This window comes from Schistocerca piceifrons, chromosome 5 (assembly GCF_021461385.2).
Source record: "Schistocerca piceifrons isolate TAMUIC-IGC-003096 chromosome 5, iqSchPice1.1, whole genome shotgun sequence".
Taxonomy (NCBI): domain Eukaryota; kingdom Metazoa; phylum Arthropoda; class Insecta; order Orthoptera; family Acrididae; genus Schistocerca; species Schistocerca piceifrons.
This window is the reverse complement of record NC_060142.1, coordinates 119,250,486-119,394,664: the sequence shown is the minus strand read 5'-3', so window position 1 is coordinate 119,394,664 and position 144,179 is coordinate 119,250,486. Positions and strand designations below refer to the sequence as shown.

General features: G+C 44.0%; 1 protein-coding gene across 1 annotated transcript; it reads right to left on the bottom strand.

Moving 5' to 3' along the window:
• Positions 1-32,399: 32,399 nt before the first annotated feature.
• LOC124798786 lies at positions 32,400-142,430 on the bottom strand. Its single transcript, XM_047262315.1, has 7 exons — positions 142,276-142,430; positions 116,441-116,687; positions 85,372-85,550; positions 71,671-71,798; positions 57,830-58,008; positions 41,134-41,339; positions 32,400-33,970 (listed from the first exon to the last, which is right to left on the bottom strand). Exons 1-7 carry the CDS (start codon positions 142,424-142,426, stop codon positions 32,478-32,480), a joined length of 2,583 nt encoding a protein of 860 aa, XP_047118271.1. The 5' UTR covers positions 142,427-142,430; the 3' UTR covers positions 32,400-32,477.
• Positions 142,431-144,179: the final 1,749 nt, after the last annotated feature.

The following is a 144,179-nucleotide window of genomic DNA, read 5'->3' as shown; positions in this document are numbered from 1 at the left end:
TGACAGTGTTCAGATGCGAAAATGTACAGAGAATATCACAAAGCAGCAGCAAAAAATGTAAAACAGTCACGATGTTGAGATATCATAGGGCAAAAAAAAATCTCAAAGTCAACTGGTGTGTTATATCTTAACTATTTCACAGTGCATACAAACAAAACTGGAGTGCAATCATACACACAAAAAAAATGGAAAATATGCACGGTCTGATGTGTAACGACAAGAAAAGCGACCTGCTAACCTTACCTTGTCGGCCACTTGCCAAGAAAAAATACGATAATCATCAGTAATTAGTCAGGTGAATATAATTGCATTAGTAAATGGCATCATAGTGTGTTGAATCATAAAGTGTCTTCATTCAATAAACGGTTTAATGTTTGAGATATGGTGATTGCCTTTCGATTTTCTGGTTCTCAAAGTTTCGACGTGTACAACATTGGGGTGAGGGATGCTGCGAATCCGATATGGACCTGCGTATAGAAGTTCAAATTTACTGCACTTACCTTTTAATTTGCTGGATAAATAGTGTGTACGTACTAATATCTTCTGTCCAACGTGAAAGTCTCGGCGTCTACAAACCTGTTTTTGCTGTCTTCTCCGGCGCTCTGCGGCACGTTTGATGTTGTTCAGCGCAATGTCAATTATTTCGTGGTGTCGTAATCGACGAGATGTAGGAAATGTTATCAATTCTTTAATTTTGTTAGGTGGTTCAGCATTTTTCAGTATAACAGACGGAGATAGCATAGTGGATTCATTTGGAATGGAATTAATTACGTCTTGGAATGAGAATATGTGTGTGTCCCAATCAATATGTCTTTTGTGGCAGTATATTCGGCACAGTTTACCAATTTCTTTCATTAATCGTTCACAGGGGTTCGAAGAAGCGTGGTACTTGGATATATAGATCGGAGAAATGTTTCTGGCTCGTAACATGCGTGTCCATACGCTACTACGAAATTGTGATCCATTGTCAGAAATTACTTTCATTACATGCCCTACATGAGATAGAAAATGTTTTACAAATGCTTTCGAAACAGTTTTGGCAGTAGCTTTTCGTAATGGAGTGAAAGTAACAAATTTTGAAGTGAGCTCAACAGCGACAAAAATGTAGCAAAAACCTCTGTTAGTTCTCGGAATCGGACCAAAAATGTCTACTGCGGCCATGTGTCTTAATTTAACAGGTATAATGGGATATAAAGGAGGAATATGTGAAGTGGTGTCTGATTTAGCTTTCTGACAAATTTTACAAGACGCTAAAACTCGTCGTATACGTTTCTCCATGTTGGTAAAATAACAGTTCTGTCTCAGTATAAGAAAACATTTTCGTGCTCCGTAATGTGCGTAACTTAAATGAGTGTACCAAATTAATTTGTTAACCAGTTCGTCAGGAATGCATAATAACCAATTGTTGCTGTCAGGATGAGAGCGGCGAAACAGAATGTCATTGCGCACAGTGTAGTGGTTCCTAATCGTAACATTATTCTTATCTTCCCAAAGGTGTCTAATTTCTTTCCACACATTGTCTTTATTTTGTTCTCGTGCTATGTCCTGTAATGATGATGAAATAAAGTTTTCAAATGCAACTTGTTGAATGTACATGACACTGAAATTTGCTTTGCAGAAGTTGGTTGCTACGTCTTGCTGATTGTTGCCGAGAGAACGCGATAGTGCGTCTGCTATAACATTTTGTGTACCGGGAATGTGAACTATTGTAAAATTAAATTCCTGTAAATAAAGTTTCCATCTGCTTAATCTGTCGTGCGTGAATTTGGCCGAAAGTAAAAATTGTATCGCTCTGTGATCTGTGTAAACAGTGGTATGTCTGCCATAAAGAAAATGCCGAAATCTCGTAAAAGCCCATACAACACATAATGTTTCAAGTTCTGTAACGGAATAATTTCGCTCAGCAGGTGACAAAATGCGGCTTGCAAATGCGATGTTTTTAATTACTATTGAACCATCTTCTTCAATTTCCTGGAAAATGTGTACGCCCAAAGCGGTATTGGAACTGTCGGTGGCAATCGAAAAATTTCTAGTAAGATCTGGGTGCGATAATAGTGGAGCATTCAACAAAGCATGTTTCAGGTTCATGAATTCAGAGTGTGCTTGCTTATCCCAAGACCAAATAGTGTTTTTACCTGTTAATTGACATAATCTGGGTGTGTCTAGAGCAGAGTGATGAATAAATTTACGAAAAAAGTTAATTAAGCCCAAAAAACTGCGTAATTGCTTCTTTGTCGTAGGAACAGTAATGTCACGTAGAGCTTGAAGTTTCTCTGGATCAGGTGCAATGCCTTCTGCTGAAATTACGTGTCCAAGAAATTTTATAGAAGTTTTGCCAAAATGCGATTTACTGAGGTTAACTGTAAGTCCTTGTGCACGAAAAGTTTGTAACAGTTGTTCAAGAATCAGATTGTGTTCAGACCAGTTAGCTTCTGCAATAAGAATGTCGTCTACATACGTCGTAATTCTGTCCTTAATGCAAACGTGTGTCGGATGGCGTCAAATTTAATAACATTTTCGTGAAGAGGATTCTGCGTGTCAAAATTATTGCTTGCGTTACTGGAATATGAAATCTGTACTGTGTCTGGTCAAATTCTGTCGTACGTGCTATTATTTACGGGAGGATGCTGTGGCATTTCGACTATTTGAACTGCTCTGTTATTTCTTACTGACGTATTACGCTATGGATGACACCTATTGTCTGTTTCATTCATGATTATTTGTTGTTGCTGATGTTGTTGCTGCTCATAAGATCGACTGTTATTAAATGTACGCTGAAAATTGTGCTCGTTATTTTTACGTCTGTCATGATAGTAATTTCTATACGGCGTATTGCGATGCTAGTTGAAATAGCGTGTTGTCTGTACGTAGTTGTTTCTTTGCTGCCATGCGTTACTATTTGTTGGGGCTGGGACTATACGTGCACGCGGCGAAACATTAAAGTTTGGTTGACCTTGTAGACTGCATTGTTGGTTACGTATGCTAAGCGGCTTACTTTCATGCTGTTGTGGTGAAAAACATCTATTGTTACAAAAATATGGTTCCTATTGCTGTTAATTTTACACATACTGATGATTACGATTTTATCCGTTATTAAAATTACGCTGGTTCTGGAGTGCCTACTGAAAATTGTCACATTTGGTAAAATTTGTCTTATCGGGTTTTCATTACATATGTTTCTTAATTCTACAAAGAACAATAGTTAAAGAACAGTTTTGATAGATACAAAGGATAGTAGAAGAAAAGGCAGCAGTGCAGAAAACTAAAGATGAAACAGCACTACTACAGCTCGGGGCCCTATGCTCGCTACGGCACATATTCATTAAAGCGTAATGAATCCCCTGAGGTCATTTACGCACTGCAAATAAATTTTAGCTTTTGTGTTATAGGCAATGGCGGTAAAATTTCAAAAGTAAATCGCTGTATTCTTGCTAATTCCAGTTTCTGCATAATACGTAATGCTGATGAATATACAATAGCAAATTGTCGCATCTGTTTCAAAGCTAGCTTCTGCCTTACAGGTAATAGCGGTGAATGTACAAAGATAAATTGTCGTATACAGTGCAAAGCGTGTACCTGTACGCTGTCATTATTAAATTCTTTACATTTCCTTACAAATGCAAACTGCTTATTATCAACGTTCTCGTCACTGAATTTGAGAACACGTTCGGGTTTGTGTGAGAATTTGTTTGTCTGTGTCATTTCGGATTTCAAGTTGCATAGCTTTTCAGATTTTAAATCGCGTGGCTTTTCGGATTTTACTTCTCGTAGTCTCTGTAAATTGCTCACATTATACGCGTTGCGCGAGTCTGACACATGTTCATAAAGTGGCGTCTGTTGTGGTATGTTATTAACTGAAATGTTTTTCATCTCTGTTACTTCTTGTTGTAAACTTGACAACTTCCTACGTAACGTGTTGTTAGATGAATCGATCTCATTAATTGTCTGCTGTAAATTTTGAAATTCAGGTGTTTGGATAAATGAAACCGGTGCAGTATCGTCTGATTTATTGTCATTAGTATTTTCGAGAACATCAATACGACTGGCCAATTCATCATATTTTTCAGTCAGTATTTTTGCCTGATCATCGGTTTTAGAATCGGACGCATTAATCTGTTTTTGCAACTTACGCGTAGTTTCGCTCAGTTTTTTAACATCAGCTTTGATGACATCGCAATCCTGTGTTAGATCTAATTGTTCGAATCTGTCTGTCACTGTTTGAATATTTACTGTGTGTGTATCTGTTTTTGATTTAAGATCAGAAATTTCATCCCGTAATTCCGCGTTCAATTGTTCTATGGTATTAATTTTGTCGGACACTGTAGTAATATTATTGTCTACATACGTTTTTGCTTTCGCGAACATTTTACGTTTGTCCTCTTGTCTTTGTGCAGTGATTGTTTCCATGACTTGTTGTTTTACTTTGTTTTGATCTTGAATAAATCTGCGGAAACGCGTATCACTGTTTTGTATGTGCTGATTAAAGCGCTCGTTCATCTGGGTGTTCTGTTGTTCAAATTTCGCGTCTATCTTTGCGTCCATTGTGCGCGAAAGTTCTACCGTCATTGCTTTAAACTCATCCCGTAATTGTGTAGCTTTTTCAGAGCATTGTTTAGCGACTCCGCTAATTTCGTCTCTGAGTGTGTCTGTTGCGGCTGTTTGCATTTCTCTTAATTCCTGCGCAACAGACTTAATTTCTTCGCTATTTTTTTTTTTGAACAAGCTTCAATTTCCACGCGCAACTGTTCCTTAGTGTCATGGCACTGCGCGGCAACGGCTCTAATTTGTTCACTAAGCTGTCTGGAATTGTCGTCTAAATTTTCATTCTGTTGTCTGACCTGTTCACTAAGTTGTTTGAGATTTTCGTCATTATTGTCAAGTTTCTCATTTAAGTGTTTGTTATCTTCCCTAAGTTGTTTGAGATCTTCGGCATTATTGTCAAGTTTTTCATTTAAGTGTTGTTTGAGTTTTTCGTTATCTTGTTTGTTATCTTCCGTAAGTTGTTTGAAATTTTCATTCTGTTGTTTATTATCTTCCCTAAGTTGTTTGACCTGTTCATTATTTTGTAGCAATATTGCCATAATTTGACCCAATGTAACATTATCTACTCCATTATCAGTGCTGTTTGATTGTGTACCTGCAATTGTCGCGTTAAATGAATCCGTCGAATTTTCAGTACACTGACCATTTTCGTTCGAAAAATTTGTCTGTACGTTATTTGAATTTTCTAAATCGGGTGTGTTAAGCTCGGCAGCGCTCATTACAATAGGGCGCTCCGCATCATCGATTGTCGTCAAATCAACACAAGACACAATCGAGTTCGTTTGTTCATCATTAAGGTCTACATCATTATTAATGGTTGGAATGCACTGATTGTTAGTGAACGCAGGATTGTCATCATTACACTGCGTGTCACATGTCCTATCGGTAAAGTCGTTTGTGCCTCGCGATACACTATTCACAGTCTTTCGCGGCATTTTTACAATAGTCACAAATATTCACAAAACAATAAGCACAATGCAAAAGCAACACACAAATACAACAGAGCAACGAATTGCCGTTGACCTGTAGAGAGAAAGTCACAAGATTAGTAAAAGCGTAGCGCCAAATCCTAATTATATCTAAGCAAATAAGAGCAGATATCTGACTGTTTTTCAAAAGACTCTCAACGAAATTCGATCCTGGACTGGGTGTCGCCAAGTGTAACCTCCCCACCGTAATTTTTAAAAGAAATGAAATGACAATATTTAATACAAATAGGAGCCGTTTGTAACCTCTCCACAAAAATTTGAAAGAAAGAAATATGACAATATTTAATTATGAGTGCTAATGGACATTGCTCTAATTGTAACCTCGCCCACAATGAGATGTACTGACAATGGCAACAAAATGTGAAATTCGCAATCTGACTCGAATGTAAATCCTTCAAAAAAATTAAAGTCCATTCAGTGATAAGAAAATTCAATTAAACCGAAATATCGGTCTTTGGCCCTGTGCAAAACAATCAGAATTAAAGTCTTACCTCAGAATAAATGGATGTCACATTTCTGCTCTTGTTGTTGCGCACCGCTTGGAGGAACTGCATTGCAAATAATAATATTCTCTTTTTTTTTTGTGATTCTAGTGAAATTTTTCTTCAAAAGAAGTGGAATGAAATGGGAAGTGCAACGGAATCTTTAGTTCAATAAAAAATTAAATTTTTGAAAAAATGCTTTTGAAATAAAAATTATTATTGGGGGACTTGTTGGACAATAATTACAATAAATAAAATTTTTCATTATCTAATGATTATATTAATTAATAGTATACCTTATTCACCACCTTGACCAGTGTTGCCGACCGCCTACATCACCCGCACTGGACTGCTACTACTGACCGACCGCTCTGCATGACGACTATTAGCGTACCGCACGCGACGACTACTACTAGAGTACTGCTCTCAACTAGACAGAGCTACAGACTCGCAACGACTGACTCACAGACTGAGAACCGCTCGCAACACTCGCGCGGTCAAGCGCAAACTCTCTGGTCACAGATGCTACAATGCCTCGCCATCGCTGCTATGTTACATACGTGTTTCAAACTATACTGCACGTTCTTCACCGTTTCTTTCATCACGCTCATCAACCATGCAATTCGTTCATGCCACCCTTCACATCATTTTCTTGGTCGTTACTCTCTTTCGTGCCTCCGTACTTAATAATCGAACGATCTCGAAATCCTGGTCTACTGATCTTAGCGTTAGTATTATATTTCTCAACTGTCGTCATGGCGACGGTAACTAATCATGATATTCAAACGCTTTATAGGATCTGTGGTTTCTGACAGCAGAAACATGCAAAAATCTCTTCTCAGTTGTAGAACACATTTTGTATCAGGAAGATATACCAAAGCTGGAGCCACTTGCTACAGTGGCAAAAAGTTGATTGGTAGGAATATACACTACCTGATCGATGCAATGTGGAATTAATCGGTGTTCTAGGATGTGGTACGAGCCTTAGGGCTCATAGATTGCAGCGATTAGTAAGCACAGTTCAACGTCGAGTGTTGACATGTTTAACGGGTGCCTACTGCACTACTTCGAATGACGCATTATTAGTAATTCTAGAAATATGCTCATTGGACATGGATATTAGCAAAAGAGGAGTCTTTCATTGGTTGAGATAAGGCAATGAAATGGTAGATCGAAGGGCACTTAGAATTGAGGCCAATACGAGAAAGTTAATGAAAGATCGCGTATTACAACTGTGCATTATGAGGGCGACACTACAGGCACAGGCAGGAGAACAAACGAATTTCTCCGTAACATCAGTGAAATAGTGTAAATGAAATTTATTTACCCTGTCGAGTGGACTGATACTTTATCTGACTGGTCATGGCCTGTATTTAACTTATCACACAAAATGAAAAGACATATCAACGATAGCTTCGCCTGCGACAGTGTGGGCACTCCAGAAGACACAGTGTGCGGCTGTTTTCTGTACGAAGACGATGCGGGTGATGGCCATTTAGCTATAAGGGTGTTGGATTGCAAAGCAGCACTGAGGAGCGAGTCAAGCTGTCGCCTCTCACACGACAGCGCAGCCGCAGCACGCAACAAGGCCAAGAAGTGCACGAGGCTCCAGCTACACTCCAGCATGCTACCATGCCGGCTGGACAATATACGCTGCAGATCGAGGGAACACATCTGAGGTCTGAGACCACCAAATGAAACGGCTTCTCAAGAATTTACACTGCGCTGATACAAGTGATCACGAAAGTATAGACTCTCAGACGTAAAACTGAATCTTGGGATTGCTTCTTGTAGTGGATATGCTACTGATGTGCTGCCCTACGCCCAAGGAATGCAGCAAAACATGGTTGTTGACCGTACTAGGATCAGCACGGATTCAGCAGCGAACCAAATGCACCAAAATAAATGAATAGAACCAGAATACATACTGTAGTTCTAACAGTAGTTGAGCATCACTTAACATTCCCTGGCTGAGATGCCGTGGTCCATATCTTATCCAGTTTAATGCCTTGATCTTTTCTATTAAAATTATTGCGGTGTTTGGCAACCTCAATTGCCTCTCTGTGCATTCGCGCATAATAATACGACGTCTTTGCTATGACGGTCGTCTCACTAAACTTTATTTCATGATCACCTCCCTGGATAAGATATGGATGTCAACATTGCAGCAACACCGTGACAATCGATTAGTTTCAATTGAAAAAGCTGGCAGTATCAGAGATCATAGCACAGCCGACGTCACGTGATTGACGGCGGCGCCATCTGGATGCCTTATATATACGGCGCTTACTAGTGCTCTCATTGCAGTTCGCCGATTTTTCTCGGAAGATCCCTTCAGCAGTCGAAGGCGAAACGTCAGGGGAGAGTCTTATGTGTGGACCGCGGTATCTCAGCTCGGAAATCCCCCCTGCGGGTCCGGGGGTTAGAATAGGCCCGAGGTCTTCCTGCCTGTCGTAAGAGGCGACTAAAAGGAGTCCATCCCCCTCAAGGGGGTAGTTAGCGCCTGCGTCCGGAGACGGACGGTCCCACGACCTATATTTGTGGTCTTTTTGGTTTTTCACTTCTCGTTTCTTCCTTCTTTGGTTGGTTTCTTTCTTTGTTCTTCTCCATCTCACTGTCTTCCTTACTCTTTCCCTTGCCTTCTTCTCCTTGCCTTCTCTGGTCTCCGCCTCGGCGTTTGAGACAGTCTGTCCTCTCTCTCTCTCCCTCTCTCTCTTCTTTTTCTTCTTCTTCCTTCCTCCCTGTGCGCGCCTGAAGGCCGACCCACGCGTTCGCACGCGTAGCTGGTGACGGGGTAACGCGTAATTCCCCGCCCTGGGTAGACAAGTAAGGCACGCACGTACCCCCTGGTAAAGGTCAGGCCCAGGGAGGGGTGATTGCCTGAGCTGATACCTTCTGACCATGCCGATTGGTCCCTCCGTCTGTTTCTCGGGAGGTGTGACCTGAGGTGTGAACATTCACCTAAGGCGGGAATGCCCTCTGAGAGGGTCTCCTTAAGGAAGGAGCGCGCCATCGGAGACGCTGGCAATCATGGGGGATTCCTCTGCAATGGATTTCTCTTCCTCTCTCTCGACTTCTGCCCACAAACGGAAACATGACCAGCCCCCAGTGACGAAAGTACTACCGCCTACCCCCAGTTCCTCGTCGTTTCTCGATCTGAGGATGGAAAGGATTTTTCCTCTGTCAACCCTTTCGTTATCCAGAAGGGCGTAGATGCCATAGCCGGATCTGTCAAATCTTGTACCAGGTTGCGTAATGGTACCTTGTTACTAGAAACTGAGAGCGCCTTTCAGGCACAAAAACTGCTTCGAGCCACACTCCTGTACACGTTCTCTGTCCGGATGGAGGCTCACCGAACTTTGAATTCGTCTCGTGGTGTGGTCTATACTAGATCCCTCGACGGATTGACTGACGAGGAGAGTCAATCTTTCCTCGCTGAGCAGGGCGTGACGGCTGTCCATAGGGTCATGAAAAAGGTCAGCAATGACCTTGTACCGACCCGGACACTTTTCTTGACCTTTGATAGTGTTAAGCTGCCATCGCGCATCAAGGCGGGCTACGAGGTTATTTCTGTTCGCCCCTATGTCCCGACACCTACGCGCTGCTACCAGTGTCAGCGTTTCAATCACACTCGACAGTCTTGTTCCAATGCGGCTAAATGTGTCACTTGTGGCAGGGATGCCCATGAGGGTGACTGTCCACCTCCGTCTCCTCGTTGTGTGAACTGTCAGGGTGACCATGCCACATCCTCCCGTGACTGTCCCGTCTATAAGCAAGAACGCTTTATCCAAGAAATTCGGGTCAAAGAGAAAGTGTCCACCTCGGCTGCTCGCAAGCTATTGGCTAGTAGGAAGCCCACGCTGCTCCCAGCGGGGAAATACAGTACTGTCCTCGCCTCTCCTCGGACTACCAGGGAGGTGGCAACCCAGACATGCGATCTGACCTTCAGCACCACGGTCGTCCGTTCGGCTAGTGCTAAGATCGCACGGTCGACGTCTCCTCTTCCTCCCATCACCCCACAGACACCAGCCCCTTCATCAGCTTCTGCTAAGACGAAGCCCCAGAAGTCAGATGCACGGGCCTTCAAGAAGAAACCGTCCCGTGCAGACTTCCTACGTACCTCGACCTCCCAGCCATCGACCGGTACTTCCACCAAACGACCTTCCAAGAAGGCTCATAGGAAGCACAGTTCTCCTTCTCCGCCACGGCGCATTTCTTCTCCTGCGCCACCCAGCGGTTGCCGCCCCAGGCCGTCACCCGTGTCGCCTGGCCGCACCGCTGGTAGCCGAACATCTGGCCGTTCACCGGCGGAGGAAGCTCCCCCTCCCGGCCATCTTACCAAGATGGCCGATGAACCTATAGAACCAATGGACGATGACTGTCCGCCTGCTGATAGCGGCGGCAGTGCTCGCTCGAAGCCAGGCCCTCAGCGGCCTTCGAGGTGACCCCCTTCTTTCATCTTCCTTTCCTTCTTACGATGGCACTTACTCACTGGAATATTCGCAGCATTCGCTCCAACCGAGAGGACTTGAAGTTGCTGCTCCGCTTGCACTGTCCGCTCGTCGTAGCCCTCCAGGAAACGAAACTACGCCCATGCGATCAAATTGCCTTGGCACACTACACCTCTGTGTGTTTTGACCTACCCCCTGTGGTAGGTATCCCGGCTCATGGAGGGGTTATGTTGCTGGTCCGGGATGATATTTACTACGATCCCATCACGTTGCACATCGGCCTGCAGGCAGTTGCCATCCGCATTACTCTCCCCACTTTTACATTTTCCATTTGTACCGTTTACACTCCATCGTCGTCTGCCGTTACCAGGGCAGACATGATGCAACTTATTGCTCAGCTACCTGCACCATTTTTGTTAACTGGAGACTTCAATGCCCACCATCCCCTTTGGGGCTCTCCAGCATCCTGTCCGAGGGGCTCCCTGTTAGCAGACCTTTTCAACCAGCTCAATCTTGTCTGCCTCAATACTGGCGCCCCTACTTTTCTTTCGGACACATCTCACACCTATTCCCATTTAGACCTCTCTATATGTACTTCCCAACTTGCACGCCGGTTTGAGTGGTATGCACTTTCTGATACATATTCGAGCGACCACTTCCCGTGTGTTATCCATCTCCTGCTCATCTAGTTGGACCATCTCCAAAGCAGACTGGGGGCTCTTCTCTTCCAGGGCGACCTTTCAGGATCAAACCTTCACAAGCTGCGATCGTCAGGTCGCACACCTCACGGAAGTCATTCTCACTGCTGCTGAATATTCCATCCCTCACCCTACTTCTTCTCCACGTCGCGTACCGGTCCCCTGGTGGACCGCAGCATGTAGAGACGCTTTACGTGCTCGTCGACGTGCTTTACGCACCTTTAAACGCCAGCCTACAGTGGCGAATTGTATCAATTATAAACGATTACGTGCACAGTGTCGTCGTATTATTAAAGAAAGCAAGAAAGCCAGCTGGGCTGCTTTCACAAGCACCTTCAACAGTTTTATTCCTTCTTCTGTTGTCTGGGGTAGCCTGCGCCGGCTATCTGGCACTAAGGTCAACTCACCAGTTTCTGGCTTGATGGTCGCGAATGACGTCCTTGTGGCCCCTGAGGCTGTCTCCAATGCCTTCGGCCGCTTTTTCGCAGAGGTTTCGAGCTCCGCTCATTACCACACTGCCTTCCTCCCCCGCAAACAGGCAGAGGAGGCTAGGCCACCTAACTTCCGCTCCTCGAATCGTGAAAGTTATAATGACCCATTCACCATGCGGGAACTCGAAAACGCACTTGGCCAATCAGGGTCCTCCGCTCCAGGGCCTGATTCTATTCATATTCAGATGCTGAAGAACCTTTCTCCTGCGGGTAAAAGTTTTCTTCTTCGTACTTACAATCGCATCTGGATTGAGGGTCATGTTCCCGCATGCTGGCGCGAGTCTATTGTTGTCCCGATCCCTAAGCTGGGGAAGGACAAGCACTTGCCTTCCAGTTATCGACCCATCTCGCTTACCAACTGTGTCTGTAAAGGGATGGAGCGAATGGTTAACTCCCGTTTGGTTTGGCTGCTCGAGTCTCGACGCCTACTTACCAATGTACAATGTGGATTTCGTAGGCGCCGCTCTTCTGTTGACCATCTGGTTACCTTGTCGACCTTCATTATGAATAACTTCTTGCGGAAGCGCCCGACCGCGGCTGTGTTCTTTGATTTGGAGAAGGCTTACGACACCTGTTGGAGGGCGGGCATTCTCCGCACCATGCATACATGGGGCCTTCGCGGTCGCCTCCCTCTTTTTATTCGTTCCTTTTTAATGGATCGACAGTTCAGGGTACGTGTGGGTTCTGTCCTGTCACACCTTTCGCCAGGAGAATGGGGTGCCACAGGGCTCAGTTTTGAGCGTCGCTCTCTTCGCCATAGCGATCAATCCAATAATGGATTGCCTCCCAGCTGATGTATCAGGCTCCCTTTTCGTGGACGATTTTACCATCTATTGCAGCGCGCAGCGTACGTGTTTCCTGGAGCGCTGTCTTCAGAGCTCTCTTGACCGTCTTTACTCCTGGAGTGTCGCCAATGGCTTCCGTTTTTCTGCCGAGAAGACGGTCTGTATTAACTTCTGGCGTTACAAAGAGTTTCTCCCACCGTCCTTACGACTCGGTCCCGTTGCTCTCCCATTCGTGGAGACAACAAAATTTTTAGGTCTTACATTTGACAGGAAACTTAGCTGGTCTCCACATGTGTCATATTTGGCTGCCCGTTGTACCCGTTCTCTAAATGTCCTCCGTGTCCTTAGTGGTACGTCGTGGGGGGCGGATTGAACCGTCCTACTCCGCCTATATCGGTCGATCGTCCGCTCCAAGCTGGATTATGGGAGCTTCGTATACTCTTCTGCACGGCCATCCATCTTACGCCCATTCGGAAGGACGACGGTTCAATCCCGCGTCCAGCCATCCTGATTTAGGTTTTCCGTGATTTCCCTAAATCACTCCAGGCAAATGCCAGGATGGTTCCTCTGAAAGGGCACGGCCGACTTCCTTCCCCATCCTTCCCTAATCCGATGAGACCGATGACCACGCTGTCTGGTCTCCTTCCCCAAACCAACCAACCAACCATCTTACGCCGCCTCAACTCCATACAACATCGGGGTTTACGACTTGCGATCGGAGCGTTTTATACTAGTCCCGTCGAGAGTCTTCATGCTGACGCTGGTGAATTGCCACTCACCTACCGGCGCGATATACTGCTTTGTCGGTATGCCTGTCGGCTACTGGCAATGCCCGACCACCCGTCTTATCGTTCCTTTTTTGATGACTCTCTCGACCGTCAATACGGGTTGTATGTCTCTGCCCTGCTACCCCCTGGAGTTCGCTTTCGTCGCCTCCTTCAACACCTTAATTTTTCACTCCCTGCAACCTTTCGAGTGGGCGAGAGCCACACGCCACCTTGGCTCCAGGCTCAGGTTCGCGTCCACCTTGACCTCTGCTCGCTCCCAAAGGAGGTTACCCCCGGTTCAGTCTACCACTCCCGTTTTGTTGAACTTCGTTCGAAGTTCATTAATATGACCTTCATTTATACAGATGGCTCTAAGACCAATGACGGGGTCGGGTGTTCTTTTATTGTCGGGGCACAAAGTTTCAAATACCGGCTCCATGGCCATTGTTCGGTCTTCACAGCTGAGCTCTTTGCCCTCTACCAGGCTATTCTTTACATCTGCCGCCACCGACATTCTGCTTATGTCATCTGCTCCGATTCCCTGAGCGCCATCCAGAGCCTCAGTGATCCGTACCGGGTTCACCCTTTCGTGCACCGGATCCAACGCTCTCTTCAGCAGCTGGTGGACGTCGGTTCTCCGGTTAGCTTTATGTGGGTTCCTGGCCATGTCGGTATCCCTGGGAACGAAGCTGCAGATGCCGCGGCCAAGGCTGCAGTCCTCCAGCCTCGGACAGCTTCTTGTTGTGTCCCTTCGTCAGATTGTAGCAGGGTCATTTGTCGGCGCATTTTATCGCTGTGGCATGCCGATTGGGCTGCACTTACAGACAACAAGCTTCGGGCCTTGAAACCTCTTCCCGCGGCTTGGACGTCCTCCTCACGCCCTTCTCGGGGAGAGGAGGTAGTTTTGGCCCGGTTACGAATTGGACACTGCCGGTTCAGCCATCGCCATCTGCTGACGGCTGCGCCGGCGCCGTTCTGCCCATGTGGGCAATTGCTGACAGTCCGCCACATTTTAACGTCCTGTCCGGATTTTAACACACTGCGTCTTGATCTTGGCCTACCATGTACTCTAGATGCCATTTTAGCGGATGACCCACGAGCAGCTGCTCGCGTTCTTCATTTTGTCAACTTGACAACCCTCTCTAAGGACATTTGATTATGCTGTTTTTTTTTTTTAATCCTATGCCTGTCAGTCTGTCTTTTATAGTGTTTTCCGTTTCGTTGCTGTTTTAAACTTGTGACTCGCGGTGCATTCCTAACGTAGTCTGGGCGCTAATGACCGTTGAAGTTGTGCGCCCTAAAACAACAAAAAAAAAAGCTCGGAAATGTTAAGTGATGACAACGCCTGCCGTGAAAGCCTTCATTCTATGATCAGTAGTTGAGCGATTGGTTAAGGGTGTCATTAGGATTTGTAGCAGTAGAAGTTGTTGCTGCTTTATCATTTTTGCAGCATTAGCTTTTTTATTAAGTACCAGGAATAAATAATTAATAAACAAGTATATGTGATTTTTATGGCCTACATTAACTTCTCAGGCAACAGGCTACATTGTGAAGAATTAATACAAAAGGTGTTCTGTACATAATGCTACACGTTCTTTTTCTGAAAGCGGGTTGGTTTTATTTAGGATTTCAGTACACCATATCATTCACCACTTGCCTGACTACAAAACATTATTTTTCAACATAATCTCAGGTCGGTGCGACGGCCTTACTCCAGGTTACTGGGAGGGTCTGTGTGCCCGCGTCGTTCAGCTCTGCTGGCCGACGTCGGAGCCACCGCCCTGCTGCGTCAGAAACCTCTCCATCAGCCGCGTACTGCTTCCCGCCTTCTTGCGGAGTGCATTCTTCACTGGGCGAAACACACGCAAGTCGCAAGATGCGAGACACGGCTGTAGGATGGGTGAAGGCGAACAGGCCAGTGATGTTTAGTGAGCTCATTCCGGGTGCGCAGACATGTGTGAGGCCTTGTGTAGTTATGGACAAGGAGGAACTCGTTTTCAGTTTTGTGCCGACAAACGCACTGATGTCGTTTCCTCAATTTAGAGAGGGCCACACGGCACGCGGGAGATCGGATAAGCTTTGACTCAACCAATGACTTAACCGTGTTTTTGTTTATTCCCAGGTCTCCGTAGATACCCTGCAGGCGCCTATTAGTAACTGCGATTGTCTCCCTTTCCGCAAAAAGGAACACAATGACAGATTCCTGTTTGGAACACAATTCCGTTACACACGTCATTTTCAAGGCTATTTATTGGGTCTCCACCTGTCGATACTTACGAAATTGTACAGTCTGAAGCAGGGACATCCACGATGTCCCAAAACAGATTCCATTTTTTTTTCAACTGAAACTGGCCGAGAATTACTTATTGAACGCCCCTCGTACGTAAATACGAGGGCTATCCACAAAGTACATTACGTTTTGGAATTAAAAATAAATAAAGTATTGGAATTTTTTTTATTATATACAGATGAAAGCCACACTTAAATACTACTTTTCTACATAGTTTCCATTTAAATTAAGGCACTTATCGTAGCGATGGACGAGCTTGAAAATTCCTTCGTCGTAAAATTCGGCAGCCTGCACCTTCAACCACGTGGCGACTGTCTTTTGGGACAGAAAAGGTGTGATTTTTGTGGATTTCCTGGAAAGAGGCACTACAATAAACTCTCAAAGGTATTGCCAAACTCTGCACAACCTCAGAAGAGCAATACAAAATAAGCGCAGGGGAAAGTTGGGCTCAAAGATCTTGCTGATTCACGACAACGCCCGGGCCCACACGGCAAATGCCACCCGTGAAGTTCTCGAATCTTTTAAGTGGGAGTTGTTTCCTCATCCACCGTACAGTCCCGAGCCACTTCCACTTATTCCCAGCAATGAAGAAGTGGTTGACTATGCAGCGTTTTGATGACGACGCACAGCTTCAAGAAGAGGTAACCACGTGGTTGAAGGTGCAGGTGGCCGAATTTTACGACGAAGGAATTTTCAAGCTCGTCCATCGCTACGATAAGTGCCTTAATTTAAATGGCAACTATGTAGAAAAGTAGTATTTAAGTGTGGCTTCCATCAATATATAATAAAAAAATTCCAATACTTTGTTTTTAATTCCAAAACGTAATGTACTTTGTGGATAGCCCTCGTAATAAACAATACCTGCAGTTTCCGTTCTTGAGGAAAAATTGGCTGCAGTTTTTCCGCAGACAAATGTTCAAATTTGTGTGAATTCCTAAGGGACGAAACCTCTGAGGTCATCGGTCCCAACACTTACACACTACTTAAACTGACTCATGCCAAGAACAGCACATACACCCACGCCCTAGGGAGGACTCGAACATGCGGCTGGAGGAGCCACGCAGTCCATGCAATCGCGCCTCAAACCGCGCGGCCGCTCCGCGTTTCCTCAGTCAGCCACTTTATTGAAAGCAACCCCAGTAGAGTTCAAGCCTTGATAAAGGTAAAGTGCGGACACATCCCTTTATTAATGTCTACTACCATGTATCCGGTTACTTCTAATGAGTCAGTGTACATCACTCATAGGGAATGTGGCGCAAACTTTCTAGCCACACCCAGTGAGGCTGTTGAAGCCGTGTGCATGCAGTGAAGAGGTGATGGAATATTACATATACGAGTGTTGTTCTTGTGGTCTTCAGTCCAAAGACTGATGTAGCTCTCCATGCTACTCTATCTTGCACAAGTCCCTTCATCGCCAAGTAACTACTGTAACCTACATCCCCCAGAGTCTACTTCGTGTATTCATCTCTTGGTCCCCCTCTACAATTTGTACCCTCTACGCTTCTCTCCAGAACTAAATTCGTAATACCTTGATGCCTCAGAACGTGACCTACTGACTAGCCCCTTCTTCTAGTCAACTTGTGCCACAAATTCCTCTTCTCCCCAATTCTAAAACAGTACCTCCTCATTACTTACGTGATGCACCCACCCATCTAATTTTCAGCATTCCTCTGTAGCAATACATTTCAAAAGCTTCTATTCTCTTCCTTCCTTAATTGTTTATTGTCCATTTTTCACTCCCACACATGGCTACACTCCATACAAACACTTACAGAAACGACTTCCTTACACACACATCCATACTCGGTGTTCACAAATTTCTGTTCTTCAGAAACGCTTTCCTTGCCATCGCCAGTAAACCTTTTATATTATCCCTACTTTGATCATCATCAGTTATTTTGCTGCTCAAATGGCAAAACTCATCTACTACTTTAAGTGTCTCATTTCCTAACCTAATTCCCTCAGCATGACCCGGCTTAATTCGACTTCATTCCATTATCCTCCGCCGGCCATAGTGGCTGGGTGGTTCTAGGCGCTATAGTTTGAAGCCGCGCGACCGCTTCGGTCGCAGGTTCGAATCCTGCCTTGGGCATGGATGTGTTTCCTTAGGTTAGTTAGGTTTAAGTAGTTCTAAGTTCTAGGGGACTGATGACCTCAGCAGTTAAGTCCTATAGTTCTCAGAGCCATTATCCTCGTTTTGCTTTTGTTGATTATCTGATTATAAGACTCCATAATACACCTGGTAGTGAATATTAGTATGGTGTGAGCCCACCTTTTGCCGTTACGCCAGCTTGAACTCTCCTGTTTCAATAAGGTTTTGAATGTTTACGGCAAATTGACAGCCCATTATTCCACAAAAACTGAAATCAGAGAAGGGACTGATATTGGACAGTGTGGCCTGGAGGAAAGTGTGGGATCCGTACCAGATCGGGTTGACAGAGGAGATAGTGAAGATCCAAAGAAGAGCGGCGTGTTTCGTCACAGGGTTGTTTGGTAAGCGTGATAGCGTTACGGAGGTGTTTAGCAAACTCAAGTGGCAGGCTCTGCAAGAGAGGCGTTCTGCATCGCGGTGTAGCTTGCTGTCCAGGTTTCGAGAGGGTACGTATCTGGATGAGGTATCGAATATATTGCTTCCCCCTACTTATACCTTCTGAGGAGATCAGGAATGTAAAGTTAGAGAGTTTCGAGCGCGCACGGAGGCTTTCCGGCGGTCGTTCTTCCCTTGAACCATACGCGACTGAAGCAGGAAAGGGGGGTAATGACAGTGGAACGTAAAGTGCCCTACGCCACACACCGTTGGGTGGCTTGCGGAGTATAAATGTAGATGTAGAAAGCTACGTTCTACACTGAAGAGCCAAAGAAACTCGTATAGGAAAGCATATTCAAATACAGAGATATGTAATCAGGCAGAATATGGCGCTGCGGTCGGCAACTCCTATACAGGGTGGGGAAAACCTCTGTCACGAAATTTTAACCCTGGGTAGCTGATGTCTGTTGTTGTTGTTGTGGTGGTCTTCAGTCCTGAGACTGGTTTGATGCAGCTCTCCATGCTACTCTATCCTGTGCAATTTTCTTCATCTCCCAGTACCTACTGCAACCAACATCCTTCTGAATCTGTATAGTGTACTCGTCTCTTGGTCTCCCTCTACCATTTTTACCCTCCACACTGCCCTCCAATACGAGGTGATCCCTTGATGCCTCAGAACATGTCCTACCAATCGATCCCTTCTTCTAGTCAAGTTGTGCCATAATCTTCTCTTCTCCCCAATCCTATTCAATACCTCTTCATTAGTTATGTGATCTACCCATCTAATCTTCAGCATTCTTCTGTAGCACCACATTTCGAAAGCTTCACCTCTTCTTGTCCAAACTAGTTATCGTCCATGTTAGGAACCAAAATTATTAATATTGTATAGGTCGACAACGCACCATTTTTAAACTACGGAAACTCCGCACTACGCGCTCCGCTTGGCGGTGACAATTATCTTGCCGTTTGTCGGTTTACGGACAGCGCTATTGTTGTCGGTTCGCACATACAAACGTCCCTCGCCTTGGATATATCACGATCTCCGGTAGGCACAGCATGTGCTGTCCAAAGCATCAGGCTACAGAGCAATCACACGGCCAATAGAAGCCCGTGGCGCCAAGATTCCGTAGTTTAAAAACGATGCATTGTCGACCTTCAACACATTAGTAATTTTGGTTCCGACTGGCATCATCTACCCCGGGTTAAAATTTCGTAACACAATTTTTCTCCACCCTGTATAAGACAAGTGTGTGGCGCAGTTGTTACTTCGGTAACTGCTGCTACAATGACAGGTTATCAAGATTTAAGTGAGTTTGAATGTGGTGTTTGTTATAGTCGGCGCACGAGCGATGGGACACAGCATCTCCAAGATAGCGATGAGTTGGAGATTTTCCCGAACAACCATTTCAAGATTGTAATGTGATTATCAGGAATCCAGGAAAACATTAAATCTTCGACATCGATACGGCCGGAAAAGGTCCTACAAGAACAGAACCAATGAAGACTGAAGAGAATCGTTCAGTGTGACAGAAGTGCAAACCTTCCAAAAATTCTGCAGATTTCAATTCTGGCTGATCAACAACTGTCAGCGTGCGAACCTTTTAACAAAAACAACATCGATATGGGATTTTGGAGCAGAAGGCCCACTCGTGCACTGTTGATGACTGCACGACACAAAGATTTACGGCTCACTTGGATCTGTCAACACCGACATTAGACTGTTGATGACTGGTCAGATGAGTCTCATTTCAAATTGTATCGAGTGGATGGACGTGTACAGTTATGGAGACAACCTCATGAATCTGTGGAACCTGCATGTCAGCAGGGGACTGTTCAAGCTGTTATATGCTCTGTAATGTTGTTTGCGTGTGCAGTTGGACGGATATGAGTCCCTTGATAGTCTAGATACGACTCTGACATATGACGCATACGTAAGCATCCTTTCTGATCACGTGCATTCATTAACGTCCCTTGTACATTCAGACGGACTTGGGCAATTCCAGAAGGCCAATGCGACACCCCACACGTCCAGAATTTCTAAAGACTGGCTCCAGGAACACTCATCTGGGTTTGAACACTTCCGCCACAATATTCCTCAGACATAAACATTATTGATCATATCTGGGATGCCTTGCAACCTGCTATTCAGAAGAGTATCCTCGCACTCTTACACATTTATGGACAACCCCGCAGCATTGGTGGTATCAACAACCTCCAGCACTACGTCCATTAGTCGAGTCCATGCCACGTCGTACTGAATCACTTTGCGTGTTCGCGGGCACCCATCACCATATTAGGCAGGTGTACCAGTTTATTTGCTGCTTCTGTGCAACTCATTCCAAAGGTGTCCTTCTGGGTTCAGATCGGAACTCTTGGTCGACCACAGCATTTCAGGAATCTGGTTTTCTACAAGTTGTTGCCACATAAATGCTGGTTTACGAGAAGGGTGTACTGTCATAATACACTACTGGCCATTAAAATTCCTACACCAAGAAGAAATGCAGATGATAAACGGATATTCATTGGACAACTATATTATACTAGAACTGACATGTGATTACATTTTCACGCAATTTTGATGCATAGATCCTGAGAAATTAGTACCCAAAACAACCACCTCTGGCCGTAATAACGGCCTTGATACGCCTGGGCATTGAGTCAAACAGACCTTGAATGGCGTGTACAGGTACAGCTGCCCATGCAGCTTCAACACGATACCACAGTTCATCAAGAGTAGTGACTGGTGTATTGTGACGAGCCAGTTGCTCGACCACCATTGACCAGACGTTTTCAATTGGTGATAAATCTGGAGAATCTGCTGGCCAGATCAGCAGTCGAACAACTTCTGTATCCAGAAAGGCCCGTACAGGACCTGCAACATGCGGTCGTGCATTATCCTTTTGAAATGTAGGGTTTCGCAGGGATCAAATGAAGGGTAGAGCCACAGGTCGTAACACATCTGACATGTAACGTCCACTGTACAAAGTGCCATCAATGCGAACAAGAGCTGACCGAGACGTGTAACCAATGGTACCCCATAGCATCACGCCGGGTGATACGCCAGTATGGCGATGACAAATACACGCTTCCAATGTGCGTTCACTGCGATGTCGCCAAACACGGATGCGACCATCATGATGCTGTAAAGAGAACCTGGATTCATCCGAAGAAATGAGGTTTTGCCATTCGGGCACCCAGGTTCGTCGTTGAGTACACCATCGCAGATGCTCCTGTCTGTGATGCAGCGTCAAGGGTGACCGCAGTCATGGTCTCCGAGCTGATAGTCCGAGCTGCTGCAAACGGCGTCGAACTGTTCGTGCAGATGGTTGTTGTCGTGCAAACGTCCCCATCTGTTGACTCAGGGATCGAGACGTGGCTGAACGATCCTTCACAGCCATGGGGATAAGATGCCTGTCATCACGACTGCTAGTGATACGAGGCCGTTGGGATCCAGCACGGTGTTGCGTATTACCCTGCTGAACCCACCGATTCCATATTCTGCTAACAGTCATTGGATCTCGACCAACGCGAGCAGCAATGTAGCGATACGATAAACCGCGATCGCTATAGGCTATAATCTGATCTTTATCAAAGTCGGAAACGTGATGGTACGCATTTCTCCTCCTTACACGAGGCATCACAACAACGTTTCACCGGGCTACGACGGTCAGCTGTTGTTTGTGTATGAGAAATCGGTTGGAAACTTTCCTCAAGTCAGCACGTTGTAGGTGTCACCACCGGCGCTACCTTGTGTGAATGCTCTGAAAAGCTAATCATTTGCATATCACAGCATCTTCTTCCTGTCGGTTAAATTTCGCGTCTGTAGCACGTCATCCTCGTGGTGTAGCAATTTTAATGGCCAGTAGTGTAATATGAACAATCATTTTCTCCGAACTACACTTAACCTGTGCACTGCCTGTAGTGCTGCAAAACGTGTTTATAGTTTCGGATTTATCGTTTTCTTCAATGGAATATGGAGACCGAACGCACCATGGACCACGAATACACCTGTAAACCGTGACGTGACCTATTTCTTCCTTCACTGTTGTCACTTCCCCTGATGCAGGTAAAGCTCTTCAGGCTTATACCAAACCGAAACCCCTGCATCGAACTGCCACATTGTATAACGTGATTCATCGCTCCAGATCAACCGTTCCAGTTATCCGCTATCCAGTAAGTAACTTCGCTCTTTACGCCATACCAGTCGTCGCTTAGTGTTGTCTACGGACGTGTGTGGCTTATTGGATCTACTAGACCATTGAATGCAATTGTTTTTAACTCCCAGCGCGCCACCATTATGCTATCGGGACTGCTGAAGGCATTTTCGAACTTGGGAGCGATTCCTTCCTCTGATTCCACGCGATGTTTTACAACCGTCCTCCGCAATACTCGATGTTCCCAGTCCGTCAGTACCTGAGGTGTGCTGGTCTTGGCTTAGGTGTGGCTCTTCCTCCTCGTACCAACTTCACAGTCACGTCAGCAACAGTGACATCGTCAGATATATAACGGATGACAGATCATGATGTATTTTTTACTCGGGTGACATCCAATGTCTAGATCGCGTTCGAACCCGCTGACTTGATCTGACATGCCTGTTCTACTGTCACTGGTTCTCTGGTAACAACGCAACACTCCCCGCCTCCTTTCGTACTGGTTGTTCTGTGGTCGGCCACTCGTTCAAAAGGCTCTGAGCACTATGGGACTTAACGTCTTAGGTCATCAGTCCCCTAGAAATTGAATTAAACTACTGGCCATTAAAACAGCTACCCCACGAAAATGACGTCCTGTAGACACGAAATTTAACCGACAGGAAGAAGATGCTGTCATATGCAAATGATTAGCTTTTCAGAACATTCACTCGAGGTTGGCGCCGGTGGCGACACCTACAACTTGTCGACATGAGGAAGCTTTCCAACCGATTTCTCGTACACAAACAGCAGTTGACCGTCGTTGCCTGGTGAAACGTTGTTGTGATGCCTCGTGTAAGGAGGAGAAATGCGTAAAATCACGTTTCCGACTTTGGTAAAGGTCGGATTATAGCCTACCGCGATTGCGGTTTATCGTATCGCGACATTGCTGCTCGGGTTGGTCAAGATCCAATGACAGTTAGCAGAATATGGAATCGGTGGGTTCAAGAGGGTAATACGGAACGCTTTGCTGGATCCCGACGGTCACGTATGAGTAGCAGTCGAGATGACAGGCTTGTTATCCGCATGGTTGTAACGGATCGTTCAGCCACGTCTCGATCCCTGAGTCAACAGATGGAGACGTTTGCACGACGACAACCATCTGCACGAACAGTTCGACGACGTTTGCAGCAGTATGGACTTTCAGCTCAGAGACCCTGGCTGCGTTTACCCTTGACGCTGCATCACTGACAGGAGCGCCTGCGATAGTGTACTCGACGACGAACCTAGGTGCACGAATGGCAAAACATCATTTTATCGAATGAATCCAGGTTCTGTTTACAGCATCATGATGGTCGGATCCCCGTTTGGCGACATCGCAGTGAACGCACATTGGAAGCGTGTATTTGTTATCGCCATACTGGTGTATCACGCGGTGGGGTGCCATTGGTTACACGTCACGGTCACCTCTTGTTGGCTTGACGGCACATTGATCAGTGGACGTTACATGTCAGATGTGTTACGACCCGTGGCTCTCACCCTTCATTCGATCCCTGCGAAACCCTACATTTCAGCAGGATAATGCACGACCGCATGTTGCAGGTCCTGTACGGGCCTTTCTGGATACAGAAAATGTTCGACTGCTGCTCTGGCCAGCACATTCTCCAGATCTCTTACCAATTGAAAACGTCTGGTCAATGGTGGTCGAGCAACTGGCTCGTCACAATACGCCAGTCACTACTCTTGATGATCTGTGGTATCGTATTGAAGCTGCATGGGCAGCTGTACCTGAAGACTTTTGTCTTACGCGCTTGTGGGTTTTATTGTTGTTCTGAAGGAGGTGTAGTTATCTACGGCGAAAGCTTGGTCAACACTTAACACTAGGTGTTTTTTTTCGCAATCGAGGCGGGTTTTTAGTTTTGTAATAGTGTAACCAACGATTGCTGACGCGCTGCGATGTTGAAGTTTATTAAAACGACAGTAACTCATATGTTACATATTTATGATCCCACACGTCAGGAAGTTTTGTTTATACTTCTACCATGAGCCGAACCAGATTCCAGCAGCTTACTAAAACAATCAGACTTGATGACAGAGAGTCGCGAAGCTATCTCAGGAAACGTGATAAGTGCTGCAATACGAGAAGTTTTTGATCAAACGAAGAATAACTGCCAAAATATTATTCTGTTGGGGTGCGCACTTTTACTGATGAAATGTTGCCATTGTTCCGTAGCAGGCGTTCCTTCAATGTCCTCATGAAGGAAAAATATGGTAAATACGGTATACTTACACGCATGCTCACAGACGCTGAAATCAGATACATTATCTGCATGGGGCCTTATGCTGGGAAAAGAAACGGTGGTACACAAAAATCAAATTCCGTTGCAGCGGTGGTCAAACGCCTGGTGATTCCTATAAATAATTCAGGACAAAATGTCACCACAGATTGATTTGGCCGAAGATCTATGGAGGAATCAAAGCTAACTCTCGTGAGAACATTACAAGCTAATAGAAAACATATACCTCAAGAACTGAAAGATATCTCAAGACGAGAATTATACTCTAGTAAATTTGCTTTCAGTGATACTGGCGCTGGAAATATTCCAATCACAATTGTCTCTTGTATCCCCCGTGAAAAACGCAAAAGAAAACTATCGTCTCAACATTATGACGCTGCAATTGGTTGATCTACTGACCGTAAGCAGAAATAGTTATAAATTTATATTATAATGAAACTAAAGGTGGCTCAGCAAAGATCCAGTTACTAGCCAACAGTGGGGTATACAAAATCATCTGTTCTGATTTTGACAAATTTTACATTGGTCAGTCGGGCAGAGACATATCAACTAGGTTGGCTGAACATGAACGCAGCTGGAGGTTGCAGAATTCAGACTTTGCATTTGCTGAGCATGTACTGAGTGAGGGTCACAACTACCAGCCAGTGTCCCATGTACTTCACTTATCAAACAAAGGCCATAAACTCAACCTGCTCGAAGCCCTGGAAATTAACAAACATCTTGCACACAGTCCAGATCTCATCCTAAATGACCAGATACAGCTCAACACTTCCCCTCCCCTAAACTTCGAATAATCACCTTTGTTGTTCATTACTTCCCACATTCTCTCTTCCTACATATTCCCATTTTCCTGTATTCATTAAGTTGTTTTGTTTGTTGAAGTTTTCTTTGTATTCCACGTAGACTGTAGTTTAAACAGTTAAGGCTTTCTTTTAACTGGTACTTGTATTACTGCCCATGTTTAACACCCCTTGTATTTGTCTCATGAAATACTGTTCATATTTTACTTTGCCAATTTATGTAATGAAAACTGGTACACAGCCACTGCTTTTATTATAATGTTAATGTTAAAATGCAGTACTACCACACTCTCAAACTGTAGGTTCCCTCAAACACCTCCATTTTCGTGCATTTATTAATTTCTGTTCATCTTATTGATATTGCTGAAGTTCCTTATGTATTCTGTGTTTACATTGATAACTGTCTCTTCTTTTAATTCGTTGAGTATCACTCTCCATGTTTCATACCTCCTGATGCAGCCTTGTCTAGTACTAATTTTATTTTGTTTTACTAGTTTTGTTTATTAATAGAAACTGTTATGTAGGCATGCTACTCCTATTTTGTACTAAAGGTTTTCCTGTCTACTCCATTGTTATTTATGTACTGTTCAGTTTTTACATTTTCATTGCAAAGATGTTACATACTATATGTTTCTACTTCAGTCTAGATGTGTTACTTCTCTTCCAATGTTGTCTGCTAACATTTAAGTTCTTTGGTGATAATACTCAGTAAATGTCTGAAGATGGTCTTGTAAGCCGAAAACCGGTTAACAAAAAAAGTAATATTGTAGAAAAAAGCAAACTGGTGCTTTTCATTTATTACATTGTTATGTACCTAAGCTATTTGTGTATTACCTGAAGTTTTTGTAACATTTTTTAATTGTAGTCAAGTGTACTTCAGTCGTAGTATAACGACTTTTACTACTAATTTTTCTCAAGATAATTAGACTTAGTAAACTTAAGTGACGAAGTAACTGAAAGATATAAGATGCATTTTTGAAATCAGTTCCAAAAGAAAAATTTGGTTTCTGGATCCTGATTATGCATTAATAGAGCTTTTAAAATTATGTTAGTAATGTAATTCAAGAACAATTAATGAATTTTATTTACTTTGTAATTTTTTTATAGTGGGCACGATGTACATCCCCCCCCCCTCCCCCTTGGTAATACATGTTACTGAAAATGGCTTCGTATCACGAAGGTTCATTTCAAAATTACTCAGTTCATCAAAAATGCTAATTACAAATTTTAGTTACTGTCACTGATTATTGGGCAACGGCCTTGCCGTAGTGGCTACACCGGTTTCCGTGAGATCACCGAAATTAAGCGTTGTAGGGCGTGGTCGGCACTTGGATGGGTGACCATTCAGGCCGCCATGCGCTGTTGCTATTTTTCGGGGTGCACTCAGCCTCGTGATGCCAATTAAGGAGCTACTCGGCCGAACAGTAGCGGCTTCGGACAAGAATACGATCATAACGACCGGGAGAGCGGTGTGCTGAACCCGCGCCTCTCCTATCCGCATCCTCCACTGAGGATGACACGGCGGTCGGATGGTCCCGATGGGCCATTTGTGGTCTGTAGACGGAGTGGTCACTGATTATTGAGGGAATGGCTGGACCAATCACATGTTCGCCCTGGCAGCGCAGGCGACAGATTGTTAAGATGGCTCACTACCAGTGTGCGAGCGTCATAGGAGGAGGCAATATGTGAATCCGGGTGTAATATACGATCTGCGTTAAGACGGTATAATTTGTTAGAGCTGCCTCAGGTGACGTTCTTGCGCGAGCTTGTGTTAATATAATATCGTGTTCTGATTGCTGCCGGCCAGAGTGGCCGAGCGGTTCTAGGCGCTGCAGTCTGGAACCGCGCGACCGCTACGGTCGCAGGATCGAATCCTGCCTCGGGCATGGATGTGTGTGATGTCCTTAAGTTTAACTAGTTATAAGTCCTAGGGGACTGATGACCTCAGAAGTTAATTCCCATAGTGCTCAGAGCCATTTCAGATTGCTACCATGTCTTTTGCGGTGCTCTAGAAATGATTACCATCCGGTAACATTGTGACAAATAGCGATAGACCGTCTGTCGTACTCTTTTTCTTGATTTTTGGCTTGTGTGAACAGAAATGAAATCCATTGGCATTCCATTACTCCGTTATTTCAATTTTAAAAGCACTAAATTCTTTCCACTGGGCACTGCTTCCCATAATGATTCACGCAGCCAGGTCGCTGCACTCTGAATTTACGGCCCCCAGTCCATCTCTGTCGATGTTCTCCGTCGCCCCCAAAAAATGGTTCAAATGGCTGTGAGCACTATGGGACTCAACTTCTGAGGTCATCAGTCCCCTAGAACTTATAACTAGTTAAACCTACCTACCCCTAAGGACATCACACACATCCAAGCCCGAGGCAGGATTCGAACCTGCGACCGTAGCGGTCGAGCGGTTCCGGACTGTAGCGCCTAGAACCGCTCGGCCACCCAAGCCCGCTCCGTCGCCTCCACTACGGCACCTGGGGTACAAGTTTTCTACAGGTTACACAAGCAGTTATAAGAAAGTTCTGCTCACTATTTCCTCATGAAAAAAGTCATTAACCGCACGTGGCAAATGGGGAACATCGAGACCATGACCTAAAATACGAACATTGATCTGGCTGACAGTGTTGTTAAAGTCAGAGAATGGCTTGCCATCTTTCAGGGTATTCGGATATTTTTGATCAGATACTGTACGTCACTTGTTAGACCCGCCAGGTTAGCCGAGAGCGCTGATGCGCTGCTTCCTGGACTTGGGTAGGCGCGCCGGCTCCGGATCGAATCCGCCCGCCGGATTAGCGACGAGGGCCAGTGTGCTGGCCAGCCTGGATGTGGTTTTTAGGCGGTTTTCCACATCCCCCTAGGTAAATAACGGGCTGGTCCCCACGTCCCGCTCAGTTACACGACTCACAGACATTTGAAACACATCCGCACTTTTCCACTAGACGCGGAAAATGGGGTACTCTGATTCCGTCTCGGGGGGTACAGGGTGGCGGCACGAAGGGCATCCGGCCACCCCTTCACATTAACATGCCAAATCAGATTTAACCACGCCAACCCCGCGCAAAATGCGGGACAAAGGCGCAAGCAATAGATAGAACTGTACATCACTTGTTAACCATTCAAAATATGCTAGTAGTTGATAAGGCTGTCTGATATGAGTACGTGGTTCCTCCGCTTCCTTCACCATTATAACTCAATATCTGACGCTTTTCACGCTTCTTATATACTCTGCCAGGCCCTGAAACATCACTGAACACGAACAGTAGTAACGCGGTCCGTGTGTGCACGATGTTGCACTGATATCCGATCGTACCTGATGGGTGTTTCTCTTGTGTCAGACACTGTATATTGCTGTGAAGCCTTAACATTTGGAAACTGACCAAACATAGGAATAATACACGCACAACGACAAATCCTTCTAAAACGTCAAGATGATTTTGTTGAATTCTGTATGTGTAGCTTGCATAAGTTAAAAAGATCAATAACATTATTTAGGAACTTTGTGGCAATATCTGTCACAGGTATTATTTAAATGGCTTACTGCATTCAGTGTTCTGGCTTTATGTACGTAAACAGCAGCTTCAGCTGGCGCAACTCCGAGGACAGAGCTTGGGTGCCGCAGTTCTCCAAGCAGTCGTAATGAAATTTCATAAATTTTTACTGCAACATCTTCATGGTAAACAAAACCGCCACATTCGTAAAAGGTTTTTATTGAATGAAGTCGCTCCACACTACCACATCATCAGATATATCCGAAATCTAGCACCAGATGTTCATATTCTCTCTCACTACAAGCAGACTATTAGTCCTACAGAAAAAATGAATACGACCTTTGTGCAGCAAATTTAATGTAAAACTACCTGGCAGATTAAAACTGTGTGCCGGACCGAGATTCTAACTCGGGACCTTTGCCTTTCGCGGTCCCGAGTTCGAGTCTCTGTACGACACACAGATTTAATCTGCCAGGAAGTTTCATATCAGCGCACACTCCGCTGTAGAGTGTAAATGTTGTTCTAGAAATTTAATGTAGTTAAACTTTGTGAGAGAATACGTATTCGCTGGAGGCCGCGATTTTCGGGTTATTTAAGAACAACGCGTTTGAAGGTTGTTTTTTCCCAGTACGTAATTTAAATACACTACTGGCCGTTAAAACCGCTACATCAAGATGAAATGCAGATGATAAACGGGTATTCATTGGACAAATATACTACAACTGACATGTAATTACATTTTCACGCAATTTGGGTGCATAGATCCTGAGAAATCAGTACCCAGAACACCACCTCTGGCCGTAATACAGGCCTTGATACGAGTGGGCATTGAGTCAAACAGGGCATGGATGGAGTGTACAGGTACAGCTGCCCATGCAGCTTCAACACGATACCACAGTTCATCAAGAGTAGAGACTGGCGTGTTGTGAGGAGCCAGCAGTCGAACATTTTCTGTATCCAGAAAGGCCCGTGCAGGACCTGCAACATGCAGTCGTGCATTATCCAGCTGAAATGTAGGGTTTCGCAGGGATCGAATGAAGGGTAGAGCCACAGGTCGTATCACATCTGCAACGTAACGTCCACTGTTCAAAGTGCCGCCAATGCGAACAAGACGTGACCGAGACGTGTAACCAATGGCACGCCATACCATCACGCCGGGTGATACGCCAGTATGGCGATGTCGAATACACGCTTCCAATGTGCGTTCACCACGATGTCGTCAAACACGGATGCTACCTTCATGATGCTGTAAACAGAACCTGGATTCATCCGAAAAAGTGACGTTTTGCCATTCGTGCACCCAGGTTCGTCGTTGAGTACACCATCGCAGGCGCTCCAGTCTGTGATGCAGCGTCAAGGGTAACCGCAGCCACGGTCTCCTAGCTGATAGTCCATGCTGCTGCAAACGTCGTCGAACTGTTCGTGCAGATGGTTGTTGTCTTGCAAACGTCCCGATCTGTTGACTCGGGGATCGAGACGTGGCTGCACGATCCGTTACAGCCATACGGATAAGATGCCTATCATCTCAACTGCTAGTGATACGAGGCCGTTGGGATCCAGCACGGCGTTTTGTGTTACCCTCCTGAACCCACCGATTACATATTCTGCTAACAGTCATTGGATCTCGACCAACGGGAGCAGAAATGTCGCGTTTCGATAAACCGCAATCGCGATAGGCTACAATCCGACCATTATCAAAGTCGGAAACGTGATGGTACGCATTTCTCCTCCTTACACGAGGCATCACAGCACCGTTTCACCAGACAACGCCGGTCAACTGCTGTTTGTGTATGAGAAATCGGTTGGAAACTATTCTCATGTCAGCACGCTGTAGGTGTCGCCACCGGCGCGAACCTTGTGTGAACCCTCTGAAAAGCTAATCATTTGCATATCATAGCATGCTCTTCCTGTCGGTTAAATTTCGCGTCTGTAGCTCGTCATCTTCGTGGTGTAGCAATTTTAATGGCCGTTAGGGTATGTTAAATTCTCTACTAATGCGTGCTGTTCAGATTCTGTAGGGTTAACAGTTGGCGCATAGCGAGCGAGAGATCATAAAAATCTTGCGTGTGGTATTTATAGGCGTCGTGGGTTGAATAAAACCCAGAGGTCCGGCCGGCTGAATCATCGTGTATATCCTTCATCATCAGCAACATTTCTCTCTTATCAGAGAAATAATGAAAACCATGAATGTAGCACTGGAACCCAAATCAGCGTTTCCAAGGTTATCGATCCGTTAACATTGACAAAGAAAAGAATGTGAATACATCAATTTAACAACCTCCTGGAGCATTTTAAATTTTTTGTAAATGATGAGATGAGGTGTTGTAAGTAGGCCACGTTGCGCTCTGTATGAAAATCACTGACTGCGCTGTTTGAAGTCTATGGCTGATTTGCATTGTTGGAATATTTGCTATTGTAGTGTTGGGCAGTTGGATGTGAACAGCGCGTAGCGTTGCGCAGTTGGAGGTGAGCCGCCAGCAGTGGTGGATGTGGGAAGAGAGATTTCAGAGTTTTGAGAGCGGACAGTCTGGACGTGTGTCCGTCAGAAAAACGAAATTTGTAAGACTGGATGTCGTGAACTGATATATATATTACGACTTTTGAACACTATTAAGGTAAATACATTGCTTGTTCTCCATCAAAATCTTTCATTTGCTAACTATGCCTATCAGTAGTTAGCGCCTTCAGTACTTAGAATCTTTTATTTAGCTGGCAGTATTGACGCTCGCTGTATTGCAGTAGTTCGAGTAACGAAAATTTTTGTGAGGTATAGGTTATCGTTAGTCACGTTCTTTTGTAGGGATTATTGAAAGTCAGATTGCGTTGCGCTAAAAATATTGTGAGTCAGTTTAGTGATGATCAGAATAAGTAAGGAAAGAAATGTCTGAGTACGTTCAGTTTTGCTGAGCTGTTTGAAAATCAAATAACGTAATAGGTTTACCAGCACAGTAATTCATAAATTTTTCTAAGGGGATGTTTCATAGTGTAAAACTCTGTTCAGCAATGCCTCCTATTCAAACGAAGAGTATCTTCACATAAACTCTGAAAATTAATGTTTCGGATTATTTTATTATTAAAATTGCATAGTTATACAGAAGTCTTTCGTGGTGATACATCATTTTATTGTATTGTGCTTCATTTAAATTAAATGTGCGTTTTTGACTTCTGTCCTCATTGCATAGAACCCCTTTGTTTGACTTACAGGTAATGTAGTAAACAATAAAAATCACAGCAGAACAGTACGCATTATGGTGGACCAAGTGTGACCGGCCTGTACACAGTAAATGAGCTCCCTTTAGGGTTCAACTACACTGAACACACAAAAACACTCTTGTCTTGATAGTTCACAGGCGAAGTACTGGTGCTAAACTGTTCGCATTGACCCTGTGCCTATAGTCATGTTGTACAAATGGAGAAGATGTCTTAATTATTGACGACGTCTTTGGCGCAATTGTTTTACTAATCTCCATTGCATGATGTAATTTTAGTAAGTAACTAAAAGATTTAGTGCCTGTATTACTTTGGTAATTTCACTGTTACTTAAGCTTTAGTGTTTCTCATTTCCGATGCTAAGGTTTTGCTCATGAAAGTGTCTTCCTGTTCAGGATTTTTTACTTCTCATGAAGGTATATTTATATATACCGAAACCTTGGTTAAGAATTTTAATAAATTTTTATCCTGCAACTGTTTTGGCTGTCATCCTTTATCGTGAAAAATAAAACCGTTGTGAGTCACGCTGCTGTTTCCAAAACGTTCTGTTCCACCTTCAATCTGAGCTTTCCCACATTTCTGCGCGCCGAAGAGCACAGATCCTCCCCTGGTATGATGACGTCAGGGCTCCACCATCGCTGAAGGCGGTGCCTGAGCTGGGGCAGCGCGGATCCGTTGCAGACGAAGAGCACGAAGATGGCGGGACCCTGCAGCATGGTGGCCAGGTGCACACAATAGACGTAACGGGCCACCCCTTCTGCCTGGTGGAAACCCACGCGGGCCACAATTCCCAGTCCGCTCAGGAGGAAAGTCTTCACCGACAGCAGAAGCATCTGCTTCCTCGTGCCGAATTTGCTGGTGGTAACACTCAACTTCGTCATGGACTGCCGCGTACGAAAGCACGTGTAAGCTACGATGAGGAATAGCAGCAAGTTGCAAGCCACCGACAATGAGATGGCAGTCAGCAGTAGCGCCCGGCTGTGGAACAAGTACTGCTCGCTCACGCGTTCGAGAGAGACGAAGGTGGATGAGACCACAGTCCAGAGGGACAGCGCGTACGTCACGTAGATGCGGAAGAGGCGACTGGCTTCACAAGCGTCGAGATCGTCCGGCAGCCTGAGGTGGCGAACGCCGGTGAACACCAGGTAGCAGAACGTGTTCAGCCAGATGCAGCTGAGCAGTGTGAGCGAGCTGTCCAGCTGGACAGTGGTCGCCAGGTCTGGAACGCCAAACATGCGGTACGCGACTTCCGAACACAAGATCTGCATTATTCCCGTGAACTGGAAACAGAGTAGTAATTTGCCGGGCAGATTGCGCAACTTTGGCAAGTATAAGTACACACCGGCAGTCACACATCTGAAAAAAATATTTATGGAGATCAGTGAAACTTCCAAAGACTGGAGATGGTCAATCTTAAAATTTCTGTACTTCATTGTAGGGATGCTTAAGACTTCCATCGGCGTAACTTTTCTCTCGGAATGGTATTGATATAGAAATCCTGAGGAAACATCCAACGTCGGTTCCATCCTGTTCCATTCGTACGAGTACTGAAGCGTGCAGGTGGAGTGAACAGTTTGACTAAAGAATTTCTTACACTTGAAGGAGAAAACAGCTCTGGAGACAGAACAGACGATGTCTAGGGATTTGTTTGCTGCACACGACTTGCCTTCAGAATGTGGAAAGATGCAGAGAGCTTCTCTCACAGATTTTATCATCCTGTAGGGAACGTTCTCACACACACTCTTCGAACTGATGACCATCCAGGAGAGCAAACAGATGTTGATGTTTACCCTCTGCGTATACGCCAAGTAACTGGTTACCGGGATGTAAGACAACCCATACATAAGATCTCTGCCTAGCTGTATGTGGCACGCCTCCCGTTTCCGAAGAGTTTGCTCTGAAGTCTCTTCCAGAGGACATACAGGACGCTCCAGCAGGTCCACCATGAACTGGACGCAGCTGCTATCTACCGACGTGTGGCTGTCACTTAGGTCTTCCAGTTGCCACTCATGATCTGTAACAAACACAATGTGCGTGATGTGCAGAAAATGGTGAGAACAACAAACCAATTTAAAGGAAGCGAAAAGATCCAAGTTATCGAATACTGGATATCTTCCCCATCACCTTTACTCCTGAACTGCAATGTGATCGTTTTAACCGGCCGTTTAATTGCATGAAAACATACCAAGAGATTACTGCTTTGTTACTATAAAACAATGCTTACATGAAAAAAAGTCGTTCAACATAGAGGATAATTTCGAATTAAGAGATAATGATACCAACTTAAAGAAGTGCGGTTTTGGTTCGTCAGTTTGTGTTCCAGATAAAATTAGTCTGAAAACATATTAAAAATTATGAATCATTCAAATAATAGCAGGAGTATTCCACTGAATATTCCGGAGTTTATATTTCATGAAGGAATATATTGACAGCATTACGGACATATGAAAGTGGACGAAAAATGAATTGAAATGTAATAAAAGCTCATCTGAAGAATAAAAACGCTACCTAATTATCGATGTAATTAAAAGTTAAGTAATGTTCAGAATTATACAGCTCCATGAAGGGGTTAGTTTTACGTCTAACTGTTTGAAACCGACTAGTTTGGAGAAAACTAGTGCTTATTTCGTCATGTTCCATTAAATGGAATTTTGTCAGTCTGCAGTATCAAATTGCCTACAACCTGTAAAGCAGGATAGGTGGTGATTTGGGGCACATCTAAATACAGAGTACAAGGCAGCTGGTGGCACAAGCGTCCACAATCGACTGTCCAGCACACGTTGTTAAACATGGGGACACCAACGGTCGACCCATGCACATACCGATTTTTACCCACCGACAAGACCACTTTCCATCGAGAGTGTACAGGGTCATCGAGATTGGACCACGAATCAATAGATTCCTGTCGCCTGATTGAACGAATCACGTTTCTATCACACGAGGACGACATTCGTGTGTAGGTGCGCAGTAATTCAGGCGAATGAGTACTCGAAACATATACTGCGAGAAGAATGATACTACTGGGGACATTCACCCGAGCTTCCGCGAATTCTGTGGAAGTAATCAAAGGCAACGACAGTCATGAACTACGTCAATGTTATTTCGGACTATCAGCATCCCTTCATGCTCGATGTCTTCCTCAACGCAATGACATCTTATAGCAGGATAATTGGCCCATTCACAACCCTGAAATGGTGCTACAGTGGTTTGAAAATAGTTAGAGGTTAGTAGAGATTCGCGCAGCTGTGATAAAATCTATGAACGAATATCGGATGTGCGAAGCATACAACTACTTCCACCATCATATCTTATCAATATATCAGTCAGAGAACCCGAGAAAAACTGTTCCTATGTAAAATCGCTAAAGAATTGTAACGTTTCCATCAGTAGTACCGACATGACGGCATCAGGACACTTTTGACATCAAATTGAAATGCAAATTAATTAAATTGATCAATTAATCCACCCTGACCCTGGCAACTCTCACAACACCCCCAAATGACGTAAAGTATTTTTCTCAGCCTGCCTGTGGGTCCCAACACACTCCCCCATCCGCCCTAATGGTGTGAATTTCGAATGTTGGTGGGAATGTCGTATTTGGCGTCAATTTCGAATTTCGGTGGGAATTTCTTTGTGCCACCGTTCTGCTGACATCCCACCCCTCCACCCACCAGGGAATTGGCGGGAAATTAAGATTGGTGGTATCCTTTTAGGGACTCAAACCCTGGTCTGCTTGGAAGGAAAGCCCAAGTGCACCCTCACAACACATGAAAACTGCCCAGATGCAGGAGAGGAAAGTTAGGTTAGTGTAATTTATTTATTCTGGTTCGGAGAATGAATTAAAGATAGGTCCTAATTATGTAATTAATCATAAATATTGGGCCTAATTACAAAAACTATAGCCGGCCGGTGTGGCCGAGCGGCTCTAGGCGCTTCAGTCTGGAACCGCGCGACCGCTACGGTCGCAGGTTCGAATCCTGCCTCAGGCATCGATGTGTGTGATGTCCTTAGGTTAGTTAGGTTTAAGTAGTTCTGAGTTATGGTGGACTGATGACCTCAGATGTTAAGTCCCATAGTGATCAGAGCCATTTGAACAAAAACTGTACGTGTAACACTACACAAGGATGGCGTAATATCGCGATACATTTCAAAAACTGACGATATCGTACAACTGGTGTTCCTGCTGGGAAAAGATTTCGCAATACCACTAGAAACCAGTGAGAGACACATTCAAACTCTACCCTTCACCTATAGGCTGGCAGAAAAAAGGCAGGGCTGTAAGGAACTATCTGTGCTCTTTCTGGCTGGAGATATGTTCAACTGAGAGTATCCCGGTGTTGGACAGAGTTTAAAATCTGTGTTACCTGTAAACGTACAGTCTCGTTGTTTGACGCTGCTCAAAAACCACCCTGTGGCCCAGGTAACCGAAGCCAAAACATACTGCCATAACTGATGGAAAAAATGCATCACAGTTGTAATTACACTTCGAAATTTTCGTGAAAAACCAGCTCTCATAATGAATGGGCCACAATGCAACGCGTGTACTGGGGAAAATCGTCACCCTAAAAGCCTGCAGCAGAGGTGGTAGTTGAACGTGTGTTCTCCTCGGTGTACAATCAAAAACTGCAGAAAATCAAGGCTCTTGTTCTCTCATCTCCCTCCCTCCCTCCCTTCCCCCTCCCTCCTCCCCCCTCCCACCACCAACAGGATTTTTCAAATGGCCAGCCACTCCGCTGAATGCCTTGCAGTATGAGCTGGCCGCTGTCTCACAAAGCCTCCCGCCCTTTGCCGTTTTTCTGCAGCCTCACTGCCGGCCCTCTGCAGCCACTGGCCTCACCAGGCCCTCCGCCATCTTCCGAAGTCTGTAGCATGCCTTGACGCGATGGCCTTACCCAACAGAAAACGGAAAGTTTGCAGCACCAACCTGCCTCTCTGGAGAACGCTCCAGATGTCTTTTTCGAAGCCGGATGGTGGGACACAGAAAGTCTTGTGGCTAAAGCGACCACAGCCTCGCACTGCAGTGTCTTCAGTACAATGCGTCCCATCGAGAACGCTGCTGGGCAGTCAGCATGCCTCAAAACAAAACTATATAAATCAGGGCTATTCCGACTGTGGGTTGCTTGTCTAAAGGAACAGCCATGACCTCTTAGGGAACTTGGTAACCACGTTGTTCCGAGCAGTGGACTGTAACATTTGTATTTAACGTCTACATTACTTCTATAACAAAGCAGCTATTAAGAAAGGAAAACAGAATCGCGACAATAATAAATGTCCTCTATCCACGAAAATAGGTACAATCCATTTTCTTTTAGTTTTATGAGCAGAATTGGTATACTTTTTATGTTCAATTTCCAGGATACATTTGCATCTGATTATTTTGCGATGTCCAGCCTAGTGCACTGACACCAATCACAGACGATCACATGTGTATTACAAACATTTCAGACACGCGAAATAACACTGAAGAATAGATCTTTCACACATATCGGAAAGAAAGCACAATAATTTTACATTCGACAACAAGCCGTAATTAACGATGACGTAGCTGTTTTGTACACTATGGCAGGAGTCGTTTTACCACTGCGATGCTCTTTCATACAAGCGTTTACGAAACAAATCGTGAGAGTCTGTCTTTAACGAAACCTTCTATAAGATTCTACTACGCACCTCTTCCGTTACATCGAAATCAATTACCATCTGCATGCTTACATTTCAAATTTTTGATGCATAACTCACCGCCACCGACATGTCTGTAAAGTTTCTGTAATACAGCAGCAGATTCTTAGGTTCTAGTTTTGTAAACAAGTTGGTCTATGTCAGAAAAAAACACTATCATTTCTAGACTCCATAATGAACTATAATTCAAGTAGTGTCTACATTATAATTAGAGGTTATGAAGTATGAAATTACACCTATTTTTTAAACACACAATTGTGACGATAATAATAAAAAAAAGTCAAGAGTCCACGAGAATAGAGACAGCCGATTCCTGTAATTTTTGTGAGCAAACTCAGTGTACTTTTGAGAGAACGATCTGCAGCCTAACTTTAAACAGTTATAGCACTCCTTGAAATAGAATCTCCTATAAGACATTAGCATGTCTCTCTCCCAATGTATCGAAAAACAAATACCGTCTACATGTTGTCATTGAGCATATTACATATAGCGTATCCCTCCACTGGAGCTGGAGGCCACAGCTCCAAGTCCTTTACGCATATCTGCACGAACTTTTGTTGTCTGTACTGGTTGAAGACCATATCCAGCAAACTATTAATCATACGACAGGGCTGTACTGCTCCTTCATCAGTAGTGTAAAAATCTTTGATTCCTATTACGGCTATCGCAGTTTTCCATGTCAAATCCATACCTTCCCTTACGACAGGTCATAGTCAGTTTCGTTGCATCTGTCGGAACACCCACATAGTTTATAAGCCTGCTGCTTAAGGCGAATCCATCACGCATTCCCTACTACTACTACTACTACTACTACTACTACTACTACTACTAAGTATGATACTTCACCAATAACTGAATGCTGGAGATACGAAACAATACTGACCGTATAACAACGATGGGTGGACATGTCTCATAAGTTTTTTCCTGGTGCCTGGTACCGCTGTGTCTTAAAAAGAGGCATGATCGTCTTACAAGCCGCAAGATGTTAAAAACACGATCGCATCGGCCATGTAACTGTCATATGTGGTCTTGGTTCTACAGCTGTCTGCGATTTGGAATCATGTCTTTCCATTCAGCCACCTGCCTGCTTTGGATTACAGCCACTAGCAAATCATATTCGTGGCACTCTCATATCTCGAAACGAGTCACTTCTTACAGTAAAATTCCAACGTGGTTTTAGTTAGTCCCTATGCATCTTGTAACTGCTCCTCAGATACTGCTCCGCCATCCCTGCAGCTTTACGCATGTGATCGTCTCAATTTATGTCGAAACTGAGCAAAAGTCGCAGAGAGCTACACTATTTGATCAAAAGTATCCGGACACCCCCAAAACATACGTTTTTTAATATTAAGTGCATCGTGCTGCCACCTACTGCCAGGTCCTTGACATCAACGACCTCAGTAGTCATTAGACATCGTGAGAGAGCAGAATGGGGTGTTCCACGGAACTCACACACTTCGAACGTGGTCAGGTGATTGGGTGTCGCTTGGGTCATAAGCCTGTACGCGAGATTTCCACATTCCTAAACGTCCCTAGGTCCTCTGTTTCCGATGTGACAGGGAAGTGGAAACGCAAAAGGACACATATAGCACAAAAGCGTACAAGCCGAATTCGTCTGTTGACTGATAGAGAACGCTGACAGATGCAGAGGGTCGTAATGTGTGATAGGCAGATATATATCCAGACCATCAGACAGGAATTCCAAACTGCATCAGGATCCACTGCAAGTACTATGACAGTTAGGCGGGAGGTGAGAAAACTTAGATTTCATGGTCGAGCGGCTGCTGTTAAGCCACTCATCACGCCGGTAAATGCCAAACGACGCCTCGCTTGGTGTAAGGAGCGTAAACACTGGACGACTGAACAGTGGAAAAACGTTGTGTGGAGTGACGAATCACGGTACTCAATGTGGCGATCCGATGGCAGGGTGTGGGTGTGGCGAATGCCCGGTGAACGTCACGTGCCAGCGTGTGTAGTGCTAACAGTAAAATTCGGAGGCGGTGGTGTTATGGTGTGGTCGTTTTTGCATGGATGGGGCTTGCATCCCTTGTTGTGGCACTATTACCGCACAGGCTTACATTACTGTTAAAAAAAAACTGACGAACGGGACTCGATCCAGCGACCCAACGATTACGGGGCTTGAACGCTAACCAGTTCTTTATTTTATTGTTCTAATTTTGTTCGCTTCATTTTTTCGGTGCGGATGTCCCATGACACCCGTTCAAGTTCAGTGTTCTTTTGTTGACTCAGATTTTTTATTACAGAGGGCAGCCAACCCTCTGATCGAACACGCTGAGCTACCGTGCCGGCACTAGTCGGCTGCCGACGCTTCGTGGTGCAATTGAACACGCACAGGTATATATTTGACGACTGAAATTATCTTGCGATTTTCTCAATAATTCTTGAGAAGTACGCACTACTGCTTACACGTTTTGTTGTCCTAGTGGAGTACTACGAGTGTACGAAGTTTGCAGTAAATCCGCGTTCCAGACGTCATGGCCTCCCCTTGTTAGTGGTACATATCTCTGGAAATGGCTGCTAATGGTCTCCAAATAGCCGAACATGACGGTTTCCTATAATGAATACCTGACATTGTGGGCTGGAGAGCGATCAAGCTTCTGGTATGAAGATTTTTTTTTGCCTTGATACACGCGATACACGCGATAAAGAGAATAAAGATGATAAAATGCTTCAAACCAGAAGCTTTTTCTGCATAAACATTGCCGGTCAATGATCGGTTCAGTTGGACCCGGGGACCCACTCCATTCCATGTAAACAATGCCCTCACCCTTATGCAGCCACAACCGGCTTGCACAATTCCTTGTTTACAACTTGGATCCACGGCTTCATGGGGTCTGCAGCATACTCGAACGCTGTCAACTGAAATCGGGACTCATCTGAGCAGTCCACGGTTTCCCAATCGTCTTGGGTGCAACCGATATGGTCACGAGCCCAGGAGAAGAGCTGTAGGCCATGTCGTGCTTTCAGCAAAAGCACTTTTTGTAGAATTAACTTAGAGGGAAAAAATGTTTAGTGTAAATGAATCAAATAAATATTTAAAGAATCACGGACCTCTTATTATCGTACAAAGCGATTCGTACTACACACATCTCTTTCTGAATGCCGCACGAGGTAGCCGCGCAGTCTTAGGCACCTCGCCGCAACTCGCGCGACTGGGGAGCCGTCGGAGGTTCGAGACCTCCCTGGGACATGAGTGTATGTGTTGTCCTTAGCGTAAACAAGTTTAAGTCAGATTAACTAGTGTGTAAGCCTAGGGTACGAAGACCACAGCAGATTGGCCCCACAGGAACTTACGACAAATTTGCAAAATTTCTGAATAATACGCCTTTCAACTGATATTTTTTAACCTAATGTTAGAAGGAGAAATTTGTAAAATGGGCCGAAATACTCAATGCCATGATTTGCATACTGCTTTGCGGAAGAGATTCGTAAGCCTTTACATGGAATTTAGAAATGAAGAATTGGAAGATTTTTACTTACCTTTCCCAACGAAGTAATAGCAAGTTTCGAAGAACACACGGGTTTTCCGAAACCATTTGTAAACGAGATACGTGTGCACTGCGTCAGCCAGCTGCAGCACCTCCGGCGTTCCTCCAATGACTTTCTCGCATTTCTCTGCAAAATCTTCCCAAAACGTCGTTCTCCTGTCGTGATAGTGCAGTAATCGATCGTACGTCAGTGCATACCTGCAACAGCAACACGAGCTCGGAAACAAGTGACAGTACCAGTTGCAATTTTATTTTATGTCACCTCCACTGGTCCCAGCCACCAGGACCAAATTCCAGTGGCTTTCTGAACAATATAGAGAATATTAGGTACCATGGAATGAGTTTCACTACTGGCCATAAAAATTTGCTGCACCACAAAGATGATGTGCTGCAGACGCGAAATTTAACCTACAGGAAGAAGATGCTGTGACATGCAAATGATTAGCTTTTCACAGCATTCACACAAGGTTGGCGCCGATGGCGACACCTACAACGTGCCGACATGAGGAAAGTTTCCAACCGATTTCTCATACACAAACGGCAGTTGACCGGCGTTGCCTGGCGAAACGTTGTTGTGACACCGCGTGTAAGGAGGAGAAATGCGTACCATCACGTTTCCGACTATGGTAAAGGTCGGATTGTAGCCTATAGCGATTGCGCTTTATCGTATCGCCACATTGCTGCTCGCGTTAGTAGAGATCCTGTGACTGTTAGGGGAATATGAAATCGATGGGTTTAGGAGTGTAATACGGAACGCCGTGCTGGATCCCAACGGCCTTGTATCACTAGCAGTCGAGATGACAGGTATCTTATCCGCATGGCTGTAACGGAACGACGTCTCGTTCCCTGAGTCCACAAATGGGGACGTTTGCAAGACAACAACCATCTCCACGAACAGGTCGACGACGTTTGCAGCAGCATGGACTATTAGCTCGGAGACCATGGCTGCGGTTACCCTCGACGCTGCATCACAGACAGGAGCGCCTGCGATGGTATACTCAACGACGAACCTGGGTGCACGAATTGCAAAACGTCATTTTTTTACGGATGAATCCAGGTTCTGTTTACAGCATCATGACAGTCGCTTCCGTGTTTGGCGACATCGCGGTGAACGCACATTGGAAGCGTGTATCCGTCATCGCCATACTGGCGTATCACCCGGCGTGATGGTATGGAGTGCCATTGGTTACAAGTCTCGGTCACCTCTTGTTCGCATTGACGGCACTTTGAACAATGCACGTTACATTTCAGATGTGTTACGACCCGTGGCTCTATCCTTCATTCGATCCCTGCGAAACCCTACATTTCAGCAGGATAATGCACGACCGCCTGTTGCAGGTCCTGTAAGGGCCGTTCTGCATACAGAAAATGTTCGACTTCTACCCTGGCCATTACATTCTCTAGATCTCTCACCAACTGTAAACGTCTGGTCAATGGTAGCTGAGCAACTGGCTCGTCACAATACGCCAGCCACTACTCTTGATGAACTGTGGTATCGTGTTGAAGCTGCATGGGCAGCTGTACCTGTACACGCCATCGAAGCTCTGTTTGACTCAATGCCCAGGCGTATCAAGGCCGTTATTACGGCCAGAGGTGGTTGTTCTTGGTACTGATTTCTCAGTATCTATGCACCCAGATTGCGTGAAAATGTAACCACATGTCAGTTCTAGTATAATATATTTGTCCAATGAATACCCGTTTATCATCTGCATTTCTTTTTGGTGTAGCAATATTAATGGCCAGCAGTGTAAATTACAAATAGATTATTAGGAGCATTCAAAATGGAACGAGCCGCAAGCTGTAAAACGAAAACCGCTGAAGGAACGGTAATGCCACAGAGTGCGGAAGGAGATGTGGCAGCCACCCAAGGGCGCTGGGTTCATAATTCGCCGCTGGAGCAACGTGGGCTCACAGCCACGTGGAGTCGAAGCGAGCACGGCACTCGCAGTGACACTTTTGACCGCGAATGCTCGGAACCGCACTAAACCGTGCTTAGACTATCACTCGATCATGAAAACAGCACCCGCCTGTTTCATTTACATGCAAAACTCCGCACTTGGCTGCTAGCGTCATCAGACGGTGGGATGCTGTAGCTGAACTAACAGGCGCTCGAGTAGTGAGAATGGTGTAGCTACAGTACTAACGCCTCTTGGAGCGTTAGCATGCGGGATACTATGTAAAATGTGTACCGTTATATTATGAAGAGAGTTAATCCTACGAATGTGGGCCGAATACTAGGGACGAAGTAGCAAGTTCCTGAATATGGGAATGAAATCGAGATCGAGAGCAGAGTTCACTGATGTATAATATAACATAATAACTGAGGAATATAATGGGGATGACACAGAAACACATGACGCTACACTGGATGTAAACAGGGTGGTCCATTGATCGTGACTGGGCCAAATATCTCAAGAAATAAGCGTCAAAAGAAAAACTACAAAGAACGAAACTTGTCTAGCTTGAAGAGGGAAAACAGATGGCACTATGGTTGGCCCGCTAGATGGCGCTGCCATAGGTCAAACGGATATCAACTGCGTTTTTTAAAATAGGAACCCCCATTTTTTATTACATATTCGTGTAGTATGTAAAGAAATATGAATGTTTTAGTTGGACCTCTTTTTTCTCTTTGTGATATATGGCGCTGTAATAGTCACAAACATATGGCTCAGAATTTTAGACGAACAGGTGGTAACAGGTAGGTCTTTTTAAATAAAATAACAGAACGTAGGTACGTTTGAACATTTTATTTCGGTTGTTCCAATGTAACACATGTACCTTTGTGAACTTATCATTTCTGAGAACGCATGAGGTTACAGCGTGATTGCCTGTAAATACCACATTAATGCAATAAATGCTCAAAATGGTGTCCGTCAACCTCAATGCATTTGGCAATACGTGTAACGGCATTCCTCTCGACAGCGAGTAGTTCGCCTTCTGTAATGTTCGCACATGCATTGGCAATGCGCTGACGCATGTTGTCAGGCGTCGTCGGTGGATCACGATAGCAAATATCCTTCAACTTTCCGCACAGAAAGAAATCCGGGGACGTCAGATCCGGTGAACGTGCGGGCCATGGTATGGTGCTTCGACGACCAATCCACCTGTCATGAAATATGCTATTCAATACCGCTTCAACCGCACGCGAGCTATGTGCCGGACATCCATCATGTTGGAAGTACATCGCCGTTCTGTCATGCAGTGAAACATCTTGTAGTAACGTCGGTAGAACATTACATAGGAAATCAGCATACATTGCACCATTTAGATTGCCATAGATAAAAAGAGGGCCAATTATCCTTCCTCCCATAATGCCGCACTATACATTAACCCACCAAGGTCGCTGCTGATCCACTTGTCGCAGCCATCGTGGATTTTCCGTTGCCCAATAGTGCATATTATGCCGGTTTACGTTACAGCTGTTGGTGAATGACGCTTCGTCGCTAAATAGAACGCGTGCAAAAAATCTGTCATCATCCCGTAATTTATCTCGTGCCCAGCTGCAGAACTATACACCAGGTTCAAAGTCGTCGCCATGCAATTCGTGGTGCATAGAAATATGCTACTGGTGCAATCGATGTTGATGTAGCATTCCCGAGTCTCACGCAGTTTGTCTGCTACTGATGAGCGGATTAGCCTCGACAGCAGCTAAAACACCTACTTGGGCATCATTATTTGTTGCAGGTCGCGGTTGACGTTTCACATGTGGCTGAACACTTCCTGTTTCCTTGAATAATGTAGTTGTCCGGCGAGCGGTCCGCACACTTGGATGATGTCGTCCAGGATACCGAGCAGCATACATAGCACACCCCGTTGGGCATTTTGATCACAATAGCCATACATCAACACGATACCGACCTTTTCCGCAATTGGTAAACGGTCCATTTTAACACGGGTAATGTATCACGAAGCAAATACCGTCCGCACTGGCGGAATGTTACGTGATACCACGTACTTATACGTTTGTGACTATTACAGTACCATCTATCACAAGGCGAACAAAGTGGTCCAACTAAAACAGTCATATTTCTTTACGTACTACACCCATTTGTAATAAAAATGGGGGTTCCTATTTTAAAAAAAAATGCAGTTGACATCCATTTGACCTATGGCAGCGCCATCAAGCGGGCCAACCATAGCGCCATCTGGTTTCCCCCTTCAAGCTAGACGAGTTTCGTTCTTTGTAGTTTTTTCGTTTGATGCTTATTTCGTGAGATATTTTGTCCAGTCACTATTAATGGACCACCCTGTATACTGGTTTTGAAGGCGAGTAAAAACCTGAAATTGAAGGTGGCTCATTAAGCGGTACACGGCGTTTATCTCCAGAGCAGCAGGAACAATCCAGGCAAAGCGAGTACGAACCATTCCCACCCAAACAGTCGATACCCAATGTGATATAAGATATTCATGATAGGGTCCCAGAGAGCATTTAATAGAGACTATTAACATCGTGATTTCAATTCCTATAGCAAACTAATGAGACGTTACAAGTGCAGTAAAAGCAAATCCAGTTGCAGATTAATACTTAATTCTGTGTCCAGAAAAAGACGAGTAGGAGCTCGTTTCAAAGTAAACGGAGTGTCGCAATTAAAAACTACAAAAGGAGTATGTAATATCACAATTTGACACAGCAAGATGGTAGGGATCTACAGTTTGGTACTGGAATCTGCAAATATGGGCACTAGAAGCGTCTAAAATAGTCTGATGGACAATTTCAAAGCTTCGATTTCTCTTGTCTACAATCTTAAGGCTGAATATGGCATTTCATCCAGGACGTAGAAGACGATTTTAATGTAAGTTATAAGGCACAACAGTTCGTAGAGGAAGTGAACATGTTTATGGCTGAGCAAGTTGTGGAAAAAGTAAGTATTTGGAACAGTAACTAGTCAGTTCCAGTATGAAACATCTTCATTATCAACACTGCATCACAGAGGAGAAAAAACTACAGCTAGTGTGTTGCAGTTTGCATATAGCTCTACTCACAGTTAGAAAAATGATATGGTTTTGTCAATGACAGGTAGACTGGAAAACAAGTTCTGTTCTCACGGCACACAGGGCACTTTCGGCCTGAATATTTCAAAGAAATTGGAAACATCGTACCGACGAAGCATTCATGTGGAGGGAGGCAAAAATGGAAAAACGATTAAAGAACTTCAGTCCTTGACGAACACGTAAAAAATTAAAAGAGCCTATATCTGCTTGGTTCCTGAGCAGGTCGTACAGAACGTATCGTTCTAATGCAAGTTTTCCAAAGATGCTATAGTGAAAATATTGCCAACATCTTGATGTTTATTCCTTTCGGGAGTATAGAGTCTATTTCAAAGGGATTGCTGATTTTGTAAGACAACAGTGTGCTAAGCCCCAAGGAAGACACATGATCGTTATTTCATCATCAACGTTCACTCTGTGATTTATAGTCAGTTTTCTGCCTGTGTTGCAATATGCTTGGCTAAAGGCAGATTGTGACATTGACATACCCATATCATAATTGTAAAATGTAATTAGTGAGGCTTTTGATATTGGACTGCTTGAATGCGAAAAGGATTTTGAATGTAAAAACGTGGCTTTCGTGAATTGTGCACATTTTTCACATACGCTTTGTTTTGACCACCTCATCGAAATCTCGCAACTGCCCTATGAGAACTAATACGACTATCAGGTCTGTAGGTTAACCAGTGGTTTTTTGGCATAGTTGATTGAAAATGTAAGGATGCTATGACGTCATTTAATTACGTATATTATCCCCCCGGTGGTACTGGTATCTTGTTACTTTGTCTCTCTCTGTTAATATGTCGCTTGTGGTAGAATGCAGCGTTTTACAGGGAAATGACACAGGGCACTGTATAATACAGTTGAGACCTGGTAGTCAGGGGAAGGCAGGATTCGGTTACGATTGTGGGCGGGGCCGTAATCAGTTAATATTGGTTGCCTTTTACAGTTACACACATTTATTTCAAAACAGTAATTCCAGACTCAACAATAAATGAAAAACCTCACGCTATTAATGAAGGAATGAATAACTGTGTAAAATAATAGTGTTTTCAGGGCATTACAGTTTAGCAACTCACCATAAAATACAGATACAACAGACGATGTTTTAAAAACAAGCCACTGTGATCACGGCTGAAGGCCTTATACACCAAGAATGGCAATAAATTAAGAATGTTTAAGAACTCGCTGCAATTTACAACTTACAAATATTAAAACAGTACAGGTAAATGGCCATAAACACAGTAGAAGGCATCAGACGCCATATATAGCAGTAAATAAGGTTTTAACGCTTACTGCTTAAAATACCGATACCAAATTAAAACGTTTAAGGCAAACAACCACAACCACAATTACGGCTGAAGGCCTTACACGCAAGGAATGGCAATCATACTAAAAAATTTATAAAGCTGCCGTAAAACAGCAAATACAATAGCAATGGTTAATTTAAGAAAAAAAGCAACTGATCATCAAACAAATGAAATAAAATGATGCTAAACCTTGTAAGATAACCCTTACACTTAAAATACAGATACAACAGATAATGTTTTTAAAAAAAGCCACTGTGATTACGGCTCAAGGCCATATACGCCAAGAATGGTAATAAACTAAGAATGTTTAAGAACTCAGTGCAATTTACAACTTAAAAATATTAAGATATTACAGGTAAGTAGCCACAAACACAGCAGACGGCATCACAACCTTTAATGTAGGCATTACAAGGTATTATAATAAATAATACAATAATAAAACACAAGGACCAGTCACATACAGTGCTCCAGGAATCGACCTCTGAGGACAAACACTTTCGCGAGCGATGGGATAGGCAGCCAAGAGTTGCATTCTCTTCACAAGATGGTAACTCAGACTAGCGGCTGTCCAGCGATGACTACTGACAACTTGCTGAAGCTACCTGACGTCAACAAACCAAGTACAACGATGGAACAATAAGCCAAAGCCGGAACGGCGGTCTGCACTACATCCCCAGAATACAGTGTTTACAGTGCCCGGAACGAGAAAGGAAATACTAGCACCAGAGTAGAAAAAAATCATCAACCGGCCTACAATCAAGAAAACTGTCAAAAGTACACACGTTACCGGACAGCAGCGGCAAGCGAGGAAACGTACACTGTCGTTACATACGCTTACCCTCAGGGTAGGTCACTGGGGCGTTAGCGGCCACCAGGCAGGAAAAATACCGCTGGTTGAACTTAACAAACTGTAACAAGCTGAAAGCAGTAAGCAGTAATAAGAAGTCGAGGACAGCTAATCAGATCTGACTTCCCCAAGCGCTCCACTCATTGCTCTTCGCCTCGGCTACACTACGAGCAGCAAGACCCAAGTCACTGGAAAATCGCGAGATATCGCAATGGTGGTTTCTCTACTTGAATTCAAGTGCACTCATTTTAAAGTTTGCAGGATCCGGTTTACGACGAGATCGTGCACCCTCGTGACAAATGCGGTCCTTCAATCCGGCAGTCCATGCGAGCCGCCAGCAGTCCCGGACTGTTGTCGCACTGTGCAGACCTGGCTGCTCCTCAGCCCCCAACCAACTCTGCACTGACACAACGTCGCCCCAAAGATAGAGCAACAGCTCCTACATATCGATAACCGCCGCAGCTGCCACTAGCGGACAGGCAACGCTTGCGAAACGAGTGGCGCCGATTAAAACGATAAGAAGACAAACAACCGCAACCATGCCAACTAAAGGATACCGTCTGGCCTCCAACAGAGGGCGGAAACCTACAAACAGCACCAACGCGAGCCGCGGCACTGCTCAACAGTGTTATTGTAATCAAGCTGTTGTGTGGCTCTGAGCCTTCGGGGTCAGAAGTGTGTCTTGTCAGCCGATCTGAAGACGGCGAAATGGAGGCTTCCAAAGAACAGCAAAGTGGTGTGGAATTTTCCGTGTCAGGCGAAGGAGTGCAGCGAACGGAAGTTCATCAAAGAATGGGACAACTGTAGGCAGAGCATTGCTTTTCCATGGCAGTTCCCACGTTCATTCCGACACCTGCGGCTGCCGCTACTCGCCGGTTGTCAGTAATGAAGACATCCACATGCTGGACAATGGTACTGGGAGTGTATAATGGCGTTGCAGACTGTGTGTGATATCGGCCAACGACGTCCGTTATTCCTTGAAGCGCTTGTGCCGCTCCTTGACCCTTGCAATGGTCAGTGCTCTCCGTACACAGGCGCAACACTTCGATGAATTTACGTTCCCCGACTCCTTCAGCTGTCATGAAACGCTCTGCACCCATTTGCTCTTCTTTTGGAGCCTCCATTTCCCCGTTTTCAGCAGGACTGAGTGCAGTGGACGGTCGAGGCGTGAGGCTACCCGCTCTGGCGTCACATGAGTGTGTGTTCACCCCGATCTAACGACTAATTCGGGGGCTCAGCGCTCTTGTAAGGACTACACCTTTTTCCGTGTCGTTGGTATTACGATACCTTCAGCGGTTTTCATTTATTAGCTTCCGGCTCGTTTCTTTTTTCAATACTCCTTTTAAAAACAAAGAGTACCAGCACACAACAATACAATTTTGTATAACAACTTGCCGTCCGGTGTTAAGTTCTAGGCGCTTCAGTCTGGAACCGCGTGACCGCTACGGTCGCAGGTTCGAATCATGCCTCGGGCATGGATGTGTGTGATGTCCTTAGGTTAGTTAGGTTTAAGTAGTTCTAAGCTCTAGGGGACTGATGACAATATATGTTAAGTCCCATAGTGCTCAGAGACCTTTGAACCATTTTTTATAACAACTTGTCCACAATTTTGGAAAGTGACGTGCAGAACATGAATGTATGAGCTAGGTGCCGTGTAGGTACACAGACATACTGGTGAGACATGTGAAGTGGCAGTGCTTATTTAGGAACGAGATGGATTACAGGGAAGGCTAGGAGAGAGCAGGGAAGGTGGACAGGGGCAAGCCAATAATAGGAATGGCATTCGTAGAGTGCTTAAGTACATTGCTCCAAAAGTAAAAACAAAATACAGGAACACATCGCATTTAAAAGAATTACGCACATGTATGACAGAAAGCACAGTAAAAAGGAATGCGCAAAATAATTAAAGACAGCAGATGACGATTAGAGAATTTTGACTTAGGGAGTGTGGTGCTGGTGGTGGTGGTGGTGGTTGGTGTTTAACGTCCCGTCGACAACGAGGTCATTAGAGACGGAGCGCAAGCTCGGGTTAGGGAAAGATTGGGAAGGAAATCGGCCGTGCCCTTTCAAAGGAACCATCCCGGCATTTGCCTGAAACGATTTACGGAAATCACGGAAAACTTAAATCAGGATGGCTGGAGACGGGATTGAACCGTCGTCCTCCCGAATGCGAGTCCAGTGGGCTAACCACTGCGCCACCTTGCTCGGTGACTGAGGGAGTGTCGAGCACGGAAAACCAGTGATGAAAAACAAGTGGAAACAGCAAATGCAATTCTGTATGGAGACAAGGTGTTCATACAGCATGAAACCCGAGGTATTGACGGTGACCTGTTGCTTACAGCAAATGAGGCAGACATAGTAAGGTTCCTCATGTAGCAATGTATATGAAGCTATCGCTGTCACATATAGTGGCACAGCCTGTATTATAGTCTGAGACGTGCAACATTTTTTACTATCATCATTGATTCTTCCATGTACAGACTGCCCTTTTTAATCGGAGCACTTCATTATTGTCTCACGGTTCTTGTACAAGTCGTACGTAATGCGTAAATCGCTAGAGCTTCCAAATATCGTGCCCCATTTTACGACGCTGAGTGTATTCCGAACTGATTATCTGACAAGAAGAGCACTATCCAACAGCGAAAGTTTATAGAGTATTTTTAAAAACCATTTAAATCAGACTGTCATATTGTTTTAAAAAAGTAAATCTTATAAATCCTCCAAATTGGTGCCATCAATGAAAAAGTAGATTCCACCCGTCAGAAACGAGGATAAAGCGTAAGTGATGAGTATGCGTATCAAAATTCTTTGAAACAGCCACCACACCTAGTGGTGTCTTGTGATGGTCCCTTCTTAGGGTTACAGCTGAAGATAATACACGTTTTTGTAGGAGGTAGAGTACTGTGAGTCAAATTGACGAAAATAAAACTGGAGGAAATCGTCAACGTTGCTCTGGAAGTGATCTGAGCAACGGAAGAAGCAGGAGATGGGGAAATTCAGAAAGACAGCCACTATAGGGGAATACTGTCTTGAACAAAGCCACCTGCATCTCGAGGTTGTCGGTTGAGGCGTCAGGAAGGTTTCCTGTCGCTTATAAAAGACTTGAATTGTCAAAAATAACATTATTTCCTCGTAATGTCGGATTGATTACTTAGTGAACGAGTAAACGAAAACGGCTACGAAAAATGCATAGCTAACTTAGTGCTACGGATAAGAGCTTGCAGAAAACATCAGGTTGTACACTACTGGCCATTAAAATTGCTGCACCACGAAGACGACGTGCTACAAACGCGGAATTTAACCGACAGGAAGAAGATGCTGTGATATGCAAATGATTATCTTTTCAAAACATTCACACAAGGTTGGCGCCGGTGGCGACACCTACAACATGCTGACATGAGAAAAGTTTCCAAACGATTTCTCATAGACAAACAGCAGTTGACCGGCGTTGCCTGGTGAAACGTAGTTGTGATGCCTCGTGTAAGGAGGAGAAATGCGTACCATCGCGTTTCCGACTTTGATAAAGCTCGGATTGTAGCCTATCGCGATTGCGGTTTATCGTATCGCGACATTGCTGCTCGCGTTGCTCGAGATCCAGTGACTCTTAGCAGGATATGGAATCGGTGGATTCAGGAGGGTAATATGGAACACCGTGCTGGATACCAACGGCCTCGTATCAAAAATGTTCAAATGTCTGTGAAATGTTATGGGACTTAACTGCTAAGGTCATCAGTCCGTAAGCTTACACACTACTTAACCTAAATTATCCTAAGGACAAACACACACACACCCATGCCCGAGGGAGGACTCGAACCCGGGCCTCGTTTCACTAGCAGTCGAGATGACAGGCATCTTATCCGCATGGCTGTAACGGATCGTGCAGCCACGTCTCGATCTCTGAGTCAACAGGTGGGGACGTTTACAAGACAACAACCATCAGCACGAACAGTTCGACGTCGTTTGCAGCAGCATCGACTATCAGCTCGGAGACCATGGCTGCGGTTACCCTTGACGCTGCATCACAGACAGGAGAGCCTGCGATGGTGTACTAGACGACGAACCTGGTTGCGCGAATGGGAGAACGTTACATTTCATATGTGTTACGACCCGTGGCTCTACCCTTCATTTGAGCCCTGCGAAAACGTACATTTCAATAGGATAATGCACGACCGCATGTTGCAGGTCCTGTACGGGCCTTTCTGGACACAAAAAAATGTTCGACTGCTGCCCTGGCCAGCACATTCTCCAGATCTGTCACCAACTGAAAACGCTTGGTCAATGTTGGCCGAGCAACTGGCTCGCCACAATACGCCAGTCACTACTCTTGATGAACTGTGGTATCGTGTTGAAGCTGCATGGGCAGCTGTCCTGTATACGCCATCCAAGCTCTGTTTGACTCAATGCCCAGGCGTATCAAGGGCTTTGTTATGGCCAGACGTGGTTGTTCTGGGTTCTGATTTCTCAGGATCTATGCACCCAAACTGCTTGACAATGTAATCACATGTCAGTTCTAGTATAATACTTTTGTCCAATGAGTACCCGTTTATCATCTGCATTTCTTCTTGGTGTAGCAATTTTAATGGGCAGTAGTGTAAAATTTCGGATGTATTACATATAATTATATATGTACTTCATCACGTTACACCCATTATATATGGTGTAACAGGTATATACCTTTATATGTACACACAATTGCTGTTTTTTCTTTGTGTGGAACAGTTTTCCCACAAACACATAATAAAATTTACAGCCTGGTGTTTCCCGCACAGTCATAGCTGCACTACTAAGTGGATTACGCGTCGCAGTATAGACTGCTTTGCATCCACGTTGCCCTCACTACGACACGTGACCTGCTGCCTAGGAGAAAATAAGCATTAATGGCTTTCTCTTGCCACATGAACTACGCAACCTAGAAACACACTACTCGTAATAGCTACGATTATCAGTCTACAAGTGGTGTAATGTTGTTCAGTACACAGTCCTCAGTCACCAACAGAAATATCTGCTCTTGTACCAGTTACACACAGTATGTATGGTGAGAATCATTTAAGATATAACACCCCTTCTATTTCGTGAATAGTTGGGGGTGTCGAAACGAGGTAAGGAGATCGTAATTGGGTGTGCAATGAAGAACTTAACTCGTGTATCTATATTTTGAATGTCATTCGAATGCGCTTGAAAAGACGGGAACAATGATGTAATGGTTGTTGTTTTTAAAGCTAAAACTCTCCGCGAAAGTGTACAAGAAATGTACTAAAATTGGAAAGCAAAGCCGCCAGAGTCGGCTATTACCGAGTAAACACTGCCAAGCAGCGATCTTGTGACAATTCCAGAGTTATAGGCAGCAAGATACTCTTATGCTACTAACACGTAAGAAAAACCTCATCACTTATAAAACTTGTTTGAATGAACATGTACATCACATCTACCATTTACCATCCTATTCAGATAATTGTTTTGTGGTGCGCGTTTCTTTTTATTATTATTATTATTATTATTAACCCTGGTTCCCTAACACGACTATGGTGTCCATTTGGTAACATTTATCAGTGCCACCCCACGAGTGTCAAAGGTTGCAAGGGAATCGGAAGTTTCCGTCAGACGCCGTGAGCGGCTATGAAGGGTGTGGCGAACACAGTGGAGCACGCCCGCTGAGCCACGCCTCCAACGGCTCCGTGCCACACCCATCCTCTGCTGCCACAGTGTTTGCTGGCTGGCGGCCGCAACACAGCCCACACAGACGTGGGGCCACGTCGCCACGTGTTGCTACACATCGCCGTCTAGTCGTGGCTCTGAGGCCATCCATTGTGCTTTAGTACAGAGAGCCTCATACTCGTTACTAATATATCGACTTCACTCCGTTCCTTACTGCATTATTTGTAACAAGTTAAGTAAATATTTTATTCCGTGTGTTGTTTGCTAATCATTTCTGCTCCTGCCAATCTTTCAAACGACGACTGTTGCCACACTACACAGTAGTCACCTCTCCTCACTGTTGTGCGTGAAATCAGACACATCAGTACATACCTCCATACCACACAAAACGTGGAAGGCCAAAGAAACTTGGAAAGAGGCATTAGTGACAGGGGTGAGATCGACAGACTAAAGAGAAAATCAATGGGATGATAAAGAGCCACGGAAATTGTATATCAGACAACATTGGAAGGTATTCCTAATAAACCAAATGATAATAATAAGTAAATAAATCTAATAAATGTAGGTCTTTTTATAGTGCCATATACTCAGTCAACAATCTTGCAACATGTATACCTGTGATTACATATTTTCATCTTTTCTTCACTTGAACACCTTGATCCTGAACCAAAAGTCACTTACTGAAAGCAGATCTCCTACTCTATGCATAGCGGGAGTAAAATTATGTGAATTTATTTCACCAGAAGCAGTGTGTGTGGGCTGAAATATAACCATGTGATCGCTCGTCAGCAGTCAGTTCACCTAATAGTAGCAACATAGCTGAATGCTGAAATGTGGTGCCTGTTGGACGCCAAGATCAAACCGTACAATCATGAACTAATTTCTCATTATATTGTGCTGTATGCATTCACTCTTTCTTTCAACAATGCTGATTCACCACTAAATAGAGTATAGGGTATAGAAGAATTATAGATCACTATTTACTATAAAACACAGGATCTACAGGTAGGAATTTCAACAATGTAGGAAAAGACATATTTTAACTTACGATACAGAGGACACGTCAAGTTGCAGACAGGCCCAATTAAAAGGTACTCACATACAGCTTTCAGACACAGCAATCGTGAGTCAAAGACACGCACACAGACACACCATTCACACACTCACACAAGCAACACACCAAATGCATACATGACTGCAAACTTCATCGTCTTGTGCCAGAGTGCAGCATAACATGGGATGCAAACAGCAGTCTGGAGGCGGTGGGGAAGCAGAAGAAGGAATAGTAGTGTATGGGTGGGAAGAGAGACGAAGGCTGTCTGGTGGAATGTAGCAGGACTAGACTGCCAACGTGCACAGCGTCAGGAGGTTGCGGGGCAGGAATGTGGGGTAAAAGGGAACAAAAAAGGAGAGAAGCAGGGAAAGACTGGCAGATGCGTTGGTAGAGGGCTGAAAATAAACAAGCGTGGGAGTTGAGAATGGGGAGGAGATGACAGGACAGAGAGGGTGGAAACTGTTGGGTGGAGGGTGTGGGGACACTGTCTTACTGTAGGCTGAGGCCGGGATAATTATGGGAGTGGAGAATGTGTTGTAAGAATATAATTCCAATCTGTGCAGTTCAGAGAAGATGGTGGTGCAGGGAAGGATCCGGATGGCTTGCGTAGCGAAGCAGCTGTTGAAATGAAGTGTGTTACGTTCAGCTTCATGTTGTGCCACAAGGTGCTTTACTTTGCTCTTGGCCACAGTTTGACAGTGGCCATTCAGCTAGGTGGACAGCACCAATACAAAATGGTGTGCAATGACTCCAGCAAGCTGGTAAATGACATAACTGCTTTCACAGGTGGCCTGGACCCTGATGGGATAGGATAAACCTGTGACATGACTGGTATAGGAAGTGCTGGGTGGATGGATTGGGGAGGTTTTGCACCTTGGTTTCCACGCAGATATGATCTTTGTGGCAAGGGGTTGGGATTTGGAGTGGCATAAGGATGGTTTAAAATGTGGTGATTGGGTGGGTGATGGGACATACTTTAGGAGGGGTGGGAAGTATCTTTGGTAGGATGTACCTCAATGCAGGGCATGATGACAGGTAATCAAAGTCCTGGCAAAGGATGTGGTTCAGTCGTTGCAGTCCAGGGTAGTACTGGGTGATGGGGACACATCTTTGTGGCACCATTTGGTGTGGCAGAGCGGTTCTAGGCGCTTCAATCTGGAAGTGCGCGACCGCAACGGTCGCAGGGTCGAATCCTGCCTTGGGCATGGATGTGTGTGATGTCCTTAGGTTAGTTAGGTTTAAGTAGTTCTAAGTTCGAGGGGACTGATGACCTCAGATGGTAAGTCCCATAGTGCTCAGAGCCATTTGAATTTGAATCCTTTGTGGCTAGTTCTTGAGGGTGGTGGGAGAATTCGGGGTGTGAGGGGAAATGGCATGCGAGATTTGTTTGCAGGCTCGGTCTGGCGTATAGTGCCTGTCTGTGAAGGTGTTAATGAGACCCTCAGAGTACTGAGCAAGGGAGTTTTTGTCACTGCAGATGCGCTGTGCCCAGGTAGCTAGGCCACATGGGACGAATGTTTCGGTGCAAAAGGGCTGACAGCTATCAAAAGGTAGTTACTGTTGAGGGTTGATGGGTTTAATGTAGAGAGAGGTGCAGATGGAGCCATCAGAGAGTAGGAGGTCAATATCTAGGAAAGTATCACACTGGGTTGAGGATGAGGACCACGTGAAGTGGATGAGAGAGAAGGTTGTGAAGGAACGAAGATAGGGTGAGTCCAGATCATGAAGATTCATCAATGAACCTGAACCAGACAAGGTGTTTGGTGTCTTGGTAAGCTAGGTGGCCCACAAATAGTTTGGTACAGGAGGATGCCATGCAGGTGCCTATGGCTGTGCCACAGGTTTGTTTATATGCCTTCTCTTCAAATAAGAAGTAGTTGTGAGTCAATATAAAGTTAGCAAGGTGTGTAAGGAATGAGGCAGTGGGTTTGGGGTTTGAAGGACGTTGGGAAAGGTAGTGTTTAATACTGGAAAGACCATGAGCATGAAGGATGTTGGTATGTAGAGAGGTGGCATCAACAGAGATGAGTAGGGATCCTGGAGGTAGAGGGGTAGGGATGCTGCAGAGTCGGTTATGTCTTTTATGTTGGAGGCTAGATTATGGGTAACTGTTTCGAGGTGTTGGTCAATGAAGGCCGAATTATTTCAGTGGGGGGAACAACAACCAACCACAATGGGGCATCAAGGATTGTTGGGTTTGTTGATTTTGGGGTGCATGTAGAAGGTGGATGTGTGGCGTGTCATAGGGGTGGGGAGGGAAATGGATTCAGGCGAGATGTTCCAGAAAGGGCCTAAGGCTTTAAGCAGGGATTGGAGTTTGTGTAGGACATGTGGAATGCGATTACTCTGCCAGAGTTTATAGGTGGAGGAGTCAGATAATTGGCTGAGGCCTTCTGCAGTTAGTCATTGCAATTCATAACAACAGTGGTGGAACCTTTGTCTACAGGTAGGATAATTAGGTCAGGATTTGTTTTGAGGTTGTGTATGACTGTTCCTTCTTCTACTGAAAAGTTTGTGTACTGAGGAAGGCACCTGGGAAAGGATGGTGAGGCTAAGTTGTAGGTAAAGAACTCCTGGAAGGTGACCACTGGGTGGTTACATGTGAAGGGGGATAAGTAGCAATCTGTCTTTTCCTACATTGTTGATATAACTATTTAATAGTTACATGTAATTCAGTAAGGAAATGGAGACAGAAATTTAATTTTATAAGAAAAAGATTGCGGACATTAAAAGTAAGTCAAATGTAATGCACATCTTGTTACTGAGTTAAAGAAATAATTAATTGCTCTGAACTGGACACACTCTTATATTCTTAATGTCGACTGATACACACCTGATTGGAAACTCCCATGTAGTCTCCTGTACTCTTTTCTTCAGAAGGGTATTACTTAGTTCATCAATAACATCATTAAAATCTTCCAACCATCCGCTTGTACGCACATGTAATAGGTTCCACAGCTTTTCTACATATTTAAGTAAACTTGTCAACTGATGTTCAGACATATTCTTGCCCTGTGGAGCAAATCAAAGATATTTTCATTGTGATATTAACAGTCGTGGAAGAGGATAAATTTACAATTGAAAGTTCAACTAAAATATGATAATTATTATTCACTTGTCTATTATAGACAACACATTCATAAAATTACCAGCTGTAATGTGAAAAAGTATGATACAAGTTACTGAAATAAGCCAAAATATTTGTTCCTCTCATAAAGAGATCTGTACACAGTATAAGATCATACGAGTATACAGAATGTCAGACCAACTGTGTGACTGGACCGAAGAATTTCCAGCAAATAGAAAACAGTGTCTCATTCTGAATGTAGAAAAGTCTTCAGCCGCGAAAGTAATTTCGGACGTCCGCCTGGGGATTGTTACAGAACCATTACTTTTTATAATATATATAAATGATCTAGTAGATAAAGTCGGAAGTTATGTGAGGCTTTTGCGGATGACGCTGTTGTGCACAGGCAAGTAGGGACGTTAGGAAAAATAGTGGCGACATATAGAAAGACCTGTCCGCTCCCGGTAGCTGAGTGGTCATCGCGACAGAATGTCAATCATAAAGGCCGCGGTTCGATTCCCGGCTGGGTCGGAGATATTCTCCGCTCATGGATTGGGTGTTGTGATGTCCTAATCATCATCATTTCAACCCCGTCGACGCGCAAGTTGCCGACGTGGCGTCAAATCGAAAGACTTGCACCAGGCGAACGGTCTACCCGACGGGAGGCCCTAGTCACACGACATTTACATTTATGTACAGGAAGACCTGCAGAGGATCGACTCTCTGTACAGAGAGTTTAAACTGACCCTCCACATAAACAAATGTATTGCGAATACAATAAATAAACTTCACGTTAAGACACAAATGAATGACAAACATCGGCTGTAAGCAGATGATTGATTGGAATCAATGACAAAAGTTGAAAATTTTTTGTCGGACCAGGTTTCGAACCCGGATCTCATGCTTACTAGGCAGGTACCCTGGACGCATTTTTTTTTTTAATCTCATTTTGTTCGCTTTTGTTCGTTGTATCTGCTCGGGGTGGGCGTCGTAACACATCCGATTAAGTTCGTTGATGATCGATTAACTCAGTTTTTTTTTTATTACAGAAGGTACGTAACTCTCAGACCGAACACGCTGAGCTACCGTGCCGGCAGACACTGAGCCAACCGGAGACAATGGCCATTGCAACCGCACGGACTACCCTAGCACACCTCCCGTAGGACCCAAATTCCCACCTTACCCGCACCATGTTTGTATACACTACTGGCCATTAAAATTGCTACACCAAGAAGAAATGCAGATGATAAACGGGGATTCATTGGACAAGCATATTATACTAGAACTGACATGTGATTAATCCACACAATTTGAGTGTATAGATCCTGATAAATCAGTACCGAGAACAACCACCTCTGGCCGTAATAACGGCCTTGATACGCCTGGCAGTTGAATCAAACAGAGCTTGGATGGCATGTACAGGTACAGCTGCCCATGCAGCATCAACACGATACCACAGGTCATCAAGAGTAGTGACTGGCGTATTGTGACGAGCCAGTTGCTCGGCTACCATTGACCAGATGTTTTCAATGGGTTCAAATGGTTCTGAGCACTATGGGACTTAACATCTGAGGTCATCAGTGCCCTAGAACTTAGAACTACTTAAACCTAAGTAACGTAAGGATATCACACACATCCATGCCCGAGGCAGGATTCGAACCAGGGACCGTAACGATCGCGCGGCTCCAGACTGTAGCGCCTAGAACCGCTCGGCCACTCCGGCCGGCTTTTCAATTGGTGAGAGATCTGGAGAATGTGGTGGACAGGGCAGCAGTCGAACATTTTCTGTATCCAGAAAGGCCCGTACAGAACCTGCAACATGTGGTGGTGCATTATACTGCTGAAATGTAGGGTTTCGCAGGGATCAAATAAAGGGTAGAGCCACGGGTTGTAACACATCTGGAATCTAACGTCCACTGTTCAAAGTGCCGTCAATGCGAACAAGAGGTGACCGAGATTTGTAACCAACGGCAGCAAATACCATCACGCCGGGTGATACGCCAGTATGGCGATGACGAATTCACGCTTCCAATGTGCTTTCACCGCGGTATCGCCAGACACGGATGCGAGCATCATGGTGCTGTAAACAGAACTTGGATTCATCCGAAAAAATGACGTCTTGTCATTCGTGCACCCAGGTTAGTCGTTGAGTTCACCATCGCAGACGCTCCTGTCTGTGATGCAGCGTCAAGGGCAACCGCAGCAACGGTCTCCGAGCTGATAGTCCATGCTGCTGGAAACGTCGTCGAACTGTTCGTGTAGATGGTTATTGTCTTGCAAATGTCCCCATCTGTTGGCTCAGGGATCGTGACGTGGCTGCAAGATCCGTTACAGCCATGCGGATAAGATGCCAGACATCTCGACTGCTAGTGATAAGAGGCCGTTGAGATCCAGCACGGCGTTCCGTGTTACCCTCCTGAACCCACCGATTCCATATTCTGCTAACAGTGATTGGATCTCGACCAACTCGAGCAGCAATGTTGCGATACGATAAACCGCAATCGCGATAGGCTACAATCCGACCTTTATCAAAGTCGGAAACGTGATGGTACGCATTTCTCCTCCTTATACGAGGCATCACAACAACGTTTCACCAGGCAACGCCGGTCAACTGCTGTTTGTGTATGAGAAGTCGGTTGGAAACTTTCCTCATGTCAGCACGTTGCAGGTGTCGCCACCGGCGCCAACCTTTTGTGAATGCTGTGAAGAGCTAATCATTTGCATATCACAGCATCTTCTTCCTGTCGGTTAAATTTGGCGTTTGTAGCACGTCATCTTCGTGGTGTAGCAATTTTAATGGCCAGTAGTGTAATATGCTAGCGTGTTTCTTCTACACTGTGTTTCCGGTTACATTTCTATACTTCTATCATTTAACAGACGATTTAATTTTTCTTCATCTTGACGCGAACAATAGACGAAATTTACGGTGCACATTCGTAGCTCTGTACGACTCATGAAGTAATTTCTCCTTTGTCCTCTCTCACCACAGCACAGCCACTGAAATCTGCAGTACATGTCATCCGCTTGTGCAGTAATCTTTGTGCAAAACTCGACTGAATGGTTTTCTTCAGGATACTGAGACTAATCAGTAGTAGCTTCAACTCCGTCAAGTTTTGTATACGGTGTATATGGTGTTTGATATAAATTTTGATACTGCAGCCACTAAGACTCAAGATAGAAAGGAGTTCAAGACATTAGCTGCCAGTGGGCATCGATTCGCAACAGTGGGGAAAGTTGAAAATGCTAGGGTAGTCCGCGGGGTTGTGGTGACCATTGTGTCCGGATGACGTAGCAGTCAGCGCATCCGCCTAGTAAGCAGGAGACCTCAGTTCGAATCCCAGTGCAGCACAGATCTTCAGCTTGACCCCTTGATACAAATCTGTGCCCAATGGCGGCTAATATCTTCAATTCCTATGTCCGATATGTTTGTTGCATGGAATTTGCTGCAGTTCTCGGAAATCGAATTTTTGTTCGACTGAAAAACTGAAATTACGTATACTGCTGTTTCGAGAGCTATACCGAATTTAACTTGTCTCGTCCATGTAATAATTTCTTGTGCAACACATTCAATTAAATTCAAATTGATGGAATGCCATACTGATATTTGGTCCTTTCCGGACACTCGTATTTTTTAATACCTCAGTACATTTTTGCAACCACAAATTTAGGCTTGGTGTTTGCAAGGGTAGCGTTTAAAATAATCTTCATGTAATCTTCAGTGAACCTTACTGAGTACCTTACTGTGTACCTTACTGAGTGGGATTAGGAGGCGACACTTCCATCTTCACCAACTACATCTTTAAGTTCATCTACCATTGCCAACCAGTATTCTGCAACGCGACTGCATCCTTCGAGGTAAAACATTAATACCCTGTCATCAGTATTGCGATCCCTGGCTGCGCACGTGATTAATAATTTGGGTATTCAGACAGTACTGAATTTTTTAAAACAAGTGATCTGTACAGTTGTTATTTATGCCCATGTCGGTGGCTTTCCGCAATCGTGTTTCATTAAGGGCTCTCCCTTCAATGCAGAGGCGACTGTTACAAGGAAGCAGGTAAGTATTCTCATTTTCTACCTCAATCGCATGGAATCATTGCGTACGAAAACTGACTGGCTCAATGATTTATACGAGGGGAGATCAAAAAGTTTCAGTTTGAGCGCGTTGCTGCAGCGTATATGCAATTGGGAGCGACTCTGATGCGGGTATACAAGCGAAGACATGTAGACAAGGGTTAATGCGGCCTTCGATCGGAAACTTTTTGATTGCCTCTTATACTCGTGTTATTAGAAGCGAATAATAAAGTCGACAATGCTAATTTTTTTCCCTCACATTGAGTAATACATCATAATACACTACTGGCCATTAAAATTGCTACACCAAGAAGAAATGCAGATGATAAACGGGTATTCATTGGACAAATGTATTATACTAGAACTGACATGTGATTACATTTTCAAGCAATTTGGGTCCATAGATCCTGAGAAATCAGAACCCAGAACAACCACCTCAGGCCATAACAACGGCCTTGATACGCCTGGGCATTGAGTCAAACAGAGCTTCGATGGCGTATACAGGACAGCTGCCCATGCAGCTTCAACACGATACCACAGTTCATCAAGAGTAGTGACTAGCGTATTGTAACGAGCCAGTTGCTCGGCCACCATTGACCAAATGTTTTCAGTTGGTGAGAGATCTGGAGAATATGCTGACCACAGCAGCAGTCGAAAATTTTCTGTATCCAGAAACGCCCTTACAGGACCTGCAACATGCGGTCGTGCGTTATCCTGCTGAAATGTAGGGTTTCGCAGGGATCGAATGAAGGGTAGAGTCACAGGTCGTAACACATCTGAAATGTAACGTCCACTGTTCAAAGTGCCGTCAGTGCGAACAAGACGTGACCGAGACGTGTAACCAGTGGCACCCCATACCATCACGCCAGGTGATACGCCAGTATGGCGATGACGAATACACGCTTCCAATGTGCGTTCACCGCGATGTCGCCAAACACGGATGCGACCATCGTGATGCTGTAAACAGAACTTGGATTCATCCGAAAAAATGACGTTTTGCCATTCGCGCACCCAGGTTCGTCGTCTAGTACTCCATCGCAGGCGCTCCTGTCTGTGATGCAGTGTCAAGGGGAACCGCAGCCACGTTCTCCGAGCTGATAGTCCATGCTGGTGCAAACGTCGTCGAACTGTTCGTGCAGATGGTTGTTGTCTTGCAAACGTCCCCATCTGTTGACTCAGGGATCGAGACGTGGCTGCACGATCCGTTACAGCCATGAGGATAAGATGCCTGTTATCTCGACTGCTAGTGATACGAGGCCGTTGGGATCCAGCACGGCGTTCCGTATTACACTCCTGAACCCACCGATTCCATATTCTGCTACCAGTTATTGGATCTCGACCAACGCGAGCAGCAATGTCGCGATACGATAAACCGCAATCGCGGTAGGCTACAATCCGACCTTTATCAAAGTCAGACACGTGATGGTACGCATCTCTCCTCCTTACACGAGGTATCACAACAACGTTTCACCAGGCAACGCCGGTCAACTGCTGTTTGTGTATGAGAAATCGGTTAGAAACTTTCCTCATGACAGCACGTTGTAGGTGTCGCCACCGGCGCCAGCCTTGTGTGAATGCTCTCGAAAGCTAATCATTTGCATATCACAGCATCTTCTTCCTATCGGTTAAATTTCGTGTCTATTGCACTTCATCTTCGTGGTGTGGGAATTTTAATGGCCAGTAGGCTACTCATCATCTTCACTCAGCGCAGTGTCCAATGAGGGCTCACAGAGAATGACGTCAGTATTCTTAGCACTGAGTGTTTTAGAGATGATAGTAAATGACTATTACGAGGAGTCAATACTTTTTACTTTCTTCTTATTCTTCTTCGTCTTTTTCATTTCAGATATGCATATGATGCCCATTACGTTTCCTTAAATATAATCAAATAGTTATTTCTTCACCATCGAAATAAGCAACACCTTTGTCTTTATCTCTAAACGATATTCTTAATTCTGAAACGTATACGACAACAAATGGCATATAAATGGACGAATAATTGATACAGCAGGCCAGAATAGATTTAATGTGTGAGCTGGAGCGTCATTATGGAAATATAATAAATATGTACGTTAAAAATAGAATACTACTCATCTAGCAAGGTTTGAGATTTTTCTTGTCGGTGATTTTCAGTCTAATATTGATTTTTTTCTTTTATTTTCATGATCTTCGTATTCATTTTTGATATACGACGCTGTCTCCATCGAAAAGGCAGATATAATGTGATAGAGCTCATAAATTACAATTGTTGAAGTAACTCTGTTCATAATTTCCTGATCACATGTCTGATGATAAAAGTAGAAGTTACTGTTTTTCAGCATATTATTCGGTATGGAATTGTAGGTAAATAACTTTTAAAAGAGAAAAGGAGGAAGTAATCGGTGATGGAGTTTAGGCTCAGAATAATGGTCTGGCAAAAATGAATTGTCCCTTTAAAAGGAACAACCCCAGCATTTGACTTAAGTGATTCAGGGAACTCACAGAAAACCTAAATCTGGATGACCAGACGAGGATTTGAAACATCATCCTTCTAAACACGAGTCCAATGTCCTCATCATGGAAATACGATGAGGAACATAGTTGTGTATACGTGATGATATAAAATAAATGTGGCCTTAAAGACAGCAATTGTATCTGGGTTTTTACTCGTTAGGTTACATATTACACCACGTTCGATGGTATCTATTGTGACTCTATCAGTATGAGCTAAAACACTTTCTAATTTGTCTAGAATTCAGAAACTTTTAAGAAAGCAAAGCAAACTTTGAGCTGTTAGGGTATTGAATCATTTTGTAATTATACTTCATTGTACAATTTTTGAAACGCATTATTTTTGGGGGAGGTGGTAAACTGTTGAAGCTACAGAAATAATACACAACGTTATACACATTCTTCAAAGATACACGATGTGGACAAATGTTTTCAGCATAATGTTCTAAGTTAATGGGAGTAAGTGGTCTTGTTGGAATATTGCTTAAGGAGAATTTCCTGTTGTTAATGTGGACTAAACCCATTTTTCGTACTTGGTGACGAAGTGCTATTACCTCCATTGAGTGACTTGGTCTTTCCACCATTGGTTTGAAATGAAATTCTTGAAAAGTCTCACCATTCCAATAAACCGAGCAACTTGTTTCTCATCCTGAGTTGATGGGAAATTACAAATGGCCATTATGTGCTCATTATCAGTCTTAATGTCATTGGTATAAACTAGATGACCCAAGAAGAAATTCTCAGCACCAGCCACACTAATCCTCGTGGGGCCGACTGCTGATCCCACTTCCTATAAACTATGTCACCAAGGTAATTATACACCTCACGCAAGGTGGTATCTGGCAAACGTGGTAAGAGAGCTGCACCCACTGTCAACCAGACCGAATTCTGCTGAACCCAAATATGCTCCAGTCCATACAGAAAACAATCAGAAGTTTCGATTCTTCGGTTGCAGTTATAGTCGCTGATTCAGACCCAAAACTGTGAAATCGCGCGCTTCTGCAAAGTAAGTGAAGTACATGTGCAAATCAGGCAAGGGCATCGACTTTAAAACAACATTCTGTTTCAGGGCTCGATGGTCCGCAACAGTCCTCTAATCTTTACCATTGCATTTGAAGACGAAAGGAATGGGTGACGCAGAATCATACTCTCTCTACAAGTAACATCTCATCTCAATAACCTTCTCTAACTGCCGCATTTTGGCTGGCGATAATCAGTGAGGAGAGTTCACACCATAGTCTGGCCAGTACGTGGGATCTGATGCTCGACTTTGTCGGTTATACCTAATAAAGTTAATAATTGTTGAGATTAAATGAAGGAAGATGGCCACGACTACATAAATGATTATTCTCACTCGGATTGAACTTTTCTGCTCATCGGGGCCCATTTCGAAGCTGGACGCGTCACTGATAACAATTATACTCAAGTTAATGAGATTCCAGGCAAAGACGTGTCTGGCGGTTAGTGTGATTACCGTCGTGACTGTTACTCGCCATATTGCCCGAGAACCAAAAGTGATGGTCTGACACATCATTTCTTTTTGTAGTGGGGCCCCCTTGATTCTCATCCCTGGCACCCTTACAGCAAAGCGGTACGTCGACGATAATGTAATCCCCGTTTTGTTGACCTTCATGGCAAAGCCATGTTTTATATTTTTCAAACACAGAAACTTGGACTGGATCTGTTTTAATTGTATCTTCCGCTCATTCACCATAGGTTCATGATAATCAAGTGTCCATCATAATTCATTAGATTGAGAAACACAACCTGTACTGTAAAATTAGGTGCGTGATTTGAATCTATCATGTACAGCTTCACAAAATTCTCCTGTAAAACTACTATGATTTCGGTGTTTTATGTCGGTCTCCTTAAGCGTTCCCAGCAGACTTGACAAATTTATCACACCTATTCCCCTTTGGGATTAATAATCATTTGTTCGTTTTACAACAGTTGCACTCTGTAACCAGATACAGCTGTTTCCTAAACGATTCTGTGTAACCCACATATCTATAAAGCTGAAACTCTGAACATTCGTCACTGTAAAATGAATGTAATTCAAGGTGGATTCTGCACAGCGATTTCGTTACCAGCGCTTCGTTGCAGCGAGCATTCGATGTCTGCATGAATGAAAAAAATAGTGGTTTTAATTCTTTGTTATTTCAGTCAAATTTCGTAATAATGTTTCTCTAACAGATATCGCATTCCATTTGTAAGAAAAAAGAAGGTAGATCAAAGAAAGGCTGAATTCATGTACTTGAGACTGAGTCTGGACATGTAATAGTTCAAATGGCTCTGAGCACTATGGGACTTAACTTCTGAGGTCATCAGTCCCCTAGAACTTAGAATTACTTAAACCTAACTAACCTAAGGACATCACACACATCCATGCCCGAGGCAGGATTCGAACCTGCGACCGTAGCGGTCGCGCGGTTCCAGATTGTAGCGCCTAGAACCGCTCGACCACTCCGGCCGGCCGGACATGTAATGCGCAGATAAAAGGGTATGAAACAATCTCCTGTTAATGGGTTAGCCATCAATGCGTTGAACTGTGGAGTTACATCAACCTTACAGCAAAGTATTCAACCCCATAGGCGCATAATTTATACTGCCAAACAGAACAAGCTAGTTTTATTAGTACAAGATGAAAAACGCTTTGTACTTCCAGATGAAGTGTATACCCTAGTCTGGGGTCACAAACGTATGAAAAATGATGATGATGAATAATTTTATTGCGTGTATAAATGTGATCTTTGTGTATGGGTCAAATTTTAACAAACATTAAGTGTGATTTCTAACTAATTTATTGTACGAAAAATAAAATCTTTATTTAATTCATCAGAAGGTTCCTTCAGTTTAACAGGGAGTTAACTATTATTCTGACACATTTTAATGTGGATCATTCTGAACTACTTGAGCCAGCCTCTGGGATGTGATACTATGCACACATAAAAGTTCTCATTGAAGAAATACAGCATGTAAGTAACGAAATTTAGTCTTGTGACTACATAAATTGCCATGAACGTTAATGTGTGTACGTATGTGCGTCTGTTTATTTTTAAGAATCTGAAGAATAATGCTTCGAAAGATGGCACCCAATTCAGATAAACAACAACAAGAAGCTCTAGGATATACTGTAGTGTAAGTGGATACTTTAAGATAATGTGTGCTACACGTACTGACTGGTAAAATGTACAGTCTGTCACTGAGTGCAAAAGTTTTTCCGTCGCTGCCATCTCCCATTTTTAAACAATGGCTGTTTCATTTGTTATGAATCTAAGAAATGTTTCACACAGGTGCCAGCTTGCATAATTTTAAATTTCTCTGCCATCACCGCTGTGAATTTTTCAGTTTCCCATCAGTGCCATCTTGCACCCTGTAAATTTCCCACCAGCACCATCTTCATGGTTTTCAATTTCTCACTCGAACCCATCTTTGAATTCTGATTTTCCCTTCATCCGTCATTTTTGATTTTTAAAGTTCTTGCACGTCACTATCTTGATGAGGTCATGCATTCAAGATCATTAACCACATGTGACATCGCAAGGTTCCAAGGTCAGTCAAAGTGTTTTGAAGCCCCCATAGCCATACTACATCTACATCTACATGTCTACTCTACAATTCACATTTAAGTGCTTGGCAGAGGGTTCATCGAACCACAATCATACTATGTCTCTACCATTCCACTCCCGAACAGCCCGCGGGAAAAACGAACACCTAAACCTTTCTGTTCGAGCTCGATTTATTTTATTTTCATGATCATTCCTACCGATGTAGGTTGGGCTCAACAAAATATTTTCGCATTCGGAAGAGAAAGTTGGTGATTGAAATTTCGTAAATAGATCTCGCCGCGACGAAAAACGTCTTTGCTTGAATGACTTCCATCCCAACTCGCGTATCATATCTGCCACACCCTCTCCCCTATTACGTGATAATACAAAACGAGCTGCCCTTTTTTGAACCCTTTCGATGTCCTCCGTCAATCCCACCTGGTAAGGATCCCACACCGCGCAACAATATTCTAACAGAGGACGAACGAGTGTAGTGTAAGCTGTCTCTTTAGTGGACTTGTTGCATCTTATAAGTGTCCTCCCAATGAAACGCAACCTTTCGCTCGCCTTCCCCACAATATTATCTATGTGGTCTTTCCAACTGAAGTTGTTCGTGATTTTAACACCCAGGTACTTAGTTGAATTGACAGCCTTGAGAATTGTACTATTTATCGAGTAATCGAATTCCAATGGATTTCTTTTGGAACTCATGTGGATCACCTCACACTTTTCGTTATTTAGCGACAACTGCCACCTGCCATACCAAATAGCAATCTTTCCTAATTCGCTTTGCAACTGATACTGGTCTTCGGATGACCTTACTAGACGGTAAATTACAGCATCATCTGCGAACAACCTAAGAGAACTGCTCAGATAGTCACCCAGGTCATTTATATAGATCAGGAACAGCAGAGGTCCCAGGACGCTTCCCTGGGGAACACCTGATATCACTTCAGTTTTACTCGATGATTTGCAGTCTATTACTGCGAACTGCGACCTTCCTGACAGGAAATCACGAATCCAGTCGCACAACTGAGACGATACCCCATAGGCCCGCAGCTTGATTAGAAGTCGCTTGTGAGGAACGGCGTCAAAAGCTTCCCGGAAATCCAGAAATACGGAACCAACCTGAGATCCCCTGTCGATACTGACAAAACATTATCTCTATCGGCTTGATAGCTTTCTTGTTCACTTTTGGAACGCAATATAGCAGCTATTTTATGTGACATTTACTCGAAAACCTTCTGATCGGTTTCCATAGGTATGTGGTTTTGTAACGGCTTTTCGCCAGTTTTGTATAGGCCTCGCCGCTAGTGCTGTGGAGACCGAATTGCCGCTGTTGTTGCGGTAGGCCGAGTTTGTGAGTTGGGGAAACGGCTTCTGGTGCAGTATGCAATACGACGCTAACACAATTTCTCCCTGCCACTTATTGCACAGCTAAGCCCCTGGGTCAGGAAAGAAGATAGGGGAACGAAGGTTTTACAACACTCCAACAAATTAATAACGAAGTCACACAAATGAGTTAAAAGGTTTACTTGTCTTGTAAGTAGGCTGTTTAGGTTTTCTTATTGGTAACGCCACCTCTGTATGAAAATCACTGGCTGTGCTGTGTTAAGTCTGTGGCTAGTTAGCATTGTTGTCTGCCATTGTAGTGTTGGGCAGCGGCAGCTGCATGTGAACAGCGCGTAGCGTTGCGCAGTTGGAGGTGAGCCGCCAGCAGTGGTGGATGTGGGGAGAGAGATGGCGGAGTTTTCTAATTTGTCATGAACTGCTATATATATATATATATATATATATATATATTATGACTATCAAGGTAAATACATTGTTTGTTCTCTATTAATATCTTTCATTTGCTAACTATCCCTGTCAGTAGTTAGTGCCTTCCGTAGTTTGAATCTTTTATTTAGCTGGCAGTAGTGGCGCTCGCTGTACTGCAGTAGTTCGAGTAATGAAGATTTTTGTGAGGTAAGTGATTTCTGAAAGGTATAGTTTAATGTTACTCAGGGCCATTCTTTTGCAGGGATTTTTGAAAGTCAGATTGCGTTGCGCTAAAAATATTGTATGTCAGTTTAAGGACAGTCATGTATAATTCTTCAAAGGGGACGTTTCATAGTCTTTGTGACTTGTTGAATGATTAAGTCTGCAACACTGGTTGTGATATGACACAAAAAAGGCCCTCAATGGCTAAGTGCAAATAATCGTAATTAAACTTCACAGTACATAGCAAATGCAATGACAACAACTGTCTGTTCACCTCACTATATGACGTTCACTGTCTAAGTTAGCCCTGGACGGTGATCTATATCCAAGTGGGAGAGAGCTGCACTTCTGTCTTCCGAAAACGCTTCTATCCGTTGTCGTCCTGTCACTGGCGGATTGCATTCGGCCGGAAATTGGCCGAGGCGAATTCTATATCTCTATCGCAAGCGCCGCCCGTGGCGCTGGTAGAACTCGCGCAAGTGGCGAGTCTCTACAGCCCTGGCACCAGCTCGCATCATTGCGCCTGTGGTGCTTCTGCCCTGGCCGTGTCTTGTTTGGACAACACAGCATGTGGTACCAGATGTCTATGCATGGCAAATGCAATTCCCGCAAATTATGGATAGTGGGGGTGGAGTTCGCGCCAATAGAGACCCAGATGTTTTTCATAGGGTTCAGGTCGTACGAATTATGTGGTCAAGACATCAGCGCAAATTCCCAGTCATCTCTGTCATACCACTGTAGCACGAATCCATCCCTATGACACAGACAGTATTCTTGATGGAAGATGGTATTGCCGGTAGGAAAGACACCAAAGTTGCATCCGACAACTCTCAACGATAGCCTGAGAACCCCAGGGAACGTCCCAGACAGCATAATACTGCTCCTACCGACATGCTTCCGTGACATGGTATGTGATCCGGGCAGCCGCTCTCCTGGACGATCAACCTGGTGTAACAATAAACATGAGTCATCCTTAATTCATGGACTAATCTTGTAGATCGCGTGCCCAATGTAACCGTAACTGAAGACGCCATTGGGTCAACACTGGAACATGTATGGGTCGACAGCTGCGGAACCGCAACACTGTGGTCCAAAGCCTTTCTGCCTGCACCAGAATTGTACCCTGTAGTCACACCTCCCAGATTATCGTTTATCCTGGATTAGAGAGCGGGCGAGCCTCCGAACTCCACATTCTGTGAGGAGGTGCAGATGTTAAGCATATTCAACACCTTGTTGCCCATTCGTAGTCTAGTCGGCCTCTAACCATTACTCGCAGGTATTCAGTACAGTGGCACATGGACAGCCCGCCAGCGTCACCGTATCTGAGATGATTGTTCTCAAGTATCAGTCTGCCAGTGGCCTAGTCCTCCACGTCAATGGATTTCCACATTTTTGGCTCATACTGTTACTCGATTGACTCCCCATTCGTCTCTGCTTCGCATCCGCCGTGTTACCGGTGCTCACCTGGCAGTGGTCATAATGTTTTGGCTTCTCTGTAAAAGTTTAACTTACCTTCTGCTGCAATATCATAGCAGTGTAAATGCGATGGAAATTCTTCATTGCACGTGAGAGCAGCTGTAAGTGTTTGTGCAAAGAACTGGATATTACACGCAGGACATTTCGAAGCGAGGCCTCAATGTCTGAAACAGAAGATATAGGTAAATAACGAATCAAGACACAAAGGAAATAGATCAATTCAATAAAGACCGTTTGTGCGCCTCTCTTGACAGCTGAAGAAGCAGCAACTTCTCAGGCATTATTACTACTACCATATAGCATATTTTGGGCTTAGAAACATGTACAAGGGGCGTTCAATAATTGAAGCAAGACTTTTTTCCTGAATGGAGGTTGACTTTATTCAGGATTCCAGTACGCCAATTTATTCTCCATTATTTTGGCTTTATTTTTCAAGATAAGCTCTGTTCAGTGTGATAGCCCTACACCACCTTACTAGGACGGGCCCCACGGTACCGCTCTACTGGTCAACGTCGGAGCCAAAGTCATGCTGCATCAATAACCTCCCCATAACCCACGTACTGTTTCCCACAGAGTGCATGCTTCATTCAGACGGAAGTCGGAAGGTGTGAGATCCAGGCTGTATAGTGGACGAGGAAAAGCAGTCCAATGAAGTTTTGAGAGCTACTTTCGAGTGTGCAGACTTGTCTGACGCCTTGTGCTGTCATGAAGAAGGAGCAGTTCGTTTCCACTTTTGTGGTGAAGAACACACTGAAGTCGTTTCTTCAGTTTCCTGATCGTAGCACATTTCATTTCAGAGTTGATCGTTGCGCCGTGAGGGAGGACATCAAACAGAATAGCGCCATCATAGCCCCAGAAGGCCGTCGTCATGAGTTTACCTGCTGATTGTGTAGCCTCGAACTTTCTATTCGGAGGAGAGGTGCTGTGGTCCCAATCTATGGACTGTCGTATTCGAAGAGATGAAACCATGTTTCATCGCCTGTTGATGATGTTCGACAAAAACTGTCACGATCAGCCTCGTAACATGCACTCAGTACCCCACATATGATCCTTCTGTGCTCTTTATGGTCTTCTGTCAGGTGGCGTCCGCCCCGATAGCTGAGTGGTCAGCGTGACGGATTGCCGTCCTACGGGATGGTGTTCGATTCCCGGCTGAGTCGGAGATGTTTTCCGCTCAGGGACTGGGTGTTGTGTTGTCTTCATCATCATTTCAACCCCATCCGGACTGCAGGTCACCCAATATGGCGTCGAATGTAATAAGACCTGCACCAAGGCGGCAGGACCTGCCACACAAGGGGCCTGCTGGCCAATGACGCCAAACGATCATTTTTTTCTGTTACGTGGCGAAGAACACAGTGGGAAACACACCTTTGTGTATCCCAACTGGTGGACGAGTGTGTCAGCACTACCAACAGAGACGTCCAGCTGAGGAGACGCAGCGAAAGGTTTGATTGTGAGGAGTCGATCATATCGAATGAGTGTGTCCACACGTTCCAACATTGCACGAGTCACAGCTGTGTGCGGTCGGTCGGCACTGGAGAGATCAAGCAGGCTTACGTGATCTCGTTGCGATGGTGACAGAAGCCCCACCCCACCCCACCCCTCACCTAGCTTTTATCCAGTGCCTGCCCTTTGCGGATATTCTGCAAGAGCCTTTGAAAATCTGCGATGCCCTGGTTTTCCGTCAAAATAAATTCAATGATAGCTCTATGCTTGGGACGCACTTCCATGACAGACGCAATTTTGAAGGCTACCTACAGCGCTGCCACCTGTCGGAACTTCATGAATCTATAGGGGCTGAAATGTGAACGTTCCACAGTATCCCACAAAAAATTCTGCATTTTATCAACAGAAATTGGCCGAGAAAAATGTGTTGCATTACTTACTGAACACCCCTCATATCTGGCTGTATTCACATGTCACAGTAAATCAGGACTACCTCTGGATACTGGCATGAAGACAAGTCTCTCGTTCGACATAATACCTCATTCTGACGTGGTTCAGGGAAGCATTCTGTTGAAAACGGCACATGGATTTCCTAGAATGTATTACAACATTGCACAGAAATGTCTGAATAATTATTGGGAAGATTTGGGGAGCTGCAGAGCTAGCAAGTTCAGAAGAAACTACTACAGTTGTATGACGGTCTGCGCTCTCGGAATGACCCCACGCATATATGACACTGGTTACCACAACCTTCCTCAGTCCTGACATAACATATTTTCCACATTAATCAGCACCTTTGGTTACACTCTGACCGATCTTACAGCAGCAAGCTTTCCACGATTACAGTCACTATTTGTATCAATATCACACTTTCTCCGCCAGCTTTTTTCATTTCTCAGTACCCCAAGCATTCATAAGTTTAACCAGTAGGAGGAAGTCTGCTAAAGTAATTGACTCATTACACTGACCTTTATCACTTTATGAAACGAGGGAGTGTTACAACTAACGGTAAAAACTCAAACGTGTGCAAGTTCAAAGCTGGCTAACTTTCCTGTGTACACGATAATAAACGTTTATCACAGCAACATAAATTAGGTCTTTGTCAATCTTCCGTTGAAGAGAAGTATGTTGAAGCAAAGATGTCCTGACGCTATCGCTCAGTCTGAAGCAGGAAAGACTTTGGGCGCGAGAGACACGTTGTTTTCGTCGGTAACGTTGTTCAGGGAATGTAACGTCAGTTTCACGATACGTCAATGAAATCTGCCGCAGAAAAAAATATGTGGTTATTATGTAGTTCATTGCCCAGATGACTACGGTAAAAACCATTGTTCGCTATCACCTAAACATTCTTCTGGAATGTCTTTTTATCTGTGCTCCGCTGCGTAATTGATGTGTCGCGGCGCTTATTTTGGGAATAGTGGTGGGAATAGAGACAGGAGTGGGAGTTAAGCCACTATAAACTTTTGGCAATTAGCTTTATGGCAAGAATGTTGGCTATGTAGGGGATCTACTAAAAGTTTCGCGGATCCTGAGTATTCATTAAACGTTTCTATTGCTCACTTCAATTTCCAGTAAAAGTTACAGCCCCATTCTGGGACATTAAAATCAAGGAATTTCGATTACTTGGTTTTCGCATGTCCTGTATTTGATTATTAACATGTACAATGGCCAGATGGTGAGTCATTAAGTATTCGGGTCCACTTGAACGTACGTGCTTCCAGTATTCTTTCTATATAGCCTCTTATTCACTCTCACGGTGTGTTTTCTCAGTGCCTTTTGTAATTTTAACTAACGTATGAGATTGTGAGGCTTGTAATGGCAGTAACATTGAAAGCCGTTTGCTATAAACGACTCTCACGTAATGTATGAAGACACAAAGAGGCCGCTAGACATTTTTTTTTACAGCATTCTGGAGAAACCGCTTTCACTGAGTCGTAATTGATTGTAAAACTCACACAGCAAGTTTTACAATATCCGCCATATTTGTCTTGTTCCGAAAGCCACCTACAAAAGTCTGTTTCTTGTGACAATTGGTCGTTGAAATGACACTCACGGTGCCGTTTTTTAGCCTGCTTCATTTGAGAAGCTCACTATAATATGTTATATATGTATACGTATCCTCAGTCACTACAATGCCGTTCTTAAACACTTCAATTTCAAACTAAACGCATGTCGTGTGCAGTTCACCTAATACAGCCACACATCAATCAGCCGTGTGCAGCAATGGGTATACTTGACACGTTCATTTGTTCCACAGCGATATTATTTTAGACTTAGTAGGTCTTTATTGTAAACATCGATAATAAAATGAAAATGCGACACTGTCAGGGCTAGTTTTGTTTGTTTTTTTCCGCTGCATACTATAAACGTGCAGAAGAAGAAATAGACGTAAACGGATGTTGTAACCCTGCTTTATTGTCCAGGTGGAAGTGACATGCAGCCGTCATAAGAAAATACAAGCTATTATTGGTCTGTCTTTCATAGTTCGTTCTCATTGGAGCGATCTTCAAATGAGTCGATGACAGTGGACGACAACGGACACCGCGGTGTAATAAAAATACAAAGCCCCTTGGACGTCTTTGACACGGCTTGTCGAACAAAGAACGTGCCAACTTATACTAAAATACAATGGAATTCGTTGCTACAAACCGATAATGCCGCTAACTTGTGACAATCTGATACGAAATATTGAAACTAAAGAATAATCAAACTGAAAAGTTTAACTGTCTCCATTTTCATTATTTGGCTTCTGGAAAAAAATTTAAAAATTAAATTGGGAAGTATAAATTTAGCCTAATTTAAGCTGGCCCAAAAACAGGACTTTTGACGTCTGTTAGGGACGTTCGACCAGACATCACAGATTTTATTTGAAAACCTGACTGTTCCGTCTAAAATCGGACAGTTGGTAACCCTGGCCAGAAGTGGCTGCATCAGAATGCGTTGTAGATAATATTAGAACTGTTTTCTTCTTCTCTAAAAAGTATGAACACAGACAAATGTTATCTTCACTGAATCCAAATATAGACGACAGTTCTTGGCGTGAAGAGGAAGACTATATCTGGCCGTATATAGGGCGCCTTTCTTTTCCCAGTACCAACTACGGGCACATCTCAAGTCATCAACAGATTTGCTAATGGTAGAGTTGTGAAAAAATTGTCAGTGACTACGTTTCTGTCAGTATCTTCGAAATGGTACATAAATGTTTTACTGCCATCTCGCCTTGATTAGTTTCTCTTCCGTGAACAGATCTACCTGTTATTGGATAAGAATTTCGAGAATCATAAACCCACCATACCTTCAAGCCATATCTGGCTGGCTCTGAGGGCGTGTACTGAGTAAACCTTGTCTTTCGTTTTCGAAGAAAAAGCTGCTCACAACAGTGAGACAATCAGAAGGCACTTAGTTTCTACGAATATCTCAATGTAGCATTTCAAATATGTCAGATACTGCAGCAGCTCTGTCACTTTTCAAACGCTCAGCCCTAGTTTACATATTGTCTAATCTTATAAATCTGCTTATCTGCCGAAACCTGTCGGGGGAAAAGCTTTCGCAGTACAATGAGAATGCATTTATTTTCCACATTTCCTTTGTGTGTTTAGTGTTAGGGAATTTCGTTTCAGCTGTACAGGGTTATTACAAATGATTGAAGCGATTTCACAGCTCTACAATAACTTTGTTATTTGAGATATTTTCACAATGCTTTGCACACACATACAAAAACTCAAAAAGTTTTTTTAGGCATTCACAAATGTTCGATTGTGCCCCTTTAGTGATTCGGCAGACATCAAGATGATAATCAAGTTCCTCCCACACTCGGCGCAGCATGTCCCCATCAATGAGTTCGAAAGCATCGTTGATGCGAGCTCGCAGTTCTGGCACGTTTCTTGATAGAGGAGGTTTAAACACTGAATCTTTCACATAACCCCATAGAAAGAAATCGCATGGGGTTAAGTCGGGAGAGCATGGAGGCCTTGACATGTATTGTTGATAATGATCTCCACCACGACCGATCCATCGGTTTTCCAATCTCCTGTTTAAGAAATGATTCTGCTTTAGCCTTTTCCGTACGATTTTCCAAACCCTCGGCTGTGGTACGTTTAGCTCCCTGCTTGCTTTATTCGTCGACTTCCGCGGCTACGCGTGAAACTTGCTCGCACGCGTTCAACCGTTTCTTCGCTCACTGCAGGCCGACCCGTTGATTTCCCGTTACAGAGGCATCCAGAAGCTTTAAACTGCGCATACCATCGCCGAATGGAGTTAGCAGTTGGTGGATCTTTGTTGAACTTCGTCCTGAAGTGTCGTTGCACTGTTATGACTGACTGATGTGAGTGCATTTCAAGCACGACATACGCTTTCTCGGCTCCTGTCGCCATTTTGTCTCACTGCGCTCTCGAGCGCTCTGGCGGCAGAAACCTGAAGTGCGGCTTCAGCCGAACAAAACTTTATGAGTTTTTCTACGTACCTCTAGTGTGTCGTGACCATATGTCAATGAATGGAGCTACAGTGAATTTATGAAATCGCTTCAATCATTTGTAATAGCACTGTATGGTATACCAAGATATGCGTCAAATTCTTCAGTTGTCAATGGCTTCTTACCCTTTCACTGCTCCTTATGATTTGATGTTAACGTTTTTGAGTATTCTGATTTGCCTTCTTCTTGGTTTCACATAATGTTATATCACACATTTCTTCTGTAAATATACTCTTGACGGTGTCTTTCACAGAAAGAAGTTTGGTTGTAGGACCAGATCTGTCCAGCAAAATACTATGCTTCAGCAACTTTTTTTGTCTCAAAAGGCCCCTTATTCCACATTTAGTTCCATCTTTACCATGTACAATGCCTGAAGCAGACACAATCGCTTCACTCTTTTCGTCAAATCTATCATTTGCATCGCTAGTACTATCACTTGCCACTCCTTCAACTTCATTATCACTACAAGCACCAATAGCATCTTCAATATCTGAAGCAGCAGCATCTTCCTTACTCGAAGTCCATTCGTCTGTAGAATCTTTGTCGCTAAAATCAGTAGCGTCATTCTTTGTATCAACAGTAGACAGTAACTTTTTAATGTACCCTTCTTTCGCTTTATAGCTTAATCTGCTGTATTCAGATTTAGAGAATTCCAGTTTATAATCCATGAGAATTCCGAGTTAAGGTTCACAGTAGCAAAGCTTACGCAACAATGAACTTTTCATAATGTTGTGCAACAGTAGCCAGCAACAATATTAGAATGTCTTCTTGCAACTGTTTCGTATATATCCATAGCTGAGTGTTGCCAAGCGTGACTGTAAGACAGTAAAATCATTGTGTTACCCCGGTAACCAGGTCATATAACAAAGTATAATTTTTTATTTGTGAACGAAAGGTTAGTGGTGTGGATAGGCAGACAAGGCACTCTGCATTTGCTCCAGCTGTGTACATTTTACGCCTGCTGCTCATCTGTTAAGAATCGAAATTTGTCTTGTGGCATCAAAATGGGCATTCTGAACAAAGACCTTGTAAAAAATAACTAGACTCACTGATGGCGCTGCAGTCGCGGGACAATTTGAACCTTCGGCTGGACGCCATTGTAGTGGTTGTAGTCTGATGTGTTGTGTAGTATTGTTGTTTATGAAGACCCTGATTCAACGTTGTATATTTGTTGGGGCGTACATACAGTATTTGTTACTCGTAATTCTACTGTCTGTACATTCCAATCAAAAGAAGTACAATGGTGAAGAGTTACGCAGCGATTAATTGTACAAATAAATTCGAGAAAGGAACGAATAATACATTTCACAGGTGTGTGAATATTTTAAGTTGTTCCGTATGTCAGTGCACTTGCTTAATAAATGTTTATGTAACACGGTATTAGCATAATGTCTGTGTATCTATTTGCAGGTTTCCTTTCTCAAAACCACAGCTGTTACAAAAATGGTTACACGCTGTCAGGAGGCAAGATTTCCGACCGACAGAATACCATTTTATATGTTCTGATCATTTTGAAGAAAGTTGGCTGATCGGTAGTGTTTTCATGGTCTAGGTTAGGTTGAAACTTGATGGTTTAGTCGTGTGTTTCCAAAGCACTATGCCATATGTAACGCTCTTCTCGTCATAAAATCTAAAGCAAGGTAGCATCAGAAAATATCTATTAATATAGTGGGCAAATCTTTGAGTATTTTGATGCATTTTGCGTACATCTATAGTAAATGAACTACGAAAAATGCTAGGGATCCAGTACATACGTTTTAGCTACGGCTGATTCCATGTAGTACGTAAGATAAATTCATTAACAGTGACTAGTTGCTGTTTGTTCTTAATTTAAAAAGTATATTGTAGTAAAGCATTTAAATGAGGCATTATGTTTGCGACCTAACTCAAGGGAAGGCATTTTATAACCAAAAGCGATGTATAAACATTCGAACTCCGCGCGTCGGTTTACCACTCTAATGGCCGCCGGCCAGCTATTCAATTTGTCCGCTCTTCACAGTCGACCACTAGTGCGGTTGTGGGGGCCTGATTCTGAAGCTAAATTACGCAGGATTATTGGTGAGACAGGTACTTGCTTGCCGTAAACTGGCTTTATTATGCGCTATTGGAAAAAGAATTACTACGCCCTGTTAGAAGTTTCCAGTTCACTCAAGGTTTATTGTTGAAACAGTGGATATCAAGTACTTGACATGATTACATTTACAGATCAGTAACACAAGCGGTTCTGAGCTAGCAGTTATCGACACATGCTGAGAAAACGATATTAATACGTAGTGTAGCCTCCAAGGGCGAAGATGCAGGCGCGGACTATGGCATCCAGTCGATCGTACAGATGGCGAATATTGTCCTGGGATACGTCATATCAATCAAGCCTGCCCGACGTGATGGCGTAGTTCTGTTAAGAGTTGTTCATTGACAAGTCTGTAACAACAACAACGCTGTACTATTGTACATATAATAATTTTTTCTTCTGATTTTCGATAAATTAGTGTAATCGATGTTCTGAATTCATTTCTTTTCTTGTCATGTCATTATGTTAAAGAAACTGTAAGCAATTTTCGATGTAAATATTAATGTTTATGTCAAATTGCAAGCAATATTATAACAAAATTGAAATGTAAGAAATGTTGAAACTGTTGTAAGATGTTAAAGTTGTAATTGTGCGCCTGGTCCATACGTAGGCAATGTATTAGGATATGTAGAATGCAAAACCTCGGGTGAATACCCTGTCTGTAGGGGAGCGGTAAAAGGTGGATGGTAGGCGAGCGCGGAAAAATGCACACGGGCGCGGCACGGCATAACGGGCTCAGCAGTAGTAGTCGGAGTTGGGCATCGGTCTGAGAAACACGCTCTGGATCGAGGAGGCTCTCCTGGAAAACGTGATTTCATTGAGCCTCGGATGTGCCGTTTCCGACGACTATACAGCATGGCTATATTCCATAGGCACTAAATGGAAATGTATTGCGACGCTAAGAAGAAGCAAAGTGCCGATACATCAAGAGCCATAGCTGTGATTGTATGTGTGCTTTGTGCCTCGCCATCTCGCCGTCCGCCAACCGCCGCATCGACACGAGCAGGTTGAAACTTTTAGTACTGTATTCGTGTGGACCAGTGTTACTTTTGTTCCTGACTGTTCAATAACAACTTAACTGTTACCAGAACTGTCCCATCATTTAATTATCCTCATCACTAACCTAGACAGGGTCCTTTCCACATGTTGTGCAATCCGAGTGTCCCGAAATGAAGATTTAAAGTTTATGTTAATAATACTTACCTGCAGACCTATCTATGTTAGAATGATGTTTAGAGAACTTTGTTGTTAATGAATATATAGGTAAATAATGTAGGTCTGACAAAGTTGGAAGATAATGTTGAAATTGGTTTAGTAATGAAGGCTAATTAATTTGAGACAAAAATAATGGTAGTTAAATGAGCAAGAAATAAGACAAAAAGAGTAGTAACTCATATATTGGAAATCTTGAGTGCTTAACGATTTCGATAATCAAAAATTTCAGTACAGTGATCATAACAGTTTCAGGGCCCCCCCCCCCTTTTCTTTTCTATTCATGTAAATTCTAAAATGTACTGAACTGATTTGACCAGCAAAGTTAATGTCGAGATAAAACCAAAAGTTATTAGTGTTTTACCTTTTTCAAAATTGACATTGTATGTGTGTTTCGAAAGTGCTATTTCTAGGGTAACCTATGCCCGATTTTAATCAGATCAATAGACTGTACGAAGTTTGTAGTAAACATTATAGTATATTGTTGTGTATTTATGGCTTGTCCATATTAGTACAGAAAGTGAAATTATTAGTGCAGTAGATTTTCTGGTTCTAAAATTTATGATATTATGCAGTGTTATTACGTGTTGTTTTGCATACACGTACTTCAACTTGTACAGGGAAGAAACTCAATTAATGCCTAATTAGGCTGGCGACCGTATTATTAACAATTTGGTAGCACCTGCTGTGTTGTTTCCTGTCCGTCCTAACGTGTAGTTGCACTTCAGACTTGCTTGACGTATCATTGTTGTTACTGAGTGGGTGAAAGTCTGATTTTGCCTCCATTCTGGTACACGCGGTCAACATATATACCAAAATCCTTTCTTATAAGGTGAAGCCCGTCAACTTACCATAGTACAGGCTTTAATAAGTATCGTGAGCAGTAGCGTAGTGTTACAAGTCGTATGAGTCGCTTCTCGCCCAATCATGTCGCACGAGTGCTCAATTCGAGACAGTTCCAGTGATCATGCTGGCCAGGGCAGTTGATCTACATCTTTCAGAGCACGTTGATTTTCATGGCCAGACTATAGGCGAGCATTATCCTGTTGAAGCAACACATCGTCTTCCTGCTGCAACGACGGCAATAGAACGGGTCTAACAACATTCTGCACTCACCGAGAGCTGGTTAGCATCCCCATGGTAACTAGAGTTGTAGCTTATCGCACTCCAGACCATAATGCCAGTGTATACAGAACGAATGCTTCCTCGAGACAAGACTCACTAGGTCTACGTCATATACACAAGTGAACGTCACTTTCGTGCAGGCATAATTTGATTCCATCACTGAAGAGAATGGCGCCCCATGCCATCTCCAAGTAACTGTCTAATGCAGGGGCGGGCAGGAATCCTGCACGTGTGCGATGCACTTGCGCGTGTGCAGTTAACAGGTGTTGTGCGTGCACACTCGAGCAAGCTGGCCACCCGCTTCTCTCCACTCCCCACCATACCGTCTCTCCGCTTCTTCCTCTGTAATGCGTTTTGTTTCCTGGCCTGTTTTATTGAATGAAGGAATAAGGTTAGTAGGAGTGCTTGAAAGATATCGTGGTTTGAAAGAGTGCCTTTTACCTACGATACGTTTTATTTAATTATCACAGGTGGAGTTTACAATACATTTAATGTCTGGAACAAAATTTCTACATACAGACAAATGCAAACAATTACGTAAATATTCATTACTTATGTTTGCTCTTAACCGAGACTTATTAATTTTCATAACAGAAAAAGTCTCTCACAAACGTATGTCGAGCCAGACATTGGCATTATCTTCGCGACTTCACGATGGAGACGAGGAAACTCTTGCTGTGGAAAGTCGTGATAAAAATCTATTACACGTCTTGCCAAAAGGAACTGGTCTCTCAGACGAGAATTATGCTGTAGAATCTACAGTGCAGATCTGTTAATTTCATTTTCAAACTGGGATGAATATTATCTACAGAAACAACAAATTGTCTCGAGAACTATTCAAAACCTTGGGATAAGTGTGATATACCCCCAAATCGCTTGAGAAATTCCTCTTTTATTGCACTCATTACGGGAACATATTGAAATTTATTATAATGGCGTTCAATATTAAACTTCCGCCGACCAGCGAGAATACTGTCACATATTGTACATTTCGAATTTTCACGTTTTTGCACAAAGAAAACATGATTCTCCCATTCCCTTTTTAAAGATAGCACATCTCCACTTCTCCGTTTCCTTGGTTCACTCTGCATTTTCCGGTTCTTGAAATACAACGTTCACTACGTAGTGGTCGCTTCGCTTCAATGTCCGCAGCTTAGCCTGGAACTACACTGCCGCAACCTGCCGGCTGTCGCCACTGCCCCATTTGACGACTGAACGTGAGCAGCACACGTGCAGCGCCGTGTGCTCATGAGCCGCGTGCAACGTTTGCCCGCCCCAGGTCTAATGGAACGAGCCGGGCCGTGAACGTTCATGCTTCAGCTTGAGTGGTAAATGGGCCTGAGGTGTGCATGCCCGTGGTCCCATTGCTAATAACCAGTTGGCAACAGTTTGTGTTGACACAGGCTCTCTTATCTGTACTGTGGTTACTGTAAGACCTGCCACTGCTGTCCTTACAATAGGATGATGGTCATCTGTGCTCCATGTTCTTCCAGGGCCTCGTCTACATGTGTGAGAGTGTTCACATGACCACTGATACCAGCATCGTCGCACGGCTGATGCAGAACATCCAACTTGTGTGGCTGTCTTCAGGAAGGATCATCCCGACATTCGGGATGCCACAGTTTGACTGCTTTTAAAATTACTCACTTGGCTACAGGAAGAACAAGTGTGTCTCCGTGGCATGGTTACCTACGTGCTCCACACGTCTGCACCGCAATGAGCCTTCTGGCAGTGAGCATTGCCTATTAAAGGGTGGACACATATGGCGCTCTGATAGCTATGCCATTACGATATCTGTTGGCGGACAACGTTGAGGCGTATGACGTCATCGGGTCAAAATTACGTCGTCTTTCCAGGTGCACTAATTTTTTCCTAGCAACGTATTTTATCTGGTGCGGTTATAGCAAGGAATGTGTTCTGCAGTTGTGTTCTAAGTGAACAGTGTTAGCACTTTGTCGGATTCGCGTCTTTGTGGGCATCACTATTTGCTTTTTATTGGGTAATCTGAACATATCAATGACTGATCATACTACTTTACCACTCACTAAGTAATATTATTGTGGATATCGGGGTACATTTTCGTCTTTTGTTGAGGTGTGGTTCTGTACACCCTTATAATCTGTTAAATGACAATTGTATGTACTGTTCATAAGATTTCGCGTTGCTTTACGAACAGTGACTGAGTTTAAATTTCACTGTCTCTTGAACTCTTCCCCTCACGAACTTATTTCTCGGTCCTCCGATTCCTGATGCTTGTACACACTCGCGCTCATTCAAGCTTTCCTCATGAAAGTGTCCGTATCACGTGAAACGTATTTGAAATATTTCTTGAATTGCCTTCAGCAGAACAAATTCCTTAAGTTGCCTTAGGCAATAAAATCGTTTTATGACCTTATATACAATTTTCAGCTAAGCACGGTGAGCGCAAGGAGCCATGATCTTCAAGACAAGTGGTACAGTGCGGAATGCTTCGTGAAATTGGTTTCAAAATTGTCATTTTCCATTCGTTAGGCGTAATGGATCACTAAGCATTTCTGAAGTAATTTCAGCATCATCGTTCCAGGAATTCCGACATCACCACACCCAGCCATGTCCAGCTAGGCGATAACATCGTCGTCCCCAGAACTCTGGCATCACCACATAAAGGCACATGCACCAATGTCCGGAGATCGTCGCTCCAAGAATGCTGACAACAAAGCGTATTAGCCACATGAAAGCCATCCCCAATCCCCCACTCCCCATCCCCAGGACTCACGCATCCCCACTCATCGAAGTGCCAACAGCATGCAAGCTTAAGCGACCAAGAAACCTGCGAGAATGTCGTTATTTGCTGCCAAGTACAAAGCGGCGCCAGCAGCAACAATCTGACAGAAAGGATAAGCCTGATTTTAAATATTATGCTAAGTTGATGATCTTTTGTTTATGGCTTTTCCTACACTGATAAATCATGGACACTACTTCCCCTTACCCTATTTAGCACAAATTTAACACTACACATTTTTACGAAGCCTGAACCAAAACACTGGGTAATCCTAGATAAATTACATAACATTTTATAAAAAGAGCCTAACAAGAAGCACCCTGAAACTTCCTCGCAGATTGACACTGTGTGCCAGACCGACATTCGAACTCCCCGGAGCCTTTGCCTTTCGCAGGTAAGTGCTAGAGCATTCTGGAACAAGCGCCCTAACGGACAAGGATCTGAATCTGACTATTCTCCTGTGCAAGTCCATTGTTTAAACCACAGCTCCTCCTCTGTCGAAAAGAGAATAATTCGTTCAGGTTACACTTCTATATTGCTACCAGAAAGCGTATGAAATTCACACACAAACATTTTGGCAGCGGAAAGTAATTACTCCCTCCCAAATCGTCTACTACAATACGTTTTATGTCAAATGATATAGGTACCCACCAGAATCAGTCCAGCTACTGTTATAGGTTAATGCATTGCCGCTCCACCAATAGCATTCCATGTTACTCGTTATAGCTTTTGAGAGCTGCACATTAGTAACTAATAGCTCGTCCAAGAGATGTCTTCTCTGCTGATGAGACATGTGAAGGAGCTTCTTGCCCCACTCCACATCCTCCAACCTACAACAAAATAAACAAAAAGGTGATATGGGAGTATCGAAAATTGTTGGTAGATGTTTATATCAACGGAGCCAAACGAGTCGTAAGGACTGAATTTTCACATGTTGTCACATGAGAAAGTGCGATCTGTTTTAATTGGTGAAAACTTTCTAAAGCCGAGATTGTATAAATATTTCGTTATTTTCAACAACCAGTTTCGAGAGACTTTGCTGTCATCTTCAGGTCTTCAAAATTTTTGTTACACTCACAACGAACACGTTTCCTAAGATCCAAAGATGACAGAAAAGTCTATCGAATCTAGTTGTTGAAAATTGAAGAAATATTTATGTGGTCTTAGCTTTCGAAAGTTTTTTACCGAATCCTGATGAGTCTTGACTCGTTTGTTTTATTCTCACATAACCATCTTATTGGAGTACGATTCCCAAAGAGAGAAGAAGAAAAATATAATACATTAATTGGCGAGTGCACCAATCTCGATTAACAGATAACCGCGGTTCCACGCAAAATCCTGGTGCACCAACATCGATCTAAGCTAAACGAGGGAATCGACCGCGTTTATATTTAACCGGGGCTCTTTCGCGGTTTTCTCGACATAGCCGTGGTTTTAGAAGCATACGCTATTAAGATGGCGGCGCGTTTTGATGTTATGGATGACACTGAGGAAGAATTGTTATACCTTGATCATTTAAATCGTGGCCGGAACCGTGTTGGAGTGATTGTGGAACGAGGAATCCCTTTTGAAGATTATAGTGACAGGAAGTTTGGAGAGAGATTTCGTCTGCTAAAAGAAACAGTGTGTTGGTTATTAAACGAAATTAATGATAGGTTAGAATTTCCTACTGATCGGAATAACCCTATTTCGCCGATGAACAGACTTTTTGATTACTTTAAGGGCATATGCAACAGGTGCATTCAACATTCTTATTGGGGAAAACGGTAGTGTAAATCATGCAACAGCACAACGAATCATCAGTGATGTATCAGACATCATAGCATCAATGTCTCCTCGATTTATAAAATTTCCTACAAGAGAAGTAGTGCGCTCTCTGATGTATGATTTTAGTCAATTTGACCGATTTACTGGCGTTCTTGGTACCTTGGATTGCACCCATATAAGAATTCAGTCTCCTGGAGGACACAATGCGGAACTTTTCCGCAATAGGAAATCATATTTTTCCTTTAACTGCCAGACCATTAGTGATCACAATTTGTTAATAAGAGATATTGTCGCTCGATGGCCGGGCCTCTGTGCACGACAGTACTATATTTCTCAACTGCGCTCGCAGAGCCCAGTTTGAAAATGGAGAAATACCGCAAGGTCACTTATTGGGAGATAGCGGTTATGCATGTAGATCCTACTTGTTAACTCCACTTATAAATCAGCAAAATGAAGCAGAGCATCGCTATAACATGTCTCATATTAAAACTAGAATCACTGTTGAGAGAAAATATGGCTTGTGGAAGAGAAGATTTCCCATATTATCTGTAGGAATAAGATGTAATCCACAGAAAACAATATCAATAATAATCGTGGGTACGGCTGTCTTGCATAATAGTGCGAGGAGTACAAGCAGTGAAGAACCACCAGAAGATCCAAAAATTTCTCGCCTTGTAAGTCAGTTACATGACGAAAGAGTCCCCAACATTGAAGATAACGAAGCTGTGCTACCTGGACAGCAGATGTATCGTGATGACACATTGCCAGGAAGAGCAGTTCGCCGTGCAATAATTAATGAACATTTCTGATAAGGTAACATAAATTCAGACATTGTTCAGAATGAAAAATTACGATTATAGTTACGGGATTTCACAGTAATTTTTAACTTTTTAGATTATTTCAGCATGTAATCTATTTTTTTCTGTTATATAGGGAACATAAAAGTTGCCTACTCATTGAACTGGGTGTATGATGAGAAATTCAGTGGTACGCCAAAAGCACTTTCAAATTTCAAACTAAAAGCCAGAGTGTGCCGTATACCATGCTTTCGATGAACCCAGAAAAGTCATTAATTTATGAGTAAATTTACGAGGAGTAGAATTAAATTGCGCCTCCACATGGGGCCACATACCTGTTTTTCTTTTGAGCTGCAGCGGTCAGTTTTCTTATTTTCAAGAACGGATGCATTTGCACCCACCAGTTCAAGAAGTACATCAATCTCGTGCTTCGAGAAATTCAGGGTTCTTCTTTTGTTCTCCATTATTCTCCAAAAAAACGAACAGATCGGAAATAGGTACCGTGGTACGTATACACACTTCTGCTTGTTGACGGAAAACACGGCAAAGAGAGAATGTGACACCAGCGATTATATGTACTATTTCATGTTTACTAACATCTTTGCGTCGCCAGGGCACGTTCCATTGCAATGTACAGAGTTTACCGTGGTCAAATGCACGGTTGGCTGACGACGGTTTGCTGACCAGCGATTAACGTTGGTGCACTGCAGGAACATTTTAAACACGATTTACTTTTAAGCATGATCACAGGACCTTGGTTATCATGCTTTTTGACCGGTGTTGGTGCACTCGGCCATAAACATTGGAGGATGTAATGATGCAACCACAAGTTTACATGAATCCTTATGTCCTACCATGCCAACAAATACGTTTTGACGTTAATTTTCTACCAAAAATGTGTACCGGTAATTCATTCAAAAAAGGTGTTAAGCTATTAAATGGTTTCATCAAACGATTTCATGCAACACACTGTGTTAAGTACTTTTATCTGATATTCTGAAGGTGCGGTATGTACAAAATGCGTAAATAAGTAATGCTTTAACAGCAGTTGGATTATTGTTAGTAACACCTAAAAAGCGGTGACAAGGACATTCTCAAGTCGTTGATGTATGTAAGAAAAGAAAGATTTAATACTGGTACGGAAGCTGATATAAACTATGCTGAATGCGAACTGGAACAATTACACCGATTTTAAAAAATCTGTGTATGCCTTGATATCCAGCACTCTCTCCGATAATTGTAAAATACTGATTCAAACTAGGAAAACTATTTGTGACATTGCTATCGAGGTGTACGGCATCAAACTTTTAGATATGTGTAACACTGTGCCAAGACAAACGATACAGACGCAGCAGTATCTAAGCATCTAAGTTACTAAACGGCTGAACAGTCGGTGGTGCCGACTATGCATTGTCTATCTAGCCGCCGTCAGTGGCAACAAAAGTTTCAAATTTCGTGTAATTACTGACCGTATTTAAGAGTTTTAAGTGCTGTCACAATCCGCTCATTAAGATGTATAATCTTACATTAAAGGTTAAACACAGAAGTAGTACTGATTACGGCGATTCAGGCGCACTCTGTTTGCATATGTGTCACAACATCTCCCATGTCGATGGTTACATAACCATGCCTCTCCTTTTCTCCCCTCCATCTCTTCCCCCATTCCCCTCACCTTCCCTCCACTGCCCTCTTTAGCCAATCGCAGCGCACTATTAAAATGAAGGAGCCAGTCACAAAATAACTGTAAAGGTCCCACTGAATTGCATTTATTTCCATATACAAATAATAAACTTGAATTGGCTCCATATTGAAAGATATTCATCAATACAACAGTATTTCCAAACTTCTTCGCATTAATCGTGTAAATCGGTGCTATTCATCACTCACACTCACACTCACACACTCACACACACACACACACACACACACACACACACACACACACACACACACATAAAGTCGCACTTACAAACAATTATTTACGTGAAGTTCAGTTGCTTCATCATTTAATTTCATTGCTTTTATGCTTACCTCATTTTCCTAATTGATGATTATGGCAAATAACTTACCCACGTATGGTGACTGCCATTAACCGTGGATCATAATGACCACCACTAACCCCAATGTCATAGTGACTTCCTCTGCCCTCATAAGTGACTGCCACTGGTGAATGCCATTACCCTAAATGGTGAATCCGTTACTCCCTTTCCCAAACATGATGATCACTATTAGCTCCATACCAGATGTTTATAAAAGACTCAATGCCTGACGTTAGTCAATTTTAACAGATCCAGCCCTCATTGTGAACGTTGGAAACATATAGTAGATAAGCCCAATACAACATGTTTACCGTCATAATATCAACACCACACGTGGAAATCTTTGGCCTATATTCTGACACCTCACTAAACTGCACAACGAATCTACGTTAACGGGTTTGAATTCCTGTCGAGAAATTCTCCTCAACGGCAAATTCCAAGCAAATGAATCGAGAAATATTTCACCGATTTTGGGACAACTATTCATTTGTAGAACGCTGGAATGGCTAATGGTTCTGGCTGTTGGTTCCTCCAAACAACTTCTCACTTAGCCATTTGGCAACGCAACAGGGGCAGTGTGTTTATGTTGTTGTCATATGTGAAGTGACTGATCTACACTGTTCTGTTCATTTCATCTCTATTTCTTTTTTGTTTCATTGTTTAGCAATAGGCAAAAGAAAGTGTTTAATGTTACCCTCTAACTGCAATAAAAAAAATGGTTCAAACGGCTCTGAGCTCTATGGGACTGAACTTCTGAGGTCATCAGTCCCCTAGAACTTAGAACTGCTTGAACCTAACTAACCTAACTCCTGCCGGCTCTAACTGCAATACAAATTTTTGAAGTTGTATAGTGATAGTAATAATAAATGTGTCTATTTCACACTATATGCTTGAGAATTCGGTGTTGCACATAAGGAAAGGCTGATGGTGAACACCACGAAAAACAAACAAACATAGTAATACTACTGAAAAAAAAACTATTAATCCTACTGCTTCACCAAACGTAAGAGATTTCCAGAATGAGATTTTCACTCTGCAGTGGAGTGTACACTAATATGAAACTTCCTGGCAGATTAAAACTGTATGCCGGACCGAGGCTCGAACTCGGGACCTTTGCCTTTCGCGGTCCCGAGTTCGAGTCTCGGTCCGGCACACAGATTTAATCTGCCATGAAGTTTCATATCAGTGCATACTTCGCTGCGGAGTGAAAATCTCATTCTGGAAACATCCCCTAGGCTGTGGCTAAGGCATGTCTCCGCAATATCCTTTCTTTCAGGAGTGCTAGTTCTGCAAGGTTCGCAGGAGAGCTTCTGTAAAGTTTGGAAGGTAGGAGACGAGATACTGGCAGAAGTAAAGCTGTGAGGACGGGGCATTAGTCGTGCTTGGGTAGAGCAGTTGGTAGAGCACTTGCCCGCGAAAGGTAAAGGTCCCGAGTTCGAGTCTCGGTCCGACACACAGATTTAATCTGCCAGGAAGTTTCGTAAGAGATTTGTTTGAAGCCAAGGATGAAAATGACAGTGTGTGCTGATACAGAGACTACATTTTCATATTACGCTGCTAGACATCAAAACCATTACTGAAATGAGTCACGTCTGATGAATATTACAGCTGAATTATCAAAGTTGATGTTGCAATAAACTGTTTTAAGTAATTTTCAAAAACATGTCCTGGGTTAGGCCCAAGACAAAAAATGATTGCAGAATCTTCAAGTTGCTGGGAGGCGAGAGAGCGGTGACTGCTATCAAAATACCAGACCGTGAGGAATATCCGAAACACATGTCAACTCTCACATTTTTCGCACACTGATTCTGCTTCAACCTGAAGCGTTTCTACTTACGCTTACCGTTCACAAAACCTCTCCCAGTCTTCTCTTTGTTTATTATACATGTTTCAGACCTTACCATATCTTTGAATGCCACTATGTTGTCTGATCTAAGGCACGTTTCCTTTCATTCAGTGTTTTAAAATCCTTGAGGTGCATCGAATGTTGAAAATTATAGCTGATCGATCGTCGAGCAGCGGACAATCTGGAGCGGTTGGTTCCCGATCAATGAAGAAGAGGACCTAAGTCTATCGGCCGGCTGAACATCGTCTCTGCCCACTGAGATTTTGTCGTATTAGCGATAATGGGCGAACCAGCAATAAGTTAGATGATCTTCAATGCGTTGCTGTTGAGTCTGCATTTAGAATTCAAACGACTACAACTGTTGTGACTAATAGGTTGGGTTTTAAGGAGCTTATAAGTTACTTGGATACCGGTTTTCACGTTTTCAACAACGCAATTAGTCAAATTAATCGAAGCCTCTAAATCAGTTTTTAACTAGTCACGTGGAGTAAAACAAAAGGAACTCAGTACAAGGAACACAATTTAATGCCATCCGAAATTAGTGACATTTGGTACTCGGTTAATATTATTGATAATCTCTCAAAGAAATTTGAGACGTTTCGAGAGAGATTCCAGCTGGGCACTGAAGGAAATAGTTCAGGTTCGATTTAATACACATTAAAATAAGGCATTTTATGCAGCACTATACCCAAAACTACTCAAAGTGATATGCGATAAACATGCATTAATAAACCTTAAGTCGAAGGTTAATGCTTGTTTTAAGTGGTCCGTTCTGGCTTCTTTATGTCCTGTAAATCAAGATGAACAACATATGCCTAAATATTGGCTATATGCAAACAAAGTACACTTTGTCAACATACCATTTCTTGTGGAGCTGAAACATCTATGACACCCAGTATTCAGATTATGAGTGGATGTCAGGGCAAGGCAAGAGATATGACAAAGAGTTCAACATTGTACTACTGGATGTTACAAAACGCCATGACGAATTAGATGTAAACTCACAGATGTTGCAGGATGATAATACTGAACTACGTCATTTCTTTTGCATAAAAAACTTTTCATGGCACGCACAAATTAACATGACTGGTCATCAGAAGTCAATTGTAATATATTAATGGTATCTATGCTATTTTTATTCCAAGAAAAAGGTTAATGCACACACGCTTGACAGTGTACAGTTTAAATCGGTCACGCCTCATGCCTCATGGCAAGAACAAGTTTATACGAGGGTTGGAATTTAATAGTGGCAGTTATTTATTTACAGCTCCTACAAAACAGATACATATTTCAATGTTTTAATGACCTTCAAAGTAGTCACCAGCATTGTGTATAACCCTTTGCCAGCGATGTGGAAGTCGTAGGATATTCTTAGCAGTGCCGGTTGTGTTGACATTCGGACGGTGCGGTCTACTGCCCGACGAATTTGTAGCAGTTCTGAAGCGAGTGCCGTAAAGTGTTTCCTTCAGTTTAGAAATCGAGTTGAAATTACAAGGGGAGTGCAGTAGATGGTATAGCACTTGGCAGCTCCATCAGTCAACAAATGAGTAACAGCTTGCACTGTACGTGCTTGAGCATTGTCCTGTAAAATGATGGTCAGTTCCTGCAGAAAGTGTCGTCACTTCTGTCTCTATGCTGTTCATTTTTGGAACCCAACCTACGACCAGCTTAGAGTGCAATCTGTTACTGATTTGTTTGACTGACGGGGCTGCTAAGTGCTACACAACCTACTGCACTCCCCTGACTTAAGCCCTCGTAAGTTCAACTCGATTTCTAAGCTGAAGGAAACACTTCACGGCATTCGCTTCAGAACTGCTACAAATTCGGCGGGCAATTGACCGCGCTGTTCGAACTGTCAACGCAACTGGCACTGCTAAGAGTATCCTAGGACTTCCACATCACTGGCAACGGGCTATACACAATGGTGGTGACCACTCTGAAGGTCAGTAAAACTTCGAAACACGAATATATTTTGTTCGAGCTGTAAATAAATAGTTGCCACTATTATAGTTCCAACCCTCATAAAATGTATGGAGCAGCCATTTGTGACTTATAATGGTAAAAAATACATATTGTAACCAGGTGTTGGTTGTAGTCACAGCATTGACTATGGTTTGTATCCTGATTTTGTAGATTTGCATAAACCGCTCAGTTTTGTCTACTACATACACTGCGGCTATGGCCAGGAACGCTGCGAGTTTAAATTGCACAGAGGCAATGATTTCTATGTACGGTTGACTCAACAGCTCACTGCAGTCGTTGAGATTGTAAATGTGGTTTTGTTGCACAATATCGAAGTAGGAAATGAGCGCTGAAGAAAAATTAGCATTTTGCTAAGCTGAGATTTGTCATACCTATGGAGGTGCAGTTAAGTAAAGAGATGTAAATCATCTCCCTGGTATGTACTGAGGTACAACATCCTCCTCACCCCTCCCCCCCCCCGACCCCACTCCCCTCCCCCGTGTCCCCCTTCCTCCCCCCCCCCCCCCCCCCGCGTTGCAATTTTAACTTCAGGCTTCTCTGTAGATTTTCCATCGTATTCCACAATCTTAGCAACAGATATTTCTTGATCATGAGCATTTTTTAACAAAAGACGTTATACTGGAGAAGAAAAAGTGAAATTAAGTCAATGTCATCTTTTTCTAATGTGACGGGTTCGATTCCCGGCGGGGTCAGGGATTTTCTCTGCCTCGTGATGACTGGGTGTTGTGTGATGTCCTTAGGTAAGTTAGGTTTAAGTAGTTCTAAGTTCTAGGGGACTGATGACCATAGATGTTAAGTCCCATAGTGCTCAGAGCCATTTGAACCAACCATTTCTAATGTGACATAGAATATGGGGAAATATAAAGCTTCTACAAGTGTCACAGTATGCCACCAAGAGTGATATTTTCGATTTACCGGTTTCCAAAGTTTCTTGACGTGCTAACTCACAAAGTGTGCGCTTACCTTAAATCTGATTAACTTAAGATAATGAGAACCTATTTCCCGATGATTGAGAGTTTAATCAAGCTAATCAGAAGGATATTTGTGTATATGAATACGTGTAACACGAATCGTTTTTATTGGAAGACTGCCTGCTTTCAACCGTAAATTTTAAAAGTTTGCCTACATGTGAAACTATAACAAATGCCAAATATCAAAAAGCCTGTGTAAATGGAAAGTGTTCAGGCGTAAAATACTTGGAGGTAAGTTCGATATATATATATTTACGTATTGACATGCTACATCTTTCGGATGTTTCCGAAAACATTCATGGCGTTTGTCTTAAGCCATATGAATTGGATCTTATTCAGTATTATTTTACCTGGCTTGATGGGGGACCCTCCGATCGAAATTACTAATGCGGAATTGCAGTTAATTATAGATATTCAGAAATCAAAATTTTTTGAGTGTGGCATCAGAGTTGATATTGCTCGCTGCTCACATGGACGAGATGTTTCAAACAATACATGGATGACTATCATGAAAACAAGAACGAGTTTTCAATGCACACTTCGATGTTAACTGTGTGTGCGAAACCCTCCTGGTTCAGATTCTACGTTCTAGGCGCTACAGTCTGGAACCGCGCGACCGCTACGATCGCAGGTTCGAATCCTACCGCGGTCGTGGATGCTTGTGATGTCCTTAGGTTAGTTAGGTTTAAGTTGCTCTAAGTCCCATAGTCCTCAGAGCCATTTTTGTTCGTCGATGATTTTGATGTAATGTGTATACCTGATGATTCAGACGTAACATATATTGTAGATGCGGTTCCTGAGTACTCTGATTCACGATTATGTTCAGAGAAAACTGTACCATCAACTACCATCAGCGAGCTGGGTAACTTCCACATTATATAATAAGGTAAATTTTGGGTTTCACTACAGAATTTCAAAGTACTTTCCTACATTTAACTTATTCTACAGAAATATCAACGCAATGGTCATGCTCTCAAGCTGCCTGGATCAAACAGTACACAGATATTTATGATGTGTAACACGTGAATGCTAAGAAAAATTTTTAAAAAGTTATCTTCTGACTTGAGGATAATTGTAATTCCGCAAAACAATGCAAAATGTGCAAAAAACGAGTGATGTGAAGTAACTAACAAAATGTGATTCAGAAACAGTTGAATTAAAATTGCTTAAAGTAGTCTTTCATAAGCAAATAGCAGTACAGATGGTTACTATTAATATTTTATAGACGTTTGTAGACTCTTTGTAGATTCTAATTTCCATTATATGTTAAAAAATGTGAAAAAGTCTTACAACGACATGGGTAGTCTAATATACCACGTAACGATAGAAAATAATTATGGTGATATTAAAAGCATCCTACATCAATGATTTGACACTGCACCTTGAAAGCTTACAGTTCCGTCCTTAGTACATTTTCTAACAGGAACAGTTAACTGTAAGTATATTTGTTGCGTACCTAAGATGTACACTCTTAGACCCCCACGAAATCATTAACCGAATGGAATGGAAATCAGTATATGAGACATGCTATGCCGGAGCCAAGGTAGCCCCTGATGGGCGGCAACCAAAAGTACACCACAGAGGACGGGGTTGTCTATGTCCAAGGCGTACCAAAAGCACCATGGTAAAAACTGGCTCTTTACATACAAGATAATTGAAACAGACATTCCGAGGTCTACTTCCTGCAGATGGGAGCTCGAGCCACGGCCTGCAAGAAGTATCACTGCGCGAAAACCTGATTGGGTAAAGACAGCTATTTAGGCGCTAGAACCAGCCCCAAAGTTCACTTTCACTCCGGATGCCGACCACGTGGACATCGATCGCTGAAGGTTACGTCTTCGTCTCTGACTTGGACTTTTACTAGTGTGTGTGTGTGTGTGTGTGTGTGTGTCTGTGTATTATCTCGAACCTTTGTGGAAAATTATAACTTCTGTTTGTTCAGTTAGGAAACTTTTGCTGGCATCGTTATTGTTACGTTTCTTTTGTTGTTCAGTCATCAAACTAGTAAACTTACATAAATAAACGTTGTGTTAGTGAGAAATTTCGAATTGTCAGTCACAACAGGACGAACATGTACAGGAAAATAAAACAATTTCAGAAAAGCATGGTCGATCTATTCAAGAGAAAGAGCTTCAAACATTGAGCGAGTCAGTAATGTGTTGATCCACCTCTGGTCCTTATGCAAGTAGTTATTCGGTTTAGCTTTGATTAATAGAGCTGTTGAATGTTCTCGTGATGAATATCGTGCCAAATTCTGTCCAGTTGCGTGTTTAGATCGTCAAAATCCAGATGTTTATGCAGGGCTCTGCCCACAATGGTCCAAACGCTTACAATTGCAGGGAGATCCGGAGAGCTTGCCAGCCAAGGTAGAGTCTCAAAAGCACGAAGACTAGCAGTAAACACTCTTGCCATGTGTGGGCGGTCATTATCTTTCTGACATTTGTGGACAGGATGGCTTGCAATGAAGGACGACGTAATGGGGCTTAAAACACCGTCGACGCATCACTTTGACGTAAGGGTGCCGCGCATGACAATCAGAGGGGTCCTGAAATGAAATGATACAGTTCCCCACAGTCGTTTAATGAACAAAGTAAGAACATATGGACTATCAGACCAATTGTGTGATTGGATTGAGGAGTTCCTAGATAACAGAACGCAGCATGTCATTCTCAATGGAGAGAAGTCTTCCGAAGTAACAGTGATTTCAGGTGTGCCGCAGGGGAGTGTCATAGGACCGTTGCTATTCACAATATACATAAATGACCTGGTGGATGACATCGGAAGTTCACTGAGGCTTTTTGCAGATGATGCTGTGGTGTATCGAGAGGTTGTAACAACGGAAAATTGTACTGAAATGCAGGAGGATCTGCAGCGAATTGACGCATGGTGCAGGGAATGGCAATTGAATCTCAATGTTGACAAGTGTAATGTGCTGCGAATACATAGAAAGATAGATCCCTTATCATTTAGCTACAAAATAGCAGGTCAGCAACTGGAAGCAGTTAATTCCATAAATTATCTGGGAGTACGCATTAGGAGTGATTTAAAATGGAATGATCATATAAAGTTGATCGTCGGTAAAGCAGATGCCAGACTGAGATTCATTGGAATAATCCTAAGGAAATGCAATCCGAAAACAAAGGAAGTGGGTTACAGTACGCCTGCTTGAATACTGCTCAGCAGTGTGGGATGCGTACCAGATAGGGTTGATAGAAGATTTAGAGAAGATCCAACGGAGAGCGGCGCGCTTCGTTACAGGATCATTTAGTAATCGCGAAAGCGTTACGGACATGATAGATAAACTACAGTGGAAGACTCTGCAGGAGAGACGCTCAGTAGCTCGGTAAGGGCTTTTGTTAAAGTTTCGAGAACATACCTTCACCGAAGAGTCAAGCAGTATATTGCTCCCTCCTACGTATATCTCGCGAAGAGATCATGAGGATAAAATCAGAGAGATTAGAGCCCACACAGAGGCATACCGACAATCCTTCTTTCCACGAACAATACGAGACTGGAATAGAAGGGAGAACCGATAGAGGTACTCAAGGTACCCTCCGCCGCACACCGTCAGGTGGCTTGCGGAGTATGGATGTTGATGTAGATGTAGATGTAGAAACGAAATGGCCCCCAACCGTCACTCCTGGACGTCGGGCGTTATGGTGGGCGGTTGGTATCCCACTGACGTCTGGAGAATCTCCAGACGACTATTCGGCCTGGAGTCTCATTGACTGGAGTAGGATTGTCTTGCGCGGTGAGCCACGCTTCAAATTCAGCACCGACTGAAGGCTTGTCTGGAGACGAACAGCAGTGAGATATCAAACCGACTGTCGCCATCCATATGAACAGACAACCAAGGATGATGGTCTGAGATGCCATTTCATTTCGTAACAGGACATTTCTTTAGTTGTCATCCGCGGCACTTTATAGTATACATTATCGGTGACGGGGTTCGTATGGAAGCAGCCAAGCTGGTCCCGCTAGCGTCCCATCCTGGTGCCTTAAGCACGGCCGCGGTGTATGTGCTCTCTCGCCGCCACATATCCGCGGCAGTCTACGTTGGCCGAAGCAGGGCGCCAGCCGCAGTTCCGTTCACCCGTATTGTGGGCATGTTAAGTTGTCTTTTTTTAGACATGTCGGTTTTCTAGGCACTCCATGAGTGTCATCTTTCAGGGCTTCCCGAGGTCTCCATCGCCGTTCTATTCGCCGTTTTATCACCGCTAAATTCGTTTTTCTAGATTAATATTACTTTGAAAATATGTCCAAGTATTTTCACGAATTTAGGGAAATTTCCTTGTTGATTTAAAGCTGCAATATATGTTATTAGTTTAAATCAAACCGAAGGTTTCTATTTTAAAGGACGACTCATGTCCATTGTTATCTGAAAGTAGGTTTTAAAGTTTGTACTGTGCATTATTGGGTTCTGTGTGTTCATGTTATCCAGGGGAACTTGCATATTGGTAACCCATCAGTTATACGTTATTGCCCCTGTTAATCATTTGCATTGCTGTTGTTGTGGTCTTCAGTGCTGAGACTGGTTTGATGCAGCTCTCCATGCTACTCTATCCTGTGCAAGCTGCTTCATCTCCCACTACCTCCTGCAACCTACATCTGCTTAGTGTATTCATCTCTCGGTCTCCCTCTACGATCTTTACCCTCCACGCTGCCCTCCAATACTAAATTGGTGATCCCTTGATGCCTCAGAACATGTCCTACCAACCGATCCCTTCTTCAAGTCAAGTTGTACCACACACTCCTCTTCTCTCCAATCCTGTTCAATACATCCTCATTAGTTATGTGTTCTACCCATCTAATTTTCAGCATTCTTCTGTAGCACCACATTTCGAAAGCTTCTATTCTCTTCTTGTCCAAAATATTTATCGTGCATGTTTCACTTCCATACATGGCTTCACTCCATACAAATACTTTCAGAAAGGACTTCCTGACACTTAAATCTATACTCGGTGTTAACAAATTTCCCCTCTTCAGAAACGTTTCCTTGCCGTTGCCAGTCTACATATTATACCCTCTCTACTTCGACCATCATCAGTTATTTTGTTCCCCAAATAGCAAAACTCCTTTACTACTATAAATGTCTCATTTCCTAATCTAATTCCCTCAGCATCACCCAACTTAATTCGACTACATTTCATTATCCTCGTTTTGCTTTTGTTGATTTTCATCTTATATCCTCCTTTCAAGACACTGTCCATTTCGTTCAACTGCTCTTCCAAGTCCTTTGCTGTCTCTGACAGAATTACAATGTCATCGGCGAACCTCAAAGTTTTTGTTTCTTCTGCATGGATTTTAATACCTACTCCGAATTTTTCCTTTGTTTCCTTTACTGCTTGCTCAATATACAGATTGAATAACATCGAGGAGAGGCTACAACCCTGTCTCACTCCCTTCCCAACCACTGCTTCCCTTTCATGTCCCTCGACCTTATAACTGTCATCTGGTTTCTGTACAAATTGTAAATAACCTTTCGCTCCCTGTATTTTACCCCTGCCACCTACAGAAATTGAAAGAGAGTATTCCAGTCAACACTCTCAAAAGCTTTCTCTAAGTCTACAAATGCTAGAAACGTAGGTTTTCCTTTCCTTAATCTAGCTTCTAAGATAAGCCGTAGGGTCAGTGTTGCCTCACGTGTTCCAATATTTCTACGGAATCCAAAGCAGCGCGGGATTAGCCGAGTGGTGTGAGGCGCTGCAGTCATCGACTGTGCGGCTGGTCCCGGCGGAGGCTGGAGTCCTCCCTCGGGCGTGGGTGCGTGTGTTTGTCCTTAGGATAATTTAGGTTAAGTAGTGTGTAAGCTTAGGTACTGATGATCTTAGCAGTAAAGTCCCATAAGAGTCTCCACACATTTGAACATTTTAAACGGAATCCAAACTGATCTTCCCCGAGGTCGGCTTCTACCAGATTTTCCATTCGTCTGTACAGAATTCGCGTTAGTATTTTGCAGCCGTGACTTATTAAACTGATAGTTCGGTAATTTTCAGATCTGTCAACACCTGCTTCCTTTCCGATTGGAATTATTATGTTCTTCTTGAAGTCTGAGGGTATTTCACCTGTCTCATACATCTTGCTCAACAGATGGTAGAGTTTTGTCAGGACTGGCTCTCCGAAGGCTGTCAGTAGTTCTAATTGAATGTTGTCTACAACCGGGGCCTTGTTTCGATTCAGGTCTTTCAGTGTTCTGTCAAACTCTCCACGCAGTATCATATCTCCCATTTCATCTTTTACCTACATCCTCTTCCATTTCCATTATACTGTCCTCAAGTACATCGCCCTTACAAATGCAAATAATTTTTTAAAAAGTAACTTGTTCCTTGGGGTAATTGCTCGATTTATTACAGTGTATTTATTATGTTATATTAAATTCTGTGACGAAGTTTATGTAATTTGTATCAAATATTGGTTTATAAATTATGTGTATTAAACCAGTGAATGGGTCAAATGACTCTGAGAACTATGGGACTTAACACCTGAGGTCATCACTCCCCTAGAACTTAGAACTACTTAAACCTAACTAACCTAAGGACATCACACATATCCATGCCCGAGGCAGGATTCTAACCTGCGACCGTAACAGTCGCGCGGTTCCGGACTGAAATGCCTAGAACTGCACGGACACCGCGGACGGCAAACCAGCGAATGAAGCATTTGAAATCCGTTAGGCTCAATATTTTCCGGAAAGTCTTGTCGCCACTTAAGAGACAGTAATTTCCCATTTCAATAGCAATGTTTTAGGCATGGTGCAAAAGCGCCAGTACAGTTCCCACGAAAAGTTGGCCGACTAGTCTGTTACGCGTGGGATGCGGATGGGAAGTTACCTGGTCTTGCTTGGAGCGGGAATCTGAGAGAGACAATGCTGACACTGGCGCCAGCAACCTACGGTTGTTCCGCCTCGTTCCACGCAGCGGCTATCGGCTAAATTTCGCACAGGTGTAACACGCATTCTTGAAAGCGAATTATTAAGTCGATCACCTTTAAATGTTGAAAAGATAGTGATACTGAATTAAGAGTGTTGTAATACAACACAATTAGCATAAGTAAAATAGTGAATACTGTGAGTCACTGAAGTTGGCAGCGGTCTGATCAACAAGACCGCGAAGCGGTTGTTTGGGGATTAAATCACTCAGCTCGCTTTCGGTGATACGACACTGTTAACTTGATACTTATATGGATATGGTGTTTGTTCTTTCGGACATATCCGAAAGATCAGACACCATATCCATATAAGTATATAGTTCTGGCGATACCGGCCATGACCTCCTTCTTCTGTGCGGATGCACACATATTCCCCGAACTCTTACGGGACTTGGTAAGAATGTCTTCCACGAGTAATGAGTGTGTTGGGGTGGGACACTACGAATGCAGTGTGTGGACATACAAGATGAGAATGTGGGTCTCGCGGGAGGCGTGCGCGAGATAGTCCGTGTAGTCGCGTTATCCTCGGTGCCGTCGATGGCTCAGATGGATAGAGCGTCTGCAATGTAAGTAATAGATCCCGGGCTCGAGTCCCGGGCGGGACACACATTTTCACCTGTCCCCGTTGATATATATCAACTTCCGTCAGCAGCTGAAGGTATTAGTATAATTCTAAATTTTGTTAACTTGTGTCTGCATGTCTCTCCAATTTCCGTGAAGCAGTCTGCTTGTTCCACTTAGCAATGCCACCGACTACGAAAAAGCGTAATTTTAAATTCTCGCAAGACTATCAAAAAGAGTTTTCTTTTTTACAGAAGTGTTAACCACCTTCAGATTTACGACGCAATATATGCAAAGGGACGTTTTCCGTACCTTACGCTGGCGAACACGATATACAACGCCATCTAATGCCTCACAAACATGAAAAAGCGCTGACCGCTGCAAGTGCATCGTCATCACTGTCAACATGCTTTCGACGAGAGAAATACAGCGATCAACAACCTGAAAGAGCCGAAGGTTGTGAGCCTTCCACACCGTAAGTCACAGAGTTTTAGACTGGTGAAGTGCACTTATAAATTAATTCATAAAGTATTTGAAAAGAAGTTTCACTGCGGGAAAACTAAGAGCGAGGCTGTTGTATAGAGTGTGGTTGTGCCGTATTCTTTAGTCTCTCTGACGACAGATCTTAATTATATCGAATTTATCTGCACATTTACGTATATTTCAGACCATAAAGCCGTTAAAATATTTACAATGCTGGTGCAGTACTTCTATCTTACAACTAGAATTAACGACATAATATTAGATATCCTGATTTTACCTGGCGAGACTGCATTCAGTATATATGATACTTTAATCGGCATGCTTGAAAAGCACGATCTTCAAGAGGAAGTGGCTGGAATTTGTGCTGATAAGCCCAATGTAAATTCTGGTGCTCGGAGTGAAGGACAATGTAACATTTTCTTAAAGCTTCAAGAGGGCTTAGGAGGAGTTGATGTAGGGTGCATAGCACACATTGCGCACCACGCTACACAAACATCAGTAGATTTGTACCAGCGGACTTTAAATTGCTACGAAGATATATTCGTACTTTCGATTCGTACTTTTGTATATGCACAGTGCATGTAGAAGCTCTCAAATATTTTCGCGAAGAGACAACGATACAGTACATAGAATTTTAGGATATAGCAAAACAAGATGGCTTGCACTTTCGCCTACAGTTGAGAGAATCTTGCAAATGTATGTACCATTGAAACGTTATTTTTTATCGCAAAAAATGTCCAGCAGTACTAAATGCATTCTTCTCTACTGAATGCTCGGATCTGTGGCTAAAATTAGTAAACGTTCAAGGTGTATTATTTAACGATTCCGTGAAAATGATCGTGGAGACAAAATTAGCTTTACAGAAGTTTCTCTCTTGTTTGTGGATCTGACAAAAAATTGCAGATACCGCTTGGGAAACGAGTCTATTACTCTGCACGCAGCGAACGAGTTAAAAAAGCTTGCGGAGAGCGGGTAAACTGACATAAATTATTTTGTAGGGAACATACGTAACGCCTGTCACAGCTCCAACCAGCGCCTATAGAAATATATTCATCAGTACAGTAAATTCGAAACATATAACTGGACGCCTGAAATGGGTTGACGTGTAGCAGACATACCAACATTTAATTCTGCAGATGCCTACGACAATAGCAGAAGGTAACTTATTCGTCGAAGTAAGTTGCGTCTCAAATTACGTGAACCATTATGTTCTGAAGAGATGAAAAGCACTAGGAGCGACGGTGATTACAGGTGTTCGGAAAACTTGATGAACGGCAAATACAAGATAAAAACTGTCTGATCATCGCCCAGTACCTACTCCGTCTACTAGGTATGAACGCACCTACAGAACAAGTATTTAATATCATGTGGATACCAGAAAAATAGCCACTTAAGTTGAAACGCTACGTGCAGTGTTTATTGTAAAATTTAATACAGGAATTTGTGAAAATTTTATTAAATTCTGAACTAAGAATTAATCAAAAAATGTCACTCATATCAGAAATATGAATTTAAAAGTAAATGAACGTGTTAGTGACTTACGTTTCATTTCCAATCTCAGCACAACAGAGACACTCACTTATAGTCAGTCACCATCCACATCCACAAAATAACCTGCATCGAGTTTTTACAATTCTGGCCGCCCCTACACTCACTTCGCCGAGAAGGCGCCCTTATGACCAGGTTGCGGATTGGGCATTGCCGGTTTAGCCACCGCTACCTGCTCTCCGGTGACCCAGCCCCGCAGTGCCCTTGTGGTCAAGCATTAACAGTGCGCCATGTTTTATTGTCGTGTCCCCGCTTCAGTCAATCTCGTGTTGTCCTGTCCCTGCCATCTATTTTACCGGATATTTTAGCTGATGACGCTCGAGCAGCTGCTCGTGTTCTGCGTTTTATAACTTTGACTGGCTTGTCCAAAGACATCTAACTTTTTTATTTATTTTATCTGCATCTTTGTCAGGACTTTCTGGTGTCCCCCCCTCCCCTTGAGTTTTACTAGATTCCATGTGCTCTAACAACTGTGACTGGGCGCTAATGTCCTCAGTAGTAGAGCGCCCTTAAACCCCACAAAAAAAAAAAAAAAATAAATAAATAAAATAAAAAAAAAACCTCTTACTACGCCTTGGCAGTGTCCGTGCAGAATACCGTGGAAATTTTGGAGTTTGGTGGTAAGCTCCTACGGGACCAAACTGCTGTAAAGATCGGTCCCTAGGCCTACACACTACTTAGTCTAACTTACGCTACGGGCAGCACACACACCCATGCCCGAGGGAGGTCTCGAACCTCTAACAGGGAGAGCAGCGCGAACCGTGGCAAGACGCCTGAGACCGCGAAGCTCCACAGGGGGAGTACCATGGCTGGTAGATGCGCAATAGGCAGGGCACACGTGGGTAGAACAGATAGTGGTGGGGGTTCTGGCAGACACTTTAGGGGAAATTACGAGTACTCGAGGGGAAGTGCTGTTTTAAACTCAAACCTACACTCACATTTTTTGCAAATATTAAGTACAGTCGGTCCAGGCACCCTTGCGTGGTGACCATTCAAAAAGTGCTATCACCTCTGCTTCGTTGGTATGTAGAAGGAATTTCGCTGAAAATGCAGCGACTTATTTTCGCCTGGCTTGTTAAGCATTTCTAACTTTCAAAGAAGCCTCATGAGTCGCGGACTTTGAGTGAAGCCTACACGTTTCTCTTGTTGCCCTGTTAATTTTTTTTTTCTTCTGCCAAAAATTGACGGAGTTTACCCAGTGTCAACTCACTAACATGATGTACAGTTGCGAGAGAAGTCTGAAACATTGGTTTACTATTGAGGAACTGAGGAAAAGTAAGGCCAATACCTTATGAAACTACACATCCTTGCCGCGCCGAGTGACCGCGTGGTTTGAGATGTCACGTCGCGGATTGCGCGGTCCCTCCCGCCGGAGGTTCAAGTCCTCGCTTGGGCATAGGTGTGCGTGTTGTTCTTAGCGTAAGTTAGTTTAAGTAGTGTGTAAGTCTAGGGACCGATGACCTTCACAGTTTGGCCCCTTAGGAATTCACACACATTTGAAAATTTGCACATCCTTCGTAAGAAATAAACGTGTAATGTCTTTACTGATGTTGTGCCAAAACTCATAGCATTTCTAGTTTCACCAGCTATAGATTACACACAAAAATTCCATTCTTTTATCGAAAAAATCCGCAGCGAGTGGAATAACGTGCTGGATAATGAGATTTTGCATAATAGCCGTATGGTAAAATATTCTCCTCTTTATTTGCTATCATTTGCCAAAATCTCGTTTCGATATCTGAAACCGTTTATGAAATATAAGGAATGATGTGGATATTTCTCTCTGGCTTTATCGCTGGAGCAGCGCGATCGAAAATGAGTCTACTACATCAGATCAATGCTCTTGAGATTGGAGAGAGAGACCACCAAGCAACTCTAAAGAAAATTTCAGTATGTTAAAAAATGGTTCAAATGGCTCTGAGCACTATGGGACTTAACATCTGCGGTCATCAGTCCCCTAGAACTTAGAACTACTTAAACCTAACTAACCTAAGGACATCACACACATCCATGCCCGAGGCAGGATTCGAACCTGCGATCATAGCAGTCGCGCGGTTCCGGACTGAAGCGCCTAGAACCGCTCGGCCACCGTGACCGGCTTCAATATGTTAGCTAAATTTCATATGTATTAACATATTATGTAATATGCAACAAACGGAGAAACATAGGGACCTCATTTTTATGCCAACTTTTTCGAAATTGGCGCAATGTTCTACTTCCATATAAATATCGCAGTAACTATGACCGTTAACGAATCATGGATTTGACATATAAAGCTAAAAGTAACGCAGACGGGAAATTTTTTATCAAATATTATATGTAAAATCGTTTGAGGAAGATAGCACGGCGCGCGCCTTGATTTTGTCATCACCAACTGGCCGAAAGGTGGCAAACAGTGTCGGCCTCCCCTTACGAAAAAACGAATGAGCTCTCCCAATACTTTGCACGAAAATTTGTCACTGCACATCGGCCACCGTATCCTGGGCGGTCCCCACGGATGGGTATGAATGCAGATGCTCACACTCAAATAGCCCACACACCACGCTGACCACGGCATCAGAGTAAACAGCCACACTGATGAGACTTGACACGCAGATTTGTTAGCGTGTCGCTTTCCCAAGCTTCTACATTAAGTGACAACTATAATAGTCAGTGTTAAAACAGACGGTCCAGTATGATGTATCATGCAGTGTAACTTGCTGTGACAGTGTGTGTGTGTGTGTGTGTGTGTGTGTGTGTGTGTGTGTGTGTGTGTGTGTGAGAGAGAGAGAGAGAGAGAGAGAGAGAGAGAGAGAGAGAGAGAGAGACAGACAAAGATATTGTTTATTACTCTGAGGCGGTCAGCGCTCACATAATTATTCTTACAAGGGAACCTCCCCATCGCACCCCCGTCAGATTTAGTTATAAGTTGGCACAGTGGATAGGCCTTGATAAACTGAACACAGATCAATTGAGAAAACAGGAAGAAGTTGTGTGGAACTGTGAAAAAATAAACAAAATATACAAACTGAGCAGTCCATGGGCTACATAAGCAACATAGTGGACCATATGAGAATAAGAGCGCCGTGGCCCCGTGAGCAGCTGCGGAGCGAGAGGTCCTTGGTTCAAGTCTTCCCTCGACTGAAAATTTTACTTTCTTTATTTTTGCATAGTTATTATCTGTCCGTTCGTTCATTGACATCTCTGTTCACTGTAATAAGTTTAGTGTCTGTGTTTTGCGACCGCATTGCAAAACCGTGCGATTAGTAGACGAAAGGACGTGCCTCTCCAATGGGAACAGAAAACATTTGATCGCAAGGTCATAGGTCAACCGATTCCTCCACAGGAAAACACATCTGAAATATTCTGTACGACACTGGTGACGGCATGTGCGTCACATGACAGGAATAACTTGTCGACCCACCTAACTTGTACACTTGGCGAAAGGGTAAAAAGATTCTTCTACCTTGCCCGATTTAGGTTTTCTTGTGGGTGTGATAATCACTCCCAAAAAAGTGATGAAAACATAAGTTTGTCACATAAACTGAAAATAAAAAGTTAAACTTTTCATTCGATGGAAGATTTGAACCAAGGACCTTTCGTTCCGCAGCTGCTCACGTTACCACGAGACCACGGCGCTCTTGCATTCCTCTTGTCCTTAATGTTGCCTATCTTGCCATGAACTACTCAGTTTGTATATTTTGCTTATTTTTTCACAGTTCCACACAACTTCTTCCTGTTTTCTCAATTGATCTGTGTTCAGTTTTTCAAGGCCTATCCACTGTGCCAACTTATAACTAAATCTGAGGGGGGTGCGATGGGGAGGTTCCCTTGTTAGGAGATAGAGCTTTTGTTCTTCTTAAGAGTAGAAAATTTTAGGAGAGAAGAGCCATTCTTGTGATGTAAAAATTGACGCCATTGCGAGTTTTTGATTCACATTGTAAAATATAAGTGTATATGGAAGGAAATCAGTTAATAGAACAATAAAATATTGTTCATTTCAAGAAGGTACGTGTTATTATACACCCAGCGATATACTTCTATTGTGATTTACTCATAAACACCAGCTGGAGAACAGTTCCGACGGGAGCGTTCAGAGGGTAAATACAGCGTACACAGGGCGATGTGTGAAACTGATAGCGATTACGCGCTTCCGATGTTGCAGAAATCTGCTCCAGATGCTGCAGATACCGTGTTGAGCTGAAAGTGGTAACCAAAGTACGGAGAAATATTCTTCGGGGATCTGTTGCATAGCAATCAGATTGCTTGCAGTTCTGAGAAATGTCCAGGTACTATTGTGGATTTGAATGATCCATGAAGTGACTTCTTTTCCGAAGAAAACATCGAACTATTTCACTAGAACTGAACGCTCCCGTCGGAACTGTTCTCAAGCTGGTGTTTATTAGTAAATCACAATAGAAGTATATCGCTGGGTGTATAATAACACGTACCTTCTTGAAATGAACAATATTTTATTGTTCTATTAACTGATTTCCTTCCATATACACTTATATTTTACAGTGTGAATCAAAACCTCGCAATGGCGTCGACCTTTACATCACAAGAACGGCTCTCCTCTCCTAAAATTTTCTACTCTTAAGAAGAACAAAAGCTCTATCTCCTAAGAATAATTATGTGAGCGCTGACCGCCACAGAGTAATAAACAATATCTTTGTCTCTCTCTCTCTCTTTCGCACTGTCACATCAAGTTACGCTGCATGATACATCATACCAGGTATCAGATACGCCTTTTCTCAATGACAGGCTGTAATGTGAGATCCATTCTTGAACTGACGTGTCTCACTACCGGCGTAGTGCGGCATGACTCGCAACTCGTGTCTTGACGCCCGTTAAGAACCAGGATTCTGCGGGGCACAACAGTGGTAGGAGGGGCGCCATTGACTGGCCTTGAGTAGGTCAGTGTGCCGCATGGCACCGTTTGTTCATCTTCCTCTAGTGATGCAGCAGAAGGCTGGGGAAGTCAAGCACACACGGCAGCCCGCTAGGTGGGTGACTCCCGCAGCGGCAAGTAACGGTGATCGAGCAGCTGATGTCTGCAATCTTGGGCCATTGCCGACAGCCAGGTGGGCAGTGCAGCGGTGCCTCACCCATAGCGGCTGCCCAACGCGGGCGCTGTACTTCTGTAGGCGATACAGCTTGATCGAAATGCAGGGCAGCTGTCAGGCCAGGCTGCACCCGAGCGGCTGGCGACCCGTGGAAGATCACCCGTTGCTCGAATCTCATCCACTGTCTTCTCTCACTCTCACCCTGAACGTTAAAGTAGCCACGACGACTTCGTTACTGACATTAAAGCATTATGATTATACACTACTGGCCATTAAAGTTGCTACACCATGAAGATGACGTGCTACAGACGCGAAATTCAACCTACAGGAAGAAGATGCTGTGATATGGAAATGATTAGCTTTTCAGACATTCACACAAGGTTGGCGCCGGTGGCGACACCTACAACGTGCTGACACGAGGGAAGTTTCCAACCGATTTCTCATACACAAACAGCAGTTGACCGGCGTTGCATGGTGAAACGTTGTTGTGATGCTTCGTGTAAGGAGGAGAAATGCGTACCATCACGTTTCCGACTTTGCTATAGGTCGCATTGTAGCCTATCGCGATTGCGGTTTATCGTATCTACATCTACATCTACATCTACATTTACACTCCGCAAGCCACCCAACGGTGTGTGGCGGAGGGAACTTTACGTGCCACTGTCATTACCTCCCTTTCCTGTTCCAATCGCGTATGGTTCGCGGGAAGAACGACTGCCTGAAATCCTCCGTGCGCGCTCTAATCTCTCTAATTTCCTCGGGAGGTATAAGTAGGGGGAAGCAATATATTCGATACCTCATCCAGAAACGCACCCTCTCGAAACCTGGCGAGCAATCTACACCGCAATGCAGAGCGCCTCTCTTGCAGAGTCTGCCACTTGAGTTTATTAAACATCTCCGTAACGCTATCACGGTTACCAAATAACCCTGTGACGAAACGCGCCGCTCTTCTTTGGATCTTCTCTATAATCATACGATAAAGGATCCTTCTTTCTATGTATTCGCAATAGATTACATTTGTCTATGTTAAGGGTCAGTTGCCACTCCCTGCACCAAGTGCCTATCCGCTGCAGATCTTCCTGCATTTCGCTACAATATTCTAATGGTGCAACTTCTCTGTATACTACAGCATCATCCGCGAAAAGCCGCATGGAACTTCCGACACTATTTACTAGGTCATTTATATATATTGTGAAAAGCAATGGTCCCATAACACTCCCCTGTGGCACGCCAGAGGTTACATTAACGTCTGTAGACGTCTCTCCATTGATAACAATATGCTGTGTACTGTTTGCTAAAAACTCTTCAATCCAGCCACACAGCTGGTCTGATATTCCGTAGGCTCTTACTTTGTTTATCAGGCGACAGTGCGGAACTGTATCGAACGCCTTCCGGAAGTCAAGAAAAATAGCATCTACCTGGGAGCCTCTATCTAATATTTTCTGGGTCTCATGAACAAATAAAGCGAGTTGGGTCTCACACGATCGCTATTTCCGGAATCCATGTTGATTCCTACATAGTGAATTCTGGGTTTCCAAAAACGACATGATACTCGAGCAAAAAACATGTTCTAAAATTCTACAACAGATCGACGTCAGAGATATAGATCTATAGCTTTGCGCGTCTGCTCGACGACCCATCCGGGACTACCTGTGCTCTTTTCCAATCATTTGGAACCCTCCGTTCCTCTAGAGACATTGCTGCTCGCGTTGGTCGAGATACAATGACTGTTAGCAGAATATGGAATCGGTGGCTTCAGGAGGGTAATACGGAACGCCGTGCTGTATCCCAACGGCCTCGTATCACTAGCAGTCGAGATGACAGGCATCTTATCCGCATGGCTGTAACGGATCGTGCAGCCACGTCTCGATCCCTGAGTCAACAAATGGGGCCGTTTGCAAGACAACAGCCATCTGCACGAACACTTCGACGACGTTTACAGCAGCATGGACTATCAGCTCGGAGACAGTGGCTGCGGCTACCCTTGACGCTGCATCACAGACAGCAGCGCCTGCAATGGTGTATTCAACGAAGAACCTGGGTGTAAGAATGGCAAAACGTCATTTTTTCGGATGAATCCAGGTTCTGTTTACAGCATCATGATGGTCGCATCAGTGTTTGGCGACATCGCGGTGAACCCACATTCCAATCTGGCGTATCACCCGGCGTCATTATATGGGGTGCTATTGGTTATACGTCTCGATCACCTGTTGTTCGCATTGACGGGACTTTGAACATTGGACGTTACATTTCAGATGTGTTACGACCCGTGACTCTACCCTTCATTCGATCCCAGCGAAACCCTACATTTCAGCAGGATAATGCACGACCGCATGTTGCAGGTCCTGTACGGGCGTTTCTGGATACAGAAAATGTGCGACTGCTGACCTCGCCAGCACATTCTCCAGATCTTTCACCAATTGAAAACGTCTGGTCAGTGGTGGCCAAGCAACTGGCTCGTCACAATACGCCAGTCTACTCTAGATCAACTGTGGTATCGTGTTGACGCTGCACGGGCAGCTGTACCTGTACACGCTATTCAAGCTCTGTTTGACTCAGTGCCCAGGCGTGAGGTGGTTGTTCTGGGTATTGATTTCTCAGGATCTATACACCCAAATTGCATGGAAATGTAATCACATGTCAGTTCTAGTATAATATATTTGTCCAATGAATACTCGTTTATCATCTGCATTTCTTCTTGGTGTAGCAATTTTAATGGCCAGTAGTGTAAGTAAGCTTAGAAGCACACATGCCACTAGGGAAATTATGGATACAACCTACAGGAAGACTGAAGGGGCCTTTGAAGAAAAGACAAGCATCTGTATTAAAACCAACAGCCCGGATGATAAACGATACCTAAACGAAGACATGCTAATAATATGTGGAAGGAGTTTATAGATGGTCTATACGAGGAAGCTAAACTTGAAGACAATATTATAGAATTGGGAGAGCATGTGGATGAAGATAGGATATACGATAATGCGACAAAATTTGGTAGAACAGTGAAAGACCTAAGTAGAGAAAGGCCCCAGGGGTAGACATAATATAGTCTCAACTACAGATAGCTTAGGGATGGCCAGGCACGACAAAACCTTGCCATCTGGTGTGTACGATGCGTGTGTGGGACAGGCGAAATACCCTCACAAGGAAACATCAAATTGACCGTGTATTTTGCGGAAAAGAAGTCACGACAACAAGGTATCAGCGACAGCAATCGAATCCTGCGCGAAAATTTGGGCCACAATTCTGACACCACTCTCTTATGATCTTCTGAACGTACAGCCTTTAAACTTCACGCACGTCACTTGGTGATCACTCGCTCCACCCCTCTGCAACCGCCTAATGCCTGAGCGCCAAGTACGGTTCAGCAGAGTGAGGAATGTTGATGTCGAGGGAAGAGGAGAGGGGATGGGGCCACGTCTGCGAGACAGATTTTGAAATCTTGTTCGAGAACTCGTTGTCTTACGCTAATAGAGTACGTAATAGGTCAGCCTCATGCACATAATGTTCAATATTATGCCTCAAACTCACAAAGAAATGTAAGCAACTGAAGAATAATTATGGAACGGAGTCAATGGATTTCGATTTATAATTTAATCATTCCAATCGCCTTGAAGAATAGGCAGACTCTTTCACGTTAACAGTGACAGGTTTTTACCTCAAAGATAATGACTCATAATAGTGATATTAATAATTAAATAGCGCTTCGCCACTTCTTAGTGACGTGTTCATTCCTTTCATTAACACACATAATATTTGTGAATCGCAACATAGAAGTGTTCAAAGGAAAGAGACCCCTAGCACCAACTACAGGTATGATACTGCGCACTTTGACGTAGTGAACAAAGCACAAAGCAGTCTCTCTTTTTGGTTCAGCGACATTATGAACACGACCTGGTACTCACTCCTCCATACAGTACTCGGCGGTCGGGCTTTAGGCGGCTGCAGTGATTCAAGGAATACAGGGGTCTCATTCACACTGTTTTTTGCAGTCAGAGTAACTATTACACTAAGATCTAATATTAGACATGGAAAAAAGCCAAAAGTGCAACTGTTTGCACCACAGAAGTCAGTGTTTGGGTCCATGGGGTGCTTTTTGTTTGTTTTAAATAAAGTGCACACTTCTACGCCACTTCTATCCTATGCTAGTGGTGGTGGTAACAACAACAATATTACTTACAGTGCAGTTTAATGATACAGTGTCTGTGTTCATCATTAAATACTTGGCTGTAGAAACGCTCCAACTCGAATACCCCTACCATTATTTACAAGTCTACTACAGTCCTATGTTGTACACCTTCTCAATGTAGTCTTATAGTGACATCATTGGTTTTAACCCAGTACAAAGTCATTTTTATGTAGCTGCCGGTTATTTGGAGGTTTGCAGTGAAAACTTAATTTGTGTGAGTACATACTCGACTTAACAAATGGTAGGTAGCAATAGGAAGTGGTCATACATTGGTGGTTGTTTAGAGGTAATTGTTTACAGTGCAAATTTGATTATGTCTTCTATGTGTATGTACACGCTTGTCGAAATGATAGATAACAAGGAGAAGTGGTCATGTATTGGAGTTGTTACAGAAAATGTCGTGACATCAGTAAATAATTGCAATTGAATTGCACCCCTTCGAATTTCCTTATCACACTGTTATGTCAAAGTGTCTTACATCATACATTGTGATAATACTACACACCATTTTTAAGTGCTGTAAATCTGCTGCCTGCACTTCATGATGATCTTATCACTACTGAGTTCACACAGCTGAACTAGTATGAAAAGTGCGAGAGAGCAGGAGGGACTTTATTTTCAAATAATTTTAAGTCATGACCTATATCAATGGGAAAGGAGAAATAGAATTTGATTCCTCATTATTTGTTCAAATGGTTCAAATGACTCTGAGCACTATGGGACTTAACATCAGAGGTCATCAGTCACCTAGACTTAGAACTACCCAAACCTAACTAACCTCAGGGCATCACAGATATCCATGCCCGAGGCAGGATTCGAACCTGCGACCGTAGCAGTCGGACGGTTCCGGACTGAAGCGCCTAGAACCGCTCGGCCACAGCGGCCAGTCCATTATTTCTAAGTCATCCTGTACTCGTAGACTGACGAGGAGATAGCGAGGGGGGACTTGATTTCCAGCCAGTTTTAAATCTTTAAATTAATTTAGCTCAATGGAACGATCTTGGTTTTGGTCTTCATATCCCCAACAATAGACGCATGACGACCGTTTTCCCGCCATTTTTAGTGAGACACTAATTGTCCTAGAGGCGTGGAAAGAGGTCAGTACCTTGATACATGATTGGTATCTGGTTGAATACACCATGCGCAACTGCCCAAGAATTGTGGGCAGGGTATCAGGTTACAATGTGACTTTGAATTTGCTGCCTCGAGCAGCATACTCACACTACTAACAGAACGTTCATGTAGAAACTTCTGTTGACAAAAAACATGGTCAGTTCACTGTGTGACAACGGGTAAGCTTTGGCTCGAGTTCCTCCACATAGTTGGCACCAACTCGATGTTTTTGCCGCCGGACCCGCATTGGAGTATGGCACCTCCGAAGACATAAAGGGTCAGGGCACCGGTTGCTGCAAAGCACAAAGCACTCTGTCTTCAGGTCACAAGTGGCCCATCGAGACCATACGACAGCCGTGTCATCCTCAGTTGAGGATGCGGATTGGAGGGGCGTCTTGTCAGCACACCGCTCTCCCGGTCGTTACGATGGTTTTCTTTGACCGGAGCCGCTACTATTCGGTCAAGTAGCTCCTCAATTGGCATCACGAGGCTGAATACACCCCTAAAAAAGGCAACAGCGCATGGCGGCCTGGATGGTCACCCATCCATGTGACGGCCACGCCCGATACCGCTTATCTTCGGTGATATCACGGGAAGTGATGTATCCACTGCGGAGAGGCCGTTGCCTCCTCCAAAGCCAATCATTTTTTGAGCTTCGGTGCGGATCGACCTCGACCGACACAGATTCGTCTCCGTCACAGTATTCATCACCCTGAAATAAGCAAAGTAATGTAGCTCGAGTACATATTCCGCCTAATTCGCTTGACGAGTGCGACCATCTAATACTGACTGCGCTAGCCATTGGTAAGATTTCACAGTGGTCACTCTCTTTGCCACCATCGTCGGTATCTGAAACCCAGCTCGCGCTATTCGTCCACGAGACTCAGAGGGCCATAGACACGGGTTCCCAGGTAGATGCCGTGTTTCTTGACTTCCGCAAGGCGTTCGATACAGTTCCCCACAGTCGTTTAATGAACAAAGTAAGAGCATATGGACTATCAGACCAATTGTGTGATTGGATTGAGGAGTTCCTGGATAACAGGACGCAGCATGTCATTCTCAATGGAGAGAAGTCTTCCGAAGTAGGAGTGATTTCAGGTGTGCCGCAGGGGAGAGTCATAGGACCGTTGCTATTCACAATATACATAAATGACCTTGTGGATGACATCGGAAGTCCACTGGGGCTTTTTGCGGATGATGCTGTGGTGTATCGAGAGGTTGTAACAATGGAAAATTGTACTGAAATGCAGGGGGATCTGCAGCGAATTGACGCATGGTGCAGGGAATGGCAATTGAATCTCAATGTAGACAAGTGTAATGCGCTGCGAATACACAGAAAGATAGATCCTTTATCATTTAGCTACAAAATAGCAGGTCAGCAACTGGAAGCAGTTAATACCATACATTATCTGGGAGTACGCATTAGGAGTGATTTAAAATGGAATGATCATATAATGTTGATCGTCGGTAAAGCAGATGCCAGACTGAGATTCATTGGAAGGATCCTAAGGAAATGCAATCCGAAAACAAAGGAAGTAGGATACAGTACGCTTGTTCGCCCACTGCTTGAATTCTGCTCAGCAGTGTGGGATCCGTACCAGATAGGGTTGATAGAAGATTTAGAGAAGATCCAACGGAGAGCGGCGCGCTTCGTTACAGGATCATTTAGTAATCGCGAAAGCGCTACGGAGATGATAGACAAACTCCAGTGGAAGACTCTGCAGGAGAGACGCTCAGTAGCTCGGTACGGGCTTTTGTCAAAGTTTCGAGAACATACCTTCACCGAAGAGTCAAGCAGTATATTGCTCCCTCCTACGTATATCTCGCGAAGAGATCTTGAGGATAAAATCAGAGAGATTAGAGCCCACACAGAGGCATACCGACAATCCTTTCCACGAACAATGCGAGACTGGAATAGAAGCGAGAACCGATAGAGGTACTCAAGGTACCCTCCGCCACACACCGTCAGGTGGCTTTCGGAGTATGGATGTAGATGTAGATGTTACGATTCAGCATTCTATCTCTCTGTCATATACGAATCCTTCTAAACGAAGGCATCTATACAGGGTCTGTGAGTCCATCAGTATTGCTTAACATCAGTGAAGGCTTTCTCTAGTTGAATATTCTGTATAATTTCAGAATACTCTTGTTTTGAAACTCTTCAACATCTTGTTTTTAATGTCTGATCTACTCTCCAGATTGATCAGAGACCCATTGACAGTCGGAGACTGTATAGTTAGTTGGTTTTCAAATCCTAGCAGCCTGTTAATCCTTACCGCATCTGTAAACTAGGACAGTTTAGGCTGGGAGTGATGTTAAGTGAGTGTCGAGCTCACCATACTTGGTTTATCAGTTATCGGTGACTCATTTTGGAATTTCACTTTTTTATCGAGGGAAGAGTGAAGAATGGCAGTATCTTATAAAGCCTTACGCTCTCACTATGTTACATACCATTTGTCTGGTTCAGAGTCCAGGACCTCTGGAGCTACTTGGCACAGTAAGTCTTTGGCTGAGTCGGCTTCCATGCGACGCATCCCCTCTACTATACGACATCTGTCGCCCTCCTCGGAAGGCAGTGGTGATGAGCTGTTGTGACGTGGAACCATCTGAGCAAGCATCGCGAGCGAGCTTCTGAAGGCGTCATCCGACAGGGCGCCACGGCACGAGGATCTGGTTCTAGCGACGATTGAGTAAACACCTATGAAATTAATTTTACTATTATTTATCAGAACGCATGTGTGCACGCACGCATGCGCACACACACACACACACACACACACACACACATATGCACATTCCCACACACAGCGTATTGCAGTGGGTGTTAGTACAGAGTAATTCGAATAAAATATTCCATATAATGTGCATCCAATATTTCTGAGGTACAGCTTGTTAACAGAGAAAAGTTTTCATTTTGCGTCTTGGTACCTTGGTACAGCAGGTTGTATGGGTTTATTAATCAATAGCCATTATTGTCCTGAAGTTCAAGGTACGAAGATGTGCTTGCGTTTAGGTAGCAAATTTTTCAACTGTAGCTGTGACTGTAGTCCGTTGCAGACTTCTTCTATATCGTTCAAGATTGTCTCACATACTTGCAAGTGCTGAGTACGCCGTTATAGTATATGAATACGTGCTCTGTAGCGGAAACACAGTTGCTGCTTGCAGAGAACACCGTATACGATTTCCTTACCGCAGCGTACCAGATTCAAGGGTGTTCTGCATGTTTCTTTAAGTTGTATGAGACAGGTGGAGCATCCAGCAGTTGTATTTCATTTGAACATGCAAATGAACATCGTGTGGCTGATACGATATCGTTCACACAGCGGAATATTACCCTTCAGCAAACACGTGTAGAATTTCCACACGCTTCGGTGCTCCACATAACCTACAAGAATATGGCGAACATTGTGTATGTGTGGTGTCTGTCCTTACAATTTACAAGGTATTCAACAACATCGAGAGGCTATGAAGGTAGATGATTATAATTTTGTCGCCGGTAACATCATTAGTACTGTTCACAGATGAAGCAACTTTCATCCTTTACGGTATCAATAACACTCGTAGCTCACATCGATGTTCAACAAAACCCCACACGCCTTTGTGGAGACACGTCTTGGAGATTACTTCTCTGTATATACGTGCTTGTAGTATTACTGACATTCAGCTGAATTGGCCAGTGGTGTTGCCGTAGCGTGTTACAAGCTTCCAGTATTATAAGAAGAGATTATTTTGGCTGCAATTATGGGCATGTTCTCCAAGCGTGAACAGGGCACTGCACATTCTAGTTGTCAAGTGACGTGTCAGTCGAACCTAACTTTCCCCTGAATGTGAATCGACAGGAATAGATACATTTCTTGTCCATCAACGTTCCGGGATATTAACAAGTTACATTTTTTTCCCCCTGGGGACTGGTTGACCTGGGAAGTCTATAAAGAGAAAGATAAGGAAAAGATACGCGATTTTATGAAAATCAACGTTGAGCTAAATGATTTCCAAATGGTTCAAATGGCTCTGAGCGCTATGGGACGTAACATCTGTGGCCATCGGTCCCCTAGAACTTGTTGTTGTGGTCTTCAGTCCTGAGACTGGTTTAATGCAGCTCTTCATGCTACTCTATCCTGTGCAAGTTTCTTCATCTCCTAGTACCTACTGCAGCCTACATCCTTCTGAATCTGCTTAGTGTATTCATCTCTTGGTCTCCCTCTACGATTTTTACCCTCCACGCTGCCATCCAATACTAAATTGGTGATTCCTCGATGTCTCAGAACATGTCCTACCAACCGATCCCTTCTTCTAGTCAAGTTGTGCCACAAGCTCCTCTTCTCCCCAATTCTATTCAATACCTCATTAGTTATGTGATCTACCCATCTAATCTTCAGCATTCTTCTGTAGCACTACATTTCGAAAGCTTCCCTTCTCTTCTTGTCTTAACTATTCATCGTTCACGTTTCACTTCCATACATGGTTACACTCCATAAAAATATTTTCAGGAACGACTTCCTGACATTTAAATCTATACTCGATGCTAACAAATTTTTCTTCTTCAGAAACGCTTTCCGTGTCATTGCCAGTCTACATTTTATATCCTCTCTACTTCGACCATCATCAGTTATTTTTCTCCCCAAATAGCAAAACTCCTTCACTACTTTAAGTGTCTCATTTCCTAATCTAATTTCCTCAGCATCACCCGACTTAATTCGACTACATTCCATCATCCTCGTTTTGCTTTTGTTGATGTTCATCTTATACCCTCCTTTCAAGAGACTGTCGATTCCGTTCTACCGCTTTTCCAAGTCCTTTGCTGTCTCTGACAGAATTACAATGTCGTCTACTCCGAACTTTTCTTTTGTTTGCTTTACTGCTTGCTCAATATACAGTTTTAATAACATCGGAGAGAGGTTACAACCCTGTCTCACTCCCTTTTCTTCCCTTTCATGCCCCTCGATTCTTATAACTGCCATATGGTTTCTGTACAAATTGTAAATAGCCTTTCGCTCCCTGTATTTTACCCCTGCCACCTTCAGAATCTGAAAGAGAGTATTCCAATCAACATTGTCAAAAGCTTTCTCTAAGTCTACAAATGCTAGAAACGTAGGTTTGCCTTTCCTTTCTTCTAAGATAAGTCGTAGGGTCAGTATTGCCTCACGTGTTCCAACATTTCTACGGAATCCAAACTGATGTTCCCCGAGGTCGGATTTTTTTTAGTTTTTCCATTCGTCTGTAAAGAATTCGCGTTAGTTAGAACTTTGAACCACTTAAACCTAACTAATCTAAGGACATCACACATGTCCATGGCCGAGGCAGTATTCGAACCTGCGACCGTAGCGGTCGCGCGGTTCCAGACTGAAGCGCCTAGAACCGCTCGGCCACAGAGGCCTGCAAATCATATCCCATTTAATAATACCCTCTGCGTGTATTTATTTTTGTTACATTCTAAGAGCAGTATCTGTGTATTCAATTACGACTAGACACCAGGGTAGAACTTTTTTTAATTAGTCTGTACTACCACACCCAAATTATTCATTGTTCCTCCTGAAACACCTCATCAGATATCATTCAGGTGGCCTCTCTGCGCATCCTCTTTCCTGACTCTGCTGGTAATTACGGTGCTGAACTTAGAGGTGAACAGGGTACAACCAGGCCCTGCGGACGCGTACCTACTCCTGTTGAACAACTTCGTCCATTTGAATGCGGTTGCACTTTGGGTTTACAAGAAGCTGGATGGACGTGTCGACACAGTGCTGCAAAAGTTTGGCACAAATTACCGTTGGTGTGTCGCTTTTAGTTGTCCTCTGTCGAACACTCCCATACCAGGTTCTGGACGTCCATGTGGCACGTCAAGGTCTGTATATTGTGCCAGCAGTGTCGGGCGATCGAACATCATCCAGGGAAGAAATCTGGGCACATGTTGTACCTTTCGTGTCTCCAACGACTAGTAAGTACCGTCTGCTTGCAGCAGGAGTAATATCACGTGTGCCTATGGCCAGGTTACCACTGAAGGCTCTGGTGTCATGAAAGAAGCAAGTGGAGAATAGAATGGCACTCTGTTGTCTTTAGTGATGAGAGTAAGTTCCGACTGTATCCCTAGACCTGATGGTTGGCCTATTTTGGAGAACAGGAACAATCGCCAAAGTCTTCATTAAATGCGGGGAGGAGGGGGGGGGGTGGCACCAATTAAAGTTCGTGGTCACATTTGGTGTTTTCGCAGGATAAAGTAACTAGTGCCCACCTCATTGCACAGGTTGTATTCTCCACGCCAGTGACTTTTCTTCGTCAGGAGGAAGATGTGCTTTTCGGCAGGACATGTTACGTCCAACTATCTCTTCATGGTGTACAAGTACCCTACCAGTAAGATTACCAGACCTGAGCCTAATTAAAGCGTGTAGGACATGATGAAGTGGGAATTTACTCATTCTCCAGAGCCTTCCAGAACCACTGTCGAATTGCAGCAGAAGGTGCAGCAAGATGCTCGGGACAATCCATTGGATGATGGCATTCGATATCTTTATGATCGTCTGCTTGTGACAGTTCACGTCTGCGTTGCCACCGTAATAGGGCACGCTGTGTAATAATGAGACTGTCTGGGCATCCTTCACTGTGACATGCGTGTTTCATTTTGCCTGAATTTATTATCGTGCACTTCTGCGAAGATGAACTACTGTAAGTCTCACATCACATGTCAATAAAATCACTTTCTTTTTGAGGGCGTCACATTTGTTGCCTGGCAGGTCAGGTAAGAAGGCCTCGCTGACCTGTACACTCCGCATTCATAGCCTAGCTGTAAACGCACAAAAGCCTTATAAAACTGGAGCAGACGCGCCATCTCCGCTCCCCAAGATTTGTTGCTAGCATATTTTGTAATATCCAGCGCCTTCTGTGTTCTGGCTTTCAGGTCTCTCAGGTGTGGTAACCACGACAGTCTGGAGTCAAAAATCGGGCCAAGAAACCACACTGACTCTTTTAAAATGTTAAATGGTGTCCTTGATATTCAAGTCAGGGAAATTAAAATTCATCACAAACGATTAAAATGACCACACACACACACAAACACACACACACACACACACACACACACACACACACACACAAACACACATACACATACATAGATGTAGAAAATCGAAAACCCATATGTATAGCCCACTCTTTTAACCTCTCCATTGGAAGCTGCAGCTGATGGGTCACTGTTTCAGTACTAGAGGAGGAACGGAAAGCAGCAAAACCATCCACAAATAATTACCATCATATGGAACTCCATACAGAAGCCGTGAAACTGTTGATGACTATGGCAAAGAGGGTAATACTTAAAACACTGCCCTGGGGTACACCATTCTCGTTCTCAAAACGATCAGACATTGTATCTTCAAGCCAGGACCGAAAAACCCGCTGAGACAGGCAAGACCGTATGAAGATAAGGAGGCGGCCGCAAAAACCCCAGTGATGCAGTTGTGAGAGAATACTGCATCTCCAAGTAGTTCATATGCCTAACTTACGTCAAATAATATGCCGGTACAGTTCAAATGGTTCAAATGGCTCTGAGCACTATGGGACTCAACTGCTGAGGTCATTAGTCCCCTAGAACTTAGAACTAGTTAAACCTAACTAACCTAAGGACATCACAAATATCCATGCCCGAGGCAGGATTCGAACCTGCGACCGTAGCGGTCTTACGGTTCCAGACTGCAGCGCCTTTAACCGCACGGCCACTTCGGCCGGCGCCGGTACAGTGACGTTTATGTAGGAAAGCCTGCTGAACAGCTGCCTGTAGAAGGGTCAGGGAATCGAGAGTGGAACGAAATCTCCAGAATCCACACTGAGAGGGTCTGAGGAGTAGCCTGGCCCTAACAACCAGACCAGACAATAATTAACCATTCATGCCCGGTCTTTCTTATAAAGCTCATTAGGGCGAGACTCAGACAACTACTGGTATATGTCCTTTCGTAGTTTGAGGAGAGGTACCAAAATTGCCTCTCTCCACAAGTTGAGGAAGTGACTTGTCTGCCATATCACTTTAAAACTGTTGACGAGGATTTCCTTTGACGCTTCTGGCACATGTCGAAGCATGCTTTATCAGATTTGGTCGTGATTAGGTGCAGTATCAATAGTTTCCAGCTCCCACATGGAAAAAGGGTAGTAGTAAGACTCAGCATTGTTGGACCTGAAATCCAACATGCCCCACTCTACAGTTGCAAGGTAGTGATGAGTCGCCAGATGCTGCCTGTTATTCACAGTAGTTTTTGCAAAATGCTGTGCCAACATCTGTGTGATGTCTTTGGCTGTTGTTCAGAGGCATCCCTGATTCAGTACTGCTGCTACAGGGTGTTTCAAAAATGACCGGTATATTTGAAACGGCAATAAAAACTAAACGAGCAGCGATAGAAATACACCGTTTGTTGCAATATGCTTGGGACAACAGTACATTTTCAGGCAGACAAACTTTCGAAATTACAGTAGCTACAATTTTCAACAACAGATGGCGCTGCGGTCTGGGAAACTCTATAGTACGATATTTTCCACATATCCACCATGCGTAGCAATAATATGGCGTAGTCTCTGAATGAAATTACCCGAAACCTTTGATAACGTGTCTGGCGGAATGGCTTCACATGCAGATGAGATGTACTGCTTCAGCTGTTCAATTGTTTCTGGATTCTGGCGGTACACCTGGTCTTTCAAGTGTCCCCACAGAAAGAAGTCACAGGGGTTCATGTCTGGCGAATAGGGAGGCCAATCCACGCCGCCTCCTGTATGTTTCGGATAGCCCAAAGCAATCACACGATCATCGAAATATTCATTCAGGAAATTAAAGACGTCGGCCGTGCGATGTGGCCGGGCACCATCTTGCATAAACCACGAGGTGTTCGCAGTGTCGTCTAAGGCAGTTTGTACCGCCACAAATTCACGAAGAATGTCCAGATAGCGTGATGCAGTAATCGTTTCGGATCTGAAAAATGGGCCAATGATTTCTTTGGAAGAAATGGCGGCCCAGACCAGTACTTTTTGAGGATGCAGGGACGGTGGGACTGCAACATGGGGCTTTTCGGTTCCCCATATGCGCCAGTTCTGTTTATTGACGAAGCCGTCCAGGTAAAAATAAGCTTCGTCAGTAAACCAAATGCTGCACACATGCATCTCGCCGTCATCAATCCTGTGCACTATATCGTTAGCGAATGTCTCTCGTGCAGCAATGGTAGCGGCGCTGAGGGGTTCCCGCGTTTGAATTTTGTATGGATAGAGGTGTAAACTTTGGCGCATGAGATGATACGTGGACGTTGGCGTCATTTGGACCGCAGCTGCAACATAGCGAACGGAAACCCGAGGCCGCTGTTCGATCACCTGCTGCACTAGCTGCGCGTTGCCCTCTGTGGTTGCCGTACGCGGTCGCCCTACCTTTCCAGCACGTTCATCCGTCACGTTCCCAGTCCGTTGAAATTTTTCAAACAGATCCTTTATTGTATCGCTTTTCGGTCCTTTGGTTACATTAATTCCTCGTCTTGTTGCAACAACACTGTGTTCTAGGCGGTGCAATTCCAACACCAGAAAAATCCTCTGTTCTAAGGAATAAACTGATGTGTTGGCGAATGTGCCAACACCTTGTAGATAGAGGAGGCCGAAATGCACGCTATCTAACGCAGACGGGCGTGAATTCTGGAACAGGATACTTATTGAATGCTAATAAGAAAATGCAGCTCCTCGAATACTTATCTTTTATTCCTTCATGTGAATACAGCATTCTGGATGAGACATTTCATACGATAACTATCAAACTATGTAAGGCTAATGGCGCCTTGCTAGGTCGTAGCCATTGACTTAGCTGAAGGCTATTCTAACTATCTGCTCTGCAAATGAGCGAGGCTTCGTTCATGTAGTCGCTAGCAAAGTCGTCCGTACAACTGGGGCGGTGCTCGTCCGTATCTCGAGACCGGCCTTGTGGTGGCGCTCGGTCTGCGATCACACAGTGGCGACACGCGGGTCCGACATGTACTAAATGGACCGCGGCCGATTTAAGCTACCACCTAGCAAGTGTGGTGTCTGGCGGTGACACCACATAAACCATGTTGTCTACAGCACACTTGCACGTTGTGAACAGCACACGCTTACAGCAGAAAGACGAACGTACAGAATGGCGCACCCACAGACTGCTTTGTCTTCTATATCTTTCACATCACTTGCAGCGCCATGTGTTGTTGAAAATTGTAACTACTGTAATTTCTAAAGTTTGTCCGCCTGAAAATGTACTGTTGTCCCAAGCATATTGCAACAAACGGTGTATTTCTATCGCTGCTCGTTTAGTTTTTATTGCCGTTTCAAATATACCGGTCATTTTTGAAACACCCTGTATTAGCAAACGATGCGGTTACCAGAGGTAGTCCTGATGGCTTGCCAAATTTTTGCAGAAGAAGTGAAACCATTGATGGAGTCCAGAAACGCTTGCCATGACCTATTATTGCTCTCCTTAATTACGTATCGAGCCTTGGCTCCTGCAACCCAAAATGCTCTGAGGTTCTCTGCTGTTGGACAGTACTTAAAGCATCAAAAAGCCAAATGCCTGATGTGGATTTGTCAGTGGCATTCACCAGATCATCAGGGTTCCAAAGTACCCCCTAACAGAACCTGGGGACTTTGGGATGGCTTAAGTCAGGGGCATGCTGGATCACTAGTATAACGTGGTCCACCTATTCTTTGACACTGTCGTGCTGTCCAGACACAGTCAGCTGCTAGAATAGCGTCCTGTTAGACCTGCCGACAGTCCGTTTTGGTGGCTTCTCTTCAGGGAACGCTCCATTCAGAAGATGAATGGGGAGTAGGAAGTGGTCACTGGAATGAAGACTGTCAATGACTTCCCACTGAACAGAAGTTGCGAGCGCTGAAAAGCAAAAACTGAGGTTAATGGCTGAGAATGAGCCAGTAGCAAGACAGAAATGAGTGTGAGCACCTGAGTTGAGCACGCACAGCTCGTGAGAGGTCATGTGGTTCTACAAACCCGACCTCGAGGGCAAGTAAAGGTCAAGCCCCATAAGATGTAATGGTCATTGAAGTCTCCAAGCAAGAGAAGTGGTCGCTGGAGTTGTTCTGTAAGATCTGTGTGAGCCTCAGTCTACTGCATCTTGCTGAGGTATACACAGTGAGAAAACAGTTTCCTCTGACACACATTAATTTCAATGGCAACTGTTTACAGATTAGTAGCCAGGGGGAGAGCAGAGAAGTGATGCGCATTGTTGACAAACACAGGAACTTGTCCCTTGGCTCTGACCCCAGTCACGTCATCCTTTCGGTTATGGGTGTAGCCCCATACTCAGGGGCTTCAGTAGCTTTAAAATGTGTTGCTTGTAGACACAGACAGAGGAGGCGTTCCTGTGCAGCCAGTTTCAGTTCCCCCACACGTGTCCTGAACCCATTAATGTTCCACTGTAATATGGAAGCCATCAAGCTCGGTGCTTGCACTGTCACCCTGTCTTTCCGCTAGGGGGGATCCTATAACGAGCAGAGGCTCGGTGTTGAGGCGAGATGATTGCCTCAAATTCCATTAGCTGTGCAGACATCAGACGGGATGATGTCGACGTCGCCGGACTGTTTACTTCCCTTCTCCGCTCTGCCTTTCATTTTTTGCCCTGAGTTGGCTTTGGAGCCACAGCCGCAGCCGCAGCAGTGACAGGGACAGCAATGGACTGTGGACCAGTCTGCAGCTTTGGAGAAGCAGGGAGGGAGCTCCACAACGTTAGCGCCACGGTCTTTTCTGATATTCTCGGAGGAAGTGCAGGATCTGAAGTAACTGCAGCAGCACAAGTACATTGACAAACTCAGGTACTAGTGCCAAACTAGCAACCTCTGTTTGTGTAGCAGCATCGGTATTCTGAACTGACTGCTTAGTAACAGAGGTAGCAAACTCCTGGGGCTGCATGGCCTTGAAGATAGTTTTCACCTCACCGTACGAGATACGTTTAGTTGTTTGACCTTCTGGTTCTTCCTTTCTTCAAGGAAGACACTGCAAACCCTGCTCCAGGCGGGATTATCCCCAAAGCAGTTCCCACACTTTGGGGCAGATGAGCAACCAACACCTTCACGGGTAATCTTACCACATTTTCCACCAGTGGCTTCTCCCCTACAACCAAACGTTATGTGCCCAAGGAGCTGGCATCCAAAACGACGCACTGGGTTAGGGAGATAAGGCCACAAGCTGAGACGAAGGAAATCAGTCTTAATGTGCTCTCTAAGTTCTGTCCTGCTGAAAATCAGTATGAATGAGTCCCATTTCACGAGATTACCATGCACCCTTTTCACTATGTTTTGCACACCAACGATTCCTTCCTGGAACAACTCCGCTTTCAGTTCTTCTCAGAGAATGTCAACCAGATGCTTGGAAATCACAACACCGTTGCTAGAGTTCAAGGTGTTGAGCCATTCACTACCTGCTGCTTACTCCCTGAGGCATTGAGGTTTCTAGATGTTCTTATTGAGAATTACATTTTCCTACCAGCAGAGACCCATTTCGCAAATGCTTGATGGATATTAAATTTCCAACTATTCGCTCGAAACATTTTTGTATGTGAAAGGGTAATACTTTCTCAAAGGTCCCCTCTTTTCGTTTAACTATAAGAAACACATTCTGATCACCAGCCTGTATTCTGTTACACGAAAGTGAAAGACTCTGTGTAGTCCCCAAATCTCGTGGCTGGCTACACAAGTCCTCTCATTTCACTGGATATTGGCACCTACCAGAGGCCCACCTTTACCGTTAGGAGGAGAAATAGAAAATTTTGAAGCATCCATCCCGGTCCGACGAGCAGCTACGGAATGAAAGCCCACCTAGACAGAGCCCCACTTGCCTAGCTAAGCCTTATACAACTGAGTTGCGGCAGGTTCCCCAGAGGTTGCCTATTAAGAGTTGCTCCCCCTCAAAGTTTTTTTTTTGTAGAGGCTTTTATCATCCTCGCGATCCAGGCGATCAAGCCAAGATCCCCATCCAGAGGTTGCCTATTAAGAGTTGCTCCCCCTCAAAGTTTTTTTTTTTGTAGAGGCTTTTATCATCCTCGCGATCCAGGCAATCAAGCCATGATCTCCATCCAGAGGTTGCCTATTAAGAGTTGCTCCCCCTCAAAGTTTTTTTTGTAGAGGCTTTTATCATCCTCGCGATCCAGGCGATCAAGCCATGATCCCCATTCAGAGGTTACCTATTAAGAGTTGCTCCCCCTCAAAGTTTTTTTTGTAGAGGCTTTTATCATCCTCGTGATCCACGCGATCAAGCCATGATCCCCACCCCTGTGACACACAACGTTCCACCGTTGCCGAAGCATGTCCCGTGCTTATGGTGACAGAGGACGGGCAGCTCTTACCAGTTCCCCTCTCAGGAACCCTGGGGTCGCCAAGATTGTACCCAGCAAACGAATACTCAAACTCTGGTCCCCTTCTCAGGAACCCTGGAGTCGACAAGATTATACCCAGCAAACGAGTACTGAGCCTCTAAGTGAGAGCACCTCCTAACTACACTCTAGCAGTGGACGAGTTCCTAAATAAATATTTTCCAGGACAGTAGATACGTCGTGGTTCGTCAACAACACTGGCTTCCTTGAAATGATACCAGTACGTCCTAACCTCACCACACCTGACAACTCGTTTATGGGTCATTAATGCACATCTACCTGCACGTCGATATGGTTCAAACTAAGAAATTCGCAATGCCGTGGAGGAGGCATTTCGCTCTATAAAACCAGACTTGCTGAAAAATAGGTGAAGATGAATATAGAGGTGTATGAAAGTGTTTTACAGCATAGTGGGGAACGTACCGATTTACTGAGCACTAAATACTTAAGTAAGTGCCTGTGCTAAAACAAACCTAGTCAGCCAGCATTCGGAACTACTGGATACGGCAACTTCTCGCCCACCCTGTACATGCTTGGCGTTAATTTGGTCCGTTTGGCTGTCTCTAATTTGGTGCCCGGCACAAATGTAATTACGTTAGTGGCTATTAGATAAATTAAAAATTACTTCATTTAGGAATAGTAGTTCTGATCTTATTTGGCTACTGCGATAAATAGTTACCAGATTTGATTTTCCTCAAACATATGCGTAGAGGAGAGAGGGCACTGCGGACGTCTGTTGCAATAATCAGAAACCAGTTAACTGTGGTAGAGTTCCAGACAATGAGTCCATGTGGCAGTGCGCAACTCCAGGAAACTGTTGTTTGGGTGCTTGATCTACCAACTACCTCTCGACCAGCCAAGTATGTAGGTATTCTCATCACTCTGAGCCCATTTAGGTTTATAGGTACCCACGCCAATTCAGCGAGTGAGTCCAATGAGATACACTCACGGTCACTGCCCACCACGACACTGAATACCGCCTTGTTGCGTTGCGGTTTCGTGACGCGCTAAGGAAAGTATGTAATTGGTGCAGAGACGAACGGGGGACCATTCCACCGTCGAACAAGCCGCAGCTCGCGAAATACACTGACATAAGTCAGCTTGACAAAGGGCAGATTTTTATGCCCCAGTGCCTGGGAACGAGCATCTAAATCAACACCTATGTCTGTACTCCGCAAGCCACCTTATGGTGCGTAACTGAGGGTACTTCCAGGACCCGTGTCACTTCTACGTTTCCTGGTCCAGTTGGGAACAGTCCGCGAGAAGAACGATTGTTGGCAAGCCATAATTTTATCTTCACTGCTTTTTCGCGAGGTATACATCCAACCAGTATAATGACTGATTCCTCTAGGATCTAATGGTATCGAAATTCTAACAGTAAACAAAAAGGTGATGTGGATCTCTTACAGCACCTGAAACTTGAGTGGCTGACGCTTCCACGCTTACTGAATTAAACTTTAACGGAAGCTCTGCTTTCCTTTGGGTCTTCTATTTTCGTCCCCAATCTACATTATTAAAACTCTGACGCGGAACCAGGAACCCGATAAAGTTTGCAGCGGAGGGGCAACAAAAATTCGATTTTCAATTTGACAGAAATAAAAAATCTGAAGTGCTCTCAGAGTATATTCATTAAGATGTGTAATCTTACTTCAAAAGTTTTCCACATTAAGACAAGTATTACAGTTACAAACGTGTGTTTGTCTTGAGGCAGTGCAACTGATGGCGTGAAGATACGCGGACGTCATCCATCCAGCATTTGAAAATAAGGGCACTTAGCGACTTGCAACAAACTTTACACGGACGAAACATTTTCTTGCTCATATCCTCCACAAAATGATGAAACGCAAAAAGTTTCTCGCTCACTACATTTTCTCTGTTCATGCAGCCAAACATCAGGATCAGCCGTGATTGCTTCTTTGTTCCTAATTCCGTTTGCTTGAAGCTAGTGTGTACACATGCCACTGAATGTACCTACACACACACACACGCACACACAGACACACACACACACACACACACACACACACACACACACACACACACACACACACACACACTGGTCATACCGGACTCGAGAGTCCATTACTGCAGTAACGTATTTTCGCAATCTGTCCCTGTCTTGGGCTATTTCCTTCCATTCACCTTCAATACCTAGGCTCCTCAAATCAGCCTTCACATTGTCCTCCCATCTACCCCTCGGTCTCCCCACAGGACGTTTTCCCTCCAGATGCCCTACCAGTACTCTGCGCGCTGCCCTGCCCTCATCTATTCGAGCTACGTGACCCGCCCATCGCAGCCTACGTGATTTAATAATACTGAATATGTCAGGGCTTGAATAGAGTTTGTGAACCTCATCGTTACGCAGTTTTCGCCACTCTCCGCTAATGTGATCCCTTTTTTCTCCGAAAATTTTCCTCAAAATTTGTTTTCAAATACGCGAAACGGCTTTTCATTTTGCACAGAGAGACCAAGTCTCACACCAATACAGCATAACTGGTAGAATAATAGTTTTGTATATTCTAATCTTTAAATTCCTAGACAATACCCGTGATGAAAGTAATCTATTCAGTGAGAAGTAGCACGCATTTCCCGTCCGTAATCTCTTCTTCAGCTCGGATTCAGTCTCATTTCTCGAACTGATGTCCACGCCTAGATACTTAAAAGTGTTCACTTTTTCAAACTGCATGTCTCCAACTCTTAACGTTTCCTGATCTACTGCTGTTGGCATTCTACTAGTAACAAGGTATTTAGTTTTGTCTTTACTTATCCTTAGACCTACATTAGCCTTGATTAACGCATTCGCATTTGCTGTTACAGGTTCTTCCCTACCGCTAATGTTCTTTAGATCATCTGCATACCCTAATATCTTAATATTTCCATTTAACTCCACACCCTCTGAATTATCTGCTACCATTCGTACAATATATTGTTGGACTAAATTAAAAAGTAGTGGAGACAGGGCATCTCCCTTCTTAAGTCCGTTCTTTATTACAAATTCTTCTGACTCCAATTTCCCCACGCGTACTCTACCTTTTGTGTTTTTCAAACCCGCTTCTATAAGTCTAACATACTTCTTTGGTATTTCAAGTTCCAAAAGAATTCTGTACAATTTTTATTGCAATACTGAATCATATGCTTTTGTAAAATCTATGAAAATATTATGAACTGGTTTATTGTATTCGCATTTCTTTTCCAAAATTTGACGCAGGGTGAATATTTGGTCTATAGTTGATCTGTTCCTCCGAAAGCCAGCTTGGTAATCCCCCACAATTTCATCTGCATATGGTGTAAGCCTGCTTAGCAGAATATTCGAGAAAATTTTGGAACATACTGGTAATAGCGATATCCCTCTATAATTAGTACAATCCATTTTGTCGCCCTTCTTAAAAATTGGAATCAGAATCGACTCCTGCCACTCTTCAGGTATCATCACTGAGTTCCATACTTTAGTTATCACTTTGTGAACTACTTCCACCAATTTCTGTCCCCTATTTTTAACTAATTCTGGAGTTATGCAGTCTGATCCTGGTGCTTTATGGTTTTTCAATTTGTTGATTGCATCTCTTACTTCCTTTAACGTTGGCTCAGGTATCTGGAGTTCTGCTGTATGTATATCGTACGCCTGCTCATTTCCTGCTTCCTGGTGTACATTTAATAGATGCACAAAATACGCCCTCCATTTACTTAATATAGCACTGGGGTCTGTCAGTATTCCCCTGGCATCCTCTCGAAGTGCATTTGCCCTAGCCTTGAACCCCTCTCTATATCCATTTATGTCTAGGTGAAGTTCCCTAATGTTTTTTGTTTTACTGTTTGTTTCCATTTTTTAATTTGATTGTTCAAATAATCCCTCATCTTTGCCCGTACCCTACGACCAACTTCCCTCCTCAGATTCAAGGACTCCTCTCGTTTTCTGTCTCGCATTCTATCCCAATCTAATCGCGCTTTTCTCCTTTTCTCTACCAATTTCTTGCATTCCTCATCAAACTACGGTTTCCTCCTGTTCTTCTTAATTGTAACTATTGTGACCTACGCTGCCTCTTTGATATAACTCCTCACAGTGATCTACTGTTTATTTACATCCTCGTCTTGATCTTCGTGCGTCCTGAGAGCATCAAACCTATTTGAAATTTCTATGATGTACCTTCTTCTAAAGGTTTCACCATTTAGCTTGTCAGTGTCGAACCTAACAAGTTCTGCATTGTGACACCTTGATGTTGCTGTAATAGCCGTTGGTGAACTTTGGCAACTACAAGAAAATGATCAGAATCGCAATCTGCTCCCCTGAAAGTCGTAACATTTTCTATACTAGTGTGTCATCTCCGATCTACAAGAACATGATCAATTTGGTTTCGGGTGTGTCCATCCGGAGAAACCCAAGTTGCTTTATGAATGTCCTTCCTTTTGAAATATGTGCTCTCAACAATCATGTCTTTTGAAACAGCTAAATTAACCACCATTGTGCCATTATCATTCGAAATGTTATGCAAACTTTCTTTCCCAATTGTAGGCCGGACTGCTTCCTCCTTCCCTATCTTCGCATTAAAATCACCTGCGATTAATTTTGTGTCGTCCGAAGAGAACTCATCCCACAGTTGATCTAGTTCTTCATAAAAGCCGTCTTTAACAACCTCTTCAGTGTCCTCAGTTGGTGCGTGTACATTAATTACGCCTAGTCTATTACACCTGCCGGACAACACTATAACTGATAGCCAGTCACTAATGAACCTTATATCTCTGATTGCGTGAATCACTATTTTCTGTACTGCGAAACCTGTTCCGAAACTGTGAGCTTCCGCACCTCCATAGAAAAATGTATAGTTACTCCTCTTTATGCTACCCTCCCCCTGCCACCGAGTTTCTTGAATAGCTGTAATGTCTACATCGTATCTATCTAATTAGTCTAATAACGTCTGGAACTTTCCTGGCCTGTTCAAACTTTTAACGTTCCGTGTTCCCAACGTGAAAGTTCCTTTCGGCCGGAATCTCTTCGAAGGAGGTTCCGCCCGGAGATACGAATGGGAACCTAGTTTACCTCCGGAATATTTTACTTCAAAGGGATCCATGGTCATTAATGTTGCTGATTCTTTATGAATAGATTTGATAGTAAGAGAAGAAGAAAAAGGAATGGTTCATCACGCCATCGCCTGCTCGCCACCGGCTGTGTGCGACTGCTTATTTTTTGTATTCGCAGCTACCGTTCATATCTCGAGGCCGTATCCCCTATCCGTAACCTGGGGACGCGCGGTGCCGTGGTGGTAGGGGCCCACGAGAACCTTCCTAAAAAATTATATCAGTGAGTGACACATAGTTCTGGTGGCATAACGCCATAAGCTTTGATACGCGTGAAATCTGGCTTTTGTTTGAAATGGAGAGCAAATTAGCCAGTTCACGTTCACATAATACTTCATAATAGAGCACTTAGCTATTTCCAATAAACTTTAAGCATAATCTGAAACTTTTCCTAAACTTTGGCTCACTTACGTACGAAAGGCCTTTCACAAGTAATACAAAAGATGTTTTTTTTCTCGGCAAATTTCGCTTGAAAAAGTGCGGAATATTCCCGCTTCGGGGCCTATAGTTCCACGAAGTTTCGATAGGTGGCGGCTCTATACGTAGAGGCCGGCCAGTGTGGCTGAGCGGTTCTAGGCGCTTCAGTCTGGAGACGCGCGGCCGGTACGGTCGCAGGTTAGAATCCTCCCTCGGACATTAATGTGTGTGATGTCCTTAGGTTAGGTTTAAGTAGTTCTAAGTTCTAGGGGACTGGTGACCTCAGATGTTAAGTCCTATAGTGCTCAGAGCCGTTTGAGCCATATTCTATACGTAGGCTCCAAAATGGCGTCTGTAAAGGAGGTGCGTTCAAGGCAGGAAGCTGTCACTGAGTTTCTCTTGGCGGAAATCCAGAGCGTCGCAGATATTCAAACGCGCTTGCAGAATGTTTACTCTGAACAGCAAGGGAACAAAAGCACTGTGATTCGTTGGTCGAGGTGTCTGTCATCATCGCACCAAGGTCGCGCAAACCTGTCCGTTCTCCCGCGAGACGGCCGGCCGCACACAGACTGCAATGTTGCAAAGTGCGGACACTCTCGTTCGAGGTGATCGGCCTAGTACAATGAAACATCTCGCTGCACACCTGGACGTCTCTGTTGGTAGTGATCGCTCACTCGTTCACCGGTGTCCTACCTCATGATGCAACGATCTACTGTGTTGATTTTGGGGAGGAGATCGAACAGTGAGGTCATCGGTCTCATCGGATTAGGGAAAGAAGTCGTCCGTACCCTTTCAAAGGAACCATCCCGGCATTTGCCTGAAGCGATTTAGGGAATCATGGAAAACCTAAAGCAGGATGGCCGGACGCGGGATTGAACCGCCGTCCTCCCGAATGCGAGTCCAGTGTCTAACCACTGCGCCACGTCGCTCGGTCAAAGATCTACTCGGAAGTGTATTGTGCTATTATAAGGAAACTGAAGAAACGACTTCAGGGTTTTCTAAGGGAACTGAAGAAACGCAATAAAAATACAAATTGACTTCTCCTCCTCCATGACAACGCAAGGTCAAACACAAGTCTGCTCGAGACTTGGTTGGATTGTTCTTCCTCACGCACACTACAGCCCAGATGTCGCACTTTCGAACTACCGTCCTTTTTTTTTTTTTGGTCATCAGTCTACTGACTGGTTTGATGCGGCCCGCCACGAATTCCTTTACTGTGCTAACGTTTTCATCTCAGAGTAGCACTTGCAACCTACGTCCTCAATTATTTGCTTGACGTATTCCAATCTCTGTCTTCCTCTACAGTTTTTGCTCTCTACAGCTCCCTCTAGTACCATGGAAGTCATTCCCTCATGTCTTAGCAGATGTCCTGTCATCCTGTCCCTTCTCCTTATCAGTGTTTTCCACATATTCCTTTCCTCTCCGATTCTGCGTAGAACCTCCTTATTCCTTACCTTATCAGTCTACCTAATTTTCAACATTCGCCGATAGCACCACATCTCAAATGCTTCGATTCTCTTCTGTTCCGGTTTTCCCACAGTCCATGTTTCACTACTATACAATGCTGTACTCCAGACGTACATCCTCAGAAATTTCTTCCTCAAATTAAGGCCGGTATTTGATATTAGTAGACTTCTCTTGGCCAGAAATGCCTTTTTTGCCATAGCGAGTCTGCTTTTGATGTCCTCCTTGCTCCGTCCGTCATTGGTTATTTTACTGCCTAGGTAGCAGAATTCTTTAACTTCATTGACTTCGTGACCATCAATTCTGATGTTAAGTTTCTCGCTGTTCTCATTTCTACTACTTCTCATTACCTTCGTCTTTCTCCGATTTATTCTCAAACCATACTGTGTACTCATTAGACTGTTCATTCCGTTCAGCAGATCATTTAATTCTTCTTCACGTTCACTCAGGATAGCAATGTCATCAGTGAATCGTATCATTGATATCCGTTCACCTTGTGTTTTAATTCCACTCCTGAACCTTTCTTTTATTTCCATCATTGCTTCCTCGATGTACAGATTGAAGAGTAGGGGCGAAAGGCGACACCCTTGTCTTACACCCTTCTTAATACGAGCACTTCGTTCTTGATCGTCCAGTCTTATTATTCCCTCTTGGCTGTTGTACATATTGTATATGACCCGTCTCTCCTTATAGCTTACCCCTACTTTTTTCAGAATGTCGAACAGCTTGCACCATTTTATATTGTCGAATGCTTTTTCCAGGACGACTAATCCTATGAAAGTGTCTTGATTTATCTTTAGCCTTGCTTCCATTATTAGCCGTAACGTCAGAATTGCCTCTCTCGTCCCTTTACTTTTCCTAAAGCCAAACTAATCGTCACCTAGCGCATTCTCAATTTTCTTTTCCATTCTTCTGTATATTATTCTTGTAAGCAGCTTCGATGCATGAGCTGTTAAGCTGATTGTGCGATAATTCTCGCACTTGTCAGCTCTTGCCGTCTTCGGGATTGTGTGGATGATGCTTTTCCGAAAGTCAGATGGTATATCGCCAGACTCATATATTCTACACACCAACGTGAATAGTCGTTTTGTTGCCACTTCCCCCAATGATTTTAGAAATTCTGATGGAATGTTATCTATCCCTTCTGCCTTATTTGACCGTAAGTCCTCCAAAGCTCTTTTAAATTCCGATTCTAATACTGGATCCCCTATCTCTTCTAAATCGACTCCTGTTTCTTCTTCTATCACATCAGACAAATCTTCACCCTCATAGAGGCTTTCAATGTATTCTTTCCACCTATCTGCTCTCTCCTCTGCATTTAACAGTGAAATTCCCGTTGCACTCTTAATGTTACCACCGTTGCTTTCAATGTCACCAAAGGTTGTTTTGACTTTCCTGTATGCTGAGTCTGTCCTTCCGACAATCATATCTTTTTCGATGTCTTCACATTTTTCCTGCAGCCATTTCGTCTTAGCTTCCCTGCACTTCCTATTTATTTCATTCCTCAGCGACCTGTATTTCTGTATTCCTGATTTTCCCGGAACATGTTTGTACTTCCTCCTTTCATCAATCAACTGAAGTATTTCTTCTGTTACCCATGGTTTCTTCGCAGCTACCTTCTTTGTACCTATGTTTTCCTTCCCAACTTCTGTGATGGCCCTTTTTAGAGATGTCCATTCCTCTTCAACTGTACTGCCTACTGCGCTATTCCTTACTGCTGTATCTATATCGTTAGAGAACTTCAAACGTATCTCGTCATTCCTTAGTACTTCCGTATCCCACTTCTTTGCCTATTGACTCTTCCTGACTGATGTCTTGAACTTCAGCCTACTCTTCATCACTACTATATTGTGATCTGAGTCTATATCTGCTCCTGGGTACGCCTTACAATCCAGTATCTGATTTCGGAATCTCTGTCTGACCATGATGTAATCTAATTGAAATCTTCCCGTATCTCCCGGCCTTTTCCATGTATACCATCTCCTCTTGTGATTCTTGAACAAGGTATTCGCTATTACCAGCTGAAACTTGTTACAGAACTCAATTAGTCTTTCTCCTCTTTCATTCCTTGTCCCAAGCCCATATTCTTCTGTAACCTTTTCTTCTACTCCTTCCCCCACAACTGCATTCCAGTCGCCCATGACTATTAGATTTTCGTCCCCCTTTACATACTGCATTACCCTTTCAATATCCTCATACACTTTCTCTATCTGTTCATCTTCAGCTTGCGATGTCGGCATGTATACCTGAACTATCGTTGTCGGTGTTGGTCTGCTGTCGATTCTGATTAGAACAACCCGGTCACTGAACTGTTCACAGTAACACACCCTCTGCCCTACCTTCCTATTCATAACGAATCCTACACCTGTTATACCATTTTCTGCTGCTGTTAATGTTACCCGATACTCATCTGACCAGAAATCCTTGTCTTCCTTCCACTTCACTTCACTGACCACTACTATATCTAGATCGAGCCTTTGCATTTCCCTTTTCAGATTTTCTAGTTTCCCTACCACGTTCAAGCTTCTGACATTCCACGCCCCGACTCGTAGAACGTTATCCTTTCGTTGATTATTCAATCTCTTTCTCATGGTAACCTCCCCCTTGGCAGTCCCCTCCCGGAGATCCGAATGGGGGACTATTCCGGAATCTTTTGCCAATGGAGAGATCATCATGACACTTCTTCAATTACAGGCCACATGTGCTGTGGATACACATTACGTGTCTTTAATGCAGTGGTTTCCATTGCCTTCTGCATCCTCATGTCGTTGATCATTGCTGATTCTTCCGCCTTTAGGGGCAATTTCCCACCCCTAGGACAAGAGAGTGCCCTGAACCTCTATCCGCTCCTCCGCCCTCTTTGACAAGGCCGTTGGCAGAATGAGGCTGACTTCTTATGCCGGAAGTCTTCGGCCGCCAATGCTGATTATTTATCAAAATTTAGGCAGTGGCGGGGATCGAACCCGGGACCGAAGACGTTTTGATTACTAATCAAAGACGCTGCCCCTAGACCACGGGTTACTTCCGTCACTTTGGCCCAATGAAGGCTGCACTTCGCGGGAAGCAGTACGTGATGATGAGGACGTTATTGGTGAAGGAAAACTTTGGTTCCGACGTCGACCAGCAGAGCGGTATCGTGCGGGCATAGAGGCCCTCTCAGTAACGTGGCGTACGTCCGTCACTTTGTGCGGGGATTATTTTGAAAAGCACTGTTTTGCAGCCCAAAGAGGGGGGAATAGTATGGTGTACTGGAAGGCCGCCCGGTTGGCCGAGCTGTCTAACGCACGGCTCTCCGGGCGGAAAGGAGCGCCTGGTCCCCGGCACGAATCCGCCCGGCGGACTTGTGTCGAGGTCCGGTGAACCGGCAAGTCTGTGGATGGTTTTTAGGCGGTTTTCCATCTGCCTCGGCGAATGCGGGCTGGTTCTCTTTATTCCGCTTCAGCTACAATATGTCGACGATTGCTGCGCAAACAAGTTCTCCACGTACGCGTACAGCACCGTCACTCTACCACGTAAACAGAGGGGTTACAGTCGTCTGGTGTGAGACGTTCCCTGATGGGTCCACCGGGGGCCGAACCGCACAATTACCCTGGGTTCGGTGTGGGGCGGCGGAGGGGTGAAGTGGACTGCGGTAGTCGTCGTGGGGTTGTGGACCACTGCGGCTGCGGCTGGGACGGAGCCTCTCCGTCGTTTCTAGGTCCCCGGTTAAGATACAATACATACAATGGTGTATTGGAATACTGAATAGAACCTACCTGCTTCCATAAAAAAAACATTTATTGCATTACTTGTAGAACAACCCTCGTACATGCTTAAGGCATCTGTAAAGAAATCAGACGTTTGAAGCTTCTTAATACATGTGAGTCGAATTTTTCACAGAATCGGGGATTCACTAGTGTTATGTGATATGGAACGCAGCCTGAGGATCAGTATTCAAACTTTGATCGGATTTTGTAAGCTACCTCCTTTGTGGATGGACTTCACTTTCTGACGTTCCTATCCGTGAACTTCGTTCCGGCAGCTTCATAACCTGTTAATAGTTTGGTCTGGTCGTTCCACCTTCTATTCCTCTGTACGCATACTCACACATTTTTAATGGATGTACCGGCTTTCAGGGACTGTTGTTCAATTGCGCATACATGTAGATCCGTCTTGCTGTTTGTACTGGAAACTGCGAAGCTCTATGGCTCTTTCGTGCAAACGTGGTGACCACCCACAGAAATTTGTTAAAGGCCAGTGAAATCAGCCGCTGGCGACGAGGTGCTGGATTTCCACGCTTCATCACTGAGCACACTGGTGAAGGTGGTGGGTTCGACCGTTCTGTAAATCAGGACAGGTGACGATTTGTGGTATACCTGGCGACAAACAGCACTGCTGATGTACTGAAAAATGTTTCTGATGACACTGTACAGCGCACTATATTGAAAATGGCGCTCTGGAGCCGGCGACCTCCACGTCTCCCGACTTGAGTCAAAGTCATCATTACGACTGCAGTGGACGCAGCATCATCCAGTGTAGAGAGTGGACAATGGTAAGGTTTGTGCTGGTGCGATGAGTCGCTTTTCTTGTCACAACAGATCGAACTCCGAGACTGGATGCGAGCGACTGCTCTAAATAAGCACCTTACCACGTATGGAGGCCAGTGGGAGCAGATTTATGCTACGGGAGACGTTCAGTTGGGCTTCTACCGTACCTCTGATCGTCAACCCGTCGGCACACGGACAGTGCTGTCGAACGTCGACGTTGAGTGTGCTAAGTTCAGTGTGCTGATGAACGCTCTGAAATGATGCGACTTGTGCATACGATACGTGGGCCCCAATGTGGTATACGCGATCACAACGCACTCCAGCGGCGGTTGCGGGATGTTTCTAGTTCGTAAATCACACTGTTTACTAAACGGGCGCCCGTAAAATTCCCAAGTTAGCTCTATTAAAACGCACATTTCCTCCATCGTCCACGAAAAGGAAAGTACCATGTCCAATCAATGAGGACACAGGCTTATAAAAGTTCCATTACAAACAGTGCGATACAGATTTGCAATACTTCTAGACAAAAGATAAACATTATGCCATCATTGCCATATTTTAGTGAAACCCCAAGGCCAGTTTTACTTGATCACTGTTCCTTCCCAGTGGCAAAATCTTTGCAACATGTGAATTACGAAGCGTAAAAGAAAAAGGAGCAAAATATCTTTGTACTAGTAGCACAAGCTGTCCTGCAGATTAAGCCAATCGAACAAAGTCACTCTTCAAAAAAAAAGTGAACTTCTATTTACGTAACATCAAATATTGTAGTATATACTTATATTAAACTAATAATAAAGTATCAGACCCTAATAAAAACGCAAATGTTAGAAAAAAAATGAAAGTGGCGAGACGCGAACCACCGCCCTCACATGCAGCTTAGTAAGGAACAATGACACTACTCACTACGCTACACCAACCACATGTGATTCACACTCAGTTATAGCATGCTACATCTGGCTGAAAACCTTAATCGTAGATATGTTACTAATAGAAATTTAATCATAACAAGTTGTACCAAGAACAATGCGTTTTGGGTGGATCTTCAGTGTGTCGCTGTTTCGAATAGCATACTCTCATAATAAGCAAGTTACAATAATTATTTTGCCACGAATATGATGTTTCTCATTATTTTATTGGAACGAATCACCACAGTTGACAACGGGTTTTCCCGTGATTCTCAATTTGCAGGTGCTCAGAAACGGCATTTGTACATACAGACTTGGAATGAATGCCAATATGCCGCCCCACAACTCTGTACTGAAGGGAGACGGCGTGCGTGTGACGTAGGTGGCTTTGTGCTATCTCATTGGCCAACGCTCACACGCACGCTCGGAATATCTTACATGCTAGATTGCCCTGCACGTTCGGAAAGACTCCCGAACGTGCTATTCCACGCTATGACGTCAGAAACTCGGCTCGCTCAACGCCCAGCGTTCGGATCTGCGGTCCGTATGCCGACGGCTTAATGCAAGGCACCATGACGGCTGTGGAATAACTGAAAGTTACAGCATAACACCTGCATCGCTTCATGCTTGATGTTTCTCCGAAGACAAGGTCGTCTTCCAGCAGGGTGACGGTTCAATGTGCAGTGGCCATAATTGTACTACAGTGGTTTGGAGAACTTTGTTCTCAAGTCAGATTGATATCCTGTCAGGGAAATTTGCCTCATCTGAACCTCGGAATTCATCTAGGACTGCTTACGCATACCAGGTCTGCGCCCAGAAAGCACCGCCCAGTATATTGGGGTAAGTGAGTGGTCTGAGAGTAAACAGCTAGTGCCACCCACCAAGGGTTTTCCGAATGTGCACCACAAAACTTCAATGCCGTGTTCTATTCCAAAGATGGAGCAACGCGTTACGACCCTTAATGTCCTGGCGAATTAGTGTAATATTTCTAAAACGGCGATTACATTTCCTGAGAGTTTGTATGATGAGGAGATGGTAGTTTCACAGCGAATGCAAGCAACTGAGCAATGTGTAATTTTGTTCACATTCTGCCAAACGTAAAGTCGGGCGCACTACACCACTGGCTATTGAAATTGCTGCACCAAGAAGAAATGCACATGTCAGACGGGTATTCATTGGACAAATATATTATAGTAGAAATGACATGTGATTACATTTTCATGCAATTTGGGTGCATAGATCCTGAGAAATCAGTACCCAGAACAACCACTTCTGGCCGTAATAACGGCCTTGATACGCCTGGGCATTGAGTCAAACAGAGCTTGGATGGCGTCTACAGGTACAGCTGCCCATGCAGCTTCAACACGATACCACAGTTCATCAAGAGTAGTGACTGGCGCATTGCGTCGAGCCAGTTGCTCTGTCACCATTGACCAGGCGTTTTCAGTTGGTGACAGATCTCGAGAATGTGCTGCCAGGGCAGCAGTCGCACATTTTTTGTGTCCAGAAAGGACCGTACAGGACCTGCAACATGCGGTCGTGCATTACCCTGCTGAAATGTACGGTTTCGCAGGGATCGAATGAAGGGTAGAGCCGCGGGTCGTAACACATCTGAGGTGTAACGTCCACTGTTCAAAGTACCGTCAATGCGAACAAGAGGTGACCGAGATGTGTAACCAATGGCACCCCATACCATCACCCCAGGTGATACGCCAGTATGGCGATGACGAATACACGCTTCCAATGCGGGTTCACCGCGATGTCGCCAAACACGGATACTACTCTCATGATGCTGTAAACAGAACCTGGATTCATCCGAAAAAATAACGTTTTCCCATTCGTGCACCCAGGTTCGTCGTTGAGTTCACCATCGCAGACGCTCCTGTTGGTGATGCAGCGTCAAGGGTAACCGCAGCCACTGTCTCCGAGCTGATAGTCCATGCTGCTGCAAACGTCGTCGAACTGTTCGTGCAGATGGTTATTGTCTTGCAAACGTCCCCATCTGTTGACTCACGGATCGAGATGCGGCTGCACGATCCGTTGCAGCCATGCAGATAAGATGCCTGTAATCTCGACTGCTAGTGATACGAGGCCGTTGAGATCCAGCACGGCGTTCCGTATTACCCTCCTGAACCCACCGATTCCATATTCTGCTAACAGTCATTGGATCTCGACCAACGCGAGCACCAATGTCGCGATACGATATACCGCAATCGCGATAGGCTACAATCCGACCTTCATCGAAGTCGGAAACGTGATGGTACGCATTTCTGCTCCTTACACGAGGCATCACAACAACGCCGGTCAACTGCTGTTTGTGTCTGAGAAATCGGTTGAAAACTTTCCTCATGTCAGCGCGTTGTAGGTGTCGCCACCGGCGCCAACCTTGTGTGAATGCTCTGAAAAGCTAATCATTTGCATGTCACAGCATCTTCTTCCTGTCTGTTCAATTTCGCGTCTGTAGCACGTAATCTTCGTGGTGTAGCAATTTTAATGGCCAGTAGTGTATTTAGAAAATGTAGTAGAATGCACGTACTTACCGAGGCAATATGGGTCGAGCATTCCATTCGTTTTGACTTTCATTCCGCGGTCGAAGAACCTGTCGCAGATGCAGTCTAGCATGGTGACGGCGGTCGACGCCGCTGCCGGCGTAGTGCTGAGTGCCACTAGGAGCAGCAGCGGTGCCTGCATGCTGGGTTACGTGACTGCCGCCCAGTGCTGCTTCGCAGTGTCGCCTCCGATCTCCAAAAGCGCGCGCGAAATGTCGGCGGCGGCGGACGCGTCCCATCCGCAGGATGTCTAAAAAAGTGCCCAAATGGCCTTCTCACAATCAACGTCCTTCCTGTCTCTTGTCATTCTTCGCTGTATCCAAATCTGCTACCTTGCAGTTGATGCTTCATTCAGTGCTTTTCCACGTCAGTGCCCTCTTAAGAGTTGGCAGCCGCTTTTTCTCTGATATTTCCACAGATGTTTGTAATTTTGTTTCAGCGTTGTAAATGTCGTGTGAATAGGGCCGCCCCTCGGGTAGACCATTCGCCGGATGCAAGTCTTTCGATTTGACGCCACTTCGGCGACTTGCGCGTCGATGGGATGAATGATGATGATTAGGACAACACAACACCCAGTCCCTAAGCGGAGATAATCTCCGACCCAGCCGGAAATCGAACCCGGGCCCTTAGGACTGACATTCTGTCATGCTGACCACTCATCTACCGGGGGCGGACGGCGTAGCGATAAGTAGCTGGAGTCATCCCAAACACTACTCCTCACTACTTCTTTCATGGACATCAACCGTCGATCAAAAGCACCAGTTTGTTTTACGTTACAGACAATTTTCGAAGTGAAATGCACGTACATTCAATACGGCTCATCTAGGTTAGTCTGAATCTACATTTATACGCCGCAAGCCACCCAACGGTGTGTGGCGGAGGGCACTTTACGTGCCACTGTCATTACCTCCCTTTCCTGTTCCAGTCGCGTATGGTTCGCGGGAAAAACGACTACCGGAAAGCCTCCGTGCACGCTCGAATCTCTCTAATTTTACATACCTGATCTCCTCGGGGGGTATAAGTAGGGGGTAGCAATATATTCGATATCTTATCCAGAAACGCTCCCTCTCGAAACCTGGACAGTAAGCTACACCGCGATGCAGAACGCCTCTCTCGCAGAGTCTGCCACTTGAGTTTGCTAAACATCTCCGTAACGCTGTCACGCTTACCAAATAACTATGTGACGAAACGCGCCGCTCTTCTTTGGATCTTCTCTATCTCCTCCGTCAACCCGATCTGGTACGGATCTCACACTGATGAGCACTACTCAAGTGTAGGTGGAACGAGTGTTTTCTAAGCCACCTCCTTTGTTGATGGACTACATTTTCTAAGGACTGTCCCAACGAATCTCAACCTGGCACCCGCCTTACCAACAACTAATTTTATATGATCATTCCACTTGAAATCATTCCGCACGCATACTCCCAGATATTTTACAGTAGTAACTGCTACCAGTGTTTGTTCCACTATCATATAATCATACAATAAAGGATCCTTCTTTCTGTGTATTCGCAATACATTACATTTGTCTATGTTAAGGGTCAGTTGCCACTCCCTGCTCCAAGTGCCTATCCGCTGCAGATCTTCCTGCATTTCGCTACAATTTCCTAATGCTGCAACTTCTCTGTATACTATAGCATCATCCGCAAAAAGCCGCATGGAACTTCCGACACTATCTACTAGGTCATTTATATATATTGTGAAAAGCAATGGTCCCATAACACTCCCCTGTGGCACGCCTGAGGTTACTTTAACGTCTGTAGACGTCTCCCAATTGAGAACAACATGCTGTATTCTGTTTGCTAAAATCTCTTCAATCTAGCCACACAGCTGGTCTGATATTCCGCAGGCTCTTACTTTGTTTATCAGGCGACAGTGCGGAACTGTATCGAACG

What these genes read in the sequence shown, in the direction of transcription:
- LOC124798786 (XM_047262315.1), bottom strand. Translation starts at nt 142,426, where the DNA reads ATGCAGGCACCGCTGCTGCTCCTAGTGGCACTCAGCACTACGCCGGCA. An exon ending in GCTCGACCCATATTGCCTCG is followed by an intron (nt 116,688 to 142,275) that starts GTAAGTACGTGC and finishes TTAATTTCATAG; the next exon opens with GTGTTTACTCAATCGTCGCT. An exon ending in CTATTACTTCGTTGGGAAAG is followed by an intron (nt 33,971 to 41,133) that starts GTAAGTAAAAAT and finishes TGTTTGTTACAG; the next exon opens with ATCATGAGTGGCAACTGGAA.